Source organism: Equus caballus, chromosome 4 (genome assembly GCF_041296265.1).
Source record: "Equus caballus isolate H_3958 breed thoroughbred chromosome 4, TB-T2T, whole genome shotgun sequence".
In the NCBI taxonomy this organism is placed as follows: Eukaryota; Metazoa; Chordata; class Mammalia; order Perissodactyla; family Equidae; genus Equus; species Equus caballus.
In genome coordinates this window covers 93,558,171-93,667,410 of record NC_091687.1, presented here as the reverse complement: position 1 = coordinate 93,667,410, position 109,240 = coordinate 93,558,171, and the positions used below count along the sequence as shown (strand labels likewise).

Here is a 109,240-nt window from a genome sequence, read left to right as displayed (position 1 = left end):
AAAGGGAATGTGTTTATTGAGGCAAGAGAATGCAAGCAATATAAAAATCAGAAACTTATCTGGCTTTAATTGACTACTTTCTCTGCTTGTTGAATGGGAGTTGGATTTCATTTATACTTTTCTAAGGGTCTTGATCTGCTCCTGAAGTCCTTATGCTGGGGAAATCATGGGGCAGATTCCTTCAGCGACCCTTTGAGAGAACTCTTATCTTAGTGGGAGTAATTGCTCAATTCTGCCTACCTCTTTCCCTTCTGCTCCATGTGTACTATAGATAGTCATGCATGCAATGGTGAGCCCAGCAATTAGCAAAAAGAGGCTCTGAAGCCCACTTTCCCATCTCAGCACTGGTTCAGGTCCTTCATTATTTTTCCCACAGCAAGAGGATCTTTTTGATTTTCAAAAAACCCAGGGATCTCTTACTTCATGAGTACTCTCAGGAGTACTTTGTTAATTAGCCTTTATCCCCAGCAAATTTGTGAAATATGAACATCATGGTTTCCATGATGTCTTCCATTTGACATGGCATTTCGCTGAGGTCTGTTGAAACCTTGGCTGGGAGGTGAGAGGGGGGTCTCTTGGCTAGCTGGGACACGGGGCTAGTCTGTCACCTTCTATAATGCACTATAAATGCATTTATCTTGTTTTTTTTAAATCTCCCCAGCACTAGAATTAAAATGCAACAGAGATCAACAGTTATGTCTGTTATGTTAATCAATATATATCCAGCACCTAAAACAATGTTTAGCACACAGCGAACATGCCATAAATATTTTTTGAATGAGTAAAGACTATATTAACCACAAAGTTTCATAAGCGACGCTATAATAATGGGGAAAATCCTGTATCAAGACACCATTGAGTAGCTTTTTAATTTTGAGTAAATCACTCAGCCTCAACTTTTTTTTTATTGTGGTAAAAAACACATGAGATTTACTCTTAACAAGTTTGTAATTTTACAGTACAGTATTGTTGACTATAAGCACAATGTTGTACAACAGCTGTCTAGAACTTTTTCATCTTACATGACTGAATCTCTGTACTCATTGGACAGTAACCCCCCCATGTCTCCCTGGCCACTCCCCCCAGCACCTGGAAACCACCATTTTATTCTCTGTTTCTATGAGTTTGACTACTGTAGATACCTCATATGAGTAGAATCATGCAGTATTTGTCATTCTGTGACTGGCTTATTTCACTTAGCATAATGTCCTCCAAGTTTATCCATGTAGTGGACTATGACAGAATTTCCTCCTTTTTATGACTGAACAATATTCCATTGTGTGTATATACAACATTTTCTTTATCCATTCATCCACTGATGGACATTTAGGTTGTTTCCACCTCTTGGCTATTGCGAGTAAATCTATAATGAACATGGGAGTGCAAATAACTCTTTGAGATGTTGCTTTCAATACTTTTGGATAAACACCCAGAAGGAGGATTGCTGGATCATATGGTAGTTCTATTTTTAGTTTTTTGAGAAACATCCATGCTATTTTCCATAGCAGTTATACCATTTAACATTCCCATAAACAGTGTACAGGGTTCCAATTTCTCTACATCCACACCAACACTTGTTATTTTCTGGGCTTTGTTATTATTATTATTATTACATAATAGCAATCAAAATAGGTGTAAGGTGATGTCTCATTGTAATTTTGGTTTGTGTTTCCCTGATTATTAGTGATGTTGAACACCTTTTCACATACCTTTTGGCCATTTGTATATCATCTTTGGAGAAATGTCTTTTCAAGTTCTTTGCCAATTTTTAAGTCAGATTATTTTTTTGTAATTGAGTGGTAGGAGTTCCTTGTATATTTGGGGTATTAACCCGTTATCAGATATAAAAATATTGTCTCCCATTCCACAGGTTTCTTTTTCCCGCTGTTGATTGTTTCCTTTTTTGTGTGGAAAGCTTTCAGTTTGATGTAGTCTCACTTGTCTGTTTTGCTTTCATTGCTTGTGCTTTTGGTGTCATATCCATGAAATCATTGCCAAAACCAACATTATGAAGATTTCCCCCTATATTTGCTTCTAGGAGTTTTATAGTTTCAAGCCTCAACTTTATCAGTATTTGTATAGCTCCTTCCACATTTCAAAGCACTTTTGTATACAGTAAACCCATAAAACAGAAACCCTGGAAGGAAGTCCCTTGGACGTTGGTGCTGAGTTGTGATGACAGGTCCTGAACATTTGAGAGCTTTACTCTGGAGCTCAGGAGAGGGTGAGAACTCTTATCCTAGGACATGTCTTTGGGGGTCATTTGCCTGCCCTCCTACAGCAAAAAGTGCCCAACCATACTGACCTAACAATGCCTGCTCCCCACAAAGGAGCGTACTATATTCACAGGCTTCCCTGAAAGCCAAAGGCTCGCCCTGTGCAAAGCAGATGGTGGGCAAAAGCCCACCTAGGATTGCATCTGAGTCTCCACTTGGCAGAGGTGTTGGGAGCCCCTAACTGGGGTCAGAAAGTATGCCCCTCTGTTGACCGCTGCCTGTCTCATCCTTCCTTAGGAGCCACTGTCCACAGAGCTCAGTTCAAGGCTGAGGGTCTTTTGTTCTGAAACTTACAAATCATGCAAATTTCTCTCTGACCTAAGATCGTTGATATTCATTGAACTAAATGCCATCCAAGGAGGCAGGGAGAGCAGAGGACCAGAGAGAAACTTTGGTGTTTGGACCTTAGGCAAGTCACTGCCCTTCTCTGAGTCTGGCTTCCTCATCGATACATGGAGACAAGACCCTTCACAGGGTTGTGCATGAGGATTAGGGACACAGTAGATACTCAGTACATGAGCCATCACTCCCATTTTGTGTGGAGGATAAAAAGATGAGAGATCCTGATGCCCCTTCCCTTTTTCACATGAAAGGGGTAGAAAGCCACAATGAAGAACAAGTGCAAAAGGCTGTTCCTCCAACCAGAAAGCCAGAGCTGAGGAGCACAGAACATGGTGCAGAATGCCTGGTTTGGCCTTAATTCAGGGATCTTAGAAAGCTGCCTGGTGGGACTGGTGCTGAGCTGGATCTAGGGGGACGGAATGCTCATGAACAGGTGAAGGGAGGGGGGTGATTCGGGGCAGGATCCATGCTGCTGTGTGTGTGTCAGGGGGTATCTCAGGGCAGGATCTATGCTACTGTGGGGGATGAGTATTTCAGAGCATCATCTACGTTATTGTGGAGGGGGTATCTCAGGGCAGGATCTGTGCTACTGTGGGGGAGGCGTCAGGGTCGTCATGTGATGGTGTGTGTGGATGTTGCCAGGGAGAACTCTGATGTATCCAAAGCTGGTGAGAGGCCATCAGGAGGTCCCAGGGTTCACCCTGCAGGTAAATAAGCCTCTTAGTAACATCCCACCTGGGACTGCGTTTCTTCTGAGCACAGATCTGCTCCCCAGTGAGATGCATCCAGGCAGGCAGATGTGTGTAGTGGTTGAGGGGTGCAGTGGGGGGTGTGACTAAGATGAAAGCCTGGGGCAGGTAGGTTTCAGAACCTCTGTGTGTCCTCTCGATGCAGTGGTAAGGCTCTCCAAGACAGAGGTGCACAGACTCCCCGAATACCCTCTGCTCCCACGGGGTCCCAGCGATGCTGTGAGTGGGGCTGGTGGTGGGAGGCAAGGAGTAGGGCCAGGGGGGAGAAACCAAGGAGGGGGGAGAGAGGGAGAAAGCAGCTCTTCAGCGGCCCCCAGAGACCCTGGATCAGAGGCTGCCTGAGAGCCAGAAGGGACAGAGCCTTGACTGGGGCAGAACTTTGCAGTGAAATGAACATTTTACATTTACATGAAAGGGAGAAGGAGAATTGACTCTTACTGGGTGCTTTCCAAGAGACTGTTTTTTTATACATAACACAGTGTTCAGTTTAATGTTCCACTAAAATCCTTTAAAAGATGAGTCTGCCACTCCTCTAAGTTGAATTTCGGGAGTGTCCACTCAAGCCGGGTACCCTATTTTCATGCTTTCTCTAGGGCTCATTTACGGTCCTCACAGTCAGTGCAAGGTGCATCTTAGGTCAGAATCCAAATCCCTGTATCCCCAAGCCCATGCTGCTTCTTCTGGCCCTGTGACCTCTGTTTAACCCCTGCCCCAGGTCACAGAGCAGCAAGGGGGCGCCCATCTGGCTGCTGCTCCTAGTGTGGAACTGATGCAGCGGAATCACGACCATCATGAAATATTTAGGGGTGCAGGGATTCAAGCAAAAAGGGGCCTACAGACAAGAGTATATCTGTATTTTTGGGGAAAAGAGAATTTTTTCCTCCAAACTAGAACAACATCTGCTTCCTATTGTCCCAAAGAGTGAGCAATTTTTCCCTTTTCTTCTTGATAATTTTAATCTGAGCTTTTCTTTTTAAAATCCGAGATCTCTTCTTTGCAATCCCTCTTATGCCCTACCCCCCATTCCTTCTTCCCTTATTTAAAACATCATCCCCTGTCCGCCTTTATGCACCTCTTTATTTCCTCTACACCGACGTCTTTTCATCCTTTCCCCTGAGACACGAGCCCGTGCTCTGGACCCTGTATTTAAGGGGTCTTCTCTAAGCCCCAGGATAACCCCATAAGGCAAGTGTCATAGCCCCGCTGGAGGGATGAGGAAACTGGGGCTCAATGTCAGGTGAGTGGAACCGTGGAGGACATCCATTTAGTCATTCCTGGGCACATACAGGCCATGTGGGACACCTAAGGTGACACAGGTATCCCCTTCCTATCCCACTTGGCTTACATTTGAAAAGGAGCCACCTGGCAAGGTGAGAAGGTCAGTCCCTCCCCTCCCCCCACTCTCCCCCGCTTTTTGTGTCGCCTTCTGACAACTTGGTAACTGTTTCTTCCACTGCCCGCACCCTCATTGGTCCGCCGCCTCGCGTTCCCATTGGCTGTGGGGCCGGCGACGCGCTGTGATTGGTCCGCGCCGCTGTGCCGAGGTCCTAGATCTGTCTCTGGCCCGGGCAGAAGCTGCAGTCCCCGCTTGGGCTGGTGCGCGAGGCCCATGACTGCTGTCACCGCTGTCACCACTGTCAGGGCTTCAGGGGGCCCGCGTGTCCGGGCAGTGTGAACGTCGTGTGCACGGCTGCCCATCTCGTTCCAAGGGTGAGTATCACTTAGCGCTGCGGTTGTGGTGTGCACTCACCTCCAGAAAGGTGCGCTTGGCCGTGTGGCTGTTTATGTACGTGGGAACTGATTCAAGCCTGTGACTCTGAACAGGTGAACATTTAGGTCTGGCGCTGGACTTTAATATGAGTGTTTGTATATGTCACTGTGACGATCTATGTATTTCTGAGGATGGTTCTGGATTTCTTTTTACATGATCTGATAAGCACAGAGTCAAAGGAAGCTGCCTGCGACCTGCAAAACATTATCTGGCATATTGCATGCATTTTCCTAGAGTTTGCTAAAGAGAATGGATCATTAGAATGTTCTGTGGGGCCCGCCCTGTGGCCGAGTGGTTAAGTTCCCGCCCTCCACTTGACGGCCAAGGGTTTGGTGAGCTCAAATCCTGGGCGCCGACCTAGCACCTTTCATCAAGCCATACTGAGGCCGCATCCCACATAGCACACCCAGAAGGACCTACAGCTAGAATCTACAACTATGTACTAGGAGGCTTTGGGGACAAGAAGAAAAAAAAAAGATTGACAACAGATGCTGGCTGAAGTGCCAATCTTTGCTTTGTAGAGCGTTCTTTATTCATAATGTGATGCTTTAAAATGACTGACCCAGGTGCTGACGGGTCACATCCAAGGGTATCATTGCAACCAAAAGCTCTGTCTGAAAAATGTCGACCTAAGCTCCTGTCAGTGATGTCACCATGGACTCCATTCTTCCCTTCTCCCTGCTCTGCCTCATCTTAAGGCCAGTTTCTCACCTTTTCTCCCCTCTCCATTGTCCCCACCCACTGTGACTGTGATATGGCAGCGGGTAGCAATCAAGCTGTCATTCTGCCTCCTCTACATCAGGTAAGAGAGAGAAAGATTCCCTGTGGTTCTTTCTTATGGGTCAAAGAATAATTTTTCCAGAAATTTCCACCATACCTCTCCTGCCCTCTCATTGCCCAGAATTGGCTAGATTGCCAGATTCTTGAGCCAATGACTGGCATAACTGAGATAGGATTACTTTTGGACAAATCAGGCCCAATCCCTGAGAGTAGTTTAGTTCCCACCCCAAAGAACATGCCTGCCACTTGGTGAAGAGAGGGGAACACACGGGGAGGAGGCTGCTGCGTCCCCTCCACTGTGAACGCGCTCTCAGAGTTCACGCTGTAAGAACGGCCATGGTTGGCAAGCAGAGCATCGGCTGGGGTTAGCAGTCCCTCAGTGCTGAGATCCACGTGGGCCCCTCACCTGCTCTTCCAGAATCAGGACAGCCTCAGAAGCCTGCAGCTCCCACACGGTGCATCTGCCCTGGCTTCTCTAGCCCAGGGGCAGGCAGTTCTTCACTCTCTGTGCCCGTCCTGCGCTTTGCGGGACATTCAGCAGCCATGGCCTCCACCAGGTCCAGCCCTGGAACACCCTATCCCCTGGGAAGTTTCCCCGCCATCAGGGCCCCAGCCTGGAGAACAATGGGAAGTCAGTCACCAAGTCCAGTCCTTCCAGTTCACAGACGAGGCCTAGCAAGAAGGGTGGCTTGTCCAGGGTGCCCAGTCTCTGCTTCAGGTGTGGTATCTCCTTCATCGTAGATGTTTCAAATCCCTTTGCCCTTTAGGCACCTGTTTATGGTCAGCCCTCTGCAATCTCCCGTGACGTTGCTCAAGTGGAGTTTAGTGCCTGGCTAGTGCCCCAGACCTCCCGAATCAGAGTCCCTGAGGGGCTGGCTCAGAATCTGCACTTTAATAAGCTCCCCAGGTGACCAAGCATGTGGGCCAGAGTGGAGGGAACTCTCAGTGCAGATACGCACCAGTCAGTCAGCTACCACTCATGTCCCCTCCCACCCACAGTGATCACTCTACCAGACTGGTTTCTCATCTGTTTGTCCACTAGTGTTGGGTCCTCCATGACAGGACCTGAGCTCCCCTCATAAGGATCCAAGCAGGGCCAGACGGCCAGCAGCTGAAGACCCTATACCCGAGGCACACACCAGCCAGCCTAGACATCCTTGTAGCCCATGGAGCCTGGCCCTGGAGTCTCCCAACAAAGAAAGCCAAAGGAGAACACATGCCCAGTGCGCGAACCACTCAGTGAAACTGCAAACTGACCGCGCATGCGTGCGTGTGCAATCATGAACCTATCCTTAAAGAAGAGCAGAGCTGAAGAGAAACCCCCCGAATCCAATGTCCCTAAGTCATGGAAGTGGCTTCTCTGGCCTTTTGCAGGAAGGGCTATGGGCTCATGCTCTGCTGGTGTTGAGGGGAGCTGGCAGCAGAGGTCCTCAGCTGTGCCCAAAGCAGGGCTCTACCCTCACACCGTCCCCAGCCTTAGGCTGACCCGGGGCTGGTGAAAAGGTGAGGGCACAGAGAACACTGTGCCCAGGGCAGGGACAGAGCCATGGTGGCCCTGCTGTGGCCTCTACACGAGCTGCAGGGAAACCTCGGTAGCTCCTGGTCCACCTGGGGAGGTCGTGCTGCGGAGACCCTGGACTTGGATCAGGCCTGCCCAGGAGGCACCTGGACGGTGCCCTTCAGTGCTGGGAGGTGCGCAGCCCCATCAGTGGGCTGGGCACTCCAGAAGGGCCCAGCAGTCTGGCCGTGCCCCTCCGGGCTGGCTTGGAAGGGCGGTTTGCACAGGTGCGGACAGTGTGTCGCCTGCACCTTTGGTGTGCTGATTGGTTGAGGGCAGGAGTTTGGGTCCTGGTCCCTGCCTCGGGCCTGCTGGGGAGGAACATGGAGCTGATGGGCTTCTGGGCTGGTGGACACAAGAGCTCAGGCCTTTCAGTGACCCCTTTCCAGATCCTTTTTGAGGTGACCAAATGGATATCAAAAAGAGGGACACCTGAAAATATCCAGAAGTCAGGAGGGGGCCAATTCACCCGTCCAGAATCCCAAGGGGTTCAGTTCAGGGGAAACAAATTGTGAGAAGACACGCAGGGCTGATGTGAGGCCTCCAGGAAAAAAGCAGAGGGTCCCAGGTGAGGGGAGAGAGAGACCCTGAGGAAGCTGCCAGAATGTGACAGAACCTGCCAGCTCAGGGCCAGAGAACTCCCTCTCTTCAGAGTGGCTGCCTCTGTAAATGGGCTGCCAGACAAAATAAAGCATGCCCAGTTAAAGTTTTAATATAAGAATGTCCCATGCAAAATTACTCATTGTTTATGTAAAAGTCAAATTTAACTAAGCGTCCTATTTTTTATTTCCTAAATCTTGCAATCCCAAATGTATATCACATCCTGTGGAATATTTCATGTTCTTCTACAAATTAAAGACAAGCAGCACTGAAAATTATCTAAATAGCAAGATTCCAAAATTAGGAATATGTGATAAAATACACCTAGAGAAATGACTGGAGGAAATAGATCAATATGTCAACACTGGGCTTCTCTGGGTGGAATTGTTTCTCAGTGATGCTGCTTCTTTATCTGTGTTTATTTCCCAACATTTCCGCGATAAGCATGCATTTCTTTTCTCAGGCAGGGGGTGTCTGTAGTAGCTGGCACATCTGAGCTGTTACTGTGAGCCAGGGCTTCACATACAGCGTGTTGTTCCTGCAGCGTCGCCGTGGGGTGGCGCTGCTGTGATTCTCCTTCATGGAGGAGGACTCGAGAAACTAAGTCACTTGTCCGAGGTCACACAGCTTAGTGAGCGGCAGGGCTGAGAGTCGGCTCACCTGCAGCCTGACTCCAGAACGCCCCCATCCTCTAAATTCTGCTGCTCTGGCACGAAACTGCTAGATGGTGGATCCTGAGCTCAGATGGTCTCTGTACCTCGGGCGGTGTGGATGAGCCCTTTGCCAGTGTGAACTGAGGCTCAGCTCTGGCTGTTGCATCTTGCACCTGAGCTCCCACCTTCTTTAGAAAGAAGACGCTGCAGTCCACAGGGCTTCCTTGTCCCTCTCGGCCACCTCCGGGGTTTGCAGTTTGTTCTGGGCGAGCAAGAGCTTAATGTGTACACCCTGGGAAGGTCAACACCAGAGACCCTGGATGTGGGCCCCAGCTTTAACATGCCCATCTTTCGGGGATGAGGGCTGAAGAGAGAGCCTTTGTACTCGTCTCTGCCCCAGCAGCCCAGAGCAAGCGCCAAACCTAGAGCTATTTCTGACACACGAAGTTCCGTGCTTTCTTTCAGATCCTTTTTGAAGATGCTTTTGATGTGGCAAGTTTCCTCGACAAAAGTGAGGCTCCAAGTACCTCTAGCCCCAGGTGAGGAAGTAGGTGTGAAACAGTGTGTGTGTGTGATGGTGTGCGGATGAATGTGTGAGTGTGTGCACGTGTGTACCCCTGCTGGATGTTTAGGAGCCTCTCCCCGGCAGCCCCCCAGATGGGCGCATAATTGAGTGGCATTTCTTGGAGACCCACTTTTCTCTGGGATGCGAAGGACGCTGCAGGCCCTAGGATTGTGCCGTCGCCCTGGGGATGAGATTGTCTGGGGCTCCATCAGAGCAGAAAATTCTTCCATCCTGGTCCTGGGCTGAGACACAACAGGCTGTCAGCTCTGAATTGTTCTTGTTGCACTGTTTTCCCAGGGTGAGGTGGCTGAGGGTCGTTATGGCGTCGGTCTGGTCTGAGAGGTGGGCAGGGGCCCTGGGGTGTGGAGAACCTGGGTCAACATGAAAACAGGCCTGTGCCCTGAGCTTAGGGGGGTCTCTGAGCTGCATAGGGAGAGAAGCGGCTTTTCCTGGTGCTGATGGCATGGATGTGGGAGGAGGGGGGAGGGGATGGCTGACCCCATGAAGTGAGGAGACACCAAACAGGATCTGGGGGGACTTTAAAACAAGCAGCTTGACTCAATCTGAACATCGGGGCGTTTTCTTAGGCAGAACCAGTGTAGGATGAATTTCCCTCACTGCTTTGAAAAGCTGTGGTCTTACAGCCTGAAGGACCAGGCCCTTCAGAGACCTGTGCTGGTGTCACAGCTAAAATGTCCTCATGACCCCAGCGAATGTCTCCATTCTCCCCTGAGGCCGGGCACCTCAGCTGTCCCTGGGAACCTGGCCTCCTGCAGGCATATCAGACATCGGCTTTTTTTCCTCCGCTCCACCTGCTCCACCTCGGCCTGGACAGACTTGTCCAAAATCTCCAAATGACTTTATGCGGTGCCTCAAGCTCTTCTCAGCTGTGCGTGGAGCTTGGTTTGGCTGAAACTGGCTGGAGGCAGACGTTCCTGGTTCTCAGCTGGGCTCAGGTGCCGGGACAACTTTGTGGAGAAGCTGCCAAAGTATACTTGCCAAGCCATATCTGGAACCCCTTACTCCGCTGGTGGATCAAAAAACAACCTATCAAAATTTTTGGCTACTTTCCCTAGAAAAGGCAGGGGCTGCTGCCAGAGGGCTCCTCAGCTGACTGTGGGACCTCCCTCCAGGGGGAAGTGAGGTCAAAACGCTGGTTGTCCCGGCACGACTCCCAGCTCCTCTGCTCTGTGGCCCTGGTTGTTGGCATCTCCCCTCATCCCAGGAAGGCAGAGGAAAAGGACTCTGCAAAGCAGGCCTCTCTCTGTGTCAGAGCTGGTGCTCCTGTTAGACCTGCTGAGTGGACGCACCTCCAGGCACCGGACTCAGACGTGCAGTGTGCCCCCTGAGCTGCCTCAGCAGCCACAGGAGACAGCGCTGTACCAGGTTGACTCTGAGGCAGAGAGGAAATCCTGCTCCCTTGTTCCAGAGGCCACAGCTCAGAACACTGAATTAGGACACAAGAGCCCGTCTCCCTAAAGTCTCGCTTTCCCAGCAGGTTCCAGACATGACATTGGAACTGAGGCAGTGAAGACCTTCCAGGAGGGCTCCTGGCTGTCCAAGGATTCAACTGGGTGTTGAAAGGGGCTTGGTTCACACTGTAATCCAAACATGTTAGGGGCACCAGCAGAGGAGAGATGAGGATTCTAAATATTTGCCGTTTCTTCTTGCTTTCTGTTGTCAGTTCAATGTTTGCCAGCTGCAACCCAGAAAATCCAGAGGAGAAGTTTCAGCTCTATATGCAGATCCTCGATTTTTTTAAAGGCCTTTGCTGTGTTAACACTCAGTTCAAACAGGTAGGACAGAGCAGAGTGCAATGAGACCTCCGCTCACCTCCCTTAGGATGGTCCCTAGCTGGACCTCACCCAGATCACATCACCAGGAGCCACTGGGGTTGGGGGACATTCTTTCCTTCTCTCTGGCCTGCTCCGTGGATGCCTGACTTCAGCCTGATGCATCCTGTGGCGTGGAAGATGACTGGGGAAACTGAGGGAAGAGACACAGGGATGCTCTTCAGGGCACCCTGAGACTGGGAGCGCCTTAAAGTAGAGACCCGACCCCAGGGGCCTGACTCTTGGCAGGCATTCCTAAGTGTTGTGTAATTCCTTGACGCCTTTCCAAGAAGCCGAACTGTTTCTTCCTTTTCTGAGACCCTGGGGTAATATTTGCTGTCAGCTTTTGAAGGATGTTCATTTTTGATCCCATAAGCCGACTGTGCAGCTTGTGGTGACGTAAGTCCTAAGGGTCTTGGTTAGAAGGTTACTTCCTGGATGCTTTCATGGGGGTCGGGGTTATGCCTGAGCCGACAAGCAGACAGGAACTTTCTGACTTATAGCCATGGATTTTTTCACTAATTTAGCAAAACTACAACTGTTTATTTAAAAAGGTAAGTGATAAAAATGAAAATGTCTAAAATCATTAGGACAGCTTTTCAATAGGCCGAGGAAGATGTGGCCCTCTTCCTGCTAATCCCTCATGGTCCTTGGCAGAGACCACCAGGGCGAATCTCCTTTGGAGCCAACGGCCCCTCCCTGTGCTGTGTCCTCCTCCCTCCAATCCTTGGCCACCCCTCCCTCACCACTGTGTCCCTCCTTCTCTGGGACACAGTGAAGTCAGTCCACTTTCCCAAGGCCTTGAGAACAGATTGCCGGGACCCTCTTAGCTGTCCCTGCTTCCTGTTTCCACACGGGGCAGAGGAGGAAGAACAAGCTGGGATTGGCATATCCATATAGAGCAGAGGTGCTCCAGCTTGAACCACTTGGGAGCTTATGGAAATGCAGAGTCCTGACGCCCCAGCACCCAAGATTCTCATTCAGTGCTGCGAGATGGGGCCCCAGGAATCTGCATTTTGAATAAGCCATCTGATAGGTTCTGCTGCAGGAGGTCTTGGGCTTTGATAGCCGCTGCTGGAAAGAGCGAGATTTCTTTCTCCTCCCCGTTCGCCTGGCTCTGTCAGCTCCATGGGAGGTGGTGGATGAAACCAGTGAGCACCTGTATTGCTTTCTTGGGACTCTAATAAATAACCACAAACTTGGTGGCTTAAAATAACAAAAATTGATTCTCTTATAGTTTTGGAGGCCAGAGGGCCAAATTAAGGTATTGGCAGGGCCGCGCCATCTCTGAAAGCTCTAGGGGAAAATGCTTCCTGCCTTTTCCTAGCTTCGGGTGGCTCCCAGCAATCCTTGCGTTCCCTGACTTGTAGATGAGTCACTCCAGTCACTGCACTGTCTACTCTGTGTGTCTCTGTCCCTTTCATCTTCTTATAACAACACTAGTCATTTGGATTGAAGGACCCCCTAAATCCAGGATTATTTCATCTTGACAGCTTAACTAATTACATCTGCAAAGACTCTATTTCCAAATGAGGTTCCAGGTGGACATGAATTTGGGGGAACACTATCCAACACACTTCAACACCCAATGCCAGTGAACACTTCTCACAGCCCATTGATTTCACAAATCTGCAGCTTAAACATGCCTCAGACACCATTGTCAGGGGCTTAAGGAGGTGGAGCACTTTGAACGACATCTGAGCCCTTTGAGTGACAGAGACTTGAGTGCATGGTTCCCTGGAAGGATGCTTGGCCTCCTGGCACCCCCCCTATGCTCTGACTCCCTCCTTTCTCAACCTTTGCTGTTGCCTTCACCCTGGACAAGGGGCCTGGGTGATTGTCCCAGAAACCACCTGATCCCCCCTCTTTGAGATTCTGGCTCCCCCTGCACCCCACCTCCACTGGTAGAGCACAGTAAGTGAGGACCGTTCTCCAGATCTGGAAAGGCTTCGTTTGCAGGCTCATCCCCTAATCTGGCCATCACCCTTGGGACCAGGTCCTGCATTCAAGAGGTGGTTGACTGGGATTAGGGATGCTTCCCAAGGCACAAGAGGATCAACCCTTGACCAGCAGGGCTAACAAATTACAGGGGTCATTTTCTACTTGGCTGGGGAGAGATAGGAAGAGCAAAAACCCTGGATCATACTTTTAGGGGAAGAGGGAATGGGAAGTCAGAGAGGTTGCCCTGGTCATCATAAAGGGAATGAGAAACCTTGCTGAACAACCATAACACTGCTTCTTAAAAATGTTATCTCCTAACAGCTAACCCAGGTACATGGTTTACAATTTGAAAGTTACCAAAAAATGTACAAAGACTGTCCAACCAGTTTCCCTTGGTTACTTCCCCATTCCCTTCCCCAAAGGCAACTACCGTTACCAGTTTCTTATACAGCCATCGAGAGAGAGGCTACAGACATTCATATATTCTTTCAAATACAAATGGTAGCCTCCTCTGCACACGGCTTTGTACCTTGCCCTTTTTAATAGTACATCCCACAGAGAGAGATCAATCTCATTCCTTTTTTAGAAACAGCTGCACGGTGTTCCATCAGTAGGTGCACTGTGGTATAATTCACCATCCCCTATTAATGGACATTTGGATAAAGCTTTAAGATTTCCCCCGTCTCTCTTATGGGGTCCTGGAAATCCCCAGGGTAGGAAATAAGCCAGTTCTGCTGTATCCAGGAAATACCTCTCTGGAGCTTCTAGAGCATGGAGTTGAGTGAAATGGAAGTGGGGCCTTCCCTCCTGTGGCCCTTACCTGGCTGGAAGCTAGAGAAGAAGATATAGCTGAAGAAACATGGAGTAGGGACTAAGGGAGCAGGGCGCACCTGAGACGGTGGGGCCTTCTCATCTGCCTGGGGCCTGGAGTCCTTAAATAGAAATTCAATCCTCTTCCACCCTGTGTTTTGCAGGAAACAGATCTTCCCATGGATGATGAGATGATAATGTTGAGGTGCATGAAGACCTTTGACGATGAAGGTTTGTAATACAGGAGGACTGGGAGGGGGAGGAATGAATGAGGGTGGGCAGTTTCCAAGTTTGAATGACAGCAGCCAAGGTTGCACCTGCCTCAGCCTCTGGGAAGTTTGGAGTGGGCTGTATCAAAGCATTTTGATGGTTCTAGTTTCTGCTTATTATAAAGTAATTAAAAGTAGCTTGGGCCCGTGTCAGTCTTTCCCGGTTGTTTGATATAAGAGGCTGGCCTGCTGCAGGGCACACTGCTGCTCTCACTGAGCTCCTATTCAGGGGTGCTGAGCACAGCTGAGGCCCAGGCCACTGGCCTTTCAGAAAGAGGACAGGTTGGATCTGTCCCTGGAGGTGCCATAACATTGGCTACTTATAGCACACCCTGGGTTCAGGACATTGTTCTGATGGGTTCTAGAGAGTTCTGGAGGCCACCCACTCATCCCGCATGTTCTGGGAGCACAGGAATGGTGCTGATCTCAACACTGTCTTACAGGACATCAGGGTAGAACCAGCTCCATCTGCTTCTTGTGGTAATAAAGACTGTTCTTGGAGTCCAAACCAGATTCCACAGTGTTCTGAGTACTTTCTGGGGAGGTTCCTGGGCAAAGAGTGTATAATGTCCCTGGGCATGCACACTGGATGTGATAGTTAATTCTGTGTGTCAACATGGCCAGGACACTGTACCCAGATATTTGGTGAAACATTATTCTGGATGTTTCCAGGAAGGTATTTTTGGATGAGATTAATATATAAATCAGTAGACTTTGAGTAAGGCAGATTATCCACTATGTGGGTGGGCCTCATCCCATCAGTCAAAGGACTGAATATACCAAAAGACTGACCTCCCTGGAGGAAGAGGGAAATCTGCCAGTGACTGCCTTCAGACTCGAACTGCAACTCTTCCCAACCTGCCAGCCTACCCTGCAGATTTTGGATACCTGTACACACACACACATCCTACATCGTATCAGCTCTGTTTCTTTAGAGAACGCTGACTAGTCCACTGAGTGTACAGAGAGAATGGGTTTGCCTGGCTCCTTATGGTTTACATATCATTACAGCAGTGGCTCCCCTCCAATGAAGGCCTCCAAAATACCTTGACTGTTTCATCTCCCTGTGAGAACCTGGCATGGAGGTTAAGTGTTAGGATCCAAACTCAGTCTGTCTGACACCACAGCCCCAGCTCTCACTGCACCAACCTATGAGGCACAAGCTGAGCGACACCCAAGGACTCCACCTGAGGATATGCAGAGCTCCAAGCATTGCCAGCACTTCACTGTCTAAATCAGGGGCAAGTTAGGGCTTTCTATGCAGCTGGGCAGGCAGGGCCTTTATGCTTGGGGGTTGTCTGAATTTGTTTTGGGAAGAAAAGAAACAGGAGTGCTCATGGTACCAGTGCTCAGGCCAGCCACCCCCAGCAACTCAGCAAGCCAGGAATAAACCAGCATGTAGGAAAGAAGAAATGTGTTGTTACAGAGGTGTCTGCACACAGGAGGCCTTTAAGGAACATGTAAAGGGTCTGAATAGCCCCTCCCTCATTCCACCCACCCCCAGCCTGATCCTATTTAGTCTAAGGCTGTGACTTGATTCCAAGAGCAGTAGGTGCCAGTGGGCCCCTGGTCAGAGTGGACCTCAGCAATTGCTGTGTCCTTTCTCCCCACAGCCAGGTACTAGGAGTGTTGTCTCCACCTTCACTCCTCAGCCCCAATTGCCCTCTCCTTCCCTCCCCCTCTCCTGCAGGGCACATAGCATATTGGCAGAGCCTGGGATGAATCCGTTGCATCAGATTGCTCTCAGATGGTCTTCATTTTCCCTTCCTCCCCACCAAGGACTCTTCCTATATCAGTCAGGTATCTTCCTCTATCTTGACTGATGGTGTCTTTCTGTATCAGCCAGTACTACATCTGTCAGAGAAACAGAATCAATATGATAGATACAGGTATAGGTGTAGGTGTAGGTATAGAGATTTATTTTAAGGAATTGGTTCATACAATTTTGGAGACTACAAATCTGAAATTTGTAGGGTATATCAGCAGGCTGGAAACTCAGACAGGAGTTGATGCTATGGTCTTGAAGCCTGTTAAAATAATTAAACAAGGAGACCATTAGGTTGAGAGGGCTCAGATCCTTGGTAGCCTACATAAACAAACAGAAACCTAAGCCAGAATCAATGCATTTGAATCCAAGAAAGTGAAATTTAAGAACAACCCATCACAGAGTGATGTCAGCATCATGACAGAGTGAGTCATTCCCTTTGTTTCTCCCCTCTAAATTACAACTAAATGGATACTCACTAACTAGCAGGAGATTTCCTTACACAATACAACAGGACATCTGAAAGACCACGTGGCTATATACATATGAAGGCAAGTGGACTGGATCGACAAGGAGCAGTGGATCTAGGTAAGCAGATTCCTCTCCTTCCCCAGTGGCAGCAATCCAGGTCACAGATCCTCACATAGCAGTCCGCATGACTATGAGTGGAGGCTGGGGCAGACTGGTCCACACAGGAACACATTCAGAGTGGTAGCCCAGTCCACAGAAGCACCCACCTACCCCTGCAAATACTCCTCACCAAGTGGCAGCTCAGCCCCCACAAAGGCACCCCACCCACTGATCGCAGTGGCCCTGCCATGTGAGTGCAAACCCCCAATCAACTGCAGCCAGTCCGTGCACATGCAGAGTGGCCCAACCAGCATAACTACCAGTGGACAGGGTGGTATCAGAAAACACAGCTCCTCCCCACCCCCCCACCAGTGGTGGCAGGTGGAATATATGACCTGATACTACCAGAAATGCACTGGCAGAGGATCAATTCATTGAACGCCATGAAGAACTACAGTAACACTGCAGAACAGAAGGAAAATGGCACATCTACAGAAACCAAACTTGAAGTCATGGAAGATTACAATCTAAATGACAGAGAATTCAAAATAGTTCTCATAAAGTAACTCAATGAGTTACAAGAAAACAGAAAAAAAGTTCAATGAGCTCAGGAATAAAATTAATAACAGAAGGAATACTTCACCAAAGAGATTGAAGCCCTAAAAAAAATCATACAGAAATTCTGGAAAGGAAGAACACAACTAATGAGATAAAAAAATGATATAGAAACCATAAAAAGTGGAGCAGACCTTATGGAGGACAAAATTAGTGACTTAGAAGATAGAAATATAGAAATGCTTCAGGTGGAGGAGGAGAAAGAACTAAGAGTTTTTAAAAATGAAGAAATTTTTTGAGAAATATCTGACTGAATTAGGAAAAGTAACAAAAAGATTAAAGGTATCCCAGAGGAAGAAGGGAGCAGAGAGCTAGTTCAAAGAAATAATAGCTGAGATCTTCCCAAACCTGGGGAAGGAACTAGACTTACAAGTTTATGAAGCTAGTAGAATTCCTAATTAAATCGATGCAAAAAGACCTTCTCCAAGGTATATAATATAAAACTGTCAAAAGTCAATGACAAAGATAAAAATATTAAGGGCAGCAAGGCAGAAGAAAATAGCATACAAGGAGCCCTTATCAGGCTTTTACCAGATTTCTGAGCAGAAACGTTTCAGGCTAGGAGAGAATGGAATGATATGTTCAAAATACTGAAAGACAAAACCTTTCAGCCAAGAATACTCTATCCAGCAAAATTATGCTTCAGATAGTATGGAGAAGTAAAAGCTTTCCCAGATTAACAAAAGCTGAGGGAGTTCATTGCCACTAGACTTGTCTTACAAGAAGTGATGAAGGGAGCCCTCCTACCTGAAACAAAAAGGCAAAGGTTTACAAAGCTCTGAGTGAGGAGATAAATAGACAGGCAAAATCAGAAAATTGCAGCTGTCTATCAGAACAGGTTATCCAACACTTGATTATAACATAAAAGATATGAGAGGAAAGCATTAAAAATAATTATAAATACTTCAATTTAGTCACAAACTCACAACACAAAACAGAATAGTTATGACAACAATAACAAAAAAGGGGAAGAGGAAAGGGATGGAACATGCTTAAGCTAATGGAGATAAGAGGTTATCAGAAAATGGACTATCTGATCTATGAGATCTTTGATACAAACCTCATGGTAACCACTACACAAAAAATCAGAGCAGAGCCACAAATCATAAATAAAGAGGACCACCATAAAAAAACCACCAAACTGAAAGGGCAGTCAGAAATATGAGGGAAAGCAAACAATGGAAATATAGAAAAACCAGAAAACAAGAGAAAAAATGGCATTATGAAGACCTTATATATCAGTAGTCACTTTAAATGGCAATTTATTGAATTCTCCAATCAAAAGACACAGAGTAGCTGATGGATTAAAAAACATGCTGCCTCCAGGAAACACATCTCAGCTCTAAAGAGAAACATAGGCTCAGAGTAAAGGGATAGAATATGATACCCCAAGAAAATTGCAAGCAAAAGAAAGCAGGTGTTACCATACTTGTATCAGACAAATCAGACTTCAAGGTAAAGAAGATAATGAGAGAGGGCTGGCCCCATGGCTGAGAAGTTAAGTTTGCATGCTCCACTTCAGCAGCACAGGGTTTGCCAGTTCAGATCCCAGGTGTGGACCTATACACCACCCATCAGACCATGCTGTGGTGGCATCCCACGTGGAGGAACTAGAATGACCTACAACTGGGATATACAACTATGTGTTGGGATGCTGGGGAGAAAAAATGAAGAAAAAAGAGGAAACATTGGCAATAGATGTTAGCTCTGGGCCAATCTTCCTCATAAAAAAAACATTAAAAAATTAAAAGAAAAAAGATAATGAGAGACAAAGAGTGGCAGTATATAGTGATAAAAGGGACACTCCACCAAGAGGATATAACACTTATGAATATATATGCACCTAACACAGGAGCTCCAAAGTATAGAAAGCAACTATTAACAGACCTAAAGGGAGAAATTGACCGCAGCATGCTAATAGTGGGTGTTCTAAATACCCTATTTATTTTAATGGATAGATCATCCAGACAGAAAGTCAATAAGGAAACAGTGGCCTTAAAGGAAACTCTAGACCAGATGGACTTCATAGATATATATATAGAACTTTCCATCCCCAAACTGCAGAATACACCTTCTTCTCAAGTGCACATGGAACATTCTCAAAATAGATCACATACTGGGAAACAAGGCAAGCCCTAATAAATTCAAGAAGACTGAAATCATACCAAACATCTTTTCTAGCCACAATGCTATGAAACTCAAAATCAACTACAAGAAAAAAGTTTGGAATGTCAAAAATATGTGGAGACCAAACAATATGATACTGAACAACCATTGGATTAATGAAGAAATCAGCAGAGAAATGAAAAAAATACCTGGAGACAAATGAAAATAAAAACACAACATACTGACTCTCATGAGATGCAGCAAAAGCAGTACTAAGAAGGAAATTTATAGCAATAGAGGCCCACCTCAACAAACAAGAAAAATCTTAAAAAAGTAATCTTAAATTACTCCTAACAGAACTAGAAAAAGAAGAAGAAACACAGGCTATAGTCAGCAGAAGGAGGGAAACAATAAAAATTAGAGCAGAAATAAATGAAATAGAGACAAAATAAATTAGAAAGGATCAGTGAAACTAAGAGCTGGTTCTTTGAGAAGAAAAAGCTAAAAAAACCTCAGCTAGACTCATTAAGAAAAGAAGAGAGAAGTCTCAAATTAATAAAATTAGAAATGAAAGAGGAAAAATTACAAATAAATAAAATTAGATGTGAAAGAGGACAAATTACAATGGATACCTCAGAAATACAAAGAATTATAAGCGAATACTGTGAAAAACTATATGCCAACGAATTGGATAATGTAGAAGAAACATACAAATTCTTAGACTCATAAAACTTCTGAAAACTGAATCAAGAAGAAATGGAGAATCTGAATAGACCAATCACAACCAAGGAGATTGAAACAACAATCAAAAACCTCCCCAAAACAAAAGTCCAGGACCAGATGGCTTCTTTGGAGAATTCTACCAAACATTCAAAGACGACTTAACACCTATCTTTCTAAAATTATTGCAAAAAATCGAAGAAGACAGGACACTCTAATTCATTCTATGAGGACAACATTATCCTGATACCAAAACCAGACAAGGACTACACAAAAAATGAAAATTACAGACCAATATCACTGGTCAACATGAGGCAAAAATCCTCAACAAAATGTTAGCAAATTGAGGGCCAGCCCAGTGGTGTAGAGGTTAAGTTCACACAATTTGCTTTGGCAGCCTGGAGTTTGTGGGTTTAGATCCCAGGTGCGGACACACACACTGCTCATCAAGCCAAGCTGTGGCAGTGTACCACATTCAAAATAGAGGAAGATTGGCACAGATGGTAGCTTGGGGACAATCTTCCTCACCAAAAAAACAAACAAACAAACAAAAAACAGCAAATCAAATACAGCAATACATTAAAAGGATCATACACCACGATCAAGAGGGATTTATATCAGGGACACAGGAATGGTTCAACATCTTCAAATCAATCAATCTGATATACCACATTAACAAAATGAAGAATAAAAATCACATGATCATCTCAATAGATGCAATGAAAGCATTTGACAAGATCCAACATCAATTTATGATAAGAACTCTCAATAAAATGGGTATAGAAGGAAAGTACCTCAACATGATAAAGACCATATATGATGATCCCACAGCCGACACCATACTTAATTGTGAAAAACTGAAAGCCATCCCTCTGAGAACAGGAAGAAGACAAGGGTGCCCACTCTCTCCACTCCTATTCAATGTAGTACTGGAGGTTTTGACTAGAACAATTAGGCAAGAAAAAGAAATAAAGGTATTCAAATTGGAAAGGAAGAAGTAAAACTCTTGCTGTTTGCAGAGGACATTATTCTATACATATAGAAAACCCTAAAGAATTCACTAGAAAACTATGAGAAATAATCTACAACTACAGAAAAGTTGCAGGGTACAAAATCAACTTATAAACATCAGTTACCTTTCTATACTCTAATAACCAACTAGCAGAAAGAGAAGTCAAGAATACAATCCCATTTACAATTACAGCAAAAAGAATAAAATATCTAGGAACAAATTTTACCAAGGAGGTGGATCAATTTAACCAAAGACCTATACACTGAAAACTATAAGACATTATTGAAAGAAATGCAAGAAGACATAAAGAAATTGAAAGATGTTCTGTGCTGATGGATTGGAAGAATAAACATAGTTAAAATGTCCATATTACCTAAAGCAATCTACAGATTCAATGCAATACCAATCAGAATCCCAATGACATTCTTCACAGAAATAGAACAAAGAATTATAAAATTTATATGGAAAAACAAAAGACCCTGAATAGTCAAAGCAATCCTGAGAAAAAAGAACAAACCTTGAGGCATCCCAATCCCTGACTTTGATATATACCACAAAGCTATAGTAATCAAACAGCATGGTACTGGCAGAAAAACAGACACACAGATCAATGGAACAGAATTAAAAGCCCAGAAATCAAACTATGCATTTATGGACAGCTAATCTTTGACAAAGGAGCCAAGAACATACAACAGAGAAAGGGAAGACTCTTCAATAAATGGTGTTAGGAAAACTGAACTGCCACATGCAAAATAATGAAAGTAGACAATTATCTTACACCATACGCAAAAATTAACTCAAAATGGATTAAAGACTTGAAGGTATGACATGAAACCATAAAACTCCTAGAAGAAGATATAGGAGGTACACTCTTTGACATTAGTCTTAGCACTATCTTTTCGAATACCATGTTTACTTAGGCAAGGGAAAGAAAAGAAAAACTAAACAAATGGGACTACATCAGACTAAAAATCTTCCGCAAGGCAAAGGAAACAAGGATCGAAATCAAAAGACAACCCACCAACCAGGAGAAAATATTTGCAAATCATATATCTGTCAAGGGGTTAATTTCCAAAATATATAAAGAATTCATACAACACAACAACAACAAAAAACTCCCAAACAACCTGATCAAAAAATGACCAAGTGATCCGAACAGATATTTTTCCAGAGAAGGTATACAGATGACCAACAGGCACATGAAAGTATGTTCAACATCACTAATCATTAGGAAAATGCAAATCAAAACTACAATGAGATATCACCTTACACCTGTCAGAATGGCTATAATTACCAAGACAAAAAACAACAAATGTTGGAGAGGATGTGAAGAAAAGGGAATCCTCGTACACTGCTGGTGGGAATGCAAACTGGTGCAGCTACTGCAGAAAACAATATGGAGATTTCTCAAAAAATTAAAAATAGAAATACTATATGATCTAGCTATCCCACTACTGGGTATTTATCCAAAGAACATGAAATCAACAATGCAAAGAGAGTTATGCACATCTATGTTCATTGCAGCATTATTCACAATAGCCAAGACGTGGAAAGAACCCACGTACCTTCTACAGATGAATGGATAAAGATGTGGTGTAATATAAACAATGGAATACAACTCGGCCATAAAAAAGAGAAAATTGTCCCATTTGTAAAACCATGGATGGACCTTGAGGGTATGATATTAAGCGAAATAAGCCAGACAGAGAAAAACAAACACTGTATGACTTCACTAATATGTGGAAGCCGATGATGTAGGTGCAGAAGCTGGTAGGTGGAGAGATGTGGATACTTCTGATTGCAGCCCCACAGATCTCTCAGTGAAATAGGAAGCCGACAATCAGGATGAGGACAGAGGTGGAAGGGGTTTCTGAAGAGAGGAAAAAGAGAGAGCAAATGGATTTGGGAAAGGTGGCATGACAGCCGGGCAACATTGAGGACCCACGTGAAGTTCATGTCATGAATCTAAGATAAGAGCAATCAGCACGGTTCGGCTGCCTGGTGCAGGCATAGAGTAGGTTGTTTTCGATCAGCATTAAGGTTTTGCCAAGACAGTGTGATGAAGAGAGAACAGACCAAGGGTATTAAGAATGCAAGAAAGTGATTATTATGATTGACCAGGGAATTGAAGCTGGGTGAGGAGGGAGGAGAAGACAAGAAGGGGGTGGGAGGACAGTAGACTCAGATCTGAAGTTATTGGACTTGAGGAACTTGAAGTAGTGAGCTAGAAAAATGGGAGGCAGTGGTCAGAAAATTACTTGAAACTGAGACTGTAGAAAGTGGATTGCAAGGTCTAGACTAGAATGTGGCCATAGGAATGAGCTGCTGAGATGGTGTGAAGGACCAGGTTATTGGAGGAGGAACAGGAGGCCAGGGTGGGGGAAGGATGAACTATATTGATATGAAGTCATCAATTATTAAGACAGGGGATTGTTGAAGAGACAGTGCCCAATGCACTGACATCCTCAAGGAGGGAGATTAGTGACCAGGATCTGTAGATGCCATCAACAAAAAGGTGCATAGGCAGAAAGTCTGATGGCGTGAGGTTCAAGGCAGAAGTTAGTGGAGATGTCCTGTAGCAAGTGGTTCTTCCCCATTCGCACTATCCTAAAATTAAGTGTTAATTTCTGCTTGTTAATCAGCTTCCAGTAGAGTTTTACAAAGGTTACATTTCTATTGAGTACATTATCTGATTATAGTGAAAATAAAAATGTGAAGAGGCTCATCACAGATTTCATAAAGATAATTGTCAGTTTTCCATGGACTAAGACTGCAAAATGTCTTCTAAGAACAAACAGACTGGACACATTATATCGTCAACACAAGATGTCCATATTAGGAATGAAAAACTGTTCAAAAGAGCAGAATTGGTTTAAAAAATTCACCGGCAATTGGTGAAAAAAAGCAAACATGACTTTTCACCAACTAAGGTTATACAAAAGGAGGATGCCTTCCGTGTTGACTCTGGCTGGTGTATTTAGAAGTGTGGAAGTGACAAGGTGACCAGGAAACACTATGGCCAGTGGGAGCTGACTTGGCTTCACAGGGAGAAAATTTAGAGTCAATGAAACAGATTTGTAAAGATGTTGAACTCTGTGCACATCAGTTTCCCCCAGGGTGGCAGAGCCTTCAGGCTCATGTTCTTAAAGAACAGCTGCCATATTACAGAGTTACTACTACAGGATTCTAATTAGGGATGATAGTAAGCTGATTAATGGCACCCAAAGATATCCACATCCTAATCATCACAACATGTGAGTGTCACCTTGTATAGCAAAAGGACTTTTCAGATGTGACTAAATGAAGGATTTTGAGATGGGGAGATTATCCTGGATCAACTGGGTGGGCCCTTAAATAACCACGAGTGTCCTTAGAAGAATGAGTCAGAAAGGTCAAAGGAGAGAGAAAAAGATGGTTAGATGGAAGCAGAGTTTGGAGAGATGCACTTTGAAGAGGTGGAAGGGGTCACAAGGCAAGGAATATGGACCAACTCTAGAAGCTAGAAAAGGCAAGGAAATGAATTTTTCCCCTGGAACCTCCAGAGGAGCCAACCCTGCCAACACCTTGATTTTAGTCCTGTAAGACTCATTCCAGACTTCTGACCTCCAGAATTCTAAGAGAATAAATCTGTGTTTTTTTAAGACACTAAGTGTTTGGTAATTTGTTCCAGCTGCCCTAGGAAATTAATACAGGGACAATTAAGATCAAGTCTTCAAACTCGGCACTTATGAAATTTCTTTGCATAGGATACCCTGAGATACCATAGTCCTCCCTGGGATGTTTCTGGTAGAGCCAGTGGGGAAGGCCCTCTTCCTTTTGCCTTGGCAGTTACAGGGGAAGGATACAAATCTGGGTGGTGTGTGGCCATCGTCCTCAGCTGCAGTGGGAGACAATGAGGCTAACTAGCAAGGAGAAGCAGTGATGGGAGATGGGCAGTGTGTGTGTCTGTGTGTGTGTATCTGTGTGTGTGAGAGAGAAAGACAGACAGAAAGAAAGAGACAGAGATAGAGAAAGAACACATCAGTTCTTATCCTTAAGTCTCTGGTTCATATGATTCCTCCTATGGTTTTGTGAACTCTCCCAGTGTCCTTCCTTCCCAGTTACAAGAACCAATAAATCCCATCTCCGATTATATGACTTACACTTTTCTCATTTCCAGTCAAAAGGGCCCTAACCAATTCCACAGAGATCTCCTATGTGGCTCAGCAGAGAATTTGGATTCTGTGGTCACACCCCTGGTTGCACCAGGGCAGAGCTGTCTGACTTATTTCACCTAGCATAATGCCCTCAAGGTCCATCCATGTTGTTGCAAATGGAAAGATTTCATTCATTTTTATGGCTGAATAACATTCCATTGTATATATATACACGCATTATCTTTATCCATTCATCTGTCAAGGGACAATGGATTGTTTCCATATTGTAAATGATGCTGCAGTGAACATGGGGATGCATATATCTTTTCTAATTAGTGTTTTCATTTTCCTCAGATAAATACCCAGAAGTGGAATTGCTGGATCATGTGGTAGTTCTGCTTTTAAATTTTGAGGAAACTCCATACAGTTTTCCATTGTGATTTTACCAATTTGCATTCCCCCCACAGTGCAGAGAGTTCTCCTTACATCGTGGTTTCTGTGGCACCCTTCAGGCACTCTCCTGAGGAATCCTGGGAGCAGAGGGTAAGCTGGCACGCTCCCACCTCACCTTTCCCATGATGTTCTGGTCTGGGCCAGAAGGGGAGGTACCAGGTATAGGAGGAAGTGCAGAACTTCGTGCCAATCCCACAGGGCAGGCTGTAGATCTCTGATGCCTTCATAGTCTGCTCAGACTCCTCATGGATTTGACTCCATGTCAGGAGGCCTCTCTCCTCTGGACTTCCTAATAGGAGACAGTGAGCAGTCAAGACTGGGCCCTGATGGAACTGGACAGAGGTGGGCTGGAAGGAGCCTCCAGCGCCCCCTGCAGGCACTCATGAGGTCTCCTCTCAGTGCCCTCCACCTGCCAAAAGGGCCTCCTCCTCCTCCTCCTCCAAGCCCATCTAAAAATCACAGCTCAGCTCATCCAGCATCCCCTCAGCTCCCCCAGTGGGGCTGACATGGTCCGGAGTTCCAGGGAACAATCTTATATGAAACACCATTGTTTCCTCATCTTCAGGAGTGGGCCTTTCCACGTTTTAATGTTTCTGGAACACAGATGCATTTTGCAATTGGTAAAGAGAAGAAATGTGGAAAGTAGAATACCGTAAAGCAGGGGATATCATAGAGGGCCTGTCAAGAGGCCATAGAAGGATCAAGAAGGGAGCCTTGAAACTCATCAGTGATGGCTGCTCTGCACTCTTCACTTTCAATGTCCTCAGCAATTATAGACTCAGTTGGCTCCTCATCACAGTTATTAACCTGAGTTGTCATTGTCTGTTTTCTTGTCTCTCTCTCTTATTCACCTTGGGTCTCTGGGAGGCAGGGGCATGTCTTTCTGCTCTTTGTAGTCTCGGTACATGCTATATGAAATGCAGCAAGTGCTCAATGGGGTTTTATTGAAAATATGAGTGAATGAATCAGTGAATGAAGAATACTTGTGTTCTCTCCCTCACCAACTAGACTGCAGGCTCTGGGGATGGGCTTGTGTCTTTCTTTTTGCTTCTGGTGTATTTCTCATCTTATGGCACTGTTATTGGCTGAATTGTGTCCCCCCCCCCCCAAAATCATATGTTGATGCCTTAACCACTCCCATACTTCAGAAAGTGACTGTGTGTGGAGACAGGACCTTGAAAGAGGTGATTAAGTTAAAGATGAGGTCTTCAGGGTGGGCCCTAATCTAATCTGACTTGTGTCTCTCTACTAAGAGGAGATTAGAACACACAGAGAGACACCAGGGGTGCACATACACAGAGGAAAAGGGATGTGAGGACACTGCAAGAAGGTGGCCATCTGTAAGGAAGGAGAGAGGTGTCAGGAGAAACCAACCCTGCCAACACCTTCATCGCAGACTTCTAGCCTCCAGACTGTGAGAAAATGGATTTCAGCTGTTTAAGCGCCCCAGTCTGTGGCATTTTGTTATGGCAACCCTAGAAACCTAATACAGGCCCATACACCTACCCAGACCCGGTGCCTCCTCAAGGTAGCCTGTGGCCAGCCTGACATGCTAATCAGGGGCAGTGAAGCAATGTGAGTGGCCCAAATGCTGACCATTTACCCAAACTACTCACTTATAGAGTGAAAGTGAGCCTTACCTGGGATGGTGTTGTCCAGTAGAAATCCCAGAAATCCACCTACAAACATGTCCGTGGTCAGCAGCACCTGGAAGACCTGGTCCAGTTGGAGAATCCCTAGAGTGGAGACAAAAGTGATGGGGATTCCCAGGGACAAAGGGCCCCACTGGATCTGCCCTTGGAGTGGTCACAGTCTAGAGGAGGGAGAATCACCTGTGTGGAGCATCTCAGGGTTCTTGTTCACCCAGTTGGGAACGGCAAGCCCACAGAAGATGGAGAAGCCAAAGACAAAAATGTTCCTGGACGAGTTCATGTCCACGTACTGCAGGAGAGAGGGCCCCGTGGCAGCCCAGAACCATCAGCATCTGTACTGCATATCAGTCTAATATCCTCAAATGCCCCCTCCCCTCCCACCACTACCAGAGGTGGGGAGGAAGGCTGGACTCAGAGTGACATATGTTCTCATTGGGCAAGGCAGGCCCCAATTCCCACTTGACCTTGGGAGTTAAGTGGTTTAGATAATCCAATTCAAGCTGATGCAATTTCTGTTTTTCAGAAGTTTGGATGCTTCTGGCTATTTATTTCTTTCATTTGGGGGCCAGTGTGGTTCCAGGGACCAAGGATCTCCTCCTCCTGCTCCTCCCCTGCCCTAGCCCTGTTCCATTCACCTCAGTCCCCATGGGCTCCTTTCAGGGCATGCAGGGCTGCTGCTTTTCCAAAGGTGCCTCGCCTCACCTGCAGATTGGAAATCCCCACGGCAGCGATGATCCCGAACATCACCAGGAACATGCCTCCAATAACAGGTGTTGGGATAGTTGCAAATGCAGCCCCAATCTTCCCAAATACTCCCATCACGAGCAGCACACAGCCTGCAGCAACAATCACCATTCTGCTCCCCACCTGCAGTGCTCAAGGAAATGGGAGACAAGGAGCTCAGCATCAGCCAGGCCACATGCCCTAAAGGCCTCTGCCTTGCTCCCAGGGCACCTGGAGTATTGCGCCAGTGGACTTGCAGGAACAGCATTGCCTAACCCCAAAATGGCCCCCCTCTGCTCCCTCATGGTTTGGGAAAGGATGAGGATGTGACCTTAGATCAAGGCCTCTGCCCCTCACCTCTCCATTCTGCTGCTCTCACACTTGTTTTCAAGTCCTGACTCAAATGCTCCTCCTCTAAGAAGCCTTTACAGCAAGGCAAGAAGTCTCTCTTGGGAGGCAGCTGCCCAATGCTTAAGAATGGAGGTGTGATAGCCAATCCCAGCTCTGCCTCTAACTAGCTGTGTGACTTTGTGTACATTACCTAACCTCTCCAAATGTCAGCCTCCAAAGTTACCAAATGGGATTAGTTATACTTACTTCAGAAACTCATTATATGAGGCCAGCATTACCCTGATACCAAAGCCAGATAAGGACACTACAAGTAAAGAAAACTGCAGGCCAATATCCTTGATAATATAGATGCAAAAATTCTCAACAAAATATTAGCAAACTGAATTCAACAGCACATTAAAAGTGTACACCATGATCAAGTGGATTTATTCCAAGGATGGAAAGATGGTTCAACATCTGCAAATCAATCAATGTGATATACCACACTAATAGAAAGAAAGATAAAAATCATATGATCATCTCAACAGATGCAGAAAAAGCACTGGACAAAATTCCACATTCTTTCCAGATAAAAACTCTCAACAAATTGGGTATAGAAGGAATGCACCTCAACACAATAAAGGTCATATGTGACAAACCCACAGCTAAAATCATACTCAACAGTAAATACTTGAAAGCTTTCCCTCTAAGTTCAGCAACAAGACAAGGATGCCCACTTTCAGTACACCTATTCAACTTAAGAGTGCAGCACAGTACTGGAAGTCCCAGCTAGAGCAATCAGGTAAGATAAAGAAATAAAAGGCATCCAAATCAGAAAGGAAGTATTAAAGTTGTCTTTATTGGCAGATGATATCATCCTATGTGTAGAAAATGTGTAAGAAAGACTCAACTAAGTAACTGTTAGAACTAATCAACAAACCAGTAAAGTTTCAAGTACAAAAACCAACATACAGAAATCAGTTGCATTTCTGCACAGTAACAACAAAATATATGAGATATAAATAAAGAAAACAGTCCTCTCACAATGGCATTAAAAACAAGAAAACACTTAGGAATAAATGTGATAAGGAAGTGAAATATCTGTACTCTAAAAACTATAAGATTCTGATGAAAGAAATTAAAGAAGACACAAATTAATGGAAAGATAGCCCATGTTCATGGATATGAGGAATTAATATTGTTAAAATGCCAGAACTATCCAAAGCCATCTATAGATTAAATGCAATCCCTATCACAATTCTAATGGCATTTTCCAGAGAAATAAAAAAACAATCCTAAAACTCATACATAATCACAGAAGCCCCTGAATAGCCAAAGCAATCCTGAGAAAGAAGAATAAAGCTAGAGGCATCACAATTCCTCATTTCAAACTATACTACAAAGCTATAGTAATGAAAACAGTAGGGCACTGGTATAAAAATAGACACATACACCAATGGAACAGAACCAAGCACCAACAAATCACCCCTGCACATACAGTCAACTAATATTTGACAAAGGAGCCAAGAAAACTCAATGGAGAAAGGAGAGCCTTTTCAATAAATGGTATTGGCAAAACTGGATAACCATATGCAGAAAAATGAATTGTATTGCATTGTGATTCTAGTTAACAATACTGTATTATATACTTCAAAGTTGAGAAGAGAGTAGATCTTAAGTGTTCTCACCACAAAAAAAGAAGTGACAATTAGGTAATGTGATGGAGGCGTTAGCTAAAGGTGGTCATCATATTGCAGTATGTAAGTGTGCTAAATAAACATATTGCACACCTTAAACTTGCACAATGTTGTATGTCAAGTATATCTCAATACAGCTCGGGGGGATAAAAGGAAAATCAGTGCTCCTGGAGCACAGTGACACAAGGAGCGAGAGGAGACAGGATGGAGAGCAAGGCAAAGCCTCTGTTATGAAGGGCTTTAAGGGCTAGAGAAAGGAGTTAGAATAAAATTCAAAGACAGGGCAGAAGCAAACGTGGAACGTATCTACAATGGAATATTAATGAGCCTTAAAAAGGAAGGAAATTCTGACACATGCCACAACATAGATGAACACTGAGGACATTATGCTAAGCGAAATAAGCCAGACGCACAAAGACAGACACTGTATGATTCCACTTATATGAGGTACCTACAACAGTCAAATTCATAGAAACAAACTAGAATGGTGGTTGAGGGGCTGGGGGAGGGGAATACGGAGTTGTTTAACTGGTTCAGAGTTCAGATGAAAAGAGCTCTGGAGATTGGCTGCACGACAATTTGAACGTATGTAACTCTACTGAACTGTACACTTAGGAGTAGTTACGATGGTAACTTGTGTTATGTGTACTTTACCGCAATTAAAAATGAAAAATCCAAAGACAAAGGAAACTCTCAGTAGGATGTGTTAAGCAGGGTGGTGACATGACGTGATTTACATTTCAGAGAGTTCCCTCTATAAAAGTCACTTCATTATTGTTAATTGATACATTCCTCAGTTAGGACAAACTAGATTTTCTCAACAAGCAAATATTATGGAAAATGTGTAAACTATGATTTCTCCTTAATCTCTATGGGGGGTCCACTTAGGATACAAAACCAAGATGAGCCCCCCTCCCATGGTATTATACAGCAATAACCAGTCCTATCAAGAGTCTTACAGGTGAGTTTTTTCCTAGTTCGTTTCTCCAGAGGATGAATTGCACTAATGTCACTACTGATTGCTATTACCTGGTTGTGTAGTTTTTCGAGTAGCTAGTAGTTTGGGAATGCTAAGGAAGTACGGTTCCTTCTTATAGCAGATCTTAAAATAAGTTCCACAAAGGTTAAAAAAACAAAACAAACACACTGTTGTGAGGATCATGGGACATGGTCCACATCCCATCCCATCGAAAGCACAACCTGGAGCCAGATGCACACAGTTGTCACACTGCTGGACATTACTGATTGTGGTTCTAGTCAAGGGTTATAGCTGGGGTTTGAGTGACAGCTACTACCAGTGAGATAAAAATGACCTCTGACCTTGAGACATTTGTCATCATCCTCGAAAGTCAGAGCTGCACTGCAACTGTCTGAATATCCCATCGTGAGTCTGTAGTCGGTGAATATATGTAGATAGTTCCCGAACCTTTCTCATCCATTTTGTCTACTCTCAGTCCTTAAGTTATTCTAACGTAGTTTCAGTTTTGTAAGACAAAAGAGTTCTGGAGATCCGCCTTATACAAGTGTACAGTAGAGCATATTATTATATATTATTATAGCATATTTTATAGTATATTAAGTAAATATACTTACTACTGAACTGCACACTTAAAAATGAGTAAGATGGTAGATTTTTATGTGATGCAACTTTAACCACAATTTAAAATATTTTTTTAAGAGACACTCTAATGTCAGCCTCTTGAAGTCCATGAAGGCACTGATAAAGTAGCAGATTATGCCTCTGCTTATTTTTCTTTCTAGTCTAAGAGCTTATTTGTTTAATGTCTTCATTAGAAGAGATGTGGTAAGAATTCACCACATCAGAAGAACTTTTTGCTTTGTTCTGTTAACAGCCCTAACAATGCACTGTGGGAACAAGGGCATGGATCCAGGCACAGTACATCACTTTGTCAGGTTCAACCAGCGCCCTGTGGATATGCTGATGGTCCATCAATATGGCAGTCATCCCCAATCCTGCTGCCACTGAATTTATCATGCAGCCTGGGCCTCTTTTGGCCTCAGGTTTGAAATCTGAGCAGGGAGCATGACATTCTAGAGAAGTGATGGGAGATCTCTGGCCTTCAGCAGGATTCTTCCCCCTACACACACACACATACACACACACGCATGCAGGGAGAGAACCAAAAATTGTCAGAGCACTTCATTGCAGTTGCAAAATGAAGGAACACCTTAAAAGGCCACAGAGGAGGTGTGAGTCCAGACCAGGGTTAATCTGTCTCCTGCTGGATTTGCAGCTTGCTCTGTGTCTATGTAGCTTTCTCTCCTGCTCTTTCCCTCTCCTCTAAAGGCCTTAGCTTGGAAATGATACATCAAAGAAACGTTTGTTCTGTTTATTGAATGAAATTTTCTGTTCGGCATTAGATTTTTCTCTGTAACAGGAAGAATATTTGCTTCTTTATACTTATGTAGCCAACTCTGGCTGTATTTCTGTGTGGGTCAGTGGCCCTCATGTGAAAAGCTTTCTCCTGACTTGCACTAAAGGTTTTGAAACCTTGGCCAAGTACCAGAGTCCACAGTGTCACAGCACGCAGGACTTGCTGTAGAGGTGGGTGCTGCCTCAGCTGTTTGCTCACAGATTTTAGCCCCTGTTGTGGCCCAGAGGCCATGCAGGGTACAAAGGTGGACAGATCTGCTGCTAGAAAGATGCGATGCCACCCAGCTGCATATCAGAACCCCTCAGGGCACTATCAGAAAATGCAGGCTTGGGAACATGGGTGGAGGAATTTGTATTTTTCCAAAGCTCATAGGACTTCTGCTGGAGACCATTGCAAAGATGCCTGAAGCACATGGAAAGCAACATCATAATATTATTCTTTTCTAAGTCACCTTAGAGAGCACCATCCTGAAGAATTCTTGCTGAACTTACAGAGTTTGCCTGTGGAAAATGCAGAGCCATGAAGACATTTTAAGCAGGGACTAATCTAATTGAGTTCTAGAAAGATCCTTGGGCAGCCATGTGGCAGCTAGATTAGAGATGGGGAAGATGCTTATAAAGAGACTGTTAGTGAGACTGCTGTGTCCAGATGACAGATGATAAAGCTGTGGCCCTGGGAATGGAGAACAAAGGACAAGAAGGACAGCAGGCATTTTCAGAAAATGGAGTCCACAGCAAGGATAGAGGACAGTGAGAAGTTAAGGTGACTTGAGTGAACTCACTAAGACAAGGTTTACAGGAGGAGAAGTAAGGATGGGGGCATGTACTGGGCATCACAGAGGCCATATTGAGTGTGAGGTGCCCTTGGGATGTTCAGGTGGAGGTGACCAAATGGCTTTCTAATATTCAATTTTGGAGATTGGACAAAGGACCATGCTGAATGTAATGGACCTCCCACCTAAACTTCAGAAAGTAAGGATTTCTTCAGTGCTCATAAAGCCACTGATGTCTGCCAGTGCCAGGATAGACTTTCTGCCTGTGGAATTGCCACAACCAAAGAAGGTTAAGTATGGTAGGCAGAGGAATGGCTCCTCAAAGATGCCATGTCCTAATCTCTAACACGTGAATATGTTACCTTGCTTGGCAAAAGGAACTTTGCAGTTATGATTAAACTAAGTATTCTGAGACGGAGAGAGTATCCTGAATTATCTGGGTAGGCCCAGGCTAATTACATGAATCCTTATAAGCAGCGAATCTTTCCTGGCTGTGATCAGAGGGAGATGTGACCATGGAAGAAGAGTCAGAGAGTTGCAACACTGTTGGTTTTGAAGATGGAGGAAGGGGGCCCTGAGCCAAGGAATGTGGGAAGCTTCTAGATGATGGAAAAAGCAGGGAAATGGATTGTCCCCTGGATCTTCCAGAGAGGAACACAGCCCTGTGAGACCCATGTTGCACTTCTGAACTCCAGATCAGTAAAATAATAACTTTGGGTTTTTGAAACCACTAAGTTTGTGATAATTTGTTACAGCAGTACTAAGAGACTAATACACTGATGACCAGGTACCCAGCCTGCCCCAGCAGCCACCGTCAGCAGCCTTACCCTTGTGATACTCAGTGCCGCAATATTCTGGCTGTAGGAGGTGGTGCCGTTCCCTGACCCCCACGCCCCTGCCAGAAGACAGCCAAGGCCCTCAATGCCGATGCCACGGTTGATGGCGTGCTTCGGAGGGGGTGGAGCCCCCACCAGCCGGGCGCAGGCATAATAATCGCCTATTGACTCCACTATCGAGGAGATCACTCCTGCCGTGATCCCAAAGACACCAGCCGGGCTGATGGTGGGCAGGCCCCACTGTCCTGAAAGGCAATGCAGAGGGAACACTAATCCAGAAGACAACATGCTGTTGAACTCCAAATAATTTGTTTGTTGGAGAGGTCTCTGAAAGGCTTTAAACTGCGGGAGGCATGTCCTCCAACCTCACAGCCCTCCAGTGGCTTTGGCTCAGACTCCTGCCCTACCATTCATCCCTGAGGGAGGGTCAGATGCCCTGTCCTTGAGGTCACTGTACCCAGAAAGAACCAGCAACAGGACCTCTTTCCAGGAAGGCCTTGAAGCGTTTGGAAGCCAAGATTGTTTGTGATGGAGGCCCTAGCGCCGCAGTCCATGAGGGCAGGCCAGCCATGCCTGGAACCTGGTTATTTATACACCTTGAGCCAAGAACTGCATGGAAAGGAGAACAGAAGTGGCCTAAGGGATGGCCTTGACCTTGTCTCCTCAGAAATTTCCTAATTCAGTCCAAGGCCACACTTGTGGGATTCACCAAATCCAGGAGGAGACCCAAAGGTCTGGCTAGGAGGTCAGGAGCAATGTGGAGGAGGGGATGAGGGAGGGAGGCCAGCTCAGAGGTAGGTCTTGGAGTGGGAGCCCTTGGCCTAGCACCCACAAAGAATTCCTAGGATAATCCAAGGGTCTTCTTCTTCTCTTAAGTGTCCAATATGGACTCTCTAGGGCCTGTCCCTCTTTGTCAGACCCTTGGAGGAGATCCCCACCTTCCCGGCCCTATTAAGCTCTCCATCCAGTGCCCTGGGCCCCATGGGCAGTCCTGGAAATCATGTGTCCCAGGCAGGAAGGGGCTTATCTTGTCATTACCTGGGTAAGGGAAGCGAAACCAAGGTGCCTGGCTGAGGACGTTGGCTTTGGTGTCGGTGCGGGCCTGGTACCCATAGGCTGTGGGGGCTGCAGGGAGGGCATTTGTGACTGTGAGCACGAAGCAGAGGAGCCATGAGATGCAGAGCGCCAGCAGCACCTGCCGAAGGAGCCACCCTTCACCATGGATCTCACCCTGGCCCTGGCAACCACCTACCAGGGAGCGGGGTAAAGGAGGGAGTTCAGGAAAGCTCTTTGAAATGAGGACATGTTGGGTTACTCATCCTTCCACTGACAACAAGAATCTGGTGTGTCAGTGAATAATTAGCACATTAAGGGAATGTAGCAAAAGAAACTATGGGAAGACCTTGTGTCACACAGAGGCAGAAATGTCTGGTAAAGTGGGCACAGCCTGGGTCAGAAGGATTACCCTCTGGCTCCCTTTCCACTGATTGTTGGTCACATGACCTTGGATCAAACTCTGAGCCTTGGTTTCCTCATCCGTACAATGGAATGACAACCACTGCTCTGCAGAGCCTGAAACAGGAATTCTTCAAGTAGAATCCTGAGATATGTTGATTTTTAGTCTCTGGTGGCAGAACCTCAGAAATCTGTATTTTTAATTATGTCCCAAGTGATTCTTGTGCACAGTGAATTTTAGAACCACTGGCCTACAGCATTGTTGAAGGAGTAATGAGATGATTGTGTGGAAGTATCTTTTTACAGTGTGAATGTAGTTTCCAGTTAAATGAAACCTGCAAACATATTAGTGTGGATGCCAGCTACACATATCGACAGTGTGGTTCCACAGAGAATTCAACAGGGAAGGCTCTGAAAAGGGAGGTACCATCTTCATCCAGGGGTATTTGGACTACTCACAAGCCACCGAGAAAGAACCTGATCTAAGCAACTTGGCCCTTAGTTTTGTGTAATTAGCAGTGAACCTGGCTGTGTCCCCTGGCACCTTGCTATGAGGACGGCCCGGGGAACGTGAGAAGGCTGTCCCACTCTGGAGCCCAGAGCAGTGACCTAGGGTAGGGCTCTCTGCTCCCAGGAAAGAAGCATTGAGGAAAGACATGGGACAGCATTCCACCAAGGGTCAGAAAACGCCCCCACAGGCCACTGGGCTCCTCTCGGCCTCCTTCTCCTTCTCTGGTAGATTAAGGAAGGCTGAGGAGGACTGGCCACTGCAGATTGGGGGGCACTTGCTTTGGGGGCCATCTGGGAGTGTGAGAGGCTGTGCCTCACTCTCCAGGTGAGTCAACTCAGCATGAAAGGGGGTGGGGAGTGCTTCTTACAGGGAAGACCTGAAACAGGTAGAACTTAGAGGTGTGAAGCTTCTTCTCTCGTCCATAAATGGGCATGGGCACTGCGACATTTTTCAGGTACTGAGAAAAGAGCACGATGAGGAAGATGGTCCTGAAACAGAAACAAACCACACCCAAGCTGGTGAGCTGGGGCTCATTCTGAGTGAGGGTCCTGAGCGCTGGGCCACCACGTGTCACTGGGATTGGAGGCCTTGGCCAAGCTGCTAGGGTCCTCATCTAGACCCCACTCTGCAGTGCGGGCAGCATCCTGCCATCTCTGCAAAGGTGGGCTGTTGTCTTCCAAAAGCTGCTGGTGGCTGAGTGGGAGGAGAGGGAAGGGAGGCTGTTAGTCCCTGGGGGTTGGCAGCTCAATGACTCCAGCAGGTGGAGCCAATGAGGCCAGAGGCAGAGAAGGCCTTCTCTTTCAGGTCATTCTGCATGTCCTTGTGGTCAGACCACAAGAGGCAGAGTGAATGACAGTGTCCAGTGTCATTCCCAAGTCCCTTCAAAGCTCTCTTAAATGCTTAAGGTCTCTTTTTCCGGGAAGCCTTCCTGATCCTCCCAGCTGGCTGTCCTCACCCCCTCCCCTGAACCTGCATGTCATTCTACAACTTTCATCACTGTCTCCTGGTGTCATAGGTACATGGATCCCAGTCTTATCTCTCTCCCATACACTACAAGATGTTTGAGTTCTGGGGCCATGTCTTTGCAGCCTTCCCAGGGGCCAGAAGTTTACAAACATTTGCTCAATGAAAATCTAGGAGGCAGGGGACCTGTAGTGTCAACTTTTTGTGAACAGTGCACTGTGTTCTTATACACTGCCTGAGATGAACTCACTGTCTGTGAGTACTAATAATGTAATAAATAGTAAGAATAATAAATTAGAAGTAGCAGTTTTCCTGCTTCTTAAGGTATCATAATGCTCATGAGAGTATTTCTAAAGCACAAGAGTTTGCCAACAGCCAGGACTCTTACTATTCTTCCTGGGTAATCTTCCACCAAAGAGAACTTGATGCCACTCCCTCCCCAGAGAGTACTTACACGGCAGCAATCCCCCAGTGGGTCCCAGCGTCATTTCCCGCGGAATGAAAGAGAGGCAGGGCCATCAGGGAGATGGTCGGAGCAATGGTCAAGGGGCCAATGAAGCGCATGAGAAAACCAATGAGGCCTGAGAAGCCCACTAGAATCTGGACACAGGAAGCAACCATGATGACGCCCTGCAACTGAAGAGAAAGAATGCAGCTCAGGCCCCTCACAGCTTGCAGTAGAACTGTGGGCCTCAGTCCAGCCCAGGCCACCATGACAGGCCCAGCTGCTGCAGCCCACTTCTAGATCTGGTCAGCCCTAGGTGGTACATTCAGAGGCAGTGCAGGGGCAAAGCTGGACCCCAAAGGAACTGAGGAAAGAAGAGCTCTGATCTCACTCCTCTTCCAGCTCTGGATTTCCAACGAGCTGTTGGAAATTTTCACTTAATAGGAAGTTTTTCAGGGAGTAGCCTTCAAAATTATTTATTGATCACAATGATGATGATGACTCATAATACCAGCATCACTCAGCAGTGTATTGAATACCTTGCTGCTTTATTTAACTCTGTCTTCCTACTTTCTATTGCAGGAGTTGGCCATTTTTTTCTGTAAAGAACTAGATAGTGAATATTTCAGGCTTTGTGGGCCATATGGGCTCTATCAAAACTTTTCCAGATGTGCAGTAAGCAAATGAGCCTGATTGTGTTCTGATAAAACTTCATTTATAGGCACTGAAATTTGAATTTCATATAATTTTGTCATGTCTTGAGATGTTATTCTTCTTTTGATTTTTTCAACCATTTAAAGTATAAAACCATTTTCAGCTTGTGGGCTCTACCAAAACAGGCAACTGGCCAGATTTGGCTCCAGGACTATAGTCTGCCAGTCCCTGATTTCTTGGACTGATAGAGTTTGCTTTACTTCTCCTGTTTTACTTTACTGGTTTGGATGTTATACATGCTATTTTATCCCTGAAAAGTTTCCTTGCTTTCAAGTCTGCTCTTTCTGAAAGTAACATAGTGATTCCCACTTTCTTGTGATTCATGTTAGCGTGGTATATATTTCTCCATCCCTTTACTTTTAATCCATCTGCGTCTTTCTAGTTAAAGTGAGTTTCTTGTAGACAACACATACTTGGATCTTATTTCATGATCCACTCTGACAATCTATGCCCTTTCATTGATGCGTTCAGACCATTGATGTTCAAAGTGACTATTGAAACAGTTGGGTTCATATCGACCATATTCCTTACTCTTTTCTATTTGTTGCCCTTGTTCTTTGTTCCTATTTCTGTCTTCCACTCCTTGTCTGCCTTCTCTGGTTTTACTTGAGTATTTTGTATGATCCCATTTTCTCTCCTTTCTTAGCATATCAGTGATACTTCTTTTTCTTACTTTTCGGTTGTTGCCCTAGAGTTTGCCACATACATTTACAGCTAATCCAAGTCCATTTTCAACAATGCTATACCACTTCATAGGTAGTGTGAGCACCTTACAATGACAAAATAATTCTAATTTCTCCCTCTCATCACTTGTATCATTGCTGTCATTTATTTCACTCATATATAAGCATATGTAAGTACATAAATAAAAATTACCATGATGCTGGAAGTTGAAGTTTACATTGGTCTAATCTGTTGAAAACTGAACTTGACATCTCTTCTCATGGTTTTCTACTTTTTCTGCTACCACCATTTCCTTAAAATAGAATCACTGTTCTCTGTTACCTTTCCTTTGCTTCTTATATCCGGTAAGCAATGGCATTCCTATTGGTCCTGTGTTCACATCACTTTCATCTGTGGCTGGGATTGTGATGGACAATTGGTCTGCCACCATCAGTGGTTTCAAGCCTTGAGAGGTGTGTAGACAAATATAACTCAGTGAAGTATGGAAAATCTACCTTAAATTTCAATAGACTGGCTCAGTGAATTCAACCAATCAATCAATCAATTATAAAATGAGGTTGAAACATTTAAGAATTTTTTTCTCTTGTTTATAGTTCTGGAGAAACATTGGACCAGCAGAGGGAGCAAAATTTCACAGAGAAGACTCCGGGTTTGGGCTTACTGTGTTGGACACTTGGAGGTGATGTGGAAAAAGTAGTCGAGACTACCATCTGAGCCCTGCGCAGGAGGAAGCCCTTCCCTGGGCCCTGTGTCTTAGAGCAGGAGTTGGCAAACTTTTTCTCTGAAAGGCCAGAGAGTAAATATTTCAGGTTTTGTGGGCCACATGTGGTTGCTATCACATATTCTTATTTTAAACAACCATTTAAAATGTAAAAACCATTCTTAGTTTGTGGGAAGTAAAAAAAACAGACCACAGGCTGATGTGGCCCAAATGCCATCGTTTGCTGACTTCTGCTTTAGAGGACTCCATGTATCACAGACACAAAAATAATTAGTAAATGTATTAAAGAAAATATAGTGTCTCTAATCCTTGGGATGCTGTGTTCAATGCAGGCGCAGCACAACCTATATCCCTAAATATCCTCTCTCATGACTAATACTGTTCAAGCCCCAGGGGAATTCTTTCCCATAACTCTTGCCCAGTGTCCTCAAAACACAGGGTAACCGCTTCTGAGTGTGTTGACAGTTTATGCCCTTGCAGTGGTGGAGGCAGACACCTCATCAGAACACAGGGAGGATTTGAGCAGCAGAAGTAAGTGCTCAGGTGGGGGAAGAGGAGGATTCCCTTGTCAGGTCTGTCTTCCTGGATAGTATGATGGTAAGAGATTCTTGCCTAAGGAATTATAGTTCTCAGGAAGGCTGAGTGAAAGGGAAATCCTGCCCCTGGCATCTAGCAGCACAGGGTAAGGCAACCCTGCTTCTCATTCTTTCCTTGGTTTTAATCTGGATTTACTAAAGCCAAATATAAGCCCCCTGGAGGACAGAAAAAACAACAACAAAAAAAACGCTTCCACAAACCGCATGTGTTCTGTGATTCAATCTATGATGAAATAATAAAACTAGGCTGCACTGAAAAAAAATCCTAATTTGGAAAATGTGGTGCAACCTACAACATTGTGAGATTAACCCATCAACCTGGGAGAAATCCAGGGCCCACCAGCCGGATAAATGAAATTCTTAAGTATATCTTGGTCTGGAATTACATGGAAAAGTTCTTTAAAGATTAAAAAGCCCTGTTAACTCCAGGTCCACCCTAAGATAAAAGGAAGCACAAGGACTTGACGAGATTATTGAAGTTCACCCACATCTGGGTGCCCTTTTGGACTGCATATGAGAGCACAGGCACGGGTAAAGGGCTGTTTTGGAGAGGGAAGAACAGCAGAAGGTGCTGGCTGAGAGTCACAAGTTCTGGCTCAGACTTTCTACTGTGTCCTTACAAGTCAGTGCTCCCTGAGGAATCGGAAGTGTTGGTGGTGGAGTCCACAATGAATTAGGACTGTCTGGGATAGAAGCCAGATGCTTCAGCTCTGCCGTGGGACTTTTGGTGCGGATGCGGCCTGGAGCAACCACCAACCACTCTCCCTCTGAAAGACCATTGCTAACTAGTCTGCTACTGGGTGCTGTTGAGAATTAGACCACCTCTGAATGGCACCAAATAACTCTGAGGTCAGAGATCCCAATCTCATTTTGAGTGATGTCAGAAAGACATTCAAATAAGGAATGGGCTGATCAGCAAAATTTGCTGATTGAAGGGAAATAATTATATTCAGGAAAAGACAAAGCAGTTACGCCGGAGGGGTTCATAAGATCCATAAACAAGTAATAGTCCCCTCTCCCCTGGGGTGGACACCAACTCACAAGATAATCTAACTCTAGCAACACAGACTTGGATGCCATGTGTGAGTCTTTGAGTTCAAAAATCACTGGTTGGAATCTTGCTAAAGGTGCTGCTCACCTAGCTGAGACAGACTGAGACTGGAAGAGTATCGCATTTCAACAGAAGGACCTTGGTGGAAGAAGTAAGGCACGTCTAAATCCAGCCAGTGGTCCGAGTTATGTGTGATGTGACTGACGCCACACATAAATACCTCCAATTATCCTTTTGTAATTATATAGATTTGTGGGTTGTGCCCAGTGGTCTGGCAGTTTGGTCTGGCAAGTGGATCATAGAAACCTCTATTGAAATTTCACCTTTTGTGGGAAAGGACTTTATATTCAAATCTCTACTACTGGAAGTTCATGTTGATGCCCCTCAGTCTTAAAAAGAAGAGGGAAGTCTGATTTTGAATGTAGTCACTAGGCCCAGGAGATGACACCTTGGACCACAGCCATAGGCACATGGACTCACAAACAACATAATCCTCATCTCCATCTGAAGTCGCTTGTGTGGCCCAGGATGATCCACATTGCCAACAGCAGTGGCACATATGCCTTTGGTGGGAGAATATGAGGATATATGGCCCATAGCAGAGCTGGCAGGCTGCCTATACTGGACATTTCACAGAGCATGATAGGTTTTACTATTTTTTTAAACTTCTGTTGGAAGTGTTTCTGATCTGAACTTCGCCTATTCTGCAAGTGAAGCCCTGGCCCAGACTACTATAAAAAGGCTGGTGACCCAGATTGACCAACATGAATATCAACTTTCTATCTAACAGCTTAAGGATCACTTTTCGCAGCCTGAACAGGACAGGAGTGGACCAAGAAATACCATATCAAGTGATCTTTTCATGTTTCATATCACTTCGCAAAAGCAGTGAAATTTTTCAAAATTAGAATGTGCTTGAGGCAACAAAATGTGCAGGACAAAAGCATGAAGGGCTGGCTTTCTAGGCTAGGATAGCATGAGATGAAGCTAAACATGTGAGGCACAAAAGTGAGTCATCAGTGGAGCAGGTCCTAAAGGACAGATTGAAGAATGAGGGAGTAAAGAAGCCTTATTTTCCCAGGACTAGAGGTTTGGTCATGTTCCCTAAGATAGAAATAATAGAAATCATTTTAATCTGAATTGTTGAATTCTGATGGTATTCATGAGCTGGATTGGAAAGTCTATTGTTTTCAGGACACCTCGTAACCAATGGAGAGGATCCACTGACAATATACTTATTAAATCATTTGAAAGTACCTTGGGGAAAGTGCTTGGGGAAGGACACAGAGGAGGGCTGAACAGTGTTGCTTTTGCTATCCACTATTTAAAGGATAGAAGAGAATTGATCCTGGTCCTGATATCAGTTTCCCTACATTAAACCCAGCATATATGGGGTTAAAACCAAAACACACATCCCCTGCTTACTCCCTCGCTTCCAGGCTCCAGAATCCACTATCCCCCATGGAGACAGACAGAGCCAAGGACAAGCACTTGGATTTGTTATCTCCTCCCTGCAAAGGAACTATAGGCTTGGTGGGAAAGCTGCTGACCAACAAGGTCTTGGGCTCCCTCTTCTCTGCAAGTAGTCTCAAGGCCAAACACAGGCTGGTGGGAAAGCTCTAATAAGCAAGGCCATATGCTTCCCCTCCCCTACCTAAAACCCCAAATAAAAACCCTTACTTTTAGCTTTTCAGGAAGTTTGGGATTTTTAACGTTAACTGCCCTCTCTCCTTGCTCAGTGCTGTGCAATAATAAAATTCCTACTTTCTTCCACTACTCCCTGTGTCAGAGATTGGCTTGCTGTGCTACGACTGAGAGAATTCACTTCAGGTTCGATATCAGAATGACTCAAAATGTCCTCCTTCAACAGGAGCAAGGGAATGGGCTAAGAAGGGCTCCCAGTGGGCAAAAAGAAAGATGGTGTCAGAAAGAACTGAGTCACCAAATTATTGTTTCAAATGATGTCTCTTTGCCCTTTATATCTAAAATCATTTGGAAATAAGAAAGTAATTTCTTAGCAATATTGCCAGATACATCTTCAGTCTGGGATGAGGGATACTAGCACCAGAGTTGATTCCACCAAACTGAATCATATCTAATAAAACTGGACCTGGAGTACACTGGGCTGTACCAGATGGACAAGGAGAAACAATGTGAAAATAGCCAATTTATGCCTACCATGATACTAGACTATTAGGACATGATCTGTTGCTTGAACCTGATCTGTTTTTTGAAACTGCTATAAGATTAAGATGAGTCATGGACTAAATATGAAATATGTGACTGTTTCCAAGTAAACCTATTTTCACTCTCTATCCATTCCACCCCAATCCCTCTCTTGCTCACCATTCTGTTTATTTTCTTCATTACACTTATAACTCCATGAAATTTTCCTTTTCTATTTACTTATTGGAGTATTTGTCTCTCCCTCCCACTCCGCCCCACCACATACATACACTAGAATGTTAGCTCCTTGAGGGCATGGTCCTTGTCTGTCTTACCTACAGCAGTATTCTTAAATCCTGGAACCTGGCCCAGCAGTGAGCTGAACAATGAATGTTGAACAAAAGAGTCAAATCAGGAGCCTCTGTTGAGTACCCCTCCATTCCTCCCACCCACGTTACCTCTCGGATCCTCTTCTGCCATTCCTCGGTGAATTCAGGAGAGCTGGTGTTCACCTGGCTGGCATTGAGTGTCCACTCAGGGCATTTCCAGGCAGGAAGGGACAGCATGGCCAGGGAGGGCGCCACAAAAGCAAATGTCCCTCCCTGGAGAATGGGCAGCCTGGCGGAGGGGAAAGGATGCAGTTACCCATAAGATTTTAGTACTAGTCTGTCACTGGCCCCACTGGGAGCCTTTTAATCCCAAGTCCTCCCTCAGTCGCCAGGCAACACATGAGCCCTGTTGTTCTTGGTTTATAAGGAACTTGTGCCAAGCTCCCAGTCAGACTCATGAACTCTGCTACACTTTGGACAGGTAGGAGAGGTGGGGAGGGGAAAGGAAAGCAGACCTAACCCCAGTCCTTGAGAGGCGAGCCCAGAGGAGAGTGTCAGGTGCTGGGAAAATATTTGGAGACAGCACAGAGTTCAGCGAACACAGGTAGTGGGTGCCATTGCTTACCCCAGTCCCAGAGAATCTTCCCTGGACCCAGGATCGAAGCAAAGGTCACACATGTGGAGTTCCTCCACTGACAAGAGATGCACAGCCTAGAGTCTGGGTTGACAGACTCCTCTATGTCTTCAAAACTGAACAGCAGACACAGACCTCCACCTTCAGGCTCATTTTGATCACATGGACAGAAGAGGACTGAGGTCAGTTATCAGATGTGGCCCCCATCCAGACCCTTCTCACTCCTGGTTGGTATCTCACTCTGGCCTCTGTGAGAACTTCTAGAAGTGCCTCCCAGACTTGTCCTCCCTTCAAGGTGAACACAGCCTGACAACTCAACCTTCAACAACCCTCCCTTAGGAGAGGGTCAGAAGCTATCAAACCTGCCCTCCCTGGATGCTAAAATTTGGAGGAGTGAGGCTAGAAGGGAAGGGCTCCAGCTTCTTGATTGCATTTGTCAGTATGGCCCACCCTGGTCAGGTACTTTTTCTTAATAATACTAGTTGGGTATTTTTGAACTCAGGATTACATGAAGCTTAAAGGATTATTCTGGAGAATGACTGAACACATTTTATGTAATAAAATATAAAGTGTATGAAAGAATTTTGCTACCTAAGTGGCCCTTGAATCCTGGCTGAACATTGGAATCAGCAATGCCTGGGCATCACCCTCAGACAAGTTAACGGGCTTGTCTAGGAGCGCGCCCCGGCAGAGTGAGTGCATAAAGCTCTGGGTGATTCCAATTTGCAGCCAGGGTTGAGAACAACTGATCTAGATGCATAAATCTAGACCCATAATGCTCCAAAATAGAAGGTAATACATTGCACACACAGGGCAGGAACACACAAGTGGTGGTATGAGTATGTGTGAACAACTTTTTTAATTTAAAAATTATGAATCTAAGTATTGTATCACAGCAGAGAAGGAAAACACGCTATACTTGGATCACTGCAAACTTCCTTTTGACTTTTAAAATGAACATAGATATCTTTATATAAAGGTATAACCAGAGAGTACATAATAGAGAACTTGTGTTTTAATTTTTTGCTGTAATTCTCTATGCACATTTCATTCATTCAACAAATGTTCTTTGAGGACGTGCTATGTGGCAGGCACCGGGTGCCAGGTATTGGGGATACGAGGGTGAGGGAGACACAGCTCCCACTGCTGTTCTAGTTATACATTTCTGTTAACCCTCATGCTAACCAATCATGTATAGGAACTGACTCTCAGGGATTGCTTTGAACACCTTAGCAAGCACTTTCAGGGAGGCTTACACACACCCCACCACATTAGTGTGCCTCCACTGCCTCAGCCATTTCGGTATTACTGGGTTCCATGAGGGCTGGGATTCAGTATTTTTCTTTTCCATCCCTCCAGAACTGAGCCTGGTGCCACAAAACAACCTGCCAACACTGGGTTTTATCATTTATTTTTTTTTTAGTTTAATAGGCATGTAATGAAACCCTAACAAATGTTAATTTGCATTTCATTAAGTCATAAGAGATGTGCACTCATTCATGTGACTTCATGTCTGTTTTCCTTACTATAAGCTGTCTATCCATTACATAGAAGTTGGACACTGTCAAAATGTATTTATAGTAATTCTTTATTTATGATAGTGAACTTCATTTTCATTTTAAAAAGTGTTTTCTGTTATTCTATGCAGGAATTCACCCCTAACTCAGAAATTATTTAAGGGAGTATTTCAAAATTTTCAAGTAGCTGAGCACTTTTCTAACTCTGTTCATGTTATTTTCTTTCAAGATTATTGCATGTAGTTGGGATAATATGATATGGGCTTTCTGCCTTTTTGTAATTGCTAAATACCTTTTATGTTCAAGACGAATTTTTCTCCATTTATTTGCTTAAGTGTATTATCGCGTCCAACCTTTAGGTTCACACAGTATATCAATAAATTCTTCCCTCATTCTTCAATACTCAGACTTTCTAACTCCATTTTCCGTTCATTCTTCTCTCTCTCCTCACCTCATTTTGTTAGCATTCCCATTTCTTTCCCATAACTTCTTATCGGTACCCTTTGATATGTAGATAGATGGATAGATAGATAGATATACAGAGAGATAATTGATTGATAGATAGATAGATAGACAGATCTCTGTGTACTAATTGCGTTTCTGCTAGGTTTTCCATTGTACACTTTCCTGGTGCCTGTTTGGTATATATACACTCAGTATTGTTACTACACTTTCATTGTTCAGCATATCTCTTACCTTTTATGATGACCTTAATGTGTATCTCACTGCTCTTTTAAATTTCATATTAATTTTATCTGCTACCATGATGGCAACTTCTTCTTTTAAAAATTTGCCCATAAGTATAATTCACTGTTATTATACATATGCCTTCTGACTTAAATATCTCTCTTGTAAACCACAGATGTTTGATTAAAAAACTCAGCATCTTAGAACTAGAAGAACCTGTGAAATGTATCCAACCTGGCCTTGTCATTTTATAGATGGGGAATCTGGGGCCCAAGTTCACAGAGTTAACCAGGGTGAGTGCTTGGGTCCCCTCACTCATCATCACTGCCCTGTGACACTGATTAAGAACATGGTGTGGACCAAAGGAGAGTTTGAATCTGGCTCTACTTTATCAGTGTGTGACCCAGGCATGTTGCCCAACTCCTGAAAGCCTGTGTCCTCTTTGATAAAATAAAGATAACAGTACTCTCCCCAAGGAGTAGCTGTGAAGAAAAAAATATTTGTAAATGTTTAGCCCAATGCCTGGGGCACAGCAGAGCTCACTAAGTAGCAGTAATTGTGATTATTATTCCCTCTGAAATGTGTGGGTACTTTGTGAGTAGGTAGTGCAGATCAGGACATTTTCTCAACATTTCTTCTAAATAGCAGATGTTATTGTGTGAGCCTGTGTTTTACCGTTGTTTCGGCATTCCCATTTCTTGCAGGTTGGTTCTCTAAGATTTGTCTTCGATGATCCTTATTTTCTTTTGTGTTGTTGGACTCCAGGTGCTTGGGCTGGTCCAAGGCTGCATCTCTGCATCAATGACCCCTTGCTCTGTGGCATCCACTCAGCCCCTCAGGTAGCACGGCCTTACCTGCACAGCGCTTCACAGCTTTCACTTTACTCCTCTGTGTTATTTCTTCTGTTCTAGTTCTTAAAGTAGACCGTATTTGTCAACTTGAGGGGCTCACGTTAACATTTAAGGGTCAATATCTGATTCACAGCTCTCTTCACATGGTGTCACAACATGTGTCAATTGGGGTAGAGTTGCTTTTATTGGATCTACTAATTATTTTGAAGTTTATCATTCTAGTTGTTGAATTGATTTCAGATCCTCTCTTTGTCTCTCTCTCACTGTCTCTGTCTCTTTTTTTGTTTGTTTTTGTTAGATTTTATTTGAAGGAAGTGCTCTAATAATGTTCCACAAGTCCCGACATAATATGTATTAACTTTAGCTATTGATTTACACTTCATCTTGTTCCAAGTAGGGTTTACAGGGACTTACAGATATGATACAGTAAGGACCTGACTTGCACTCTATACTCAGACCTTCCAATTTCATTTTCCACCTATTCGTTCTCCCTCTCCCTACCCCATCTCACACACAGCCGGCCTCATGAGCCATTACAGAGAAAGCCAGTCTGGGCTCAGATGGATTGAGTCTGGGTGCAAATCTCCACTGCCACCCTGACAACATCCCATAGAAACATGGGCAGACTCTCTCTGTCCATCCTCCTCCTCTCTCCACCCTTCACCATCTCATCTGTCTGCTTACGTACAAACAAGAGAAAACTCCCAACCATTTTCCTTTACAACAGTGACTTGTAAGTTTTCTAAAAAGAGGTAAAATGTCAAAATCTGCAGCCTCAGGAATGTATCCTAAAATTCTGATAGGATTGGTTTTTACATCGGCAAAGCCACAGAAATGTGTCCCTGGGGCTTATTAACATCTAAGTTTATACAGTATTTAAAAACTACACAACACTTTCATTTTGACATCTCAAGAGTACTTCAGAGTGGATAGGATGTCACTGCACTGTCTGTGTATGAGGAAACTGATGCCAAGGGAAAGCCAGTGTCAGGGTTCAGCTGGGAAGTGGGGAACCCTGATCAGAAAGTGAGTCATGGGGACAAATTGCAATAGTGTGTTTGTTATAAGGACAACTGAAAACAGAATTTGCATTAAGAACAATCTACTTGAAACTTTTATGCTAAAGATTAGCTGTGACATTTTTCTCTTCTCTTTGTAGTCCCATTTTGGCCCATAAAATAGGAACTTCTAATCTTTTGGAAGTATTAGGAAATTAAGCCTCAACTCTTCTCTCTGAGTTCTCATGTACTCCTGTTAAAGAAAATATTATTCATGACACTTGTTAAAGACGTTGAGGCAGACTTTATTCAAGGGAAGGGGCTCTACAATGAGATTTTGTGGTGGGAGAGAGATCAGGCTCAACTTCCAACACAACAAGAAATGTGGAAGTTTATCACCAAGGAGCAGGGTGGGGGTCAGTGGATGGAAAATTACGAAGAGGAAGTCTACTGGATTTAGCAACAGGATGCTCATAGTTGATGTTGTATGTTAGACACTGTGACTAGAAACACCTCTCCCAGTTAAATGTTTAATAGACAGAAAACCCAGCACAACTTGGGCCTGTACAAAATCCTACAGCAAAAAGAGGAAGGCAACATAAGGCTTAGGACTTCCTAAAATCACATTGGAAGCTAGAAGACAATGGAACAATGCATTCAAAATTCTGAAAGAACATTATTTCCAACCTAAAATTCTATACTCAGCCAAGCTATCAATCAAGTGTGAGAGAAGAATCAACACATTTTCACTTACACAAAGTCTTACAAAATTTGCCTCCCATGGACTCTCTCTCTGGAACCTGCTAGAGAATTGTGGTCCACCAAAGAAAGAGGAAGATATGGGAACAAGAAATCCAGACTTGAGAACTGACAGGAAGGGAATTCCCAGCATGAGGGTGAAGAGGCATCTGAGGATGACAGCTGAGCACCAGGCATAGGCAGCCACCGATCCAGACTGCAGCAAGTCGGAGGGCTGCAGGAGAAGTTCACCAAGAAGATGAAACTGATTGACTGTGCGATGTGAACAAAATTATTAAGAAGAGATTTAGACAACAGTCAGAGAGTCTAGAATTGAATTAGAAATAAGTACTTAGAAAATTAAGCATATTAAAAACAAGTAAGATTTTAGCTCCAGAGTAAACATAAAGTTGAGCAGGAAAGGAACTTTGTGATTCAGTTCTGAATAGCACCATAGTCATTATAATGTAAGCACTGAATATTGATCTGTGCTGGGAGTGTGGGAGAATAGGATGGGAAGTGTGCTTGTATGTGGTGGGAGGGAGGGGCTGTGAGAGAAAAAGAAATTATACTCATCCATGTTGGCACATCAACCAGTAATGCCTAAAACAGGCGTGTTAGTTAGAGACTTGGAGGAAAATGCCTAAATAATCAGCTTGGAGGGATGAGAGTGCTTGCCTCTGCCTGGAAGAAAACGGAGAGATCTCTGGTGGCGAGGGGAAGCCTGTTCATCTGTCTTCTTTAAACCCGTCGCTACCCACTGCCCTGAATGTGCCTTTGACACCTGCCCCCTCCCCCTTGAACTAGTGGACTGGGAGCCATTGCTCCAGCCCTTCCTTCTGTTCTGCACCAAAGACATGCACGCCTGCTATTTCTTGTTTTTATGGGCTTTAATGCTGATCATCACAGGGAAACAGATCAGGGAAAAAAAGATAAAAGCAGGTGGGGTGACAAAGGTTGCAGGTTGTCAGAAGTTGTCTAATGGCGGGGGTCTTGCTCCATAGCTCCCCGCCCCCTTTCAAGAAAGTAATGGGCAGCCTTCTGGACCTTTGCTCTCAGGCACAGATTCAAAAGTGTGGCTCACGAAACACACTCTGATACTCTTCTAAAAAAAATTTTAATTTGTTTTTATTTTTCCCAGTTATAAAGTAACACATGAACTTTGAATAAAAACAAATGGTAAGTAAAGAAAAATCGAAAGAATAAATTTCTTACCCTAATTCTACAACCCAGAAGTAATTAACATTTTATTCCAATCCTTTTTTAATCTTTAACTAGATAAACTTTATCAGCACACATACAATATGTACCTTTCATATATAATGTATATCACCCAGAAATAACCTTTAACATTTCTTCCAGTCTCTTTCTGTCTTTAACTAGGTAAATGATTATTGGTACACATAAAATTTATACCTCTCGTAATTATTAATTACATTGGTCATGATTACAATAGTGAAAAATTCGAAACAACTTACATGGGCTTTAATAATAAATGGTTAAATAAGCTAGAATGTATTTATATATTCTAGAATATGGAATACTGTTATCATTTTTTAAAAAGTGCTACTGCAGAAATTTGTTTATTGAAATGGGAAGATATTTATAATGCATTGTATATGTTTATAAAATGGGGGGGAGGAGTGTTTTTCACCACAATTAAATTTATTTTTTCTTGAGGAAGATTCGCTCTGAGCTAACATCTGTGCCAGTCTTCCTCTGTTTTCTATATGGGTCACTGCCTCAGAGTGGTGTACGTCCATGCCCGAGAACTGAACCCAGGCTGCCGAAGTGGAACACGTTGAACTTAACCATTAGGCCGTGGGACTGACCCCCACAATTAAAATTTTTTTTAAGACAGGGTGAAAAATTGTCTGTATGGTACAATCCTTTTCTTGGTGTGAAAAATAGATTTTCTGTACTGAGCTAAGCACTTTATGTGCATTAGCTAATTTAAGTCTCAAGACTTTGGAAAGACTAAAAAACAGTTCCTCTTCACAGAAACATGAGGACTCCAAGAGAAAATAAATGCAAATATTGTCAGGAGTAGAAAGGAGAGGGAGCACTAAGTCTCCACTGGGCAGGGCAGTATGTCCTGTGCATCTAGGAACCTGGATGAGGAGGAACAGGAACCAGGAACCCCAAGGAGGTTTGGGGTGGGGCCATGTGGAGTTTGAGGGGCCAGTGGGTAAATGGGGAAGAGGTCCACAGTTGGGAACAGAGGCATCTGGAGCTTGAGTTGCTGGAATCCAATCCCACCTGTGACATCATTCTGATGTCCCCTTCTTGGAGCCAATCCAATGAGTGGGCAAAAGAGAACATTGCAGGGGCTTTTCTTTGAAACAGTTCAGAATGGGGAGCAGAGCCTCAGGAATGTAGGAGGGGACTGATGAATTCTTGTTGTATTTAAATGGGTCACTGAGTTGTGAGAAATCCTGGACACCCCAAGAGCCCCAACTACTTCACTCTTGGACAAAAAGCACTTTGTTCACGTTTTACTGGGCTCCCTATACCAAGCAGATAAGGACCTGCTAAATTGCAGGAAAGCCTATCGCACACCTTCCCTGTGGATAACCGCCCACCTCAAACCCACAGGAAGCAGAAGCACCAGCCCCCTCTTTGGGACACATCAACGCCTCTCCCTCCTCTGATGTGTCTGAGGGCCAGGTCACTCTTCCACCCCAACGGCCACCACTGTTGCTGCTCCAGCCAGAGCTCCAAGGGCACATCTGGTGACCTAGCTGTCAACAGGGCAGGAGCAAGGTGGCTGCAGACCTCCTGTGATGGGCGTGGCCTTTTTGCATAACCAGGGACAGGTGCAGAGCTAGGGCAGGGCGGGGCTCGGCCTATGGGGAAGTAGGTGGATGAAAAGGACCAAGGGCAGGGCTGACTCAGGCAAAACTGAATGCAAGGAAACACTTTGTGGCGGGAGTGCTTGCTCCACACTTGAGATATTCCCAGGAAAATCGAAAAGCAGTCATATCACCTGGAACCACTCCAGAGAAAGAAATTAGCTGGTAAAGTCACAAATAATTCCAGAGATGGAGCTAAGATCCAGAATTACATATAGTGAATATTAGATTTCCTCTGGTGATTGCCTTTCAAACTTAACCTCTTATTTTGAAATGAATGGTGAAGTATGCCCTTCCAGGAACTTCAGAAGTGAGCACCTGAGCGAGGAAGGCCCTAAAGTCATAGCAGGGAGCAGCTGTCCATGCTGCTAAGGATTGCTGTTGCCTGCCCCACACTGGGCACGGCACTCGTGAGCACTCATATCAGAAGCAGCAGTGAAGGCCTTTACCATTCCTTTTTGATTATTTAACACAATTTTAAGTACTAAGACCTTCTGAAATCTTATTGCAACATCAGCACTTTGTTTCTAATCTAGAAAAGTACACTGTAAAATACTGGTTAGCGGATAATCTGCAATCAAATCGACTTGGCCTGATTCATAAGCTGTCAGTTAGGTTTTACCATCTATAACATCTTAGACAGTTACTTATGAGCATCTGAGAGGGAAGCTCATTTTCATGGGCAGAACCAAAATCAAATGTGTTCCTGACCCCACCTCAGTCTAATGACATTAGCATGATTTATTTCCCTCTTTCTTTGCATGTTTAATTAGGGTGCAAATTCTTTGAATGTAAACTCCTGATTAACTATTGTTTTTCTCAGAAGTTAGCAGAAAGTTAAGCCCACAGGCACTTTTACTACTGACTATCCACTTGAAATATGGCACTTCCTCTTCGTCTCTGTCACCATTATAGGTGTCCACAATATTAGAGATGTAAGGGACTTTTAGATATTATAGTTCAACTCCTTCATCTTACAGATGAGAAAATTGAGCCTTAGACAGGGTTGATGACTTGTCCAAGTTCCCACATCACAGAAGCCAGGACTGGAATTCTGGCCTCCAGTATAATTATAATTAACACCATCTCAGAAGAGCTTTGTATTTGTAAATCTCCATGGGCCTGGGGCAGGGCTGGGGGACTCCTGGGAATCCAGGCAGGTTGCTGCAAGGCCTGTCTATTGCTACAGCAGCATCTGACATTCCAGGGGCCAAGACTGGGAAGGATGGAGGGGTCTTGGATCTTAGGGGCCTGAGAGACAGACTAGATCAAATCCTGTACCTCTTTCTGTTCTTTATGAGGAATTTGGAGGAAATCTTGGCTCACAGAGATGGTGATGGAGAAGATAGAGGGAGAAAGGAAATAACCTGCCAAAGATGTAGGCACTCCTTAGCGGAGAATGGGAGAACTTCAGCACTGGCATAGCTCCTGGACATGACTTGCAAAGGAAGCACTGTGGAAAGTGCCCTTGACTTGATTTAGCAAAAGACCACAGTAGGAAGGAATATTCTCCTCTGGATGCTGCCTGCAGTCAGCCTGTCCTGGAAACAATGGGCCAACCCCGTATCAGCCTACACCTGTGGGGCTTGATTCAGATAATTGATAAGGAATAAATGGGTATTAATTTTTCCTGTCCAGTTATTTTCTCTTAAGACAGGCCAGGCAGAAGCACACTGTAGGGAAGATTTTCCATGTTCCTCTGCAACTCCAGGGCTGAGCACAGGCCTGGCACAGATTAGATCAAAGCAGATTCAGAGTGACGGGCCCCTCACTTGCATGGCTCCTTCTAAAGTCCAGGGAGGGGCCCTGCAATGTGTTCACTAGCCATACACCTTCATAAAATTTGTAAAAGTAAAAGGTTTCAGCCACAATTGTCTGTAACTACCGTCTCCTTCCACCACCACCTCCCTAACTCTAACCCTTGCGTCAGATGCCATTTGAAAGGCCATGGGCACTTTTAAGATCTGGCTAAGGGGGGGCTGAGTCAGGATAAATTTAGTTTGAATGTAGTGGGATATATTTTATGGTTCAAGACCACTAAACTACCCATGTGTAGTTAATGTGTTGCTAGCCACCTTAGGGTATTCATGCTTTCTACCAACACTTTACTGCCCACCGTGCCAGCTCATTCTGTGTCATGAAGGGGCAGGACCAGAGGCCACATTATGATATGAATGTGCCTTACAGCACCTGCCACTTGACACATGTGGGTGGTAGATGAGAAACAAGGTTTTAATGTGTGCGTTCAGAAGCTAGTCTGTGGCAAACTGGCCAACCAGCAGCTACATCAAACTACCAGAGAAGGTCTGGTTCTCAGTGACGTGCAGGCAAAATGCAAGTTTTCTCCTGCCAGGAATATGCTTAATAACACAGCATATACAATGATAAACGCACCATGCATTTATAAAAAATTGATAGGAATCATGTGCCATAGAATTGGTCAGAATTCCTGAGTTTTGGGCACAAAGCTACAGCAGTACTATAGTTTGCATGTGAAGGCATGATAATGCGTCCCAACTAGCAGTCATAACGAACAAATTTGGAGTGACTCCTGCTAGAGGAATGACTGAATTATCTTTCCTTCTCTCTGTGAAATGAAGAGGGGATTGAAGGGTATGCAACCATAAAATGTGAGGAAAACTGTATTACAGGGGATTGTGAGACAGTTAAAGAATGAAAAATACCAAGCTATGTTTTGAAATTGGTGCATTTGCGATGTTTATCTGCTTTTAAAAATTTGTAATTTGTTTTGATTTTTTTCAATTTAATAGTATTCTCTGTTGTACATGATTTGTATTCACAATTTTGTGGATTTCTTCTTAAAGAGGACAGCAAAAACTGTATAAGCTTCAGGTTGCACAAAACCTGGGTCTGTCCTTGGATTAGATGCTAAATAAATGTGAGAGGAATAAGATACAGGACTGACAGATGTGGGGTGTGGGAGGTAAGCAAGAAAGTTCTGGAGGACCAACAGAGAGGACTTTCCTGAGGAGATGGTGACCCAAGGGAGCCACTGTGTGGTGTGCAATCCAGGTGGGGCCGGGGTTGCACGTTGAGAATGTGAAGACAGGATGTATGGAAATGAAGAGGGAATGTTCCAAAGACATGAGTTCTAGGCTTCATTCACAGTTTTGTTCAGAGCAATAGGACTCCATTTTACTCAGGCAAATTTGTGAGCCTACATATGAACATAAGGGGCTAGATGGTTGAAGGAAAAAAAAACCTGTTTCCACTGATTTTAGCAATTGATTATCTCGATGATACTGTAAGGGAGCAGGGCACATATAATCATGAGCCTCATCCGGCAGATCCCAGAGCACATATCTGGTTCTGTGAATGTCTGCTGTCTTCTCTACTCAGAACAGAGCTCGTCTTCCTGAATGGGAACTTCCATATTTTTGTTGCCCTGGTGGGTCCAGGGCTGGGTATTTGGCTTAAACTGAACCAATCAGAGCTCTCCCCTGGAATTTTAAAATGTGAGGCCAGCCAGAGCGGTACTCACCTGCTGTTGAGGGGTTGCTGTGAGGCCTGCCAGCAGCCCTGTCTATGCACACATGCAGGAAGTGTGTCTGCGAGAATGAAGCACAGGCACTGGCAGAGTAATGAAGAGACAGTCTTGTCTTCACACTAGGAGAGGAGAGCCCCCTGCACTTAGCCTGATGCTCTAGAGGGCTCCACGCTGGCCACCTCTGGGGAGGTGTCTGCAGGGCAAAGGGGCTCTACCCACCTCAAGTCTGTGTGCCCTTCCCTTTTATTCCCAAGAATTCTCCGTCCAAATGGCTTTGAGCCTCTTCCAGAGCCTGCTTGGGCCTCTTCCTCAGGTCTGTGCTGCTGAAGGCTGACCATGATGCTGGCATTCAAAGCCCTAGGCCTGAAGGATGGCCAGGGGGCAACTGTTTGGGGAATCTGGTGGGCGACTGGGTGGATGGAACTTGGGTGTACAGGTTGGGGTGTCCACATTCATGCATGTGAGACCATTTATGATCTGGAGCAAAGCCTGAGGTGGGAAGAGAAGGGGGAAGGCCACAGGCTAGGGGCCAGCCCTCCCTATGCTGCCAGGTTCTAAAGCAGAACTTGAAAGAATCAGAGAATTCTAATTCAAACCTGCCCTTCCAGGTAGGATGATCAGAATATATTTTCTTTAGGAGTTTGTAAGTTTGGTCTATAACTCTGTGATATTTAGACATGGAGTATGTGGGTCTCCATTTGTACTCTTGCCCTGGGTCTCACAAATATTGGGGGAGGACCTGAGTAGAGATAAGAGATGGAGAGAAAGTCCCGGTGGCACTGAGTCCCTGGTTCACCATGTTCCTGATGCATAATGCGCCCTGCCTTTCTCTTGGCTTGACCTTATCAGTTAATAAAGAACAAATTCTTGCCTAAATTAATCTCAACTTGTGTTACTTTACTCAAGAATCCTAGCTAATATGGACAGTAAGTGTTGAAGCTAGGACTTGAACCCAGGCTCTGACTCCTGGCTCTGTGCTCCCTCTACCATGTCACACCAGCTTCCTAACTGCCTTTCCTGCTACAAGCCAAGCAAGACTTGCTGATACTATGGCAGGTAAAAGTTTGAATCCATGGGGAAGATTTTACTTACCTGACTCCTAACAGCACTTGCAAGAGAGTACAGATGCCAGAGACAAAGAACATGGTGCTGATGAGGTAGCTCTGGGTCAGGGAGTCATGCTGCAGACACAAGTCCTTGGCCAGGATGAGTGGCACTGCCACGAGCCCCCCCAGGGCCGTAAGGAAGTGCTGTGGGCAGAGCAGAGAGTAGATGGGCGTGTAAATGCTGTGGCTTCCTGAACCACCCTCATTTCCATTCCCATTGCCAGAGCCAAAAGCTCCATCTCCAGTCTCAGAGGAGGCTGGCCATGAGTGACAGGTAGAGATCCAGGCAAAGAGTGGGAAGTAGGAAGGCCTGGCAGCAAGAAAAAGGGACCCAGGCAGAGGGTCTGGGGTTCAAGAGCAGATCCTGGGCAGGACCCTAGTGCTGAGAACTGATATCCTGGGTAAGAAACTAAAGCAGAAACACAGCCTAGGTGGATATAACAGGAACCAAGGAGAAGGCCACAAAGATAAGAACAAGGCAAGTGGCTCATTATTAAAACAAGGCAGAAGGTGAGGGCAAGACCATTGACCAGGAAGGCCTGAGCACGTTCTCCAGGATAGATCATGTATTAAGTCCCAAAACAGTCTTATCCAACTTAAGAAGACTGAATTCATACAAAGTATCTTTTCCATCTAAAGCAGTATGAAACTAGGAATCAATAACAGGGGGGAAACTGGAAAATTCACAAATTTGTGGAAATTAAGCAACAGACTCCTGAACAACCAATGGGTCAAAGAGGAAATAAAGAATATCTTGAGACAAATGAAAATGGAAACATAATACATTGAAACTTATGGGACACAGCAAAAGCAGTTCTAAAAGAGATGTTTACATCAACAAATGCTTATACTAAGAAAGAAGAAAGATCTCAAATAAACAACCTAACTTTACTCCTCAGGGAACTAGAAAAGAAGAACAAACTAAGTCCAAAGTTAGCAGTAGAAAGGAAATAAAGATCAGAGCAAAAATAAATGAAACAAAGACCAGAAAAACAATAGAAAAGATCAATATGCTTTTTGAAAAAATAAACCAATGCTTAGCTAGACTAAGGGAAAAAAAAGAGAAGACTCACACAAATAAAATAAAAAATGAAAGAGGAGCCATTACAACTGATACAACAGAAATACAAAGAACACTAAGACACTAGTATGAACAATTATACGCCAACAAATTGGATAACCTAGAAGAAATGGATTACTTCCTAGAAACATACAACTTACCAAGACTGAATCATAAAGAAACAGAAAGAAAATGTGAGCAGACCAATGACAACTGAGGAGATTAAAGCAGTAATCCAAACCCTCCCAACAAAGAAAAGCCCAGGACCAGATGATTTCACTGGTGAATTTCACAAAACTTTTAAAGAATAATTAACAACAATCCTCAAAATCTTCCAAAAAATTGAAGAGGAGGGGACACTCCCAAACTAATTTTATGAGGCCAGCATAACCTTAATACCAAAGCCAGATAAAGACACTACAAGAAAAGAACACTACAGGCCAATACCCTGATGATTACAGGTGCAAAAATTCTCAACAAACTACTAGGAAATTGAATTCAACGGTATGTTAAAAGCATCATACACCACAACCAAGTGGGATTTGTCCGTGGGGTGCAAGAATGGTTCAACATATGCAAATCAATAAATATGATGCAGCACTTTAATAAAATGAAAGATAAAAATCATACGATCATCTCAATAGATGTAGAAAAAGTATTTGACAAAATTCGACATCCTTTCATGATAAAATAACTACATTACCCATTACATTGGCTCACAATAATATTTTAAAAGTAGTATGACATCTGCTCTTATTTAATAGAAAAGCACAAAGAAGCAAACAAAAATGTGTATCACATCCCTGAGATCCCATATTGAACAGTTTGTAATAGTAAAAGAAATACATCTACGAAATTAGAAAGTTCATGCTACAAAATTTACAGAATAAAAAAAGGAAAGTTGAAAGCTACCCTGCCTTTCCTAGTTCCTCTTCCCAAGGCTAAATAGCTTTATTAGTTTCTTGTGAACCATTCAAAACATATAAAGTTCTTACATATACTTATGTCTACCATTCTATCTCTTTTTTGTTTGTTTTTAACACAAAAAAGATCACACTATACACAGTTATCTATTCTGTTTTTTTCATTTAATATAACTTGGGGGACATTCCCTAACTGTAAGGTAAATATATCCTTCTCTTTTTAACAGCTGCATAAAAAAGTCAGTTGTTAGGATGTGCTACAATTTATTTAACCAGTTCCCTATGATGGATATTTTGGTTGTTTCTAGGGTTTTGTTTGTTTGTTGTGTGGTTTTGATTTTACTCTTACCAATAATGTTACAAGAACTACCTTTATTTATTTGAAGAAGCCTTGTCAGCACATCCACAGAGAAAAACTTAAGCACTGGGGACTGGGTGAAAGGGTATATGTGTTTTACGTGTTGATGGAAATCACAAAACTGTAATCCAGAAAGATTGCACCAAATAACACTCCAACAAAAGTGTTTGAGAGACCTTGTTTCCCCAAATTCCCCAAGCATTGGTTATCAAATTTTTTAGTTGTTGCCAATCAAATAAATTAAAATTGGTATCTTGAAAAAAGAAACACAATGGCCCAGTTGGTGTCCTTGACCCAGTTGGTGACTTATCAGCCCAGTGTGAGAGAGAATCCTATCTAATTCCTCCCCCCGCCCCCCAAACTCCTGGACAGAAAGAGAGACCAGAGGAGCTCTGAGCTCCCCTAGAGCTCAGTTACATGGAAGACAATATTAGCAACTGAAGTAGCGGATCTTGCCTAATTTGACCTGGGTGTACGTTGATATGGCTTTTGAGGCAGAGCCTCTTTGGACCCAGTGTTTGCTGGCTGGCATTACCTGGATCCCCAAGAGGATGCAGAGATACCATGGTGGGACGTCCAAGATGCCATAGGCCAGGTGGCTGCTGCTGGGACTCTCAGACTGACCATCCTTCTTCTTGCTTCGGCCATCATCTTGGGAGCTGAGCATGTTATCATCCTTCTGCTGGGAACAACAGAAGGACACATGTGGGCATTTCCAAAGGAATCAAACGGACTTCCTGAGTTCAACCACACAGATGGACAGCCTTCCAGAAGAAAGAGGCAATGAGACAAGGATAACTGTTGGCTGGCTTGGGATTTCTAGGTCCAGACTCAAAAGAGCAGTGATTTTCTTTATTATACATCTGCACAGCGCCTCTGTGTGAATCTTGGACCATGCAAGATGAGTGGATGCCTTGTCTAAAGCCCTGGCAGAGAAGCAGCTTTCTGCAGGAGGGGATGGGGGCCAACTCCAAGGTCAGAAAATGGGTAGGTTTCCCTTCCACACAGTCAGGTAAATGGGGATCCTGGCCCCAGAGTGGTGTAGCTGCCCTCAGGCTCTGGGCTCACAACTGCCAAAGCCCTCATCACAGGATGGTTACTATATGGACTGTTTCCTCATCCATCTCTTCTGCTGGGCTGTGAGTTCCTAGAATGCATTGATTGTGCCTTACTCTTCTTTGTTGTCCCAGCTTCTAGAGCAGTCATTGTGCTCAGTGTAGACTGAATGAATGGATGTCACACACAAATGTAGAGGAGTGCAGTGCATACAGAATGCTCTAGGGACAATAGCCAATTTACATTCCTACCAGTTTAACCAAAATTAACTTCAAATTATAAACTTTTCCCTCCAACTTATTGGCTGCATAGCTCACCAAACTTGGGCAAATTACTAATATTTCTAAGCCTCGTTGTCTGATCTATAAAACAGAAATGTCAATAACATCTACTTCATAAATAGTTGACAAAATTAAATAGGAGTGTGAAGAAATGGGGAGATGTTGGTCAAAGAATGCAAACAAATATTATAAGACAAATAAGAGCTAGGGATCTAATGTACAGCTGATACCAAACCTGATATCAGTTTCCCTACAGTAAACCCAGCATATATGGGGTTAAAACCCAAACACTAATTCCCTGCTTACTCCATGGCTTCCTGACTCCAGAATCAACTATCCTCCATGGAGACAGACACAGCCAAGGACAACCACCTGGATTCGTTATCTCCTCCTCCTCCCTGCCAAGGAGCTCCAGGTTGGTGGACCAGCTCCAATGAACAAAGCCATATGCTCCCCCTCCCCTACCTAAAACCCCAAATAAAAACCCTTACTTATAGATTTCAGGGAGTCTGAGATTTCAGCATTAGCTGCCCTTTGTCCTTGCTCAGCACAATGCAATAATAAAATTCCTACTTTCTTCCACTACACCCGGTGTCAAAGATTGGCTTGCTGTGCAATGGGTGAGTGAACTCACTTCAGGTTTGACATCACAGCTTGGTGATTATAGTTAATAAGATTGTACTATATACTTAAAAGTTTCTAAGAGAGTGGATCTTAAATGTTTTCACTACAAAAAAGAAATGGTCATTCAGAGATGTGAGGCTGCTGTTAGCTAATGCTATGGTGGGAATCATGTTGCAATATATACCTGTATCAAATGCACATGGTTTACACCTTAAACTTACACAATATTATTTGTCAATTAAATCTGAATAAAGCTGGAAAAAATTAGAGCAGGAAGCACAAAGTCCACTGCCTGGCATAGTGTAATTGCCCAACAAATATTAGCTGTTATTAAGGTAATATTAATTAAGATGAGCTAATATTAACTAAGATTAAGATTAATTAAGATTAAATAAATTACGATGAGCTTCCAGTCTCATGTTTCAAAAACTTTAAATTTGTGCTTAGGCCTGACATTTGAGCATCTGGCTGTGGGTGACAGGAGCATGAGAACAATGTCTCTGGTGTGGACAGAAGGTGGCAAGCTCACCAGCATGAAAATCAGGCAGCCCTAGGTGATATGCCCCAGCGGGGTCCCGGGCCGTGGTCAGATGACAGAGGGCAGGGTCTGAACAGTAGCAGAACCAGGGCTGCCCCGAGGGTGGTATGGGCTTCTCACAGAGAAACTTCCAGAAAAGAACAGTAACACCCACCTCCATGCCTCAGCCCCCTTTACCTCAGCCAAGACTCGGAGGAAACTTCTGAACCAGGGCTGCACAATGACTCTCATGGGTGCTGAGCACTGCTACTCTATGGGATCCTTCTCCCACAAAAATTTAATACTGTATTTTGTGACTATGTTGATATAAAGACCAATATATTGTTATATATTAAAACATTTTCTTTCATCTAAAGTTCGTTTATTTTCTTCTGATTTTAAAAGTAAAAACATTTTTATGGGCCCCTAAGAGAATGATGGGCCCTGGGCACTGTGGCTGCGGTATGTGACAGGTCAGCGGTCCTGTTCTGGAGAAGTGGAAGAAGGTGATGGGGGAGGAGTGGCTTTCTCCACTTACTTAGAAGTGGAGAGAGGCAAGAAACGCACCAGGTCAAGAACTGAGTGGTTGTCCCTACCACCTCCAGGACAGCCCTGGTCCCTAGGGAACACTATCTTCTGAGAGAGGGTTTCTCGCACTAGCACCGTTGACACTTTGGACGAGGTAATTCTTTGTGTGTTGTGTGTATGCATCGGGGGGTGGGGCTGGACTGTGGACTGTAGGATGTTAAGCAGCACCTGTGGCCTCACCCCACTAGATGCCTGTGGCACCTCCTCCCCTACAGTTGTGACAACCAAAAATGTCTCTGGACATTGCAAATATTCCCAAAGTGGAGAAGTAAAATAGCTCCCAGTTAAAAACTGCTATTTTGAGTATTTACTAGTTCCTACTATGGAAGTCCTAACTAGGGACAGTGCTGCCTGTCATGGGGAGGTGGGACAGGTAGACCATCTCGTCTCCTGTGTGGAGACTGAGGAACTCAGGCCTCCTCCTCCATGGGGTTAGAGCATTAGCAAATACTGATCCTAATTCCTTCCCAGAGCCACCTGTGGGGCCCGCATCACTGGCCATGGAGAAGGCGTGTCATAGTGCGCTGAGCCTCAGAGCAGCCAGGGGAGCCCAGGGCTATGGTCAGGCTGCTGACGGTGGGCTGACTGATCCAGCCGCAGCCCAGCTCTGCAGAGTCATTTTCTTGATGAGGTTCTGAACAGTGTTTGCTTATTAATCTTCCAATATTTAGGTCCTAAAAGATTAATGTAAGAGTTTTGCTTCTGCTCATCTGTTTAGCGATGGCTGGACGTATGCATCCATCACCTGCTCCAGGAAGCCTTCCCTGACCTCACCCAACCCCAGCCTCAGACTAAAGTAGCCCTTTCCTCCTCAGAGGCTCCTACAAAACCATGAGCACATTTACCCTGGCCCAAAACAGGCCTGAGTGCACCATGTTTCCTTGTCCAAAAGACCGTCAAGTCGTATAAAGTCATTATGGCCATCCCAGCACATAGTTAGCGCTCATACAACTATCTGCTGACTGATGAATTAGATGAATAAATGCATAAATTAGTAACTATAGAGAATTTTTCTCACTGATTTGTTTTAAAATACATCCCTAACTAACTGGTAGAACTCTTCTGAAACACCATGCTTATCCTATCTAGACTTCTGAGAAGAAGGCTGTATTGATGCTGCTTGGTACTTGGGTTGCACAGGAAAGTTGTTTTTGCCAAAGGAGGTTAAGGCTGGGCCCAAGACAGACTGCAGGGTGCAGGAGGGAAGGAACTCTGGGCCCCTGAGCCCTTGTCACGAGGTTTTAGTGAATGTATGGAGGAATCAGTGAGGGCAACAGAGGAAAAACAGGTGGAGGAAAAGAGGAGAGGGAGAAGGAAAGAGATTGATCGATCAATCGATTGACTGATTCCAGGTAGGCTACACAGAACAACGGACTATGCAGTTTGAAGTTGGGCTGACATGGTCTGTCAGCGCCCTGCTTGGAGGCCAAAGGCACATCACTTCACCTCTCCCAGCCCCCGTCTCCCCATCTCAATCTGCGATGGTTGTAAGGACACTTGAAGACTCCAGTGTGTGCAGTGTATCGACATCCTGCTGTGTGCGCCCATGCGTGAGCTCACAGGGCTGTGGCTGGTACAGTTGTGTGTGTTCTGCCAACAAGATCACCTCGCACCCTCTCTTAGGACCTGTCAGAATTCTCAGGAAGGTCATGGGGTGGGAATCACTGATGGGGAGAGCTGTTGGTTTTGCACCTTCCTGTCTTTTTCCCACATAGGAGCCAATGACTTCAAGAGTGTTCCCAGCCTGAGGACCTCTTAATAATCTAAGTTCTGTCTGGATATCAAATTGGACCATCTGAAGATTATGGAAACCACTCCTGCACCTGCTTTAAAACAATTATCTAGGAGCCGACCTGATGGCCTAGCAGTTAAAGTTCTGTGCACTCTGCTTCAGTGGCTGAGATTCGGTTCCTGGGTGCAGAACCCCATCACTCGTCAGTCAGTTGCCATGCTGTGACGACAGCTCACATAGAAGAAATAGAAGAACTTACAACTAGAATATACAACTATGTACTAGAGCTTTAAGGAGACAAAAAAGGAAGATTTTCAAGATGTTAGCTCAGGGTGTATCTTTCCCAGCAAAAAAAAAAAAAAAGAAGAAGAAAGAAAAAGATGCATAAGCTAGTTTTAAAAAACAAAACACTGCTATCTGAGAGAGTGACCTTGCAGGAAGCCCCACATGAAAAAAAAATCCTTTGGAATTTAGAGCTGGGAAATCCTGTCTTCCTTGAGAACAGCTGGGTCTTCTCTTCTGGTAAGAGTGTGTGACTTCTGGGAAGCCCGTCAGCCACCACAGCAGAAAAAACAGAGCCTGATCAAAAGATGCCTCTGGCTGTAAACAAGCTCCTGTCACTTTTGCAAAGAAGTGGAGCAAAAAACAAAACAAGCAGGTATACAAAGCGCTAAGATTCATGTGGGTCAGAGACGAATCACTAGCATATTAAAGACATACATAGAAACAAGTGACATCCCAAAGCTCTTGTAGAGCAGCCCTTCTCAGACAGAGGCGGACACTGTCGCATCCTGGGGCATATCTGAATCTGGAAGGCACTTTTCTCCCAGAGAATCCCCTGCAGGGAGAAGTCTGTGCCTGTGACTCACGCAGCTGCAGACGGAAGCTTGCGAGCCCCTTCTTGGAGGAAGAATGGATTCTTAACACAGCGCCCCTGCCAGTGAGCACTGGGATGAGAAGAGAGGCCACAGCTCTGCTTCTGCTTGGAGGTGAGTCCATCAGCTCAATACATGGCTGTAACCTCACTGAAAGACTTGATCAAAAGAGGAGTTCTGATGCGCTTTGGCATTTTATGGAGCTTTACAGTTTACAAAGAGCTTCCGATGCATCCTCTCATCTGCTCCAATTTAGAGGTGGGGAGAGTGAGGCTCAGTGAGGGTCCATGGCTTGTCCAAGGTCCCACTGTAAACAGGAGAAGGTAACCATCCTGTTTTAGCATCAAGGCAGTCGCCTGCAGGTGTGTCCCCTGTGCCTACAGCCCTCCAGCTCCCAGGACAGATGAGCAGAGCAGGAGAAGACCCTGGTGCAGGGAGAGCAGCAGTGGGAAGGGGGAGTTCCTGGGGGAGACGGATCCCTGCCCTCTGACTCCATCTGTACCCCACACAGCCTTTGTGCCCCCACCGGACCCTCTAGGTTCATTTCCTAACATTCCCGTTCACCAGGCTCTAGCCAATCGGATTGTCCAGGTTTCTCCAAATGTGGCCTCGATGATCCCGCCTCAGAGCCTTTGCTCCCCCTGTGCTCCCCACTCAGTGCCCTGCTTCCCCTACCCACTCCCTGCTTCCAAGAGCACAGTGCCTCCTCCCCATCACCTCCCCTGACTCCGCACCCCCGTGCGATCTTTCTCCCTAGTACTCCCAACACATGTTGCCTATGTTATGTAATTTACCATTTTCTCCCTTGTACCAGAAGTAATTTTTGTGTACACTGTTTTCCCCTAGCTAGGCCATAAGCTGTCTTCCCCATATTTATCCCCAGAAGGTTCTAGCAGAGTAACATGCATGTGAAAACCAAAAACATCTCAGAAACGTGACTTCTTAATCTAGATTAGTGCTGAAACTGAGGTTTTGAGGAAAATGAAGAGAAGACTCCATGGAAGAGGAGATGGATCCGGGCCCAGACCTCCCCTCCCCACTGGCCGCAGGTAAGCCCCAAGTGTGGCAAAGATCCCAGCCTTCAGAAAACAGAGTCTTCAACTTATTTCCCAAGACCTTTTTTTCTTTTAGTTTCATTTTGCTTCCATGAGGTAGTGGCAGAAAGGATTCTGAGGAGAAGAAAGGGGAATGTTCTCAGGGGCCTCCCACAACTTTCCAGAAGAGATGGCCAGGGCCTCTTTACCAGATGGCTGACCAGCAGTGGGCAGGGTCTGGCAGCCTGGCTCCAGGGGAGAGCTCTGGGGACCCAGCCCAGGTGCAAGGGGCAGCTGTCCCGCAGATGCCTTGGCTGGGACTCATTTGGGCAACAGCCCTGGCCTAGTGCAAAGGGGCTCTTTCTGCCTGTGGTGTGAGTGGCAAGAACAGAGGGTCTCTGCTCAGATCCCCTGTTAGTCTCAGGTGGGTAAAAGAGGTGGGAGAGGTGGTGGGGCCAGGACTAGCTCACGAGCCTCTGAATGGGTCACTGTGACTCTACTCCTCTGGGCCTCGGGTTCCTCATCGGGCAAATGGGAACAGAGTTGCCTGTGCCATTGGCTTGGAGGGAAGGAAGCCAAGTACATGAAGTGCCTGGGGCATGTGGGTTGTCAGCAAACATTAGTTCTCTCTCTCTGCTTCCCTCTCTCCTTCCCTTTGCTTTGTTCAGAAAGGGCTTCTGAGCAAAGAAATTGTAACACTGAGAACCCTGGAAAACAAATATTTGGATTCAACAGAGACAAACCTAAGGTCAAAGGTAGAGCAAAGGGGCTCCTCCAGCTCTTCCTCAGTCCTTGTGGTTCATCCACAGGGTCAGCCCTGGAGGAATCTCTGCCTCTGGGGACCAGGTGGGAGGGCGGCCGCCACCCCTGTTTAATCACCTAAAATCTTGTCTAGACTGTGAGGCTCGGTCCTTAGCACTAATAAGGAATGGGGGCTTTAGGACTCCCTGCTGGCCCCTCGGGGCCTCTCTCTCCCTTTCTGCCTGCCCCCCTCTTCTCTTTCCCTCTCTCTTCTACCAGCACTCACCAGGAAGTCGGGGTGCTCACAGCTGGTCATGGCAGACTTCACGGCAACTGGAGGACTCCTGTTGGCGTCCTCCCAGCGTGAAAAAAAAGGGAAGCCGCTCCAGTAGAGAAAGATTAACTTCTCAATGCCCGCCAAAATAATAAAAGTGAGAGGCAGGCAGGGATCCCTGGCCTGGCTCTGAGGAGGGTGGGGCCTCCTGGCTCCAGATGCGGATCTGCAACAGACTCCTGCCACCCACACCGCCCCACCCCAGCCCTCTCCAGTCATAATTTGGTAAGTTTGGGTAATTGCAGAGAAGTTGATACCCCATGACGCTAAGGAACAAATCAGGGCACAGCCTGTCAGGGTGTGGCAGGAGCTCACTTTCGGGAAGCCGAGTTCCCGGGAGCAGGAAAGGAGGGGGCGAGGGGGAGGCTCTGGCTGAAGAGGCTTTTCAGTTTCGAAAGCTGATTTCTGGTGACTGGCTGAGCTGCGATGAAAGTACTGCAAAAGCAGCCCAACCAACATGGCCCCTGAGATGCATTAATGAAGTCATGAGGGAAAGGGTATTACTGTTGACCTGGGAGCAGCCACTAGGGCTCAAGGGTACAGCAAAGCCTCAGTGAGAGACTGAGGAAAAAATGCTTCTAATTCTTAGGTGCTTGTCTCCCTAACACCCAGAAACATCTAACAACTCAGCTTTTAGAGAGACGGGTCCAGGAAGGCATCCTCTTACCCTCATTCGGCAGAGGACACTTGACAGGCCCTCCTCGAAAACACGAGACAAACACTATTCCACAAAGTCCCAAGAAAACCAAGTGCCAGCTACTCTTGCTGGTGTCATGTTCTCGAATGGGTGGCGCTGGGTCTCAAAGTTCAAAAAACACGCAGGACACACATAGACATCATTGGAAGTTGGTCCAAGAGGGAGCACTGAGAAAAGCAACAATGAGATGCTTGACCAGGGAGAAGACAGACTTGATTTGGGCTGTGACAGAAAGCCAAGGTCGGAAGACAGTCAAAGGTCACCAAGTAGCTAGCTTTACTAAATGCTTAACTATGTTGACTTGCTGCACCTTTTTTGTATTATCTTATTTAATGTTCGCTGCAAACTAGTATCCACATCCTTATTTTACAGATCAAGAAACTCAGGTGTTGATGGGGTGAGCTCTTTGCCCAAGGCTCTTAGCAAATGCAGGAGCTGAGGTTCAAACCCAGACAGTCTTGTTCCACAGCGCAGGGGGCTCGAGGAGATGCTGGATGGAGACCTGCAAACCCTCTGGGTCTGGAGAACAGAAGGACAAGGCTCCAGGGAAGATGGCCCAGAGAGGGTAGACACCAAGGGGCTTCCTCAGCCTGCCCCTGAGAGGAAACGTGGGTCCTCTACAAATGGCACCCAGGGGCTCAACAGTCACTTGGAAGTGAAGGTGAGACTGCTCAGCCCCAGGAGGGCATGGACTCCTCCGTCTGTTGGGTTCCCCTGAACACACGAAATGTGCGGTTCCCTGGGCTGCACAAGGTACAAGGTGGATGGATAGCAGGTGTCACCATCCACGAGGATCTCCACAGCGAGCAGCACAGGCTTCACTGCTGCAGGAGGGCCTGGCTGGTGGGCATCAGAGCAGGGGCTGCCTGTCCTGCCCACCACAACCCCGCCCCACAGTCCTGTGAGCAGGGGCAAAGGTGGGTTCTTGTTGGACTTCTCTTTTCTCTGCCACTTTTGGGGTAACACAGAAGAAGGGGCATTCTCCAAGACGCTGCCCTCCCCACACTGAAGGTCTTGCCTTTCTTGACTTTGCCCTTCCTCCCCCCACCCCTCCTCCACCCCGCCGACTGTTTAGGTGGACAATTAACTCCCCTAGAGTGTGAGGAAAGATGGCACAGGCTTAGCTCCACAACTGAGGTAAATCACGAAGATGGTCTCCTGTTCCCCACTTCATTTGGCTGCCTGTTCACTGTATTCTAGAACCTTCCTCACTCTTCATCTTCAAGTCCTCTCTTCTGGGCCTGACACTCTTTATTTCACATGGTTCTCTTCACAAGTCCTTTCTGTGCTCACCCTGTGGCCTGCAGTCACTGCTGCTGTCCGTGTAGTCCCCACCCCCTCAGCAGCTCAGATGAGGAGCCAAGCCAGTACCGCTCCTTATCCTCTACCTCCTGCCCCTCAGAAGTGACTTCCACAGACTGTGGTCTCTCCACTCATTGCCTGGCCTGGATCCTGCCGCCATCTCTCACACCAAAGCCACTGTTGTACCCAACAAATCTCAAACAGCCTCAGCTGCCCCAGCTACTGGCCTCACCCTCCTGCTCCAGCTGGAATCATCCTGCCACACACCACCATCCAATCACACAAGCCCAAGATTTGCAAAATACACACTACACATTCACAATAATTATTTATGACTCCATATTTTGAGTTACAGAAATCTAGCTCTAGCAATTACCTCAAGCAGTGAGAGGAATTTGTTTTAAGAATATGGGGTCTCTCTGGGAACCGAGGATCTTTCCTCAAACACCTGAAGGAATTAAAACTCATCTATTACATTTTCACACATAAACTTCTAATCCCAAATTTGAGGCAGTTTCTCAGGCTGCAGGCACTTTTGGAGGAGAAAGGCATTGGGCCCCTCTGTATATAATACATGATGGCCCCACTGGATGCACCATCTTTGTGTGTGGAGTAGGCTAAGCAGTAAGGCTTGACCTGGACCTTTTCTCCACTGAGGTCAGATGAATTGGCAGTTGGCTGTTGTAGGAGACAATATGCCAAGGCATGGCCATGAGGAAAATCACGCCTGACAGCAAGCATGAAGAAGGCCAACAGAGCTTCTCAATTGTAGGTCAAACTAAACTGTGGGTGCAGCTTTTGGTTTTGCCATTCAGAATCCATTCAGCCTGCCCTCATTTTCCTCTGGGGAACCATCCTGATCCACAGCAATCAGCCCATGTGCTTCAAGCAGAGTTTACTCTGCCCCGTGGGTGCCCTGCAGTAGGGGATGGGGCAGCTGGAGCACCTGATTTCATATATTCTTGTTCCAAAGGGTCAAGAAACCAACATTAGCATGGAGAGCGAGGTTTCCTAACATCTTTATAGAGCCCTGGATTGTTTCACCACAAATTGGAGTTGTAGAATTTTAGGTTTGGATTTGCAAAACTATTTACTTCAAAGTTTGATCTGTGCAGCTTGAAAAGCTTCCTTGAGTGAATTGTGGCTTTTGATTTATGATATCCTGTTATAAACGATTCCTGTACTTGTGCTTAATTGAATCTCAGTTTCTAGAGCAGGGGTTGGACAACTATGACTCACCAGCCAAATCTTGCCCACTTCCTACTTATATAAACAGAGCTTCACTGGAACATATCCAGGTTCATTTGTTTCCATATTCTCTATAGCTACTTTTGGATTACAACGGCACAATTAAGTAGTTGTGAGGGGCCCAGAAAGCCTAAAATAAGTTACTACCTGGCCCTTTTCAGAAAAAGTTTGCTGACTTCTGTTCTAGAACCTCAGTCCAAAATTATACGTTATTCAGCGTGTAATTTTTCATCTTTAATTACACAATGTAGGCATGAGTTAAATAAATTTAAACAAAGTATAAGTACTTTTTAAAAACCCTATGATCTCCTCTTCAGCTGATATCAGCCTTTGCGCTCCTCTTCCAGAGCTCAGCATCCCACAGGCTTTTCTGTGCGTTCACTCTCGCAGAGCACAGGCCTGACTCCGGGGCTGCTTAACAGGAACACCCCAACAGGCAGTTTGCCATTTATAATCGTTGTTCTCTGCTCTTAGGGAACTAATTGCTTCTGCTAACCCTTCAGCTCGTCTCTGTCTCTCAGTGTCCAAGCTCTTCTGTCGGACAAGCAGGGCCCAGGGAGGAATATCCAAGAGGGCTCTCAGGACCTGAATGCAATGGAAGTGACCTGAGGGCTGTGGAACCAAGAGCTGAAATCAGCTTATGGAGAGTAGGGTTGAAAACCACTACTCTAATATAAGCAGGAAGATTCCAAAGTGGGAAGACAGGTTGCAAAATTTAACTGCTGCTCCAAGCTGCCCCTTCTCAGCAGAGGCAGGTCCTGCAGCCTGCTTTGGTGTCTTTATAATTGCAGCTCTTCCTTATGGCACACTCTGGGTCCCCAGGCCGGGTCACTGAGGCTCAGAGTGGAGGATGGGGCCTCAAGGCTGGGCGAGCAGAGACCAGGGAAAGTCAGATGGATTCTCATGCAGAGATGACTCTGGCAGGAGAGGTCCTGGCCTTATAGACTCCACCACCTTGAAGCTGTCTGATGGTGGGCCCCATCTGCAGCCTTCTCGTGTCATCTCGTGACCAATGTACCCAGAAGGCAGTATTCCAGAGCCCTTCTTAGCCACCCTGCTCCTGCAGGCCATCAGGGGATCTGGGAAACCAGAGGATGCCTGATAAACCAGAGGCTATGAGTTACGTTTTTAAATGCAAGCAACAGAAACTGACTCTGACCACCTTTAGCAAGAGATGGGTATTGTTGACGAAAATAATCCATAACCAATCTATAAGTGAAAATTTGGATGAGTTTATTCTGAGCTGAAATCTGAGGACCATGGCCCGGGGCCTTTCTTCCTGAAGGAAGAAAGGGCACCAAGGAAGTGGGGTGCACAGAGTGGTCATATACCCCCAAACAGGATGTTTCACATAGGATTGAAATGGCCCTTTTACAATAGTCGCGAGACAGCTCTGTCTGCACAGCGATTGATGGAAATAGCAGGTAGGTCTGCTGTCTCGGTGAACACAGCAGGGTGGCAGGTCTGTTGTCTCCAGCTGAGTGGTCACAGGTGAGCACTGTAATCAGTTCCTAGCCTAACGAAAGATGCTTAATCTTTAAGGAAATGCCAACGTTGGGAGGGGGAGGGAAGTTGCACCTTTATCTCAAAGGCCTTTGTTCTTGGCATAGGAAATGTATATACAATGCATGCTCAACGGGCACAGTCAGGCCCTTTTGGAAAAAACAAAGTCAGGCCGAATTAGGTTTATATGAAATGGCTTCCTCATATACTCCAATATATCCTATTGCTTGCCATTTTTTTTTGGTCAGTATTTATTTGAGAACTCGGTAGCTCACAGAATGAAGAGCTGAACAACCAGGCACTGGGAGGATAGCGATAGTGGGTCCGGGGATCACAGTGGCAGGGATCCATGGACTTTTTCTTGGAGGGAATTACTGTGAGGTGACTTGGACCCACCCACCTTCTCCTCCTCGTGCCATCACTCAGAAGTCAAATTCCAAGGAGACAGGATCTGATTGGCCCAGTCTGGGTTGTGTGTCCTGCAGGCAGCCCACAGGGACTGGGGTGGAAGTGGGGTCCTGCCACTGGCAGCTCTCCAGGAGGCACAGAGAATGGGGAAGGGGCAGTATTTCCAAAGGAAAGAGAAGAAAGGCAGAAGGAAGATGCAGGAAGGAGGGGGCCACTCCCCACAGTCACCGTGAGAGGGAACATCCTGGGTGGAGGAGCCCAGGGAGTTTTTCCACGCGAATTCTGTGCTGTTGCAGCAAGAGAACGTGCCACGGGGTCAGTAAGAAGTACAACAATGGAGTGTGCCTGCTTCCTGTGCTCCACTGGCCGCTGCAGAAGCACCTTCCACCTCCGTCTGCCCTGCTCGGCACACACCTGGAAGGCGACGGTCTGCTGCCCACCCCCTTCCCCGAGAAACAGAAGTTAATGCAGCTGTAGACACTGTTTTTGCATGATTGATGCATGTTTTCTGGGCAGGCATTTTCCTCTCCCCCTCCCACCCCCAGCCACCTATTCCAGAAGACATGTCACTAAGGGGGCAGGCAGGAACCCAGAACTTCTGGAGTTTTAGAACAATAGGGTTAATTTCTGGAACCCATGATTTGTCAGACTGAGAGTCCTACCCTCCAGTGGGGGAATCACCCCGTTGGCTGAGACCCCTCAGGCAGAGGGGACTGATCACAGACCCGAGAATGAGAGCCCTGACATTCGAGGGCACGGGGAGCTGGGTTGAATCGTACGCAGTGATGTGGAGCCTCTTGGAGGCGAGGTTCAGGGTGACTGCCCCCGGCTGCGTGGGGGAGAGTCCCACAGAACACTAAACGCCCTGAGCAGATCCAGGGCCAAGGGCAGGACAAAGACAGGGAGTGGTGCAGACTGGTAGAGGCTGCAGACCAGATGAATTCCTCATTTCTAGGAAAATACCAGAAAAAGAGGGGCATCGAGGGGCATTTTTAAGCCCCTATACCAGACTTGGAATTTCTAGATGAATGGACCGTCTTCCAGGAGAGAGAAGGGGCAGTTCCAAAAGTAGCAGCCAGGGGTCTGCCTCCAGGGCAGAGAGGTTTTTACCAAAACTGGCAGCCCTGGTGGCGCTTGGCAGGTGTCACGGGCCATCAGGCAGGAACATCTCTTCCTGAGGCAGCCAAGACCGAGGGCCCCCAGTGCTCACCAAACGATCAGGAGACCTGGGCTTAATGCAATTTGAACTCAGGGGAGGATTCTGATCCCACAGCAAAGCTGGAGGGAACAAGGTGTAGTTCCAAGACAGCTCTTAAGAATTGAGGGCCTGTAAGTGTCTTGGTTGGCTGTGCTTCAAGGAGTGATTGACATTTCATGGGAGACTTGACCCATAAAGCCATGAACCCTCAGCCACATGTGTGGAAGTGAGGTGTGCTTGGGAAGGTCTCAGGAGACAACGGGGAGCAGAAGCAGGAGCCATGATGGGCCCCCAGGATTCTAGACCCAGCTGACCCCTAACCTCTGCCATGGCAGACAGCCGAGGCCCAGGGATGGGATGGTGACTTAGGAAGAAGCAGATGAGGCTGGAGATTGGGGGCAGGAGCTAGCCCACAGTTATTGCTGCCTTTAAGGCAAAGACCACAGGGAAAGCGCCCCACTCAGTGAGACACTCAGAGGCTTATCTGAATTCAACGAAAGTTTTGCTGGGCCCCTGGTAGGAGAGGAGGGGCGGAGGGACGGGTGCAGTGCCCAGGTGGGAGGAGAGAATTTGGCCCAGTGCCTAGGGTCCAGTGGCTGTCCCTGAGAGACCCTGAGGAGTATCTCACCCACAGGGCTGGGCACAGTTTGTCTGGGACAGAGCCCAGTGTCCCCCTTCTTCGTGAAGACACAAAAACTTATTAGGAAGACACCGTGGAAGGATAATGTTTCGAAATAATAATAATGATGGTTCCTCAGGCAAAATATCACCATGTAGAGAGAGGGATTTCACCCCGCAGGTAGTTGAGGGGAAATGGAGAGAGCAAGAGAACTCGGTGGGGTGGGGGTCTCCCAATGTGGGACTGTGCCCCACTTCATGGCAGAGAGGCCAGCAAGACTCCAGAGAGGGACCATCTGTATGACAGGTGGCAGGGCCACAGGCAGCATCCCCAGGACACTGGAGCAGCTGAATGATTCCTGGGTCCTCGAACCAAAGAGTCAGAGAATCTGAGGTGGTCAAGATGGCTGATCGGTCTGAAAGGACAAGGGCCTTCTCAGTGGGGACACACATGAACTGAAGAATGTAGAGCAGACATACAATAGACACCTCAGGTGACACCTGTGAGCACAGGTGACCCAGGGCCAGATGGGGCCTTCCCTAAAGCCTTGGCACCACAAAACTGCTCCCAAATTTAGCCACAAACTCCAGGAAAGGGGTGAACATCCACCATCCCAGTAGAATGGAGGTTCGGCATAAAAATTAACGTTTTTTGCTTTGCCCACCTGCATTTTTTGATTGAAATTTCTACCTGTTATGGACGCCTTAAGGAGAAAGGAGGGTCAGCCTCTGCATCACCAGAAAATTTCTCCAGGAGTAGCAACTGTGGTTGCATGGACATTGGATGAAGCAGAATCAGTGTTTGTCCTCCCCACATGCCACCTCCATCAAATGCTCAAATCAGGGACCAGTTATCATGGAGGGTGGCCCTTCGTTACACTATCTCCAATGTGGTACTTACACCGGTGGTGTCCTGGCACTGGGCTCCATCGCAGCTCCTCTGCTATCCAGGGGTTGACTGCAGTGGAGTCAGTGGGAGCCCAGGTCTGAGGACCCTCCAGCCCCTGCACGTCCTCTCCACTCTAGTGTAAGCACCGGCTCCTGTTTGTGAACCAGCTGCAGCTGGGTGATGGGGGAGCCCAGGGCCAGAGACCTTCTGAGATCTGCGCTATAGACTGAATGTGTGTGTCCCCCCAGATTCATATGTTAAATCCTGATGCCCAATGTGATGGTATTTGGAGGTGGGGCCGTTGGGAGGTGATTAGGTCGTGAGGGTTGAGCCCTCCTAAGTGGAATTAATACCCTTATAAAAGAGACCCCAGAGAGCTCCCTTGCTCCTTCTGCCATATGAGGAAACAGCAAGTCTATGAACCAGGAAGCAGGTCCTCACCAGACAGTGAATCTGACGGCACCTTACTCTTGGACTTCTGATCCACCAGAACTGTGAGAAATAAATGTTTATAGTCAAAGCCACACAGTCCATGGTGTTTTTATTAAAACAGACTAAGACAATCTGGCATGTGTGGAATTCCCCTTCGTTAGCTTTATAAGAAAAGAATAATGGTTTTGGCCTCTGCTCTTTTGTTTGCTCAATTCCTCTCAATAGGAGTGTGACCTAAATACTTCTTGCACGCAGTATCCATCTTCTCTTTGATCACTTTTAACAGGGCTGAGAGGCAATGGAGCTTGGGCTACATATTAAGGATGCTTCTCCTCAGGAGCACACAAGGTGGCCATCACGGGTGGTTTCTGCCCAATTCTGACCAAGACCCACGTGTCCTCAGGCCTTCACTGAATGCCAGCCTGACAAGACGTTCAAAGGTTAACTCAGGGTCCACTAGTGTAAACATCCCTTCCCCCTTTATTGCCTCCACCTTCTTGCAGAGAAATGTCCTCTCTGGGAAGTAGGATTCTAGATTATGAAAGCCGGAGGGAACTGGAGAGGACACTAAGGCCCAGAGAAGGAGGACAGCTGCTCGCTCCACGCTCCTCCTCTCAGTGAACGACACCGACATCCACCAAACGCCCAAGCCGGAGCTTGGTCCACCACATGCAGTCCTTCCCAAGCTCTGCCAAGTTCACCTCCTAAATATGTCTCGAGTGTGCAGTTCTCTCTAATAGTAGCAAATCTGTTAACTTCATCTAAGCCAACGTCATTGCTCCTCTTTCAGTTCTGCATCAGCTTCCTTAGGATTGTATGCACAGCAGTCTGGATAAACTCCTAAACATAAGTCTAATCATGTCATTGTACTTTTTAAACTCTTCCAGATTCAACCATGCCCGGAGGACACAGTAAAACTAATCCTTAGCAAGGCCTACGATGTCCTTCACGGTTTGGTTCCTCTGAGCCCCAGTGTTCACCACTCCCCATCACACAGTGTCTGGCACACACAGTAGGACTCCAGGAATAGCAGGAAGATTGAATCAAACTATCCAAGCTCATTCAGCATGTCTCAGTCATGAACTTGTGACTCTGAACTCTTGGGCCAGGTCTTTGTCCAGAAAGAGGTGGACTTCAACACCTCTCCTTCCACTGCTCAAGATTCTGCCCACCAAACAACAGGGGATGTCTAGAGAGTACAGGCTGGGTTCTGGCCTCCTCTGCCTGAGCCCAGGGTTGACAACATGAGGCTGACCACTTGTGGGGTCGACACCCAAGGCAGAAGATGCTGCTGTCATTACCACAGTGGGAGGCACAGCGCTGGCTTTTCTCTAGAACTTTAGAAATCTCATCTACATTTCAGAAGATGACACAGCTCCCTAGAGAGGGGCATAGCTTGACCAAGGTCTTTAGCCTCCACGCTGGTTTTAAAAAGTACCTGGAGTTTTGCTTTCACTTTGGTATGGTGAGGCCAGCAGATCAGGAGACGATTGCCATTGAAAAGATAGTGTGCTACTCACAGTTCCCAAGAGGAGAGAGCACAGCATGCCAAACAGGGCCACACAGAGAGGCACCAGGGTCAGACAGGAGGAGGAGGAAGCAAGGGGAAAGCACTGGCAAAAGCATTTACTGGGGTTTCTGCAGGGAGGGATGAACAAGGCAGGGTAAGTAGCTTGCCAGGCTGAGGACTGGTGAGTTTGAACAATTCTGGAAGGCTCTGGGGCTTAGCTGTGTCCTGAGTTGTCGGGTATGCAGCCCTGGGATGATCAGGGCAGGGGGACAGTGACTTGGCCAGATAAAGGAGGTAGTTGAGGGTATGGGCTCTGGTTTGGTTGCTTTGCGTGTAGAAGGCACCCTCACAGGGAAGTCATTTGCTCCCTCTGGGAACTGGCCAGCCCTGGGAGAAGCCTTCTTCCCCTGCTCAGCAAGCCCCAAATGCCAGAGCACCAGGAATCCAGAAAATAAGAAAATATCGTTAACACAAGGCTCGGTAGAGAGGGTTTGAGTTTCTCACGAGCTCACTGCTCTCCAGAGCAGCTACTCAGGGGCCTTCCCTTTGCCATCATCCCCTTTGCAAGGACCTCAAAAGTCCCTTCTTCCAAAAAAGAGGTCCATGGAAAAGGGGAAAGGAGGACTTCTGGGAGAGAGAAGTGAGTGTTAAATAAAACCTTTCTTCACCATTCCTTCTAAATAAGCTTTGCAGCTTGGCAGAAAAAAGAAACATCAGAGCTGAGAAAGAAGGGAGAGAGGGTGCCAGAGATCTCAGAAGAAAGTGGGTGCAAATAGCTTAGAGCTCAGGGGGGTCACTTGGCTTTTGGTTTGGGGATCAACGGGACCATCGCAAAGGCCCGTCCTCACTGACGTCTCCTTCCCTCCCTTAGATCTGCTCTGCGTTGAATCGAGGTGTGCAGAAGGCTGGGAAGGGGGATACAGCTGCGAGTATCAAAGCAGCAGCACAGTCAGGCTTGGAAACTTGGGTTTGCGGAGAGGGAAGATAGCGAGGATTGCACAAACAGCCCTGCAAACTATGAACAGGAGAGGGAGGAGTGCACGGGAGAACTTCCGGTCAGGGCAACTGAAAAGTGAGGTGAACAGAACCTTCCCACGCTGAACTCGGAGGTCTAGTCAGTCCAGTATCCCATGGAAGTTTCTTTGAAGGAAACTTGTGCATGCCTGCATAAATTTACACACCCTCTTGATACTGTCTTGTTTAGGTTTGGGTTTCTTTTCTTTCCCAGGGTATCGAAAGTGCTAGACTTAGACCTTTATCTGCTCTGCATCTGATGTTCTGGAGAGTTCTGAAAGCCCCTCGGCTGCTGCAGGAGATGTGAATGAATTTCCTGAGCAAGTCCACTCTCTGGACCAATAGTCTAAAGAATTTTGGGGGTTTGCTCAGAATCCTAAGACGGGGTCTGTGAATCCTGGGCCACCAGGTCAAGCACACTTCTTCTAAGACAGCCTGGTAAAAGTGACTTCACTGGCCAGGACACCCTCATTGGCCAGAGGGGATTCAGTGGGTGCTGTGCGTGAGTGTTGGGAGGGTAGGGAAGGGGGAGAAGGATAAACTTGAAATGGTGGGGCGGGGCAGGTGGAAATCCAAGGGCGTCATTAATATTAGGTATTTTTTTGTGGTCATGTTAACTTTTAGGCTTAAAGCACACTCCCTAAGTAGAAGTGATGGCTTAGGAGCCTTGGGAATTAGAAGTAACTGTCTTGGCATAAAATGATCAAGTCACAAGTGCAATCATGTGAAGAAGCCAGGACCCAGGCCAGGACAGCCTGACTGAGCTGTGGCTCAGGTCTCATCTTCCCTCCTGTCTCGGAAGTGGCAGCCACCATCCTTCATACAGTTTCCCTTCCCTGGTGAAGTCCTGACCCCGTTTCCTCCTGAACCCAAAGCCAGCTGCTGTAATGCAACAGAGCATCCTCCTTCTGAGCAGTGAAGGATGAGCAGCCAGCACTCAGAGCTGTCAGTAAGTCTCCAATAATTAGCTTAAAATATGCTCCCAGACTGATGGACACTCTGGGAATCCAGATGGGACACATTAGAAAATAAAGGAGATGACTCGAATCTGAGAAAAATGATTCTTGAAGGGAATAAAAAAATGTCCTGTGGGGAAGGCTGCCGTTTATGCTGGATCTTGTTCAGCCCGGGAGGGCTTCATGGAGGAAGGAGGCTGGAGGGAATAGGAGGGAGGCTGTGAACTGAAAGAACTGGAGGTGGGGTGGTGCTGAGGGCTCAGAGAGGTTAAACTCTGCTCTCTCTGTGGATCCCCCCATGAGTCCCCACTGAAGTGGCTCAGGTTGCCATTCAAAGGATGGTTCTGTGGGGTAAAACCTCTCATGGTCCAGTGGGTGGCACTTTTGTTGATTTTACTCTTGATGACACACTTTCTCCCACAATCATTTCCTGGCATAGAGACACGGAGGTGCTTCACTGACCTGCAGGCCTGGCCAATGGAAGATGAAACCAATCTACATGCCAATTTGGGGATGGTGGGAGCTGTAGAATGACTTCAGTGGGATCATTTGGGATGTTCTGTACTAGAATCACTCCTGGGGTTTTCTGCAGAGAAATATGTTTTCTGCAACTTTGGAGGCTTGTTCTTTTTGGCATTACTTCTCTTAATTCTGGCCAGCCCCTCTGGGTTGCTCCAAAGAGCCCCAGTGCCCAGGCCACTGCCCTCTCCCTTTCAGCTCCCACATCATTAAGATAGGCTCAGGCCACTCTTTGGGCTCTGGGGTGACCTTCTTGGTGCTGAGTGGGATGTCAGCTAACAGGCAGTGCAGTGTTGGCCTGTCCCTGGGGGACGGTGCTGCAGTCTGGAGCCCCCGAGGGTGAGCGTGCAGCACAGCAACACATTGTGGGCTCCCCTCCATGCAAGTGAGCCATGTGTGGGGCTTTGCCCTCAGCTCTCTCAGTCTTTGTCCCAGTCACTCCTGAGCCATCCAAGGATGGCTTCCGCGGAGCAGTGAGTGCCTCTCTCTCAGTAGTGCCATCATCCATTCTTCCCTGTGTCGTTCCTTTGGGAGAAGGTGCCAAGGAGCAGCTCTGCAGCTGCCTGTGCTGTGTAAGTACCTTGGACCTGTGAAGCTGAAAGCCCTCAAGCCTGAGCACACTGAGCACACACCGGCCCGTGCTGACCGTGTGGGTGGATGGGCCCAGGGGAGGCAGGGGAACTGAGCCCCAGTACTCCTTCTTGGAAGTGCTATTGCCCACCTCCCAGCTCAGAGGTTTGAGAGGATGCTGCATGTATGACAGGAAGCACTGGGGCTGGGACAGTCCTGGCTGCAGGAAACAGCTTCAAGCAGAGAGTTCTGTCACAGAGCTTCCCTCCACCCTAACCTTACCACTGAGGTCAAGTGGGGTTGCTGCATGGTAAACAACACATGAAGACTATAATCTTTGACTGGGCCCCCAGCCAGCATTCTCCAGGCTGACCCACACAATTCCTTCCTTGTTCCCTAGTTGGGGGACAGGAAGGGGCCTCCTTTGCTTTATCGCCTGCAGCCTGCCAGACCTTGTGTGATAGAGAACAAGGGTAGCAGTGACACCCAGTGGAGAAATAGACACCAGCTCTCCTCTCCCTAGAGACAGGCATTCACTCTCCCTCTGCTTCGCCAGAATTCTGAACAGATCCCATCTTCCTGGGCCTGGGCTTGAGTGCTGTCCACGGTTCTGACATCCTAGGGTTGGGGGAAGGACAAGCTGGACTGGAGAGCAATGGAAGGGACTGACATCTGCCGCCTCAGGGGCCTCAAGGACACAGTTCACACAGTCGCCAATCACACGTGACTTCCCAACCCTCTAGTGCTGTTTCCCTGAGCCCAGACCCAAGTCTTGGCCTTTGTCAAAGGGCCTATTCCTCTTCCATCCTGCAAGGAGAAGGCAAGGAGAGAAAAGATATTTTTCTCAATCTACAAAGCCATATCAACTTACATCAGAAATCTAAAAGAGAACTTTAGCTTTGAGGCTTAGTTCAAGCACAGCTGGTAATGAGCATTCCTTCCTTCTTGGGTCCTCCCGTTCTCCCAGCCATCGACCATTCCACACGTTACAGAGCACTTACCATCACTTGGTATGTTTTGAGCATCATGCCAGGTGATGAGTACATCCTAGGGAGCAAGAACAGACACACAGGTCCCTGCCCTCATGGAACTCGTCATCCAGTGTGGGAAACAGACATTAATCAAACACTTATACAGATTACTATATAATTTCAACTGTGATCAGTGTTATGGAGGAGAAATGAATGCTGCTGGAAGACCGTATTACAAGAGAATTTCATGTAGTCAAAGAAGTCAGAAAAACCTTCCCTGGGAAAATGAAGACTGTGATCTGATATATTTTGATGAGTTGATAATGTTTCAGGCAGAGGAAGCAGCTTGTGCAAAGGCCCTGGGGCAGGAGAGAGGCTGGAACGCTTGAGGAACTGAAAGAAGACTGGAGTACAGAGAGTGAGGAGGAGAGTGATGCAAGCTGAGGCAGGAGAAGTGCGTAGGAGGCAGACGTGCAAGGCCTTGTGGGCCATGTTAAGAGTTTTATCTTTCATCTGAAGAGCAATGGGAAGTCACAGGTATGTTTTAGATAGAGAGGTGGCATGAACAGCTTTCAATTCCGAAAAGGTCACTCTGACTGTAGAGAACAGACTGGGAAGGGGAAGATTGGATATGGAGAGACCATGTAGGAAGCCCTTGGAGGAGTCCGGGTGCTGAAAGATGGTGGCTCAGACCAGAGTGACAGTGAAGACAGACAGAACTGAAGGGAATGAAGAGATCCCCGTAGGTAAATCAAGAGAACTGGATGATGGATGGGCATGGGGGTAGGGTAAGGGAGAAGGAAGTATTAGGGGTGACGTGGGGTTTCTGGACTATTTGATGTGATGGAAGGTGAGGATTTTTGAGTTGGGGAAAACTGGAAGGGACCAGGTTTGCAGTGGAAGAGCAGGAGTGCAGTCATCGAGTTCAAGGTGACTTTGAGACGCCTGAGTGGAGATGTCGAGGAGGCAGACCTACATACAGGGGACCTCCCAGCAGGGGGCTGGAGGTGTCAGTTTTGAGATGCAACTCTATAAATGATATTTGAAGTCATAGACATGGGTGATAAGCCCAGGGAGAGAGTGCAGAATGAGGAGTGGACACAAGGCCACCGGCACAACAATAGCATCTTAGGCAGGACTCAGGGTGCTGCCCCGAGGGTGCACACGTCAGTCCAGGAACAGCAGCAGGAAGGAAGGGTGAGCCACTTCTGCTCCTGCCCAGGATAGGGTTCCAATCACTGTGTTCCCATCTTACTCGAGGACTGTGGGATCAGATCCTTGCAAGGAGAGAGAGAAAGTGGAGACCAGAGAAAAGGATGCCCGTGCTGCAGGGATATGACCCTATGGGGCTAGCCTTTGCTTCCTTCCATCCCTCCCTCTGTGGTGGAGCGGCCCCTGGTTGGGGCTCCCTCCTGATAGGGCTGAATCCCACTGGGCCCTGACCTGACTGTGGAGAGAGTAGACGTGGGAAATGTGGGACTGAGGCTGAGTTACCAATTTGACATTGTTAGTTTGGGCTGGGAACAGTAAAAGGATGGCGCTGGATGTACTGCAGACACAAGTTTCAGGACTAGTTCCTTGCACCCAACTTTTTCCAGCATCTTACAGCCCCCCAGCCCAGCTGCTCCTTGTCAGAGGCCAGGGCCCTCACACTGTGTCTCTAACACACTCTCAGCCTCCCCACTGAGGTTGGCTTCACTCCCTGGAGCACCCTTCTGACCTCACCGACTCATGTCCTGCCCCAGCAACCTCACTGCTCCCTCCCCTGCAACCAGGTTCCCAGCAGGCATCTGGGCCTTGAGCAAGGGTCACCAGCAGCAGGCCCCACCTCATTGCTCATCCCTAAAACATCTCTTTCTCCCCTTTTATGCCCAACAATGGGTTACCTGGACTTCACTTGCCTCAATAACAGTAAGATAACCTGCACAGAATTCGCTTCCATAGCCAATTGATGTCTTTAATTCGATGGTAAGACAGCTTCGTGGTGATGGTGTGTGCAGGGGAGGAGGAGTGTACAACTGGAAAATGGCTGGAATAGGTACCCAACTCTGCCCTTAGTGGCACTTATCATCTACTACGAGGGGCTGGGAAAAGCAGTGAAGGGACATGTCACAAGAGAAAGTGCCTTTCCCCTAGACCAGAGAAGACTAGGGGAGGAGCCCCACACTCTCCTAGGGGTAAGAGGCAGCGTTTGTGTCTGAAGAGCAGGACAGCGAGTAGATGCACAGCCGGGGAGCAGCCCCTCTCAACCCAGCCCCAGCTCTACTCCGTCCTCATCCAGATCACTCACATTCCCTTCCTTCCTTCCTCTTTCTTTGCAGCCTTTCCAGAGATGCCTCCTCAGGCCAACAGGCAGGCCAGAGTCTCCCCCAATGGAACCTGCACCAAGAGCCCTATTGGTACCTCCAACATGCAGCTACTTGCGTGGAGCTGAGGGGCCTGCCCCTGCTGCTCATGCCTCAGAAGACACTCCTCTCTGAGAGCCGCCTGCATCTGAGCTCCCCTCAGAGAGCTGGGAGGAGCAGCAGCAAGATGCCCACCTCCCTGGGCTCCTGCCGTGGTCCTCTGAGCATAGCAGAGGTGTCCTGGAGCACGCTGCCCTCTGTGAGAGGCATCCCACCCATGGGTTCTGTGGTGAGCATGGCATGGCAGGAAAGGGGAACTGTCACCAACTCACAGCCCTCTGTCCTGTCTTCTCCAACCTCCTTGGGACCTCATCCCGAACTTTTCTAGTGTGGTCTAGAAAGTCCAGGCCACCCACCAGAATTCGGACTGCATGCTCTTCCTCTGTCAATGGCTTTCACTATGTCCTCAGAAAGGTCTTTCTAACTCACCATATCCTGTTTCTTAAGGAAACTGGACTTAGGAAGGAAGAGAATGTCCTGAGAAGGCTGAGTTCACAGCAGGGATAACGAGGAATGGGATGACTCTCTGTCCCTATAAGTCTTTAGGAAGAGGACAGGCTGCCTGCCATTGAATATGAGCAACTGGGGACAGCGCGACTCTGTCATCAACCCACTCATAATATTTGCAGGGCCCAGGGAACAAGCAGACATGGATGCCTACGTGTCATGCATCTGCTTATTGGAGGGTTATAAGTCAGGTTAGCAAACTGAAACACGTGTGTTTTATCATCCTGCCCTGGCAAGTACACCCTCATAGCAACCTGCTAGCTGGCTGGCATTTAGAATTCCCTGACTCCTTGGATTCTGTGCTCAAATGTGGTGGCACCAGGGAAACAGACCTCAGCTCACAGCCTGGTCCCCTGCTTTCCTCACCCTTGGCTCCACCCCACACCATGAGAACCTGGGATGCATGCAAGTGGATGCCCAATCCGTACATCCAAGCTCTGTCCACCCCTCCCCCATGAACATCTGCCCTTGGCCACTCCTTGGCTGGGCCTAGGGGTTGACACCTGGGGAAGTGGCCTGAACAGGCTCTGCAAGTGACCATTTGGGCAGGAAGGCCAGGGTCTTGGAATGACAGCATCATCTGGAATGGGGGCTATGGCTCCAGGTCAGCATGTCCGTTTGGCCCCACAGACTTCTCGCCTCATGAGGGGAAGGCATACCCAGGAGAGGGCTAGAGTGGACCCCTCTAGCTAGACCTAAAGGTGGTCCTGGGCAGGGACATCAACCACTCACTCTCTCCTCTACTGACAAGTGATCAGAAGGTGGTCCTTTGAGCCTTGGAAATGGTGCCGTCATGTTCCCCTGTCTAAGTTCTCCCTCTCGCCCCAGTTCTCCAATGCTCCATCAGTCAGACCCCCACCAGGAGACAGAGGGAACAATCAGATTAGATCATTTGCAAAGGAGGAGATTGAATATAAGGCAATCACAATGGATATGTAGTAACCCAGAGGTAGTAAGATTGGAGGAGACATTTCCACCCTTAGGTCCAAGGACTAGGGGAGTGAAGTGGTACTGGAACCCAGGAGGAGAGAGTTGTGTCGAGAAGGATGATTTGCGAAGTGCCGGCACCTTGGCTGAGGGATACAACCAAGCCAAGGTGCTTCCCAGGTAGGGAGCCAGGAGACTAAGGATCATGGCCCACTCCCTTCCTCCCTTTAATTTCCTATGGGTGCTCCTCATGGGCCAAACTCAACCAAAGCTGGAAGGCACAGGACACTGATGTAGCCCATAGAAGGTGGCCTCCTAGGGCTGAGCATAGGATGGAGAGGGGTCAAGTGTGGGTCTGGAAGGGAAATGAAAATATCCAGCTCAGGCACAAAATAATGACTCAGATAGAAATGAGCAGTAACAGGAGATGAAAGCTGGGCATTTATGAACAGAGTTTGCTCTCATGATCAATTAAAACTGAAGTCTTGATAAGAATGTGTATGTTCAGTGCGGTGCACCACGGTGACTAGGTGTAACTGTCATGCGGCTCACATAGGTAATGCTACACCAGGGTTTCCCAATTCCAAAAGGTCAAGAGTCTGTCCAAAGACACCAGCTAACTATAAGACTCAGACTAGAATCCAGGTCCACCTCCCAGCCCACAGATTTTCCCACATCCCTCTCCAGTACTGACAAGTGAAGTAACAAACAGGGTAGGGAACAGAACAGGTTGGGGAAAGATGGAACCAGGTTTCATGCATGTTGGGTGTGAAAGGACAGCCGACATCTGCGTGGAAATAGCCAGCCAGCCACTCACTGGATGTGCAAGACAGTACCCATAGAGAAAAATTGCTTACATGCTCCCTGTGCTTGTACCCAGACCCAGCACGGGACTCAGATGTGGGAGAGGTCTACACCTCCTCTCAACAGAAGCTGGCTCAGGGACCAGATGTCCACACAAAGACCAGGAAGCCACATTCCAAGAAGGAGCATCCTACCATTTCGTTTGCGCATCTACTTGCTGAACCTGCTGACGACTGCCTCACACATCCTGTGCTTTTGCCCTACTGTGAGCACACGGAGAGGGCTACTGCCCTTTCCTTAGTTCATCTAAAACCTAATCATAAGCAGTATACACCTATAATGACCAGATCGAAAATGAGACATCATAAAACTTAGGTGGGCTAAATTAGAAGAAAATTAAAGGCATGATGCAAACTGGCTATGAGATATTGGATACTATAATGGAAATCCTACGTGATATTCCACTGAAATGTCATCTGAGCTGAGCACATGTGCCAGCGAGAAGTGAATTTTCCTGAATCTCTGACATGAATCCTGCTCCGGAGAGCTGTTCTCAGTCTGTGACTTAGCTCAGCCCTTCAACAAACACGAGCTCGGCTTGTCTTGAACGGTGTTGATCTGAATGGGAAATGTGCCAGTTTTCTCATCATTACTGGCAGAATTCTTAATTAACTTGTGATACTGTCGCTATTTGGAGTCGAGCCCTACCTCCACTATTTTTAGGGGCTTGTACTAGAACCACCTGTCCCTTAGCCAGTGTGTCCTCATGACTGTCTTGAATGTGGGCGCCATGAGTCACACAGGAAAGGGACGTTGCCTATGTGAGGCTGTGTGACGTTGCCTATGGAGCTCTTTGGCCCAATATCCTGCTCCAACACTTTCTCTTCCCCAGAATTTCCAGATAAGCTCCCGACCTTAACGGATCCATCAACTAACACCATCGCCCTAAGGAGCCAGTCTAAGAGAAAGGCTTAGTAGATTGGGCCAAGGACTCCAAAAGCCAGATAAGACATGAGACCTTGGAGCCCCGCAGGCAAGAGAAATAAGAAATACTCAATGACAGGGAGTCATAAATACCAAGTCCCGGTATGCACTAATAGTTTTGCCATATTCCCCAGTCATACACAGCACCCCTGGCCCTGGCCAATCAACTGGCAAATGGTGCCATAGTCACAAAGGTAACTGAGTGGGAATGCATTAGAACAGGGAAGAATTTTCAAAATCATTTAATCCAAACCCCTCATTTTATAGATGAAGAAGATATGATCTAGAAAAGCAAAATGACTTATAATGTATTCAGCCTTTTACATGTGGTTAGAGGCTAAATGGAACTAGGATCCAGGTTTTTTAACACCCAGTTTATCACACGTCAACAATATGTATCATGACCACTGGATACATAAAGTTTAAGTCCTGATTTAGAGTCAAGAAAATCATCCTCATCTGCAAAGAGGAGAGAATCATTACGTTATTAAAGGGATTCCCTGAAGACATGAAGAGTATCTCTCACTGAAATAGAAGCCAACTTCACAATATCGTTTATAATTACAACAGAAGATTCAATTCAATGTTTTTCTGTAGTTTAAGAACCTCACATTCAGACTGGAGAAGAGGAGCTGAGGGTGTCACAGAGGTTTCACTGAAGATAGTGACAAACAATGGTAAACAAATAAGATTGGACTTTAACTGCAATTATGAGTGAACACATAAAGAGATTAAGAATGAAGATTAATAATAAAGCTTCTAGTGTTATTTGCAAAGGAGATGAAGACCCTCATATTTAAAAAAATTTAGTCTCCACTGACTACTCCCATTTCTTCACTTCCCATCTGCTTCTTATCCCACATATTGTGCTTCTACCTTCCCTCTGGGAAAGGTCATCAATGACCTCCAAAGATCCAAATCTACCAAATGCATTCAGCCTTCATCCTAACCAGTCTCCACAGCATTTGCCATAACTGATAATGATACTCTCTTCTCTCTTAGCCTCCATGAAACCATTTATTGTCTGGTTCTTCTTTTCTCTCTATTTCTTCTCAGTCTCACTGGTTGATGTTCTCCAAGACCCCACTTATGGCTCTTTTCTTTTTCTCCCTCCCGTCTCAATGTTTTCAGCTCCATACTGCCCACATACTGACAACTCCTAAGTGGTTTTCTAACTCTGTCCTCTTTCCTGAGCTATAGTTGTGTGTGTATTTGTGGGTGTGTGTATGTGTGCACATGCATTTTTTTTCACTATATGTTAGACGCCACAAAGTCAAACTCATCATTGTCTTCCTCCTGAACCAACATGCACACAGCTGTCCAAATCAAAGACCTCAGTCATCTCTGTCCCCTTCTCTTCCTTGACCTCTTCATCCAGACATAAGCCCTGCCTATTATCTCAGAAAAGTTTGTTAAATTTAAATTACTCTTATTGGGGAAAAAAAGGAAAAAAAATGTAATTACTCTTTTCCTCTTTATCCTCATTGTTGCAATTCAACTCATGTGCACTTTATTACCAGGACAGCCACAATAGCTTTGTTTTTATTGTAGTAAAATACACATATCATAAAATTTACCATTTCAATCCCCCCCCCTTATTTTTTGTGGATGAAGATTCTCCCTGAGCTAATATGCACTGTCAGTCTTCCTCTTTTTGTGTGTGAGCTGCCACCAAATCATGGCCACTGACAGAAGAGTGGTGTATGTCCACACCTAGGGACCAAACTTGGGCCACCAAAGCGGTTCATGCCAAACTCAACCATTAGGCCACTGGGGCTGGCCCATTTTGACCTGTTTTGAATGTATGATTCAGTGGTGTTAAGTAAATTTACACTGTTGTGCTATCCATCTCCAGAACTTTCCAGTCATCCCAAACTGAAACTCTGTCCCCATTAACAGAACCTCCTCATTCTCCCTCCTAGATGGGTAAATGCTGTTCTACTTTCTTTTTGTCCAAATTGGACTATTTTAGGAACCTCATAGAAGTGGAATCATGCAAATTTTGTCCTTTTGTGTCTGGATTATTCGCACTAGCTTTTTAACTGCTTTCATTGCTTCCAGTGTTTCTTGTCTTCAAAGCCTTTTTGTATAGGACGAGCCAAGTTACCTTTCTAAGATATGGAAAGACCTACTCTTCCCTGTTGACTATAAGAGAAGACTTACACTCCTTAGCATGATGGTCAAGGCCTTCCAAAATCTGGCCGTGACCCGTCTTTGCAGCTTCACCTCTTGCCACTCCTCCAATAGTACCCTAGTCATAGCACTCTACCTGGTAAGCCCTTTCATGACTTTCTCACTTTCTTGCACCTGCCACCTCCCCTGCTTGGAATGCCATATCCCCTCCACCCTCTGTGCTCTCCTCCAAATCCCTGTCTTCACTTAGTAAACTCTATTCATCCTTTGAAGCCCAGCTTCCATGTTTCTTCTGAGGGAAGTTGGCCCAGATCCTCCGTGACTGAAGTAAACCCTCCCGCCGCCATGTTACTACAGCACTTTGCACATGTAGGTTTTATGTACTTTTGTGATTACTTATATTTTTCAATCAAAAGCTTTAAGAAGTATTGATGTCAGTCTCCGCTTTGAGACTCTGATTTCCTTAATGGTCAGGAACACGTTTCTTCATTCTTGGCCCTCTAGCTGGTGGGCACTCAATAAACATATGCTCAAGGAATAAATAAACAAAATATTCATCCATCTATACTGTATTAAAATTCAACCTTCTCTGACATATAAGGACACATTAGGTGGTCCCTAAAAGGCTTCGGAGACAGAGGATTCCAAAATACAATTTAGGTACCCTGCCACATACCATATAGGAGCATCTTCTCCCAAAATGAAAAGCTGGGATAACAGCTGTTATCACAACATGTAGTTATGATTAGTAGCTCTTTAAGTGTCAAACATAATAAGGGTAATCACTCAAAGTAGTCATCTTGATAGTCTGAGGTAATTAAACCCAAAATATTTGCTTTCCCTCAGGAGGGCTGGTAGCAGAGCTCAAACCTGGAAGCCACTTGAACTGAAAGTCTTCTTGAATGGAAATTGTGGGTGCCATTCCCAAGGGGAGTGATGTCCAGAGTGCAATGTGGCCTCTGGGGGCTGCGTAGAGGCTCCTTGAGTGACACTAAAGAAATCTATGCTGCCGAAGCGTATGCCCACGTTCCCAGCCACCAGCCTAAAGCTTGGCAGCAGTATTTCATGAGAAGAAAGCATTTTGCGGCAAATTCTTATACAATCATTCATTGCATTTGTATTGTACTTTAGTTTTCAGAGTACTTTCATTTACAGTATTTCATTTGAGCCTCATAGCCACGTGAGTATAATGGTCTTGATGCCTCAGTGAAGAAACAGAGGCCAACACTGGTCTTGTGGTCTTCCTGAGGCCGTACAATGAGCAGGAACACTATTTGCTGTTTCATATCAGGGGCCTCTCAGCTAGAGCCTGGGAATCTTTAGGTTGTTTAAGGTTGTTAATATATAAGTTGTAAGTATTTTCTCCCACTCTTTTATTGGTCCAATTTTGTTTATGATCTTTTGTTTTATAAAAGTCTTAAATTTAGGTTAGTAAATTGATCAATGCTTTTTCTTTTGGGTCTTCTTGTGTTTTGTGTTTTGCTTGCAAATGCTTTCCTTATCCCAAGGTGATAAACATTCTTCGGCATTTCTGATGTGACTGCTGGACTCTTTCTTTAGTGGTCATCTCCACCACTCAAGTGTGAGCTCTAAAAAAGAGAGAGTCACGTCGGTTATATTCCCAACTATATCCCTAAAGCATATCACAGCCTAGTGGCTCTGTGCTCAATAAATGTTTAGAGCAAAAAAAAAAAAGGTCAATGTGGTATTATTAACAATAAAACACATATATCCCTGGAGTAAAATCAATATATGGAATTTGGCCACTGTGAATTTTATACAAGAATTGTATGTACATTCTGTTAAATTTTACACTTAATTCTTCTAGCTATTGCCAACTTCTTCAGTAATCCCCAAATAATCATAATTGAATTTTGGGAGAAACTTTGGGGATCTTAGAGGGATCCAACTTCTTAGTTGGTGTGGAATTGCCCTACATGGCTCCGTCCTGACAATAGGGTGTGTAGTCTGTGTGCACAGCTTCATGGAAACCAATCCTTTTCCCAGGAGACTGAAGCATAGTTTAAGAGCGCCCCCTACTGTTGGCCTTCTATGGGCCCAAACCTCACAGTGAGCGCTGAGACCTCCATCCCTCCGAAAAGCCCGGACCCAGGGATTTGCTGCCTCATCTATTTACTAGAAGCTCCTGCTAACCTCCAGCACCTCCTTTCTTTTGCTCTAAGACTGGCGAGCATTTCTGGACAACACTAAATTATTCTGATTGGGTCCAATTCAGATAAATGCTAACCTCACCCTGGCCCTTCTTCCCTGCTTCCCACTCTTCCTATCATTCACTTACCTTCCTGCTCCGTTCCCCAAAGTGGTGGCTGCACACTTGATATGTTCTGAAGCTGCAAATCCAGATTCTACCTCCGACCACACACTATACTGAGCTGATGGGTTCCTTTAACGTTTCTTGTCTTTACCCCAAAACCTTCTCTCTTATTTGGACTATCTTGGAGGGAAAAGTATCCTTCTTCCTAAGAGTAAACCTCCACGTGTGCTCTTGAACCCACTCAATCCAGCTTTCTTGTTCAATTTACCTTTTCAAATAGATTTGTCTTCTCTGACTTCCAACAGGTTTATGACTTGCTTTGGAGAAAAAAAAAAAGCTTTCTTTACTCTGCTTTTGCCTCTCAAATTGTGTTGTCATTATCCCTTTATCAAACGTCTTTAAGTACGTTATCTCCAATTCTTTAATTCCTGGTCATTCTTTATTCCTCAATCTACTGCAACTGGATTCCAGTACCTCCACTGCATTTAAACCAGTCCTTTGAAGGTCATTACTGATCTCCTGCCATGAAATTTAGTAACAGCCAACCACCCAAAGCTTCCTTCCTTCCTTCCCTCATTCATTCAAACTGAATGTTAGGCATATGCTGAGCCCTGGGTATACGTAGACAAAAAGAAGTGTTCCTTCATCAGTGAGGCATATACAAGGCAAAAAGGGAGGTAGGACCACATAAATCTCCCTAGGAGTGTGAGAGAAAGCTTCAAGGAGCAGATTGCCAGGCTGAGGGTAGGATCGGTGTGCACATTCCAGGTTGAGAGAACAGATACGCAAGAAACAGAGGCACAGTCACATGAAATAGAGAATATTATTCTTTCTGTTAGGGGAGAGGGCTCTGGGGGCCACATCAGCAAAACTGAAATTTCTGTGAAGGTACTGGGTGGAAGGGGGTGCTGGAGAGTTTTGAGAGGAAAGTGACATGACCCATTTTAGATGCTCTGAACCACAGGTGCTAGCTTGTCTGCTGACAGTTAACGAGCTCCACGCACTGCTACCCTCTCCTCTGCATCACAGTCCTCAGATTCCATCCAACTGGATCCCAGGTTAGATCCTGCTGATGAGAGGCACGGAGGTGAAATTGGAAAGGCGGGAGAGGAGAAGCCCTATTTCGAGAGGCGGTAGCTGTGGGCAGGTGGGTGGCCACTGGCAAACGTGGGGTTTTGACAGCTGCTTCCCAGAGAGCTGGTGCTGTGGGCAGCTGAGAGCTCTGTGGTGGAGGCTTTCCTATGGCTCCCGCCCTCCCAGAGCTCCTGAGAACCGACAGGAGTCCTCCCAACCTTTCCTCTCCAGCCCTTCCAGTGGCTGTGAAACCTTTTGTTTCCTGATGAAACCCTGATACAGAATGCCATTTTGAAGAATTCTGCCCTAGAAACAGTCTTACATCAACACTATACACTCAGTTCTCCTTCATTTCAGACCACTCATCTTTATTTTTCCCAAGATTTCTGTCTCATCTCTGTCCCTTCTAAAGATGAATCCAAAACTATATTTCTACCTCTGGCCTTTCTCCTACGTTCCACACCCAAACTTCCAACTGTTTCCTGGACACCTCCACCTGGATGACCTGCAGAAATCTAAAACTCAACAAACCCAAAAATAAGAATCATTCTCCTTTTAATGTAGGCCCTTTTCATGAGTCCGTGTTTCTTCTAAGCACAATACAATTATTTATTCCACTTATCTGGCTCAAAACCACAGGCATAGTGTATTTCAGTCTCATTCAGGTAAAATAATGGTGGAGAGGCCACTCTGTGCCAGGCCCTTTGCTAAGTGCTGGGACTCTCTTGGTTAACAGGCAGATGTGTTCCCTGCTCTCCGAGAGCCTACAGTCCAGTGGAGGATCTAGGAGAAACACAAGAAAGTTCTGACATGATTTTTCTTTTATCCTTTAACTATATCCAATAACATGCAACAATTCAAGATTCTGAAATCTCTCTTGAAATCTTTTACCTTCTTTCCATTCTGAATCCTCCTTGTCAACCAATAACCTACACCGGGATATTTCTCTGGTTTACTAGCTAGACTTTTTCTTGTACCATGGACATTTTCTGTTCTTTTTTGTTTTTTTTCTGCTTTATTTCCCAAACTTCCCTGATACATAGTTGTATATCTTAGTTGCAGGTCCTTCTAGTTGTGGGATGTGGGACGCCGCCTCAACGTGGCCTGATGAGCGGTGCCATGTCTGCGCCCAGGATCCGAACCCTGGGCCGCCTGCAGCAGAGCGCACGAACTTAACCACTCGGCCACGGAGCCAGCCCCAGTTCTGATAAAACATAGATGCACATACCACATTTTGCAGAAAATTTCAGGGGGTCATGGACAGCCCTTTTGAGACCAAACCCTACATCCCTTGAGTTCTTCCATTAACCCAAAAAACATCAGTGTCCCTCCGATCTTCATCATTCCTGCCTAGGGCTGTATATTTTAAAAGCACAATCCTATCATGTCTCTCCCCTGATTAGAAGTTGTCAGTGGCTCATTTCCAACAAAAGCAGTGCTCAATCCACCCTCAGGCCCTCCCTCTCACAGTTCCCTCTCAAACCCCTGGTTCCTTCCAGACTGAGATGCAACCCCTAACCACGCCCTATGCAAGATCAGCTTGGAGAACTTCTTTGCTCAGGCTGTCCCCCTACCCAAGTCTCAGCTTATCCAAGGCTCCCACTTTGAGCTGCTTTGACACTGTGTACCTCTGGCACTCCCACTCGGTCTTGTTTTAGCGTTGACCACACAAACTTCCTCAGAGCGTGAGAGCAGGGATCATCTTATGTTTGGGCCCCCTGAACAACCGGCACAATGCCCAGCCCAAAGTAGATGTTTGAAAAAAATGTTAGACTAAATTAAACCCAAACCTCTTTCACATCTTAGTCCCAGTTGCGTCCTTCATCCTATTTCCTCTCCTACATAACTGTCCTTCAAATATTTGAAGACAATTACCTTGTCCTTGTTCCTTATCTGTACAAAATCCAGAAGACACTGGCTATCTTGATAGTCTAAATTCAACGTAAACAAAACTCAATATAAGCACGAAATAGTGAAGAAGTCCCTAAAGGTTCTATTTCCCAACCAACCTTTGACTCACACTCTGATTTGGGGTAAATACAGACCGTATCTTTTCATAACGTTTCTTCCACCACCACTTAGCTAAAATAAGGGGGAAACAGATAATATGACCCTTATCTTAGTCATTTTATACATATAAACAAGAAAGCTGGTGAAGCACTTGAAGCTTTGGAACAGAAACCAAAGTCACGGATAAACGTAGTTGAGGTGGGTAACAGTTATTTCTACCTCTGCTATTAATTCTGTGACCCAGGACAAAAATTTAACTTTTGGTGCTTATTTCTCTACTTTTTGCATATTATGGAGACCGATAAAAGGTGAGAAATTCATGCTACTGAAACATTTTAAAAAACCTTCTGGACTAGATGTAATAAACCAAGCATTTTATTAACAATATTTTAGTTTTGAAATACTAAAGCTGAAAATAGGAAAGCCACAGATCATTGTTTCTCTTTAATGCTCTTAATTATTTATGAACTTTAGAGTTTTTAAATCACTCAGCGACCTCCCAAAAATTCTATTTGGCCTCTTACTTTCTATTGGTCTTGTTCATCTACTTCCTTCAACCATGAAGGGGAGCTCTGGAAGGAGGGGCGATGAGGACACTTACAAACACCTGCCTTCTACACTCAGTTTCCCGGAGAGATGGATCAAATGAGGAATATATTTAGAATGGCCAGTTCTTATTAGATGCACCCTGAACTTTTGGGCTAATGTTTATGGTCTTTCCCAAATTATTTGAGTTACATGAATAAAGTAGTTGTTTTACCCTTTAAAGGGACTTTTCTAATCATATACTCATTTCTTTAAATCAATTTGTTCAGAAACAACTGTTTTTTCAAAGGCAGCTCTTCCTGGCAGGAAACTGCCTAGTGCCTGAAGGCTGTATCTGGACTCAATTAGCAATCTGTTAACAAGCACAGAGAAGTGAGTACTGATTTTTATGACATAATAGGTATCTGTCTTTCTAAAGAATTCATGCTAATGACCTCAGTCATCTTTCACCACTTGGGCAGAAATAGCTACATCTGATGAAAGATATGTCTCACGTTTATATTTGACATATAAGCTGTCCAACTTTTTAAAGTTTACGTATGCTAAATATAATAAGGACGTTAAATCAAAGAATATTGGTAAAATTTGATAGAAAACTCAGTAACATGTGCAGTGTGTGCCATGTCGTCAAGTTCATGCAAACTGTGTTGGAGAGTACTAACTGCTTTCAGCTCTGTATTGGGTCATCACAGCATAATCCCCATGGAAATACAGGGTTGACACTTGTTATCTAATCACAAAATACAATTCACATATAGTTAAGGATAGGCTATTTTTTCCTCTTCTGCAATTTCTAGAATGGTTCTAATTCAGTGCAGCCTAGAAAATGACCCACACCCATCTGACTTGCAATCCTTCCCACCAAAGCTGCAGCAAAACTTGCCTTTAACATCTGGACTAAAATTTAACCATTAAAATAGTCCCCTGTATGATGTCCATTTGGAAACAAACTGTTGACTGTAAATCAGAAGAGCTTCATTGGAAAGGAGGACGTTAAAAAGAGAGAAAAAGAGAGAAACCACTTCAAGGTAAACAAAACAAGCGCATGGGCAGGAGCCGTTCAAATCAAGGACTATAGGACATGGAGCTAGTGCTCCTTGGCCAACAGCAAGACACTCCCTGTATTTATTGCCAGACAATCTATGACTGTTAGCTTACAAAATCAGAGCACAAATATGGGCTAAGATGGCAGATTAAATCTGTGTATTTAATTTCATTTCTTCCTAAAGGCCTACTAAAAATAGAGTAAAGGAAAAAGCAGGGGGCATGTGAGAGGAAACGGAACAAAATGTGGTGACCTAGAAAGCAGATGGTTGAGGGAACTTATTTGGCTGAACTGAGAGAGGCCAACCTCAAAGTAATGGTGAGGAAAGCTGAGACTCAACCCAGTTTACAGCACAGAATCCTCAAGGGCACAGACACTGACAGTGCCAGGTACCCCTAGAACTAGGCATAAAGCGTGTGGGGGCAGGGCTAAAAGAAGGATAACTGAGAGAGCTGTTAGAAGAAGTTAGTTCTGTGGCCAACCCTGCAGCCGAGCGGTTAAGTTCGCATGCTCTGCTTTGGGGGCCTGGGGTTTGCTGGCTCAGATCCTGGGCGTGGACCTATATGCTGCTCATCAAGCACATGCTGTGGTGGTGTCCCACATAGAAGAGCTAGAATGACCTACAACTAGGATATACACCTATGTACTGGGGCTTTGGGGAGAAAAAAAGGAAGATTGGCAACAGATGTCAGCTCAGGGCCAATCTTAAAAAAAAAACCCCGACGTTAGTTACCTAGATTCATTCCTCAACTCCACACTATAGTACAACCACACTTTTCCTAAATGGGCAGAAAATTGGAGACAATCTCTGCAGAGGAAAGGACTCAAAACAGAGGGATTAAGTAAATATATGCATAATGAATGCAGGGACCACCAATACAGCTCGGCAGTCAGACTCTTCCTTCTAGGCCAGTCATTGTAAGGCTCTCCTCCGTGGAATCTGACCAGCCCAAAAGAAAAGGCCTAAAGATGTGATCACAGGAGTTCCCCAACTAACTGTCCATATAGACTTTCCAACAGTGAAGTTCAAATTTGGCAAGCCATAGTCATGTTTTCAAAGCTTCCCATTGGCTTTTTAGTCTTATTCCTGAGCAGATAACCAAGGATAACCAGGGATCTGAGAAGTCTCTAGTATGAAAGAGAGAGATCAAAGCAAACAAACAAATAAAAACAACTTGGAGAAACAGAAACAACACAAGGAGAATAAACCTATAAACAATAAAGTTGAGACAAAACTTCCTAGAAAGAAGAGCAAAAGATAGAGATGGAAAATTGGGAAAAAGAATAACAGAAGAGAAGTTAAGAAAATCTGATATTGAAAAACGGGGTAACAGAGAAAATAACTGCAAGAAATTCCCTAATGAAATGTCAAAAAAAAATTCCCAGAACAAAACAAGCCACCCCACACTCGTGGCTTTGTGAAAAGAAGCTTATGTTGAAGAAACCTCTGTTTTTCATTTAATCTGTGCTAAGACCCAAACTGACAGCAGTCAGCGGAGCTGAAGGAGGGAGAAAGTTACCTGTGATGATGGCTGGGTCTGTCCAGCTGCCAGGGCCGTCCCAACTCAGGCTGTCGGTGGTGGCAGTGTTGGACGTTGGTGCACTGTGGTTGGCGTTGGAGGGGGAGGAGGAATTGGGCAGTCCACCAAAGTTGATGTTAATGTTGGGTAGAAGTGCCCTTAGCCCGTCCTGCCATTCCTTCACATTTAAACTCTCTACAGAACTGCTGTTGTCTGGGAGATTTACCAACAAAAAATGAAAGATAAAAAAAAATAAAAAGCTGACGTTAGAAACGTATGTTGTCCTTTAGGGGTTAAGCAGGAGAAGAATTACTCTTTCTTTATTGAGCATGTAAAATGGCTTGTCCTGGCAAGATAAACTTGGTTAGGATTTTGCTCCTGAGCTCATACCCCCTGAAAGAAGCGAGGACAAACTTGCTCAAGGATCAGGAGAGGGAGCTTCTTGTCCTTACGATAACCTCTTCACCATTTTGTGTTTGGAAATTGATACTCCAGTTTAAAGACTCAGCGCTCCAGAGCACAATTTAGTTCCAGCTACACTGTGGAGTCTCAGGTAGTAAAGCCTTCAGCCCGCTGAGCTGCTTTACACTCTGAAACCAAAGCAAGCCTGCAAAGTCCAACACAGGAGCAGGTTTCTGAGCCCGTCAAATGGAAGAAAAGTCATCTTGTGAAGAATAAACAGAAGCCAACAGAAAAAGAAAAGTCATTACGTTCTTCCTGCTATAAAACTTAATACATTTAAGAGGAGAAAGGCAATGATGAATAGGCTTTTGAATTTGAAAACAGTGTTTTTCCACTAGTCACAAAGGCCAAGGAGGTAGGGGCTAAGCCACCTTTCAGATGGAGTAATTTCCAGCACAGGCTGCCTCCTCTACTCCAACAGCACCACCAATCATTGAAAACACTAGTCCTGGCGTCCTGCCGTTCCCTGGTTATATTTATGAATAGCGTCAAATATGGTAAGAATTATCAACGTAAAAAGGCTTTTTATAAATTGTGACTAAACTAGCTTGATTTCCTACCATACAGAATCCACATAGTATAACTAATTGGTTGAGGAGGAAAGGGTAAGTGTAACTACTACTCAGAATAACTGTTTTATTGAAAACAGGAAGGTAGGTCAAACTACCAACTGGAGTTTTTGAGAAGAATGTAGAAAATTATTTCTCATTCTACGAAATTGATTAGCAATCACCATTAAAGATGATGCCAATGGTGATGGTGAAGGATATTCTATCAAGCACAGGCTACGCTTGGTGAATTCAAAATTTTCTTTTTATAATTTTGCTTCGCACCAATCACTGATCTATGCCAAATTATATGTTTCAGCAAGTGAAGCATTTAACCCTACTGACCTTATTTATAAAAAGACAAAAAATTACAACCAAACCCAACAAAAGTCATCCCTGAATCTACTAAGATGAAGAAAACGCAATTTACACCATACAGACAAATCAGTAGAAAGAATAATGAATTCTTCACACCTACTTCCATTTCACAATGAATGCAGTTTCCTAAAGCTCATCCTTCTATTTGCATCCACTTTACGTCTGTATTGTGTTGTACAACTTATAAGGCACTCTCATAGTCAATTATTATTTCACTTCTTACTCATGTTGTAAGGTAGGCAGAGCAGGGGGTATAACCTGCATCTAACAGGTAAAGACTCCAGAATAATATGCCCAAGGTCACAGAACTTATATAGTGGGGACTTGAACCTAGACCCTACCTGAATTGCTGGTTTGTTGGGGTTTTTTTTGAGGGAGATTAGCCCTGAGCAAACTTCTGCTGCCAATCCTCCTCCTTTTGCTGAGGAAGACTGGCCCTGAGCTAACATCCATGCCCATCTTCCTATACTTTATACGTGGGATGCCTACCACAGCATGGTTTGCCAAGCGGTGCCATGTCCACACCTTCCACACCTGGGATCTGAACCAGTGAACCATGGCTGCCGAAGTGGAATGTGCGCACTTAACCACTGCACCATGGGGCTGGCCCCATGAGTTGCTCTCTTCTTAAATAACATCTAGCTCTCTCTCGATCTACTTTGTACAGACTATTAATTGACACTTTTTTTTTTGAGGAAGGTTAGCTCTGACCTAACATCCACCTCCAATCCTCTTCTTTTTGCTGAGGAAGATTGGCCCTGAGCTAACATCTGTGGCAACTTCCTCTATTTTATATGTGGGACACCTGCCACAACATGTCTTCCTAAATGGTGTGTAGGTCCACACCCAGGATCCAAATTGGTGAACACCAGGCCACTGAAGTGGAGTGTGCAAACTTAACCAGTATGCAGCCAGGCTACCCCTAATTGACTTTTTAATGGATCAAATATTTAAGGGAAAATTCAGGGGCCTATGAGCTCCATGATTAAAAGGAGGCAAAAAAGAAACACAGCAGTATTACAGAATGTCCCTCAGCCATTAGCAGGATAAAGAAATATTTTCACTGAAGGAACAAACTGGACTTTGCATGCAGGGGGGGAAATTCTAATTAACAACACAAGCTTCAGTTTCCCCTGGCTCCAACAGCATGAGTCATTAACAAGATGACACTAATAAAGTCCTAGAGGACCTGCAATTATGGGGAGGTTTGGTGGCTATGGCACATTCTAAGCCTTAAAGTAGTCAAACTGTCAGACTTCAGATGGTTTCAATTAACGAGAAATGGAAGTCTAACAAGGAAACCTTCCTAGGAGGAAAATAAAATCCCCGTGATGTAGAAGGATGATGTACAACTGCATGGGAAACTCTGAGAAAGATTAATCCTCTTGAACTAGACAGCCAAGGTCAGTAAGAAACCTGTACAGATGATTGGAGCCTTGCTCTTCCACTGATTAGGGAAAAGGAAAACACCCCATAACTCTATAAGGCCAATTTTCTCCTTACTTTTGTGTTTACTGAGAAGTGGAACACTTCACAGCAAAAGGAAAATGACAAGTCTTCAGAAACCAATCCTGAAGTGACAGAATTTAGAATCTAAATGACAGAGAATTCAAGATAGCTGCCATAAAGAAACGCAATGAGTTACAGGGAAACTCAGAAAGACAGTTCAGTGAGTGTAGGAATAAAATTAATGAGCAGAAGGAATACTTCACCAAAGAGATTGAAACACTCTGTTTCATTTGAGTTCTTACAATTATTCACTTAGTTTAATCTCTACTTTCAAATCTATCAATCCCTTTATTTTTGTTTTTGCTCCAGCAAATCTGCTCTGCAATACTGGTTTATCTTGCTTTATAATGAGCATAATCCTAGAAACTTGAGTGTCAGTTCTTTTTGTTTAAATACAGCAACATTTTTTCATAAACAAACTGATTTTATAGATCTATTTGAAAGAACTTATTCACAAAGTAGTCATTTTTCCTGTGAATTTTTGTCAATAAATTGAAACAATTTTGGGAGCTGTCCTAAAGGACAGCTCAGCTGTATCATAAACGCCTTCTTTTAAGATCCAATAGGAGAAATTTTGCATGCTATTTAAAGTTTGGTTTAGCATTATAAGACAAGAATAATCCATTTATATTTGAGTTGCTTAGAGATATATGATTGAAGTTTGAGAAAGTTTATGCTTCCTAAAATCATACACTGGTGGAGATTGACTCCGTCCCCAAGCTGATAGGACATGGTATAAATCAGGGCATGTGAGAGGGGTGTGGTGTCTGAGACAGGCTGTACGCCATGTCCTTCTATAATGTGTGAAGGTTTGACAGTCTAACTGGCAAGGGGTAACCATAATGGGAACTAGATTTCTGATGCACAACCTCTTGTACCTACAGAGATTTGTTGCACTAAGTAACCTAAACGCTGGAGGGAGCCTCTGACTTTGAAATGTAAAGGACAGCAGTGAAGAAAAGGAAGAGGAAAGCTTTTTAGACAACAAGATCAGGCCCTAGGGCTGCAGTGGAGAATGGAGTAGCCTAAGGATCGGGGCTGAATATATGTGGGCCAGCTGTCCCCACTCAAACGTGACAGTAGAGAATGGTGGATTGTGCATTTAGTTGCATCTAGCTAGTTTAATTAATAAGGCCTATGTGTTTATTATTTAATGCAAAGACCGTGAGGAAGGGGGAACCCAAAAGAAGGTAGAGGTAAGAATTCCAAGAGGAGACAGAAAACCCTGACCTGGTGGCATAAACCGTATTAGAGGAAACAATTACTTGGAATAGCTTTTTGTTTTAGAATTCCTCTTAAACGTGTTTTTTCTCACTGTGTTGTCATAAGTAGGTCTTCTATCTTCACTCTTAGCAGCAGACCTTGTTTTTCAAATGCAATCTTACTTGCTACCCTAATATGTGAAATCTGGAAATCAGGATGGGGGGATGTGTGTCCTAGTGCCCTGGCCCCTCAGCTTCCTCCCCAGTGGCTCCTGAGATGGTTTTGCAGTCTGTGAAACTAATTTGTTGAGATTTTATGCAAACTAGAAAAACCCATTGGCTTGTCACCAGTGACAACGTACCCTAAGGAGCAGATATTCTCCTTTTGCTACCTGTAGTTTTGCATTTCATAATAATTATCATATTGCAGTTAATCTGAGGAAGAGGAAGGAGAGAAACCCACTTTGGCAGCTATAATGCTAACTGTGTGCTCTTTTTTTAAGCCCTTCATCTTTTCCTGCTTTGTGATTTTCTATAAAAGGGCTGATAGAACACAGCTTAATTTGATCTTGGAATATAGTCATCACTTAAAAACATGCCTCACTCTATACTCCCTAGTAAGCAGTCAGACTAGTCTAGTGTTATGTAGAAATACCAAAGACAGTTTCAACCTGTCGTGGATTTTTCAGGTTCAAGTAGACTATGTAGTAACTAAAACAATTCATGAATGAATGACTGCTTCTGTTCTTCACCTGCCTGCACATTCCCACACATGTGCCTAACTGACCTCTCTGTTTACTAAACTTTTCTTTTCAAAGGTATGCTTTTTGGTGAGGAAGATTGGCCGTGAGCTTACATCTGTTGCCAATCTTCTTCTTATTTTTTTTCCCTCCCCCAAGCCCCAGTACATGCTTGTACATCCTAGTTGTAAGTCCTTCTAGTTCTTTTATGTGAGATGACTCCACAGCATGGCTTTATGAGTGGTGTGTAGGTCCACACCTATGATCAGAACCTATGAACATAATTAATGAGATAAAAGATAGTCTAGAATCCTTAAAAAATAGAGCTGATGTTACAAAAAACAGAATTACTGATTTAGAGGACAGAAATAAAGAAATGCTTCTGGTGGAGGAGGAGAGATAACTAAGACCTAAAAAAATGAAGAAATTCTTTGAGAAATATCTGACTCAATTAGGAAAAGCAACATAAGGATTATAGGTATTCCAGAGGGAGAAGTGAGAGAGAAAGGAACAGTGCACTTGTTCAAAGAATTATAGCTGAGGACTTCCCAAACCTAGGGAAAGAACTGGACTTGCAAGTACATGAAGCCAATAGAACAGCTAATTACATCAATGCAAAAAGACCTTCTCAAGGCTTATAATATGAAAACTATCAAAAGTCAATGACAAAGAAAAAATATTCAGGACAGAGAGGCAGAAGAACATAATCTACAAAGGAACTGGTATGAGGCTTTCAGCAGGTTGGCCAACAGAAACCTTAGGGGCTTTGAGAAAATGGAACAATATATTCAAAATACTGAAAAACAAAAACTTTCAGTCAAGAATATGCTATGCTTCAGTCTGGGGAGGTCTCATCAAGATGGCAGCATAGGCAGATTCTGAACTCATCTCCTCTCATGAACAAAACCAAGTTACAATTATTTTTGGAAAAATTACCCTGGGTGGAAAACTTAAAATTGGATAAAAAGATCCCCCACAACAACGGACAGTCCTGACTAAGGTGGAAGAGGCAAAAATTCCTTCTGGAGAGGAAAAAAGCCACCTTCAGGAGCAGTGGAGTTTCTCAGCCAGCCAGGTGGGAGCTACCCTAAGGTACTCAGCCCTCCCTGTAGGAGTGAGGTCCTGAATGGGGTCCCAATGCTGCTGTAAGCATCCTTCAGACTCAGCACAACTGAGATAAGGGTCTTATTATCTGGCTTTGCTGGCTAAGAACTGCAGTGGGGAATATCCCCAGAAAAGCTATCAGATGAAAGCCGAAAAGACCTGGCTCTAAAGAGCCCATTCACAAACTCACCTGTCTCAGCAACCTAAAATCACCAGAAAGAAGGCTGACAGTCCTTTGATGAAAAGACACTCACCTGGTAGGCTCTGGGTGCATCTCAGTGAGAGGAGAGACCTCTCTGGAGACTGAGACATTGGTGGGGGCCATTGTTGTCACCTAGTCCAGGCATGCTGATACAGACAGGCAGATGCCATTGAAATTCTTCCCCTGGCCTGTTAGCCTAGGGGTCTGCCACACCCACTAGAGCACAGATTTAATCTAGTTCAGCCAGGGCAGGCAGCTGCCCTAGGGACTGGCCCCACCCAACAGCAAGCCCTCAAGCTACTTGTCAGCCTGCATTGACTGGGGGCTTTGATCCTCTACAGGCAGGAGAGTGTGTCTGCCTCTATGTGGCAGGGCCTCTGTGAGAACCAGGTGAACTGTGGGTGGCATTGGAGGAGAGGTGGGGGCCTCTGCAGTGGGGCATCGGGGTATGCTCTGGGGGGTTGGGAAGTGTGCACAGACCAAGACTGTGTAGATGGTGTGCGTGATCCTGTGGAGGATGGTGCTTATTAGTGGCAGAAGACCTGTGCTTAAAAAATAGCCCTAGGGGCTGGCTCCATGGCCGAGTGGTTAAGTTCCAGTACTCTGCTGCAGCGGCCCAGGGTTCAGATCCTGGGCATGGACATGGTACTGCTCATCAGGCCACGTTGAGGCGGTGTCCCACATCCCACAACTAGAAGGACCTGCAACTAGGATATGCAACTATGTACAGGGGGTTTGGGAAGATAAAGCAGAACAACAACAACAAAAAAGATTGGCAAAACGGTTGTTAGCTCAGGTGCCAATCTTTAAAAAAAAAAAAAAGCCCTAAAAAGGATCAGCTCCACCTTCCAAAGCCTGAAACAATTGAGTGTTCTCGTGCCTAGGGCCAGCCCCACTCAGCTGCACTCCTAAGAGAACTAACAACAGCCTTGTACGCCTGAGGCCTATAGCAACTGCAGAATTTCCTTCCTTTTAAAGGCTGAATAATATTACATTGTACATATATACCACATTTTGCTTGTCCATTCATCCATGAACATTTGGGTTGCTTCTATATTTTAACTATTGTGAATAATGCTGCTATAAAACATAAGTATACAGGGGCCAGCCTGGTGGTGCAGCAGTTAAGTTCACACATTCTGCTTTGGTGGCCTAGGGTTTGTCAGTTCAGATCCCAAGTGTGGACCTATGCACCACTTGTCAAGCCATGCTGTGGCAGGCATCCCACATATAAAGCAGAGGAAGATTGGCGGCAGTTGTTAGCTCAGGGCTAATCTTCCTCAAAAAAAAAAAAAAAGTAAGTATGCAAATATCTCTTTGAAATCCTGCTTTCCATTTTTTTAGGTGAATATCCAGAAGTGGAATTGTTGGATCATACGTGATGCAGGGTCGGTGAGCCGAGGAGTCGAAAGAAAGATTTCTTGGACTCTCAAGATCTGGCAGTAGTGCTCTTTTATTTAGAGAATAGTGTGGAATAGCATGGTGACCGGACCCATGGGCAGTCCCAGCTGCTGCTGCCGGCATGGGGACAGGACCCATGGGCAGGCAGAGCTGCCGCGTAGGAACAGGACCCACGGGCAGGAGGAGCTGGGGCTGCCCCCGCTACTGCTGCAGACACGGGTGGAGAGTAAGGCTAAATTTAAGGCATAGGTATGTGAGTCATCTCTTTACAAGTCAAAGGAAAGAACATGTAAAAAAAGTTAAAACAGTATCAGTGCAGCTGGGGTCTGGCCATTGGGTGGTCCCACAACTTTAGATACGAATCTGGTCAAACAGATCGGCATATAGGTGAGGATGCCCTGGGCTTCTCTCCCTGGGGCAGCCCTAATTCATACCATAAAAATCCACCGGGTCATATACTTTGGCATGTAGGCCAGGTCACCTTGGGCTTCTCTAGCTGGGGCAGCCTTAATCCACATCAATATGGTAATTCTATTTTTAACTTTTTGAGGAGCCACCAAACTGTTTTCCACATTTTACATTCCCACCAACAGTGCTCAACGGTTCCACTTTCTCCAAATCCTGGCCAACATTTGTTGCTCATTGAATAGCAGCCATCCTAATGGGTGTGAATGGTATCTCATTGTAGTTTTGATTTGCATTTCCCTAATAATTAGTGATGCTGAAAATCTTTTCATATCCTACCTTGGAAAAGTGTCTATTCAAGTTCTTTGCTCACTTTTGAATTGTGTTGCTTGATTCTTTTGTTGTTGAGTTTTAGGAGATCTTGACACACTCTCAATATTAATCCTTTATCAAATATATGATTTGCAAATATTTTCTCCCATTTTGTGGGCTGCCTTTTTACTTTGTAAATAGTGTCTTATGGTGCACAAAATTTTAAACTTTTCATGAAGTACAATTTGTCTATTTTTTCTTTTGTTACCTGTGCCTTTGGTGTCATATCCAAAAATCATTGCCAAATCTAATGTCATGAAGCTTTTGTCCTATGTTTTCTTTTCAAAAGAGTTTTACTGTTTGGGGCCTTACATTTAGGTCATTGATCCATTTTGAATTAATTTTTGTATTTGTTGTTAGGTAAGGATGCAACTTCACTCTTTTGCAGGTCGATATCCAGTTTTCCCGGTGCTATTTGTTGAAAAGACTGTCCTTTGTGCATTGAATGGGCTTGGCAACCTTGTCAAAAACCATTAGACCCCATCTGTGATGGTTTATTTCTGGGCTTTCTATTCTATTCCATTGGTCTATAGGTCTGTCTGTATGCCAATACCACGCTGTTTTGAACACTGTAGCATTGCAGTAAGTTTTGAAATCAGGAAGTGTGAGTCCTCCAGTTTTTTTTTGTTCTTTTTCAAGACTGTTTTGGCTATTGGGGGTGCCTTGAGATTACACGTGAATTTTAGGATGGGTTTTTTATCTGCAAAAAATATCATTGTGATTTTGACAAGGATTGCATTGGCTCTGCAGATAACTTTGGGTAGAATTGCCATTTTAATAACGTTGAGTCTTCCAATCCTTGAATATGGGATGTGTTTCCTTTATTTACACCTTCATTTTCTTTCAGCAATGTTTTGTAGTTTTCATTGTACAAGTCTTTCAAGTCCTTGGTTAAGTTGATTCCTAAATATTTTACTCTTTTTGATGCTATTGTGAATGAAATTGTTTTCCTAACGTCCTTTTCAGATTGTTCACGTATGGAAATACAAGTGGTTTTGTATTGACCTTGTATCCTGCTATACTGCTAAATTCATTTATTCTAACAGGATTTTTGTGTGCGTGGAATCTTTAGGATTTTCTACATGTGTGATTTTATCACCTGCAAACAGATAATTTTACTTCTTTTCCCAATTGGATGCTTTTTCTCTTTCTTGGCTAGTTGTTATGGCTGAACATCCCAGACTGTGTTGAACAGAAGTGGTGAAAGCAGGCATCGTTGCCTTGTTCCTCACCGAGAAGAAAAGCTTTCAGTCTTTCACCACTGAGTATGACGTTCACTGGGAAGATTAGCCCTGAGCTAACAACTGCCGCCAATCTTCCTCTGCTTTATATGTGGGATGCCTGCCACAGCATGGCTTGACAAGTGGTGCATAGGTCCACACTTGGGATCTGAACTGACAAACCCCAGGCCATCAAAGCAGAATGTGTGATCAGAAAAATACTTGGTGTATCCATCTTTTTACATCTATTGACACAACTTGTTAACATATGCTCTATCCTGGAAAATATCTCATGCGCTCTTGAGAAGAATGTGTATTCTGTTGTTGTTGGGTAGAATATTTTGTACACATCTGTTAGATCTAGTTGGTTTTTCATGTTGTTTAAATCCTCTATTTCCTTACTTATATTCTGTCTGGTTGTTCTATACATTATTGTGAATGGGATATTAAAGTCTAACCATTATGATGGAACTATTTTGCCCTTCAGTTTTTTCACCTTTTATTTCATATATTTTTTTTAACTTTTTATTGAGATTATGATAGTTTATAACCTTGTGGAATTTCATTTGTAAATTATTGTTTGTCAGTCGTGTTGTAGGTGCACCATGTCACCCTTTGTGCCCACCCCCCACCCCTGGTTTCCCCTGGTAACAGCTAATCTGTTCTCTTTGTCTACATGTTTGACTTCCACATATGAGTGGAGTCATTCAGAGATTGTCTTTCTCTATCTGGCTTATTTTGCTTAACATAATACTCTCAAGGTCCATCCATGTTGTTGTGGATGGGATGATTTTATCCTTTTTTATGGCTGAGTAGCATTCCATTGCATATATACATACCATATCTTCTCTATCCCATCATCATTTGATGGGCACTTAGGTTACATCCACATCTTGGCCATTGTAAATAATGCTGCAATGAACATAGGGGTGCATGGGACTTTTGGAATTGCTGATTTCAAGCTCTTTGGATAGATAACCAGTAGTGGGATGGCTGGGTCATATGGTATTTCTATTTTTAATTTTTTGAGAAATTTCCATACTGTTTTCCATAGTGGCTGCGCCAGTTTGCATTCCACCAGCAGTGCATGAGGGTTCCTTTTTCTCCACAGCCTCTCCAACATTTGTTACATTTTGTTTTGGTTATTTTGCCATTCTAATGGGTATAAGGTGATATCTTAGAGTAGTAGTTTTGATTTGCATTTCTCTGATGATCAGTGATGATGAGCATCTTTTCATGTGCTTATTGGACATTCATATATCTTCTTTGGAGAAATGTCTGTTCATATCCCCTGCCCATTTTTTGATCGGGTTGTTTTATTTTTTGTTGTTGAGTTGTGTGAGTTCTTTATATATTATGGAGATTAACCTTTCATCGGATATACGACTTGCAAAAATTTTTTCCAATTGATGGGTTGTTTTTTTGTTTCAAACCTGTTTTCCCTTGCCTTGAAGAAGGTCTTTAGTCTGATGAAGTCCCATTTGTTTATTCTTTCTATTGTGTCCCGTCTGAGAAGACATGGTGTCCAAAAAGATCCTTTTAATACTGATGTCAAAGAGTTAACTGCCTATATTTTCTTCTAGAAGCCTTATGGTTTCGGGTCTTACCTTTAGGTCTTTGATCCATTTAGAGTTTATTTTTGTGAATGGTGAAAAAGAATGGTCAATTTTCATTCTTTTACATGTGGTTGTCCAGTTTTCCCAGCACCATTTGTTGAAGAGACTTTCTTTTCTCCATTGTATGCCCTCAGCTCCTTTGTCAAAGATTAGCTGTCCATAGATGTATGGTTTTATTTCTGGGCTTTCAATTCTGTTTCATTGATCTGTGCACCTGTTTTTGTACCAATACTATCCAGTTTTGATTACTGTAGCTTTGTAGTATGTTTTGAAGTCAGGGATTGTGATGCCTCCAGCTTTGTTCTTTTTTCTCAGGATTGCTTTAGCAATTTGGGGTCTTTTGTTGCCCCATATGAATTTTAGGATTCTTTGTTCTATTTCTGTAAAGAATGTCATTGGGATTCTGATTGGAATTGCATTGAATCTGTAGATTGCTTTAGGTAGTTTGGACATTTTAACTACATTTATTCTTCCAATCCATGTGCATGGAATGTCTTTCCATCTCTTTATGTCGTCATCAATTTCTTTCAGGAAAGTCTTGCAGTTTTTGTTGTATAGGTCCTTCACTTCCTTAGTTAAATTCACCCCAAGGTATTTTATTCTTTTTGTTGAGATTGTGAATGGTATTGTGGTCTTGAGTTCTTTTTATGTTACTTCATTATTAGAGGATAGAAATGCTACTGATGTATGTAAGTTCATTTTATACCCTACAACTTTGCTGTTGTTGTTGATTATTTCTAATAGTTTTCCAATGGATTCTTTGGGGTTTTCTATATATAAGATCATTTTGTCTGAAAGCAGCGAGAGTTTCACTTCTTCACTCCATATTTGGATTCCTTTTATTCCTTTCTCTTGCCTAATTGCTCTGGCCAAAGCCTCCAGTACTATTTTGAATAAGAGTGGTGATAGAGGGCATCCTTGTCTCATTCCTGTTCTCAGGGGGATGGCGCTCAGTTTTTGCCCATTGAGTATGATGTTGGCTGTGGGTTTGCCATATATGGCCTTTATTATGTTGAGGTAATTTCCTTCTATCCCCATTTTGTTCAGAGTTTTTATCATAAATGGCTGTTGGATCTTGTCAAATGCTTTCTGTGCATCCATTGAGATGATTATGTGGTTTTTATTCCTCAGTTTGTTGATGTGGTGTATCACGTTGATTGATCTGTGGACATTGAATCATCTCTGTGTCCCTAGTATGAATCCCACTTGATCCTGATGTATGATCCTTTTGATGTATTGCTGAATTTGGGTTGCCAAAATTTTGTTGAGAATTTTTTCATCTATATTCATCAGTTATATTGGCCTGCAGTTCTCTTCTTTTGGGCTCTTCTTCTCAGGCTTTGGTATTAGAGCGATGTTGGCCTTGTAGAATGTGTTAGGAAGTGTTCCATCTTCCCCAATTTTTTGGAATAGCTTGAGAAGGATAGGTATTAAATCC

The 109,240-nt window shown here is 45.1% G+C and overlaps 1 protein-coding gene and 1 long non-coding RNA gene across 8 annotated transcripts; one reads left to right on the top strand and one right to left on the bottom strand.

Moving 5' to 3' along the window:
- Positions 1–15,941: 15,941 nt before the first annotated feature.
- Positions 15,942–66,877, bottom strand: LOC106783107 (solute carrier family 23 member 1-like). Of its 7 annotated transcripts, none has more exons than XM_023639736.2 (13): positions 66,531–66,877; positions 59,332–59,478; positions 56,442–56,599; positions 43,694–43,853; positions 37,313–37,494; positions 36,263–36,383; positions 34,968–35,124; positions 33,921–34,174; positions 27,878–28,042; positions 27,356–27,464; positions 27,164–27,259; positions 25,557–25,812; positions 15,942–16,173 (listed from the first exon to the last, which is right to left on the bottom strand). In XM_023639736.2, exons 1-13 carry the CDS (start codon positions 66,795–66,797, stop codon positions 15,957–15,959), a joined length of 2,289 nt encoding a protein of 762 aa, XP_023495504.2. In that variant the 5' UTR covers positions 66,798–66,877; the 3' UTR covers positions 15,942–15,956. The 7 variants fall into 7 exon arrangements, 6 of the variants coding, with proteins under 6 accessions (XP_023495504.2, XP_023495505.2, XP_023495512.2 ...); XM_023639737.2 differs by having other exon boundaries at positions 59,332–59,475; positions 66,531–66,812; XM_023639740.2 differs by having other exon boundaries at positions 16,045–16,173; positions 25,639–25,812.
- On the top strand, positions 66,666–69,771 carry LOC138923832 (uncharacterized). The gene is made up of 2 exons (XR_011438002.1): positions 66,666–66,803; positions 67,648–69,771. It is a non-coding gene; the product is annotated as an uncharacterized lncRNA (long non-coding RNA).
- The last annotated feature ends 39,469 nt before the right edge of the window (positions 69,772–109,240 follow it).

Coding starts and splice junctions, on each gene's coding strand:
- LOC106783107 (XM_023639736.2), bottom strand. CDS start 66,797: ATGACTGGAGAGGGCTGGGGTGGGGCGGTGTGGGTGGCAGGAGTCTGT. Junction 37,495..43,693: donor GGCAGAAGAGGATCCGAGAG/GTAACGTGGGTG, acceptor CTTTCTCTTCAG/TTGCAGGGCGTCATCATGGT. Junction 36,384..37,312: donor CACTGGGGGATTGCTGCCGT/GTAAGTACTCTC, acceptor TTTCTGTTTCAG/GACCATCTTCCTCATCGTGC.